This window comes from Coloeus monedula, assembly GCF_965178545.1.
Source record: "Coloeus monedula genome assembly, chromosome: 25".
NCBI lineage: Eukaryota > Metazoa > Chordata > Aves > Passeriformes > Corvidae > Coloeus > Coloeus monedula.
The window spans coordinates 22,288-139,036 of NC_138805.1; the positions used below are offsets into that span (position 1 = coordinate 22,288).

The window sequence follows — 116,749 nt, forward strand, 5'->3', positions numbered from 1 at the left end:
GCTGTGTCTGTAGCCACCTGTGCTGCCAGGGGGATCCCTGGTGATCTCTGCTGAGGTGAGGCATGTGCTGCAGGAGGAACTAGTTCCAGAGGAGGTTTTTGCCAGCCCTGCAGTTGTTTGTAGCACTAAAATGCTTCACAGTAAGGAAACAACTTATCTGCAGTGTCCCAGTGTGGCTTCTCTGGGCTTCTCTTGAGCAGTTGGTATTTTCTTGCTGATGGGGTAGCACTTTGGGGTGAGCAAGGTCATGGGAAAACTCATTATGCTGTTTGTGTGGAAGAACCCTCTGTTAGGTTTTACATGGACCTGAGATCAGCTTTGTGTGCTTGAAAATAGGACTTCAGTGAACATTCCTGATTGTGGGGTCACTGATGTGCAGCGAGGGACTCCCATCTCCTGGGAGAAAGCCAGAACTGCTCTCTTGCCACAGCTGAGCCATCTGACAGCTGGAGTGATGGTAAGACCTGGCTCAGCCCAAGCATTTTGTGTTCCCTGTGGGTGACCGTGCTGCTGATTTATAGAAGCTGCTGTCACACCTGTCCTTTGCTATGAGCCCTGGGAGGGAAAGTGCTGGATTAGGTGCAGACTGTGCTTCATCATGCAAGTGGTTTGTTTGTCTGCTCCACGTCGAGTGGAAGCTGCTGCAAACTTGCTCCCCTGGAGTTCTCTTGCTGCAATTTTGTCCAAGTCCGTGCTCCCAAACCTGGGCTCCTGCTCCCTTGGGCTTGGGTTTCTACCAAGTTACCTGTCAACTGCACCAGATAGTTGCTGGCATGTACTGGATCAGGCGCTTTACAGGAACTCTGGCAGCTGCCATGGCTGTAAGTAGTGGTTACTTGATGTCTCCCAAGGGCTGGAGGGGAGAAAAGGTGTTTCCCTCGGGCTGTTGGGGTGATGCTGCAGCACTCAGGAAGTGGGAGCAGGTTTGCCCTGTGACTCCAGGATCTGGGCCTGAGGGGACCTGGTCTCCCAGGCCGTGAAGCCCCACTTAAGCAGTACAATCTAAACTGGAGTCACTGGGCAGAGAAACGAAGCAGGGCCGAGGCATTTAGCAATTAGTGAACCTTCAGCTCTGGTAAGAGTCTGAGTAACTGAGAGGCAGAGAGTGCCTAGTGATTGCTGTTGAAGGATGTTATGGAGATAGTCCACTTACAGTTCTGGCTGCTGTGCTGGGTTTAACTTTTCCTTTATGTGGGAAACAAATCAGCAGCAGACAGTAGCATGTGAAGTGATTCTCCTGCTGGCATAGATGGGACTGTCGGGCAGTAACACTTGTGGTGATTTAAAGTCCAAAGATAATGTGCTGCTTTCTTGCTTGCAAGCCCTAAAATGGTTTGCAGGAAGGAGGTGAGAACCTGAGCCAGCTGGTTTGTGAGGAATGTTGGATACTGTACAGGTGGTTTGGGTTTTATATACTTGATTTCTTCAGAGCTCATAAGTAGAGGGGACAGGCCACTGTTACTGGTGTGAGCTGCTGCTGTACTGGTGACCAGGCACAGGTGTCTGTGTAAAAGGCTCTTTTCTCCCAGATAACACAAGTCCCAAAATGCCTGTAGAGGTTTTTTCCTCCTCTTTAGCATTTCTCAGGCAACATGGAGGCTCTCCATCCCCACTGGACTGGCTGGGGGCCTGTGCTGGATAAGGGAGTGAGGTCTCCCCTAAACCTTGCTGTGCTCAGCTGCAGGAGTGAGCAAGACCTGGTGATGGATGAGAGGATAACATGATCCAGGATCGTAGTGGGGGCTGGTCTTGAGAGCACAAAGGAGATCTGCTGGTGGAAGGGCCACAAGAAGGTAGAGGAACCAGGGACTGACAGTGAGAATTGATGCCTGGGGACAGTCAAGAAGGCCAGGAGGCAGGGAAGTGGGGATCAGCCAAGCAGGAAGAGAGCCAATCCTCTTTGATGCTGAGAGGAATTTTTAAGCAGCCAAGGCTGCTGTGGGTGTGGAGCTGCCTGGAGTAGCCTATGGCATCCAAAAGAGAAGGGATGTGGAGCAGGATGGTCTGTGTAGCTCAGGGTGCAGGGGCAGCCCCCCAGCCTGGCCCTGTTGCTGCCCACACCCATGGGAGCAGGTGGGCTGCCCTAGCTAGGGGGTGTGAAAGGCTCTCCAAGCAATCGTGTGGGATGTTTTCCTTTGCTTCATCAGCTGTAATTCCTCCTGGAGACATGCTTTTCTCATGGCATCCCTCCTGTAAGTCAGCTGTTCCCATTCAGGAGCTGACCTCTGGACAGCCTTGCCTGGGTTCAACTTCAGGGAATGCAGCCTTTCCTTCTACCCAGGTATTCCAGTGCACAAAACATTCTTGGCTCCCTCTTCCCTGTTGTTTATGTTCCCAGGGTGAGAGGTTGCCCCTGATGAGTTTATTTGGCTCCCTGATCTCTTTACTTCTCTCACAGTTTCTAAGAAGACGTGTGCAATGAGACAAAAATGTCAGGCCCTTGTATTTTGTGCAGGGGGACAAGCCTGAGCTGTTGCTGGATTACACAAACCCCTGGTATTGCCAGCATTTGATGGGACTCTTGAGTTTCCCATTCCCAGTTCAGTGGTATTTTGCCCTGACCAGAGCTGAACACAAACTGGGGCTGGTTTGTGTTGCCAAAATCCTGAGTTGTCAGAGACATGCTGCATCAACAGGAAATGCAGCTTTTGGGGTCTGACAAGGGGTTTCTTTTCACATGAAACAAGGAGTTTTCTCTGCTGCCTTAGTGCTGAGGCAGAGGGGGAAAAACCAGGGAGCTGCTGATAGACTCACGGGTGAATAAAACTCAAGTGAGCTGGTGGCTCTCAGCAAACTCTTGGACCTTCTCCTGAGGGATGGAACTCTTCAGGCTGGTTCAGAGCTGCTGGTCTCCCATAGTACCACACCTGGGCACTGTGCAAGCAAGGCCAGTTGCTGTGAGCTGCCTGGCTCAGTTCTCCATCTTGTCTACACTTGTTTCCCTTCCCTGCCCACTCATTCTTTCTTTCTCCCCTTGGTTCCCTCCCCTCTGGACTTCAGCAGAGGGATCTGGGATTTGCAGCCTGTCCCTTCCCAGTTCTCAGACCTCCTTCCTGGCAGTGCTGTTTCAGGAGTCCTTGTGCCTTGGCTGAGAGGGACATCTAGTGGGGTTGAAGCTCAGGGACCTGGGGTTTGTCCTTATTTCTTGCATTTTTATTTATTTATTTGTAATCCTTATGAAGGAGTGGGAACTGAGATTTCACATGGTCCTGGTGACCTGGTGGCAAGGTGGACCTTTGGTGGCCAGTTCACGGGATGTTTCTCTCTTTGTTCAGACAGGTATTGTTTTACTGAGCACAGTGTCACCCACCACAGCACCTTTCTTCCCACAAAAGCCCCATTCCACAGTAATTTCCCTATGTCTGAGCACACACTTCTCTGTGGATTTGGTTGCACAGGGTTCACACTTCGGTTTGGAAAATCATCTCCTGTCCTTTTCTTGCTTGGCCATGATTCTGCTGGTTGTGGCAGGATCCCCAAACTGCATGTGGGCACAAGGGAGAGAGAGTAGACACTGGATCTGGTGTTCAGGTGATGGAACAGCCCACTGCAGTTCCCCTGGGTGCAGCTGCTGGGGCCCAACTGCTGGGCTCTTCTCATGAACTGTTTCATCCCTTTGCATCCTGTTATCCCAGACACCTTCTGAGGACCATCATCTATAACAACTCATGTTTAGGGAAGCTTTTAGTGGGCCATGTGTCTGGGGAGCTTAACTGCAAACCGCAGGACACTGCGGAATGAAATTTTTGTACTTTTATTTGCTCGGTGCTGCAAAAGTGCTGCTGATGCTCCCTGGGCAAGAGTGTTGCAGTGCGGTGTTGGATGGTAAAATGCCACGACCTTCCCAAAAGCGTCTCCAGGAGGAAGCCGCTCGGTGCAGCCACCACGCTTGCACACACACGTACACGCACACACCGGACAGCTGGCAAAGCAGCCCGACAATGAAGGAGCAGGAAGGGCCTTCGCATGGGGTTCTATGGGAGAGGTTTATTGCTGCCACACTCGTGCAAGATTCCAGAGAAGTCACCCCAGAACAACGGAAGGTCCAGGGTTATATAGGGGAGCAGAGTGAACAACAGAGACCGATGATCTGAGGGCAAGGGGCAGCACACAGCTGATGAGACTGACAGCTGGACTGGGGGCCTCATAGAGCCAGACCTAAGGACAGTCAGAATTTACCTGTGAGATTTTTTACCGTGAAATTCTGCAGCTTCAGTGAAACCCACAGAGAAAGCCACGAAGATAATCAATGAAAGAAGATGTTCTGGACACAAGGAGGGGATGTTCTTATTATGGGACATTAGGCATGTAAAAGGGAGAACTTGCAGATAATATGTAACAATGATACTTTCGTCTGTATAATTGTTTTACTGCTTGAATGGTCATTGCTTGTTAGACAGCCTTGTCATTGTTTGCTAAGCAGCCAATCTCAATAAGCCACAGCAGCTGTGAAGAGGTATAAGAATAGCAGTAGAGAAAAAAAAAACTTTTACGGCCTTGGATTACAGTAGGTATCGTGCTGTTATGACCGTCTCGACAAAGCAACACACAGGCAGGGCCAGGGTAAGGGAACCAATAGGGGAACTCTGAGGGCGTGGTGGCGGGGCAAGAGGGGGAAACAGGGAGGGGAGAACCTTCTAGATTAGGGACAGCTAGAGGAATCAGGGCCATTCAGGGAAACAGAACTGGGGTACATTTACATAACACAACAGAGCATCCTGGGGGAAGCTTTTTCAGACACCGTAACCTAGAAGGGAGCCTAGGACTTGTCCCACCATAGGACTCCCTTGTCCAGCAGGCCCCACAGCTTCCACACAAGAGAATGACCACAGTAAATGCTTCTTTTTGTGTTGTTGTAGCACTGTATAAGCACAGATCTCAGAACGTTCCTGAACGCTACAAAGAGGGCTGAGGCAGAGACCATCCTCCTATGAGCCCTTACAGCTGTTTTTTGTGAGGATTTCTCCCTAGACTCTGAGTGTTTCTCCACCACAGTGGAGCTGCTGTGCATGGCAATAGAGAAGTGTTTTATTGAGACAGGCTCAGCTTCCCCCTTAGTATTATAAATGAGTTTCAGTGTTTTATAATTAGTAAGTTGGTAAATATGTTAACGGCAGGAGTTGGGTTGGTTGATGTTTTGTGTGTTAATTATCTTGTTACATTACGTTGTGGACAGTGTACTGGGTGTAATACCAGCATGTAACCATCGGGTGGTGCCCTCAATAGCATGGGGAAAGGGGAACTTTCCAGATTGTTCCAACAGATAAGAGTGATGTCACCAAGAACGCGGATTGGACGTAGCACGAACCAAGCGGTGGAGGTTCTCAGAGAATGACTGGTGAAAAAGGCATCGTTGAAATGGACCAATGACAGCAGGAGAAACAAGTCAATAGTGTGAAGGATCCAAACCAGACCAACAGACTTAAAGGACCAAGTATAAAGACTGATTTGGGGCTCAGCATCTGGTCCTCTGCCCATTTGCACCGGTGGGACAGCACCCAGCGTTGCATGTGCGCCGCTTCGACTCTGCCTTGCTGTTGGGGTTCCCGAGCTTACCTCGGTACCTGTTCTTAGTTGCTGTTTAATAAACTGGGTGTTCTTTGCAGTAAGGACTGAGTGGTGCTGCTTGTCTCGCCTACATCACCCTTCCTGTCACTTACCACTGGGGGTCTGTGCTGCCGGTTTCTGTCTCAAGGACACTTGCACAGAAGCTCAGGAAGAACCACACAGCCACAGTATTAGAAAATATCCCAGTTTATTGCAGCATCTCAGTTCTGAGTTTTACAAAACAATGTATTTACAGGTGAGGAAGGGACTAACTCATCTGGAGTGTGCTTGCTGGGGCAGGGACAGGCTACAGAGGAGAAAGGAAGAAAATCAGCACATTCACAAGTCACATTTTTCTTTACAAAAGTAAGATAGGTGTAAGGCTGGTGTGCACAGCTGACTGATGTTGTCCTTGTGGGGAGCACTCCAGGAAGGATTCAGTGCAGCCCTTGTGCTCTTCACAGCGACTCCAGACACCTGGGGCTCAGCAGAAGCTGCATCAGCTCAGCTAAGTGTGATGTTAAGGCACAGTGTGGTGACATCAATGGCTCTGGATCTCCATGTGTGCCAGCAGCTCTGCCTGTGGCTTCCCTCACGGTGAGTGATGGTGTTTGAGCCCTGCCCATGACTTTCTTTGGGGTGAGCGATGGATGGTAGTTGAGCTCTGCCCGTGGCTTCCCTCGGGGGCAGTAATGGTGTTTCAGCCCAACATCTCTCTTTCAGGCCCCCAGCCCTGGACTTGGCCATGCCAGAAGCAGAGCTGGACAGAGGACAGAAGGAGGAGACCATGGTGTGGGACAAGGGAGGGATCCCAAGGGGAATCCCCTCAAAACTATGGTAAGACCTCCCTTCAACCCGCCTGTGGCTGAACACCAGAGAAAGGGGTATGGACGGCCGTCTGAAAACAACTGCACGACTTAGAATATATGCTGAAACCTTGTTTTTGAACCTGTCCAAATGAAGTTTGCCTCTAAACACAAAGTGTTTCTCTTTTTTTTTTTTAATTTGATTTTTTTTTAAAGTTTATTACTAGATGTAATCTTGAATGATGGCTCATTCAAGTTGTTCATGGGAGCTGCACTAGCTTACCCACCACGGGAAACTTCTCCAAACATGGGTTTCTAAGACTAAGGGCTAAACCAAACCATCAGCTCTGGCTGCACATGGAGTCCCAGGTGCTCGCAGCGAGGTAGAGGGAGGGTTGAAGTTCACAGTAGAGGCTGTGCATGGCTGGCACTGCCAAGTGTCTCCAGCCAGCGCTGTCCAAGATGTGTCCAGGCAGGAATCCATCCCTAGAGGCCTGTGTGCTCTTTGATCCAGTCTCGCAGGCTCGTGAGCCGGCTGTACACCCCAGGTTTGTTCCTCTGGGCGCAGCCATCGCCCCAGCTCACCACGCCAGCCAGGAACATCCGACTGCTGGGCTCCACACTGACCAGGGGCCCTCCAGAGTCTCCCTGCACAGAACCACACAGGAGCATAAGCACCACCCCCATACAACATGGCCATTCCCTGAAACAGGTATTGGAGTATGGCAATAAGAGCCACAGTGCCAGAACAAAGTTATAAAATACCAGTCAAGCAGCCTGGCTTGCTAACTAAGGCTCTGAATAACAGCCAGAAGCTGGAGTGGGGTTGTATGTCCTACCGGATGAGATGGAGTCTAAGTCCTGTGGTTTTGGGCTGTAGTTTTTGAGTCTAAGTCATGCATCAACACAACTTGCTGCTGGTGCCCATTGTAATCTGTCCATTGTCTGAATCCAGGAGGATTCCCATAGATTTGTTTTATGTTAAAAATGTAAATGTAAGCGGAAGTGCCAGAATGAGCAAAGGCCTGTCGCCCTGCCTAATAACCAACAACCAGCACTAAACCCAGACGGCTGCCTTACCTGGCAGGCGTCCACGCCGCCGGTCAGGATCCCCACGCACATCATGCGTGGTGTCAGCTGGTCTGTCAGGAGCTGGTTACACACAGTCTGGTTGATGAGCCGGATCTCTGCCTTCTGCAGGATGGAGGCTCCCGAGCCTGCCAAGATGGAGGAGCAGCTTAAGTAAAAATACACATTTTTAAGCACCCCTGTGTTTTTCCCCTCAAGAAACACAGAAATCATAGACATGTAGAATTCCAGAGTGGTTTGGATTCGAAGAGAAGAAGAAGAAAGCCCGTCTTGTTCCACCCCCCGCCATGGGTAGGGACACTTTCCACTAGACCAGGCTGCTCCAAGCCCTGTCCAGCATGGCCTGGAATGCTTCCAGGGATGTGGCAGCTACAGCATCTCTGGGCAACCTGTGTAAAATACATCAATGCAGCCCCAAATCACATGCCAGCACTCACCTCCTTCCGCAGTCGCTCCCCATCCGGTCACCCACAGGTCCTTGCCCACAGGGAAGTTGTGGGTGGCATCAGGCAGGCAGATGGGCTGGACCACAGCCGTGAAGGTGACGGGGCTCTGCAGCTCCAGCACAGCGATGTCGTAGTCATAGGTGTAGTCATTGAAGAAGGGGTGGGAGATGATGCGCTTGATTTTGCGGGCTTGCACATTGGGGCTGCTGCGGTCACCTTGGTCGGTCAGACCCAGGTAGGCTGTCCACAGGCTGGGGTCTGAGTAACTGCATGGGGGGCATGAAACACAGGGTGAGACCCCATTTCAGAGACAGCACCGCTCACTACCTTAAACAGTTTCCTTGAGGAATGCCTCTCAAGAGTTGCTGTTGGAATATTGTGTGTGGTTTTGGTTGCCACAACACAAAAATAACATTAAACTATTAGAGAGCTTCCAAAGGAAGGCAGTGAAGATACTGAAGGGCCTTGAGAGGAAGATGTGTAAGGAGCAGCTGAGGGCACTTGGTCTGTTCAGCCTGGAGAAGAGGAGACTGAGGGGAGTCCTCACTGCAGTTACAACTTCCTTGTGAGGGAAAGAGGAGGGGCAGACTCTGATACCTGTTCTTTGGTGCCCAGTGACAGGACCAGAGGGAATAGCCTGAAGTTGTGTCAGGGGAGGTTTAAGATGGATATCAGGAAAAAGCTCTTTTCCCCATAGGGTGGTCAGGTACTGGAACAGACTCCCCAGGGCAGTGGTCACAGCACCAAGCCTGACTGAGCTCAAGAAGCATTGGGACAACACTCTCAGGCACACGATGTGACTCTTGGGGATGGTGCTGTGCAGAGCCAGAAGCTGGATTCGATGATCCTTGAGGGTTGCTTCCAACTCAGCTTATTCTGTGATTCTGTGAAATGCCTGGAAGCACAGCCGGTACCTGATGCCTTGCAGTGGCAGGAAGCAGTGTGCCGCTGACACCAGCCAGCTCGCCGACACCAGTGAGGCCCCACAGATGTGGCCCTGGCCCTTGACGTGCAGGCTGACCTGCCATGGCCACTCTCCCACGTCCGAGTTCTGCCCACCGACAATCCGTGACTTCCTGACATAAGAGCGGAGCCCACAGTCTAGGGCAGAGAAGGAGAAGGGGTGATTGGTTTCTCCTGTTCCCATCCCATGCCTCCCCTCTGTTCCTCTGGGACATCTGACAGCACAAGTGCCCTGTTACGTGTGTCAGGAAGGGCTCATGCTCTCTGCACAGGTGCTAAATTAGCTACAACATTTACTGGCCAACTCTGTAAAGGGGAGATAAACCCCTGTATTACCCATCTAAGCCCTCCTGAACAACACAGACACTCCGCAGGCTGCTAAAGAACATGGCTTGGCTATTCTCAGATCAAGCTCCTGCACAGAAACACCCAGGGGCTCTCTGCCCCACTAGGGTGTTTCTCTGAGAGGCCCAGCCCAGATACCCCCCCGATTCCTCAGGCACTCACTGCAGTTGTCCTCGTCAGAGTGGTCCTCACAGTCCTGCTCCCCGTCGCACTCGGGGTTCTGTTTGCTGATGCAGTGTCCACTGCGGCACTTGTACGTGTAGTTCTTGCAGGGGACTGCGGTCTGGCGTGCTGGAGGAAGGATGGAGGCACAGGGGTTAGCCCCGGTTCTGGGGAGGTCACATCACCTTCACCTCTTCCACCCACCCCAGGGCATTGCCACCCCATGCAAACACACACACGAGGGTGCCCAGCCCCAAAGAAATCCATCAGAGGCTGCGTTTGATGGCAGTCACCCTGCAGCCCACCCTCACCTGTGCTGCAGCTGCCCTCGTCGCTCCCGTCCCCACAGTCGTCCTTGCCGTCACATTTCTGTGTGTTGGGGACACACTTCCCGTTGTCGCACTTGAAGCTGTCTGCTGCACAGCCTGGGGACAGAGAGCAGCTCCTGAGGGCAGGGCAGAAATCCTGCAGCACCTCAGCACCTGGCTGGGCCCAGCTCCCCTCCCCGAATAAAGTCTCCCCAACTCCAGCATCCTGTGTCTCCAACCTCTTCTTCTCCAAACTGCACACCACCACTCAGTTACTCAGCCCTTTCTTTTCCTACACCTCTGCTCATCCTTCTTTCCTCTGAGCTCTCATTCAGGGCTCAAGGAAGCTGCAACCAGGTGAGCCCTTGCCATGCCTGGGTTTTTTTGCCTGCTCATTTCCAGCACAGCACTTGCTTCTCTCCATCCCACGAGCCTCCATCGTCCCCCACGCGCCTGCTCGAGCCCTCAGTCCTTTGTGCCTGCGGGGTGAGTCACTCACTGCACTGCAGCTCATCGCTGTTGTCACCGCAGTCATTCACGTTGTCACAGACCCAGAACTTGGGCTTGCACCAGCCATTCTGGCACCTGAACTGCTGCTCGGTACAGCCTGGAAGAGCAAAGTAAGAACCACAGGATCATTTAGGTTAGAAAAGACCTCTAAGACCATTGAGTCCAACCTGAGACCAATCACCACCTTGTCAACCAGGCCAGAGCACTGTGTGCCATGTCCAGTCATTCCTTGGATACCTCCAGGGATGGTGATTCTGCTGGGCAGGCTGTTCCAGTGCTAGAAATTAGGGGAAAGGCCTGCAAAGGCACCTGTGGAGTCACCAGCAACCCATCCACCATGGCATGGGAACCCCAGCAATCAGCTCAGGACTGTGCATGTGTACATAAATACATGACACACCCAGTACATCCACAGTATTTCCACTTTTCTGGAGAACAAAGCCATTTGGAGCTGTCATGTCTGAGGCAGCGGAGGCTGAAGCTGACATCACAACAGCAGGACAGCCAGAGGCAATACTGAAGCAAAGCAATTGCTGCAAGCAGTAGGAAAGCACCTGAGAAACCAGCATCATGGGCCAGCAGCACACTCTTCCCCAGAAAACTGCCCCTCCGCCAGGAACAAGCTCCCAAACCAGGGGATCCCGTCCTCTGTAATAAACTGCAGAGCCTGGACAGTAACATTAACTATAGGACAGCTCTGCTAATCCAAGAGGAAAACTTGTTGCACAGAGAAACAACTCCCGTGTGTCCCACGGGTTTTCCAGATGAGCTCTGCAAAGCCTGCCCAGTTGGGTAATGAAACATGTCCCTCCACACCACCCAGCTCAGCCAAAGCCACAACCAGCAGGATTACACAGAAAAACACATTCCCAGCTGGGAGGAACTGGAAAGGGAGGGCGATGCCACTGGGAGAGGGCTGGATTAGCAGGAACCCCACAGCTCCTATGCTGAGAAGGGATCCCAAATTGATTGAGCACCTGGAGGAAGGCTGCAGCGCTGGTTCCAGACAGCACTCAGTCACATTACCCAGAACAAGCCTAGCCACCCTGGGGCAACATGGCCTTTCCCACACTGTGACAAAGGGAAACCAAGGCTGGACTTACTGCAGGACCTCTCATCACTGCCGTCCACGCAGTCCAGCCACCCGTCGCAGCGCATGCTCCTGTCGATGCAGCGGCCGGTATTGCAAGTGAACTTGCCAGGGCAGGCTGAGAGACGGAAAGGGACAAAACCACACATGAGGCCTCCTGGTGTCCCCTTTACATCCCTTCTGCAGAGTTCCCTATGCCTGCTTACAGCAGAACGCAGCACGAAGACCAGGTTTGCAGGGAAGCAAGACATGCTGCTATCCATCTGGAAAAGGCGCTTCCCGGTTTACAGGGCAGTGTAAGCACAGAGGAGGGACAGCTCCAGATCTCAGGGAAATCACTTTCCCCACCCCAGCCCCAGGGTTTCAACTCACGGTCACTAGAGTCATAGGACAGGAACTCCGCAGAGAAGCCCGTGTCTGTGTAGGACTGGTCTGAGTGGAACCGGACCTCGATTTTGTTGGTGGTACTGGCCACCACAAACTGGGAGCGCTCCCCACAGTACCTGCAGGGAGAGAGCAAAGGGGAATTGAAGGGCTGTAAATCAGCAACAAGAAAAGCTCCAGAATTCTATCCCTGACCTCCCTCCACACCCCAGGAGCTGAGGGGGCAGGAGAGCAGGAAGCAGGTCTGATCCCAGCACAGGCTGCTGGACCTCAGGGTCCAAATTCTGCTGCTGCTGGCAGAAGGTTTGGGCCAGTTACAAACACCAGTTTGTGACCTTAGGAATGACTGTGATCAAGTTCTGCCACATGCCTGCGTGCCCCATGATGTGTCTGATCTCGGATACACTGGACTCATGCAGGATCCCATCTCATCAGGGGCAGGTGGGATCATGTGCATGATCATGAACAGCACTGCAGGAACTCAGGGCTGCAGAGGCAGGTACTGACTTTGAAACCCTCTCTCTGAGGCAGGGTCAGCTCCCCTGCCCAAAACATTGTGAAACAAGATTAATCACCTGCCTGTGAAGTACCAAGTTTTCTGTCTGGCCCAGCTCGTATCAAGCTGGGGAACGCATCGGGAAATGCATCACAGGATACGAGTGCTCTTGAGAATGGAGATCTGCTCATTCAAGCAAACCCATCCCAGATGTTCCTGCCTTCCCACACATGAGCTGTGTGCTGTGATGCTCCACAGCATTTGGGAGGGGTCAGCTACAGCACACCACAAACCCAGGGTCTTATCCCCAGAACCAAGCGTGGGGCTCCCCTCTCACCATGGGGCAGTCCTGGGCACCCTCCTGCCTCCTCCCAGCCCTGACAGCACCAGCACACTTGTTCCCACAGCAGATTAAGGAAAGCACAAGGTTCTGTGTAACTAAACAAAGCCCCTCCATGGGTTCAGCCACACAACCCCCACCTCGTGCCGTTGATCTGCACATAGTCCTTGGTGCAGGAGCTGACTGGCATCCCGGGCTCCAGCACAAAGAACATATTGAAACGCACCTTCACATTTTTTACCGAGGGAACCTGTAAAAGGAAGCAGAGTCAGTGGGATGTTGTTTTCTGGAGCAAGGAAAAGGGAATAGTTTCACAGGAAGAGGGTTGTGCTTGGCAGGAGGACAGAACATATCTGAAAAGGGGAGGTCAGTTTTCCAGCAGAAAAAGAAACAGCTTCATAAAAGTCACTGAGTCACCCCTAGCCCCAGAATCCCCAGTGGAACAGGCACACAGAGGGGTAGAAGCCAGACCTCTGGTCACCAGCCAGTAACGGGCCTGTCCCAAAGCCCACACTCTCATCCTTCTAGTGTGAAGTTACAGGATTTTTCATGGGCTCCTGTGGGGTTCAGGCCTGTCTCAACCTCTTCTTCCTTTGCCTCCAGCTCCGAAATGCTCCCTCAGTCATGCCAGACTGGGAGCCTCTGGGCCCCAGCTGCTGTGAGCTCTCTTGCACCATGTCCTGCATGACCAGGGTCATTTGACAGACTTATTAAGGGAAAGAAAGGGCCCATCTCACCTCAATGTACCAGACACAGTCCGTGCCTGGGGGATAGTGTGCCGGGTAATAGGGAGTTGTGAAGGTGCCACTGTCTCCCTTCAGGGTGCCACCGCAGCCTAAACAGATTCAGGAAGGTAGTAACAGGTTAGAGATTTAGATGTGGTTTTTCCTAGCCTCAGCTGGCTGTCATCCGAGGCAGGAAGGGAGGCAGAGGCAACAGTCTCTGACAAGGTTAAGTCATTCTCTGGAGAGAGCAGCTCTGCTCCAAGGCTTGAGAGAACCCAGGAGATCAATTAGGTGCTTCCTGTACACATCAATCTGCATGTCTAATTCAACATAATTCTTATTTTGGCCTCCTCAGGGGACATCGTGACAGCAGCCAAGAACACCAGAGGCAAGGCAAGCGCCAAGAGGTGACCTGCTTCCAGGTGCTCCAGCCCTGGAAACATCCCTGACAAACTGACCTCAGCCACAGCCACCTCCCTGTTCAGCTGCCCATGGCAGGGAGAGGTGGGGAAACAGGCCAAGGCCTCTGCTCACCTTTCATCTTCGGGAGCTGGAAGAACTCAGCCTTAAAGCCAGGGAATCGCCCCTCCTTGTTGGTAACCAATGTGACTAGCATGACGTTCTGGGAGGACAGGAAGGTCAGGTTGTAGGATGGGGCATAATTCCCACAAAGCCTAGGAAGCAAAGGACAGAATCCATGAGGCACTGCTGCACAGGGAGCCTCAAGCAGCACAGCTCAGCTCTGAGCAGGGACAGGAGCAGGACATCTCTAAGGATCACCCTGGTCTTGGTGCCGTACAGGAACACCCACCTAACCAAGGCGTGGGGCTCCACGGGGCTGAGAGAGTCATACACCTTGATGTAGTCACTGTCATCTCTGCATGGCTCCAGCTCCAGGGTCTTGAAGGTGAGGCTGATGCTGGAGTTGGCATTTGCCCTCAATGCCCAGGAGCAGAGGGCATTGTTGGGGTAGGGGCTGTTGGGGAAGCCCGGCGTGGTGAAACTGGTGACCTCCCCTTCCTTGGCGTGGAGGGAGAACATGCAGCTGTCTGCCCGGAGAGTAGGGAACAGTTAACAAAGCAAACAAGCCTTGCCTTGTCTTTCCCTGGGATGCAGAGAGTAATTCCTGCAGGCTATCCCAGGGCAGGTGGCTCTTCCTGGATAACAGCAAGGCCTGTGTCACAGTCTGTCCAACCCCAAACCAGCTCCAAGGAGCACACTGGGGTCTGCCTTGCAAGCAGAGCACCTCTCTCCAGACCCTTCCCCATCCTGCAAGAGAAACACCACCCTAAAAAGGCCACTGAGATGGAAGAAGAACTGTACTTACGGTCCCGGGCAGAGTGAGCTATGCTGGGGTCCACAGCTGTAGGAGAAAACAGAGCTGGCATCACCCTTTGGGCTATGGAAAATCCCTGGGCACAAAGCCGAGGTTGTCCCTTGGACTGTCATTGATCTGGCCTTGCTTGTGGAGTCTCTCCCTGCAAACTGGCAGGGGAGGCTGCTCCTGCCAGGCCTCTGGGAACTGAGGGATCAAACTCTTCCTCTGCAGAGAGAGACCTCATCCCTGCCCCTCTTCCCTGGGCTCAGAGGAGAACACAAAGCACTCCAGCAGAGGGGAGCAGGTCTGTGCAGCCTCCTTCAGGCTGTACATCCCCTTAAGCTGTGCCATGACATCCAGGTCCTTACATCACCCTCAGGGCTGGCTTTCCCAAGGGAGGGCTGTGACCAGCACCTTCTCCCTCCAGAGAAATATCCCACCCAGTCCCACACAGAGGCCCAGGGACAGCGGAGCCAAAACTCACGGAAAGCAATGACCGACTCCACCTTCAGCATGGGGTTTCTCAGGCGGGGGTTCCACCTCTGCACCAGGCTCTGCTTGTCAGCCATCGCCCTGTCCAGGCTCTCCTCCCGGTACTTGGGCACAAGGAATTCTGACCAGTAGTAGGCAATGACACTGCCTTCACTGTGGGAAGGGCAATTGTGGTGTGAGGGCAAGGACAGATGTGGGAGGACTCATACCACTAGAAGAAGGGGCCAGACTACTTGATGAGCCATTTTTAGAGCCTGGCCACGGGGAAGGGAGAGTTTCAATGACAAGTTAAGCAAACAGCAAAGGCCCCTGCCAGCCCAGGGAGTCCCTCTCAATGCTGCCAGGCACCACCCACTGCAGTTCACTGCACCACACATTGTTTCCCAAGACATCTGGCAGAAAACAAAACGCAGTTTCAGGTGACTTTTTACTGCTCACCCTTTCCTGTGTCACTCAGGGTGACTACTGGGGTGCTTCCATCCCAGCATCCCAGGAATGAGGGTAAATGGCTGTGTGATATCCCAGCGTCCCAGATGGGGCTCAGGCAGTGCCTAACACTCACCTGAAGGCAGTGATCACTGTCTCTTTGTGGTAAGGACCAATATCAGCATGATTCCTGTAGATTTCCTCCACCTGAAAGGGTTAAAAAGGAGTGTTCATCACATCTAGAAGTGAGGAAAAGGGAAAAGCTAAAGACAGACAGAGCTTCAAGCCTACTAAGGAAAACCAGGGCACATACCTGGCATCCCTGGGTGCAGGAATCTGCAGAGCCAAAGAAAGGAAGGAGAGTTGAGAGCCCCAGAAGAGCCCAGAGCTGCCCATCACAGCCTGCTCTGACTCAGCTTGCCCCACTCTTCCCTGGGGGAAGTGAATCCCCAAGTCTGAGGGAAGAGGCAAGACCAGCCACAGCTTCAGCCTCCTTCAGACACCCTTCTGCCTCAGTTCCTGGCCCTGACTCATCCAGCGATCCTGGGATGTACCCTGGCAGCTCCTATCAGCACATCAGCACAGGGAGATGCCGTGGCACTGGGCTGGAGCTGGGATGTCAAGATCCAGCTCCAAGGAATCTTACATGACATATCCCCATGGCCATCAGGCAAGAGGAAAATCCCTTGCTTGCAGAAGGAGGGAGGCAAGAAACCTCTTACCGTGCTCTTCACCTTCTTGGCCAGCATACGGAACTCTGGAGAGCTGGAGTTCTCATAGGCATCCAGGAATTCCCAGTTCAGAACCCGCAAGTGGCCATTGAAAACCTTCTGGACGGGTGTGTTCCTGTCTGGAAGGCAACAGTTCAGGGTCAGGAAGGGCAGTCAGGGCTGGGATCGTGTCGCAGCAGATCCCCAGTGACAGCAGTCGGGGCAGGGGGGTGGAAATGGTGTCTACAGAGCTTGAGAGGGCACATGTGAGCAATGCCAGTTAACAAGCTTTTCCATGTGGATGGATACATTCCCAGGGTGTCCCCCTACACGTCACCACCCACCAGACATCACACTCACATTTGAAGTGCCAAAACAGGAGGCCAGTGGTGAGGGAGACAAGCAGAAAAACAATGATCAGGACGGTGACGACCACCTGCCGCTTTGGGCCGCGCTTCTCCATCTTCTTGGAGTTCATGGCAGGGAGGAACTCCACCCCTTCGTCCAGGTTGTTCATGTCCTGGGAGAGGAGGGAAGGCAGGACAGTGGGAAGGCTGTTCCCAAAGCCTGGCTTGTGGAGGTCCAGCCACAGAGCAGCCTGAAGCAGGTTTGGGGACAAAGAATGCGGCAGCACTGAGGGCAAACCTCAGCGTTGGCAGCTCCACAGCCACGGCAGGACAAACCCTGAAGGCTTCTTCTTTGCTTTTCTGCACACACCTAATTCCTTTTTGGGCCTAATAGAAGGTCATGAGCTCAAGCAAACTCAGGGGCAAGTCCACACACCCTCCCGTGACCATGGCAGGTCACAAGCCCACAAGCTCCATGATCTGCCTCAGCAGATGAAATTGCAGAGAAAAATTCAGCCCCACAAAGCGCTCGCTGTGTGCAGGTGTGTCACCCACAGGTCGCAGGGCACAGCATGCTATAAATAGCATTTCTCTAAAAGAAGAGATCAAGCTGCTTCCTCCCTTTACATTTTCACAGCTCTCTGTCATGCCTCCTGGGCCACGAGCACTCCTTTGTTTCTGCTTGGAATTGCCCATCCAGCACAAACACCCATTAAAAGAAATAAACCAAAAAACTAAGATGAACACACAAGACATCCCCACAGCCCACGAGCAGCCACGCTCTTGGGACAAGATGTGGAAGAACAGATCCAAAAGGAACGAGGAATAACACAGCTCTCACTGTCATCACCACCCCATAATGGGCTGGGTGAGGAAGTGGAAGATCTGTTGAAGCATCAAGCTCTGTATCAGCTGTAAAACCATTGGTGCGCCAGGGTTTCACTTTCTCCCACCTTCTGTTCCGTTCCTCGTTCCTCCATCCTTGCCCTGCTCATGTATCTGCACCTTTGGCCCGGAGGGATTGGAACAGCTGCAGACCCAGATGTTTTCAGAGGATCCCACACAGCATTCTTGGTACTGGCTGGACAATGTGAGGGCCCGGATCTGCATCTACCCTGGCACTTCCTCTTCTGCCAGCCCTGGCAGTGGTGTGGGCAGAGCTCACCACATCTTCTGCTTCCGATCTGTGCCTCCCTTGGGCAGGAAGGGCTCTGTGCCTGCTGCAAAGGCCCAGAACAGGAGGATCCCTCACCTTTCTGCTCACCACCTTCCCATTTTCTCCTTAGCAGGCATTCAAAGCTCCCTGGGCTCTGGATGACAGCACGGACACCACGGCTCAAAGTACCGACTTGCAAAAGTCCGCAGCGTTTCCACGTGCCCCGCGCTCCAGAAGGGTAACTCTGTCCCCACAAACACAGGGTCAGACTCTGCCTGTCCTCTCTCAGCCCAGGGCTCACACAAACCTACTCCAACAGCTCAGGTTAATTTGATGCAAATGCCACAAGCCCCTACAAGTCAGGAAAAATATGGACAAGGGGGATATGGCTTGACAGGACACTGGGGAATGGCTTTGAAATGAAAGATAGCAGGGTTAGATGGGATACTGGAAAGAAATTCTTCCCTGCGAGGGTGGGGAGGCCCGGGCACAGGTTGTCCAAAGAAGCTGTGGCTGCCCCATCCTTGGCAGTGTCCAAGGCCAGGCTGGATGGGGCTTGGAGCACCCTGGGATAGTGGAAGGTGTCCCTGCCATGGCAGGGGTAGGACTGGATGGGCTTTAAGGTCCCTTCCAACCCAAACCACTCTGGGATTCTATGAAAAACAACTAGCAGAGGGGATCCTGCTAACAGAAGCACCTCTGAGCCTGCTGTGCAGACATAAGGAACGAGCCATTCTCACTGCATTTCCTCATTGCACTTCCAGTAGGTGCTTCATCTTATCTCTCCTCAGCCTTGCCTGGCAGGAAAGCCCAGCTCCCGCTTGAACCATTCCCCCACTTCTTTTGCCCTTTTCTTCACCCAATGCCCGTGCTCTCCTCCCACCCTCCACACCCCACCGCAGCCTCTCCTCCTTTCGGTATTTGCCCGGAGCACTTCACAACAGAAAGGGAAGTGGCAGGCATCTTACTCCGAGTTTTCGTCAAGGACTCTGTAAGTTTAATGCTCTGCAAACACCAGAAGACTACCAAGACTAGAGCAACCCACCAGTTTTCACACCAGCTGCTCTCAGAATCCTCCCAGTTTATCATTTGGCAGTTCAGGGAATGGGACTTCGTTCATTTTTGAGTTTTACTGGCTAAGGCTAGGCAGAAAGAACTGTTTCCATGCACAAAATCCAGCCACCTCCAAAATAAACAGACCTAGCAGGGCTGCAGAGGACAATCCCATGGGGAATGCTCTGAATCCTGTTTGGCTTCTGATCATAGAGGAAAAGCTTGAAAATATAACCCAAGGAAACTTTGAAACAGATGACACAGAAAATAAAGCTTCAATACATAGAGACATCCTAAATCAAGAAACTCTGCAATCAAAGTCAAGACTACCTGGAGTTTGACTCACTGCCCTCCAAACATCCATCTGGCTCCCACCAGTTTTCCAGTCATGTAATAAACCCTCCCAAACCTGGTAAAGAGAAGAAACCGGCCACAAAACTTGCAAACACATCCTCTCCCCCTCCACAGTGCTGCTCACAATGCTGAGCCTTCTCAGGACTTCCAAGACATTGCTGCTGTTGGCAGAAAGCAAAGTATTTAATTCTCTATTAACATCTGCAGGAGCCTGTGGCAAGAAGACAGTCTTAGGGGCTTAAATGATCTATCAGTTTCTCCAGACTTCCTGGAGCCAGCGAGGAAGAACTGCAAAGAAAACCAATTTTCCATAAGAAAACCTTCAGCTGAGGGGACCTTCAGCCCTCTGCAGAATTCCTATGCTTCAGTTTCCACCAAGCTGCCAGAAAAAAAATAAGGCTCAGCAGCAAGCAGGAGCTCCTGCTGTACAACACTGCACAACAATGTGGCTGATGCACTGTGACATCCCCTTTGAGCTACAGATTGTGTCTTTGCAGAGAGATAACTCTTCAAGGGAGAAGATCATCACTGTGATTAAATCAGAAGGCAAACAGAGCTCCCTTCTGCCTCCAGCACACACAGGCACACACACTGCTCCTGGGAGCAAGGAAATTAGACAGGAAAACTCACCATCTCATCTTTCTTTAGGCAATTTCTCTGCTTTTCTTGGAAAAAAAAAGGATGAAAAATGTTAAACCTGTAAGAGTTTACACCATGCCTTTGTCAGTTTGTTCCTTCTCCAAAGCTGAGCCAGCAGCGGCACAGGAGAAATGACAGGAGTGTGGGGACTTCTGGGAAGGTTACTTTTGTTTTTCCTCCTGTACAAGGTGCACAAGCAGCCACTGACACTGTTAGTTGCCAGAAGTTACCCTGTGACTACAGGCAGAGAGCAGACACGATCCAAAGAGGTTTCCCTCCCTCCCCGCCCTCTGTGTTGTATTCCAGATCTCGTCCTCTCCCATTCCCATACCTTATGGATGCCATTATGTTCCTCAGCCAACACAGACACTTGTGTGAAGAGCCCTCATCCATCACAGCCTGAGTAAGCAACAGCCATTCCTGCAAACTCTCTTCCCAATACCCAGTGAAGGATCCGAAGCATCCCCCAAGCACTGCTGGAATGATGAATCAGGCCGTGAGGAAGGTCTCAGATGAGGCCCTGTGTCCTAAACTCTAAGAGGCTGAAACCTCCCTGCCCACACTCAGCACAAAGAGCACCCGTCTGACCTTAGGAACGGACTTGCCTGTGCCCCACGAGTGCAGCTCAGCCTCTGCCCCTCTCACTTCCTGTGCTCCATATCCCCTTCACTCCCAACACTCGGGAGGACAAGCACCCTGTCACCATCCTCTGAGCTAGACAAAAACCAGATGAAATCACATGCAAGACAGGCTCAAAGATCACAGTTAAAGCAAGAAAAAGACAACTGCAATGTTGATCTCCTTTAGTTGATGGCTGCAGCACATTTCCCTTGTGTGCTCTGAACGGCGGCAGCTGTAAACCAGAGCGGAGCTGAACACGTCCTACTCTCACCTTGTCCATGGCTCCTCCAGAAACCGTCTCTAGCCCAAAGTGACTCAAGGTCTGACTGTCTCTTCTCGAGGAAACTGCTCCAATAAACATTATTAACAGAAAACCTCCCTTGATATTCTCTCTGACTTAGTCACTGGAGCAGTTACTTCCTCCTGCTCCCTCCTCACTCAGCCCTTGCCGGTATGGCCAGGCTCCCCAAGCAGGGGCCGATGGATCTGGTCACAGCATCAGCTGTGGCAGCAAAACTAATCCAGGGAAAGGTTCAGACAGGCACTGCCCCAGCTCTCCCATGCCTCAGTTTCCCCTGGAGTATGGACTCCGCAAGGAAACTTGGAAAAGAAGTGCACACAGATGGATTTATGGAGCGCTTGGAGGGCTCCTGCTCCTCTGTGCAGAGTCTGAGCTCAGTCCTGGGAAAAGCAGATCTCCCATTCCTCCTCTGTAAGCCACACGATGTATTTTTAGACAGCAACTGTGCTCAGTCCAACTGGACAAACCAGATGCAGAAGTGACTAACTCTGTCAGCAGGAAATGCAGCTGGCACATGGGGGTGGTGGGAACCAGCTCTGCACTGGAGATCTTACGGGAAAGCAGAGAGATCCTCCTGCAGTGGGGGATCATGGAAAGGCTGGGATATGCCATGGAGTATGGCTCGGCAGTGTGATGTGTGCAAAGCAGGAGTCCCTCTGGGATCAGCATCCCCCATAGGGGCTGGTTTCTGCCTTGTTTGGCGGTCCCACCAAGATGGTGATGTATCCCAGGCACCAAACCCCTCACTGCTCCCCTCTCCTCCAAAACAGCTGCTCCATCCTCGGTGTCTGCATCTGTTCACAGGACCTTGACCCACGGAAGAACTGGGCTCCTGGCCATTAGTTTCACCTGTCCCTTATGACCACCAGGTAATTTGTTCATCCAGCACCAGACATGAGATTCACTAACTTCCCTGGACTTTCCCAGCTCCAGACTCTGCTGGTCTGCCACAGGACTGCTCAGGGCCAAAGCTGCCCAGATCATACAAATAAGAGCAGGTGTGCAACCAAATCAAATCTCACAGCAAAAAAATGCCACTGTCTGATACCAATGTACATGACCAAGAAAAGGAACCCATAAAACTCCAGGCTGGAGGAGGCCTGGGGAGGTTGGAGATGAAGCAGAGTCATTGGACTACATAGTTAGAGACTCTTGAGAGTAATTACACCTTACAGATCCCAGCCTGTGTATCCAAGAGGCAATTCCCACCTCCCCTTTTCCAGCCACACCTGCCTCGGGTGGTGTTCAATAAAAACTAAAACAAATACCACATGAGAAATGAGAGGAATTAAACCTGTCGACTCATCCAGCAGCTCAGGACATGGCTAGCAAGCTGGCTCAGAGCTCAGGAGACCAACAGGGTGGGCTTGTGTGGCAAAAAGAGCCAGAAAAGTAATGTTTTCAAATCCAGAATTCCTGGATCACATTGAAAGCAAACACCAGCTTTGTGGTGCTGGCATGAGGGGAAACTTGTTTCCCACCAGAAAAAGTAAAACGAATGTGAACAGCATGTGCAACTCACTTCACCCAAGTAGCTCAAGTACAGCTACACGACCCTTAAATCAACTCCTGCACCAACGCTTGCTGCAAACCCCAACAACTCCTCTGGAAAAAGATCTGGTAAGAATCATCTCCTCACGTCTCTTCTTACGCTCGATAAGAAATACACGGAAACAGCACGCATGGGAGTGAAGCTTACGTGAGGTGTATTCATGCTGTGTTGCCCCACCACGGGCAGCAAAGCATTGAAGAAACTTTGCCAGCACACTATCTTTCGTCTTCAGCTCTGTATTAAATGGCAATGAAGCTATAAAATGATGACATCAAAACTAAAAAGGGAGTATGGGGTAAGAGCTGAAGGACAGAGTCCTCCAGACTGTGTATCTTCCAGGCACAGAGGGCAGGTGCAATAGTGAAAGATACAGGTCACACACACCTATTTCACACACCAAGTATGAGCTTAACACTCTACAGCATTTGATTGTCTTGTGACTACCCTGAGTCATATGAGAAACCAAATTCCTTTAGGTTTATTACAGAAGAAACTGATGTTAATGTGTGCAGAGATAGCACAGACTTGGCTTGCTGCCCTATCCAGGCTGATTGGTGCAGCTCTGTCCGGCATCACAGAAGCTCAGAAAAAGCCACCATGCTTCTGTGTGTCTGTGGTAGCAGAGAATTTTACACTTAAGTCCTAGCAGCTCTTGGGGAGAAGCTGGGAACAAAGGTACCCTACAGCCCTGCTCTGTGTAGCTATGAGCCATGAAATTCCTCCTTACAACACACTGATGTCCTAAGAGCAGCAAAGAAACATGCCACAGATGCAAACAGCTCATTTAAATCACTTGTATGTCTTTCCTGGTACAGACAGCACTGTCTGGAAAACAAAACTGCCTCCAGCAGCTTAACCAAAGCAGCTGAGCTCCAGACCTTGACCTCCACAATCCCTGTGATATTTCACTCATTCCTACAGTTCTGAGGTGGATCTGGACCACGAGTCTCCAATGTTTGAAACCAACAGCAAGGAAAACACCAGCACATCCAACCAGGAAAGTCTCTGTCTGCCAAACCCATCCCTGTTAGCTGCTCCCTCCCCGCCCCAGCCCATGGCCTGGATATTGCAGGGCATTATTTCCCACTCTGTCCCAGCGGCCTTTGGATGGAAACGATAAATTCTACCCTGGGCAAGGAGAGAACCTTTGCTCCGATACCTTCCTCACAGCCAGGCCCTCAAAACACTCTTGCTGCTCCCTCAAGAGTTTTACAGAGTGATCTTTCGTTTGCTGAGCAAAGGTCTGGCCTCAGCCCTTCTCTCATTGTGTCTTCCTTATCCCTGTTTGCTTTTGGCACCAACAGCAGCCAAACTGGCCTGAGCAGCAGCTCACCCACCAGCCACTACCCCAGGGAAACACTCTGCACCTTTCCAAGGAAGAGCAGCAGCTTCTCCTCAGCCCAAGAACTGCTGCAGCTCCTCTGCAGGTACAGGAGGAGACACAAGACATTGCAAACCCACTCATTTCCTCCACTGTCATGTTTATAAGGAGCCAAGTCCAACAACAGTCCATGGGGGACAAACTCCTTGGGCTGTTTCCTGCCAGGAGGGCAGGTACTGTCTTCAGGGAAGCTGTTCTGGATCAGATCAGCCCCTCCTGAACTGACACAGGGGGAAAACTGATCCAGAACCAGGGAAGAGACCCACTCGAGCCCTCAGTCCTGCGTAAAGACAAATCAAAGACAAAGCTACTTTCTGCCAGGAGAACAAGCCAGGCAGGGAAGACCGTGTCACTCACACAAGTGTCACCCCAACCTGGCCAGGAACAAGCAGCTTGAGCTGAACTACTTCAGTGAGAGCATCTCCTTCCCACTCCCACCCCTGGCACACACCAGACAGAGGGGCTGGAGGCAAGGGAAACTTTTCTTGCTGCAGGCCAGCTTTTTGATAAGTGCCAGAACCAGCAGCTCCTTTGTTGTTGCCAGATAATAACCACTAAAGTCAGGCCTCAGAGACAGACACCACACAGCGTGCAGGTGGGGTGGGAAATGCTGCTGTCCTGCTTTAACCCAAAGCCCTGTGTTTGGAACAGCTCTGTGGCACAGAACACGCTCTGGAGCTGCAACCTAAACTCAGCCATCCCTGCCCAACCCTCAGCCAGAAAGATCTACACAAGAAGCTTGCTCAGGTCTCAGAGCACACTCATAATGCAGCGGTTAATTAATGAAGCCCCACAGCCCTTGGTTAAAATTGGCCCTTTTGACACTTGAACAGGTTTAGTTGGATCTGTTGCTAAACAACCTAGAGCCAGGCTCTGTACACAGCTCACCTGCACAGAGTTTACCTTTACTCACAACCTCAGTGCCCTCAGCTTAAGCTGAAACCAAAACACCTGGAGCAATGGCAGCACCGAGGGGATCCAAAGCTGGCACAGACAGGTGGACATTTCCAATTCCCCAAAGCTGGTTTCCCCCCCCCCCCCCCCCCTCTGCTGAGCTCAGAAATGTCCCCCAAGCAGATTCTCCTGACCTTACCCAAGGGTGAGCTGGAACCACCCCCCTTCCCGCAGGATCCAGAGCCGCCTTGAACCCGCCAGGCTCGAAGGAACCCGAGCAAGCAGAGGACGAGGCAGGCCGGCAGAAGGCTGGCAGGAGCTCCGGGAGCTCCCCGGGCCCGGGCGTGCTCTCACCTGCAGCTGGGCGCTGTACCGCACCGGGGGGCCGCGCTCCATGGCCCGGGCAGTGCCGCGGCTCAGGCCGCCATGGCGCCGCGCCTCGGGCCTGGGCACCGCGCCCGGCTCCTCCTTCCCGTGCTCCGGGCAGGTGCGGGCAGCCGGAAACACCCCGCGGCTGCTGGGCCGCTGCCGTGCCCACCTGCGGCTCCCGCCTCTCCTGCTCCACAGGAACAAGGGGAAACACCGTGCCCGAAAAGCTGCGCCCAAAAGCCCCGCGTGAGCTCTGCATCATCCAAGAGACCCTTCAGCCACAAGCTTTGCTTTGGGAAATGAAACCAGAAAAAATCTGTCTTTTACCAAGAGAAGCCACCTTGTAGTCGGTAGGAGGGCTGGCTGGCATGCAGAGATGCACAGTTCCTAAGGAAAACCTTTGTGTATCCACGGTCTCATCCCTCCTCGGGTGACAACATTATCACGCTACGAAACCCCGCTGCAAAGAGGGCACTCTCAGCACGCACATGTAGTTTACCCCAGGGACAAGCCTCATGCTCCCAGAAACATTTGGGACACTCAGAAGCAAAATACTCCCTTTTCCCAGCCTGAAACCTGCCCTCAGCCAGGCTACCGCACTGTAGCAATGAGCTTTCTCTTGGCTAACAGAGACCGGATGCAAAGTGAACACCACAGCAGTGCTGCAGAAACTGCAGTGCACCCAAATGTGGCACTCGGGGGATGCTCACAGAGCAACAGCCCCTGGGGCTGTGTGGTTTAATATTAAACAGAGAGGGAAAGGAGGGACTGGGGTTCTGAGAATGGCTCTAATGCAGGTTTGAAAGAATTTGTAACACTGAAAGCTGCATTCAGTCTTACTTCACCATTTACCCCTTCTTGAAAAAATGATTTAGACACACACACTCCAATATTTAGGTTTCTCACATTCAAGAGCAAGACAGGATTAAAATAGCTGGACCAAACTCAATTTTTCATGGAAAGGGTCTTCCTTTCTCCATCTTACATGTGGCAGTCCATATGAATATGTGATACACCCATCAAAAGCTGAACTGGCCACCGCACTGCTGATCCAAACCTTTTTACACCAACTGCATCCAGCCCTGAAGCTGAATTTTTTCAACACGTGAGTATTTAAAATTTCCCAGAACTCTGGTTCTGGTGCAACCCGAGTTGCTGATTACAGGCAGGAAATCCCTTGCTGAGTCTTTGTTTTCCCTTGCTCTAAATTGTCTTCTGCGGCGCAGAAGTTTTGCAGGCTGTTTGCAGGTGTTTTTTGGGGGGAAAAATAGAGACGGGGTGAGGTCTCTGATCCTGCTGTTGTGAAAAACACGACATAACTTCTGTGTTCTTGTAGAAACACATCAGCCACCACCTTCCCTGTCCCCTCAGCAGCTGCCAGAATTCCACCCACCGCGGAACACTGCACAGCAGGAAGCACCCTTGGATTTAAGGTACTTCCCTTGAAAAGGTGCCGTGTTAGTCAGGCTGCTGATGTCAGGAGCTCTCAGCCCTCCTGCTGATGCCAGGAGCTCTCAGCCCTCCTGCTGATGCCCAGCCCTGCCCAGCGCTGTTTTTACAGCCACTCCCTTACCTGCCTGGCTGCAGCCTGTCTTAACACCCCAGTGAAACAGCATATTTTGGGTACAAAGCAGCTGGTCCCAGCCGAACCACTGCTCCTGCATTCTACACATTTTTCCTGTTTGGCGCATCCACTGATCTCCTCCAGGCTGGTGCCAGGTAAACACCCGCGCTCAGGGATATGGATGATGAGGGCAAAAGGCAAAGATCCACAACCCCTGGTTTGACACAGAGCTGTGAATGCTCATTGTTTCCTGCCATTCAAGTCACTGACATTTTACAAACTAATTCATGAGCCCTCTTTGAACAAGGGGACATAATCACCGTGGAGAAAACCAGCAAGCAATAAATGTAAATACGTGCTAAATGTAAATATTATTTAGCTGGGAGGTAGTTGGTTCGAGGCCTCAATACCAGGATTCTCATTTCTCTGTTGCTGGAGCCCAGGGATTTCCTTCGTGTCTGTGCTGCAGCCATTACCGAGTCACTGTGGTGGGAGCAGGTCCCGTCCTGGGCACTGCAGAGCCCCAAAACATCCAATAACAATTCCCAACCTGTCTGCCACGTGCTTTTTTTTGGTGAGAGACTTGCATGCACCCCTCCAGTCTGACTGAAGGATGCTGAGCCCAGCCGAGGCACTGTGAAAACGCAATAAAGCATGAAGTTCAAGGCACTCACCCACATGTAATGGCAGCAGTCAGCCTCACAGCCTCTGCTTGTTCCCGCTGGGACCAGTTTATCCAATAAAAGCTGTCACGTCCTTCTCCTCTCGTTGTCTCAGTGTAGCCTCAACAGCATCCTGAGAGCAGAGCCGAAGTTTGGGAGGAAGGAGAGCCCTGAAGTCTGAGAACCAAGTCCGACTTGGTCAAAATCTGTGCGAGTTGCAAGAGCTAAATCGCCCTGAGCTCGAACCCCAGACAAGGATCAGCTGCAGGAGCAGCAAACACTGTCTGGGCAGGCAGGATCCTTCCGCATCAGCTCCCAGCCCTGGGAATGCCATGCACGCGAAAGAAAGGAAGAACTGCTTACATAAGGAAAGAAGGCCGGCTGCCTGCGGGGAAAAGTCTTCTGGTGGAGGCAGTTCCCAGGAATTCTAGCAACGGAGCACCATCCATCCACACCAGCAACGGGCCTGATTCAGTCAGGGACAAAGGCTGTTCCTTCCTGCAGTGTGGCTCAAGGATTTTGCTCTCAGCGCGACTCCCAAATTCAAATTTCACCGACAGTGCCCTCCCACCCAGATTCCTGCCAGGCAACCCCGAAACCACCCCATCTCGAACGCTCAATCCGGTCCGGCAACTTCCAAGGCATTACAAAAGATTGGGAGAGAGATAAAACTCACAGGGTGTCCTGTTACTTTGCATTCCAAAGAGTAAATAAAAGGCTGATTCAGTGGGAGGAGAGGAAAACGTCATCCAGCAGCGCTGTGCTTTCCAGCTGAACAGGCAGCCCCCAGAGCAAAGGCTGGTACCGCTGGGGATGGGCACAGTCATCTTGGGCTGATCCAGCCTCTCCATCTGCAATGCAAGGGAATAATTACTGACTGTGGAGAATGGGAGCTGTAAAAGTGTAGTGAGTTGCCCTCAATTGGCCACACGCTGCTTTGGGGCAGAACAGAGAGCTGGCACTCCCCTTCCCAAAGCTGTTCATTTGGATGGGAACTTCTCCTTTGATCTCAGATGCGTCTCTCGGGAGCTCGGGAATGAGAGCCCTGCTCCCAAAACATGATTTCGGCAGAGATCAAAAGTAGCTTTGCCCTCCTGAGATAATTAAAGCTGCCCAGAACCGAGGGCTCTAGTTCCCTGCTCCATCCCAGGGATGACATGGGCATGAGAGCAGGCAAAGGATGTGACAGTGCACAACAAGCACCTCAGCCCTCCAGCACACCCCAGACAGCTCCAAGACTCGCTTCCAAAATCCAGGGCGGTCATTTCCCGTGCCTCTGCTTCTGATGCCAGCCACCTGGCAGTCACGGGGCTCCCAAAGGAATAAATTCGAAACACTAGGATGTAAGCTTGCTGCCAGGACTATAAAGACAGCCAGGTCTCCTCGAGCTCTTCAATGGCTCGTGAAAGCAGAGAACCTCTTTTGTGAGCTCTGAATCAGCAGCTGTAGTGTTTGCCAGCCGAATTGTAAATGCAAGAGTGGACAGGCCTGACCACCTGGTTTCTGGCACCGTGTTTTGAAACCACTGGGCACGCCCAAGGCTCCAAGTCAGGTAAGGTCTGTCTTCTAACGAGCTGCGAATGTGTAAACTGAGGCCTTGACATAGCTTAGGGCAGAGAGATGCAGACAATGCACTGGAATTCCCCATTTCCTTTTGGTTTATTACAAACAGGGAGAGCTGCCCCAGCTCACCTGCCTCGCCTCCTTATTTTCCACAAATTCAGACTTTGTGTCGGTGTCTACAACCAAAGACAAGCATGCAGCTTGGACTTTTCACTAATTCCCCTTGTTTCTCTCATGTTGTTGGTGCACAGGACCAGGAATGTGATACATAGGGAGGGTTTCTGCTGTTTCATGGTCCAGCTCCTGCTGTCTTTCAGACAACGAACTGCCTGATGTTCCAGCTGTCCCAGGGTATGGTGACACTGCACATGCTGTTGATGTGCCCACCTAAAGCAGGAAAACAGGGTGTGAACTCCCCCCCAGATCTCAGTCTGGCAGAGGTGAGAATCAATCCGTGCTCTCCTGGATGGTGCTAGAACTCCCTGCTGGCTGGGATCATGCTCGCAGACCTGCTCTAGTCCATCATCCACCCCAACAGCAGCAACTCTGCATATAGTATTTGTCTGGAAACTTCCCTCCTCTCACAACAATCTATTCTCACATTAAGGTGTCTTTTGAGTTTTCATAACATCCAAACTACATCCTTCTCACTGCATGAAAAATTGGTGAACTGAGCAATTCTCTGAAGTTCAAGTATTTGTTGCTGACTCCCAAGGCCTGAAGGACAGCCCTCAGATTCCTTCCACCAGATGGCAGGGAGATGTTGGGAAACCTGCCTCACCTTGCAACCCATCTCAGCTCCTGAGAGAAGAGAGCATTTGCCTTGGGGAATCTATGAACTGGGACCACTGTTCCCACCCATTTGTTGTTCTCTATGCTGCTTGATTTAGAGCATAAAAAAGCAGGAAAAACATAAGCAGGGATTAAATCCAGTCCTAATGCAAAACTATGTCATTCTTGACAAAACTTTTAAAATCCAGGTGCATGGACACAGACAGTGTTCCCACTGGAACGACTGCCTGGGCTTGCTAACTGAGCAGAAAACTGTGCCCTTTCACCCTCCCCACATCTCTTTGACTCACCTCCACAACACAAGTTGAAAAATAAAAATACAATAAATCCTATCAACTAGCCTAACTCAGCTTTGTAATTATAATTACAAAGGACTCATCCCTCTGTCTGGGGTTCTCCTGGTCACAACTGTCTGAAAACAAAGACTAAATTTTCCTGTTGCCCTTCAAGGGAATAGGGTGCTAATTTTCTGCCACGGAAGTACTTAGGGCTTTTTGGGAAATACTCCGCTTTGCACATTAACACCTTCCCTCCTCCCAGCTGTCCTAGCACAGGTTGGAACAACAGCCCAGCTAATGTTAGGATTTTCAGTAAAGTACAGAGGCTGCATATGACATTGCAATGATAAAAGTGACAGGACAGATAGCAGCCTTTGCACCAGAGCACCAGCTTTAAAACCCTTTCACAGCCATTCAGGGGCCATCCTAAGCTGGAAGTCACTCAGTACTGGAATACTAAAAGAAGAAAGAGCTCAGCTTACCAAGTTCCTGATTGTCATTAGGGTACTCAGGACATCCCAGCCGCGAAGCAGAACTTACTTCCTTACACAAACAAAGCAGTGCAAAGTGAGGTCAGTAATTCATAAAGCTGCAGTGACTCGAGAGCTTGTGACTGTCCATACCCATAATTTCACAGTATAACTGAGTACACAAGAACAATTCTCACCACAGGCTGACTTACAAGCACTTTGCTTAAGCAGTTTAAAAGTCCTCAGTGCAAATTCCTTTTTTTCTTTTTGAGTAATCAAGCATATTTTTCTATATATAAAAGCATATTTCTATTTGCATGTCTTGTAAATACCAAGCATCCATTGCTTCCCCAAGCACAAACTGAAAAATTTTCCCTTGTTGCCATAAATTGCTTCAGAATGACAAATAATAATGTTAAAGCCACTTACCAAGTTCCAAACAATGCCAGCAGCTTTGCAGGTCCCTGTTAACTCTTCAAGCAGCAGGGAGAAAACCATGACCTCCAGCAGGTTTACTCTTCTATTTTCCAGCCTGTGATGGCCTTGCTGTGGGTCAGCACAGCCACTTATTGATGCTTCTCTGGGATTTGGTTGGCACCTTCTCTAAGTGTCATTATGAAACCACCTGGTCCTGGAGCTCTGAAGGACCAGCATGTTTCTGCTTCAAGGATCTTGGTGACTTATTTTGCTCCAGGTGTTGCAAACTGGAGGAGAGTGAGAAAAAGTAACGTTAGGAGATATGGGTTGTCTTGGTTTGAAAGACAGGTGTCTGCCAAGGAAGGCAGGAGTCTCCCTTGGAATGAAAAAAAAAAAAAAATTGCAACCCCCTTCCCTCTGGATTATTATCATTTTGAAATCAAGGGGCTTTCAGGCAAAGATATGAGGAACAGGAATAACAGTTCTTTACTATTCTGTATCTCTATGTGTATAACCAGTCAAACAAACAGCAATAACTCTGACAGTAACAGCAAACAATCCCAAACCCCGTCCCAGCCTTCTCGGCTGTCAGGCCCTTTCCCCTCGGGTGCAGTTCCGCTCGCAGCCGGCAGGGGCGCTGGCGGCTCCCGGTGAGCAGGGCAGGTGCGATGGTTTCCCCGCGGCTGCAGGGGGCGCTCCGGAGCGAGCTCGGGGAGCACGCGGCACTGGCGGCCTGGGATCCCGGGAAGGGATGGAACAAAGGCTTCACAAACCCCTGGGCAGCTGATCCCGGGAAGGGATGGGACAAAGGCTTCACAAACCCCTGGGCAGCTGATCCCAGGAAGGGATGGAACAAAGGCTTCACAAACCCCTGGGCAGCCGATCCCGGGATCCCGGGAAGGGATGGAACAAAGGCTTCACAAACCCCTGGGCAGCCGATCCCGGGATCCCGGGAACAGCAGGCTGGAACGGCAGGGATGAGCACAAATCCCGGGTGGCAGATGAGATGTATCAAACTCCAGAGCTGTGGTGGCAACCCCCGGAGGTCTGGGCAGGCAGGGCGAGCGGGGCTACAGAGCAGCGAGGGCTCGAAGCAACGGCGGGGCCAGGGCAGCTGCAGCCCAGCTCCCAGCGGGGCAGGGAAAGGTGGGCTTGGGATCCCGGGGTTTCTCTCCTAGAAGGAAGGCAGCCGGAAAAACAGAAGTCTCCAGTGCTGACGAATTCCTTCCAGCCTCTCTCTCTGTCCAAAGGCCAGGAACTCACAGCCCACAAGCGCAGGTTAAAGAGAGTAGCATGATTCACCCCTCCTTCTGTGGGCAGGTCTTTTGTTTTTCTTAAGCACCCAGCAATTTGTCCCCCTGGCAACATGTATGGGGAAATCCTTTAAGAGAAAAAGAAAATAGAAGAACTCCTAAAACCCCAACAGGGTGCAAGGCTCACCAAATTGGTTTGGTGAACACTTCCAGACATAAAGAAACAAATTGGTTCTTAAAATACTGACCTCTGACTGAGTTTCAGTTTTCAGGCCTCAATGCAGGATGCCGTGTACAAGATTAATCCAGGCCCAAATCCACATTGAATGGGTCACTTGACATAACCTGTGTCATCCCTAAATTAAATCATTAACAGCCCAAATTTGCACTACTCATTCAGAATTCCTTTAATAGTCCACAAGACCAAATGGCTCTATCCAGAGGGTGACTCACTCTACAGGAACAGGAGGGAGGTCAAATGAATTGCCCTCTGGAGGGATCAGCAGCTGCAAATGCAGGCCTGGGGTGAGAAATTCAGATTTATCTATTGAGAACTTCAAAGCACAAGTTAAGAAAGATGATTCCAGCCTACCACCTCTGGATCTACACACATGTGGTCTATCCACGTAACTAGGATGCAATAAATCTCAGATTGAGATGAGTCAGTTTCAAAGGGGGTAACTACAGAATTAAACCATTTTTCTGTCGGAGCCAGTTTCCAGCATGGACCCAGCAGCACATTCTCCCTTCCCCACAGCTCTGTAACAAACTGCTGTTTAGTGTTTAGGCTGTGGGGCAAAGTCTAAATTCCAGACTGCCATCCTACATGATGAACAGCACCCAGCCAGAAGGGTCCTGAGCTCAGGCACCACGTAACCAACTTGTGGCAGGCACAAGAATCAGGTCTGTTGTGACGTGGTTCAGGTTTGCCATATGACAAACAAGTAACAGGGTTTTTGCACTTAGTAAAAACAATGCCAGTGTTTTCAAAGGTATTTGGAAAATGAAGATCAACTGTTAAAACACATCCAATTAATGATTCTTTTGAAAGGAACACTTGAGGCAACCTCAAGGTGAGTTCACTGGATTATGAGCACATCCTACTGAGGTATATAAATACAGATTTCCCCCATGATTTAAATAAAACAAAGCAGTTTTAAAAATAAAGGTTAGAAAGCTTTTAAATGGCCTGTGGTTGTTTGTGTAACATGCTCAGTTTTTGTAAGCAGGTTTTACACAATATTCTCCTGGTGGAAATAAACTAATACACAGTTTTTAGGAGATGAACAAGGCTCTTTGATAACTAGTGAGCATCTCACTGTGACAAAAACAGGCTGTACGTAATTTTTTAATTAAAAAAGGTAATGGCAAAAATTCATCAGGCTGAAGGCCTCTTTAGTTTCAGGCAGGACAGGTGGAAAATGGGTAATGTCAGTATGAATACTTTCTCTAGGCCCTCTTCCCCTGCATGCTGCCCTTGCAGCTCTTACTTCAGGACTCATCCAGAACAGCTTTTAGGCTGCAGAGCGAGAGGATGTGGGAGCCTACACCACCTGGAACGCAGTTTAGTTTATAGATACCCTCCCCCAGTCTCAGCACACCCCACAAAACCACTGGAGCCCCTCTCTGCCCTTCTGCCTCGTGTGTAGAACTTATTAAAAACAAGGGCTCTTGACTTGCAGTAGCTTAGAGGTTATTTTTCAACCAGAGTGGAGCAGCTCATCAGACAGGTGGCAGCTGAACCATAACAGGCTGTACTTTGTTCTTGAAAGCTGGGAGTAAACACATCCTACCCGAGCCAGCACGTGGCCATTCAAAATCAGAGGCCCATCCAGTGATTGATGCTCTTTTCCCCAAAAATCAGACTTCAAAATAAAAGAGAAGGGACCTAAGAGGAGCAGCCAGGATGCAAAGGTTGCTCAAAAGCAGGATGGTGATCAACAGCAAGACTCTTGAAATCAGCAGCAACCACCTGAGACACACTAAACTTCTGGGATTAGATGCAGGTTTCTTGTTTCATTAAGCTCAGTACTGCCAAAGCCTCCTGTGTCCAGCAAGAAATTCACAAGAATTGACAGAAATTCAAGGGGCTTCACAATGTAACCATCTTTCAGCACTTGACTGTAGGTTAATTATTAATTTATTAATTATGAACAGAACATAGCAGGATTATCTTATGTTTTGAATTTAGAGGCTCTTTCACATAACAATAGCAGGAAGTTGCTTGTTGCCTCCTTAGTTTCTTCTTTTAACTTCACAACTAAAAGGACTTTGCAAGGTCCTCACCTCCCTCCCAAACCACCACCTTTCTGCTGGCTCCTGATTGATAAATGTACAAAACACATCCAGCCCATGACAAAGCAGGACAGCAAACCTTTATCACTCCAAATTGTTCCTGAAGCATATAAACTATAATTCAAGCACTTGCTTTCAAATGCTGAACTGATCTGTCCTGCTAACTCAGTATTTACATCCAGCCATTTCTTTTCTTACTGAAATACCTGTTTTCCTTCAAAGCTGCTCTGAAGTGGGTTAGATACAGTACAGAATGATCCATAACCCCAGCCTGAAGCCCAGCAAAACAGTAACATACAGAGCTCCCACCACAACAGTCCTGAATTGTACAATTTGGTTCTTTAAATGTATTACATTCTATAATATATAACTTGGAGCAAACCACATCTTTAAAAAAAAGACTACAAAAAAAAGACCAGGTTAAAAAGAACCATCTTACCAAGAAGATGAACAGGCTATTAGCCCTTGGCAAGCTAGACAATGATTGTACACAAAACATGCTGTAGAGAACTGAAAGGAGATGGCAGAGATCTGTAAGGCTTTCTACACTTTTATTCTCCTGGTCCAACACATCTTTTTATCTCATTCAGCTTCAGCGTCATGTCAGAACAGTCACAGATTCATCTCCAGTATGTGCAAAATTCAAAAATATTTACAGAGACAGATAAAACTGCAAAAGTAAAAACAAAACTAATGGCCAGGGTCATGGGTTAAACTATTTCTTCAGAACCCAAGAGACAACAGTTTGAGTGTATTTGAAAACATACTCTGACCTTTTAAACCAAGGTACAGTTTGTTTCCACGGATAAAAAGGTTTATTTGTTGAGGAAAAGTAGAAGAGGATCTTTCTGGTGAACACCAACTTTTTCCTTTCCACTACAGTCCCATTTGCTGACAGACTTGTTTACACAATGACTTCCTGCATCTTCTCTCCCTCTTCCCCATGGTCACTCACTCTGTTCCAGCAAAAAACCACCTTGACTCTCACCCTATGACAGCAACCTGACAAGGATTGAGTTACAATAGCTCTGGTGTCAAGGACACCATCCTGAGTCACTAGGTAACAGTAGTGACAGCCAGTAAAAGGAGACATCTTCTCCATGACTTTGAAAAGCCACTGAATAACCCCTTCCAAGCAACTTTTCCTGCTTAATGAAGATCCAGGATAACTGCTTTGTCTACAACCCAAAATGCACAGAAACTGTATTTGCCAAAAGTCCTTTGGATGGAAAGAGAACAAAGAACAGGAAGACATTTCTTAGATTATCAATTTCACAGAACCTGGATTTACACATCTGGCTTGAAAAATTTTGTTTTGCAGTACAGCATGGTTTTTTCCTGTGGAATTTCTACCCAGACATTGCAGTGCTGACCCTGGAGAAGGCAAGGGCAGAACCCAGTCCAATCCCAAGACGTGGCTACGGTTAGGCAGCCTCAGGTGGTTGGCTGGATGGAGGATGAGGCTCATGGAAGTTCTTAGAAACTGATCCATGTTCAAACCAGTGTTCACAGCTGATCCTGGGTCTGTTTTGGAGATGGAGCTGTTGTCACAACCACAGTGGACACTGCTTTAGTAGAGCCAGAGACTGTTCCCTGCTGGAGGTGGGAGGCTGGAACTGTTTGAATTCGCACCTGTGTGAGACGGAAAGAGAGAACTTGTCTCAAGAACAACCTGGTGACAAAATGACTGCACCTGCATTGTGCTCTGGTAAAGTACCTGCTTCTGCTGCCAACAAAAACTCAGTTATAGGAAAAAGACCAAGTACCAAAACCACTCCCAGAACAGAATCTGCCTCAAGAAGATCATTCCACCCACTGCCCACGTGGGATGGTGACAGGAGATTTCCAGATTAGAGAGGAAGGCCTGAAAACTAGTTTGAATAAAAACCTATTATGTGAGCTGCTTTCACACATTTTCAGAACAAGGACTTGGATCCATTGGATACCTCCCTTCTACAGACTTGTTACTATCAGCTTCAATGCAGATTAATAACTTGGAATTATGGAACACTAAGTTTCCAGACAGAAAGATGGATATGCAAAGCAGTTATGTGATTTCTTCAAGAAAAAGTGACCCACAGAAGCCAAAGTACAAAGCACTACAAAGACTGCGAGTGTATAGAAAAATCCTGACAGGACTTTTACAGTCATTATACTGGCAGTGCTTCAAAAATATTTAAAAACTTTAATCTGGATGGAGAGAAGGTAAAGGTGAAGATAGATTCCATGTGCTTAATGCAGACACTACAACCAAGCTGTGTGCCTGTTCTTTTTCTGCAACCCCATGTATCCAGTGTAAAGTCCTCCTCGAGCTGTTAAGTTGTAAAAAAGCAAATAGAATGATCATTCTAGGTGGTCTTACCTGCGTGGCTTGGCCTTGCTGCTGCAGCTGCTGTAGTTGCTGTGCAGTCAGGAAACTCACAGGCTTGTTCCCAGCGATCAGTTTAGTCCCTGCTGGCATTGTAGTCAGGATGATATTTCTGCCTAATCCACTGATGCTAAGGAAAAATAATTGTTGAAAGGTTACACAGCAGGCTTGATCTTTCCAACTCCAAGCCATTCCTCAATTGCTAGTAGATTATAGTTCTACCACATATACTAACCATTTTAAGTAGTGGGGTTTTTTTCCCCCATAAAACTGGCAAATACACTAGTGACAAATTTATGTCATTATTTATAACTGATACAGAATTAACTTAGCACACAAATCACACCCATTTACTCTGGACCGTGCACATCACTGGGTTAGCCTGATCAGACCTGAATACTTCTCAGTGCAGAAAACAGCTGAGCACTTGAAATATTAACTAAGGGAGACACTATCAGAATTTATGGAAGAATAAAAAAAAAGACTTCAATATCTGGATGCCAGAGGAATTCTCACTAAGGTGGTTAACTTCTCTTGAATGGAGAGATGGCTTCACATTACAGATATTTTTCAGTGTGTTAATTCTTGCTCAAACACACAGAACTAATCGAACATCTGGTTTCAAGGCACAGAATGTTTTTTCTTCAGTGTATCTGCTAGAACCTGCATCTCAAAATAATAAATAAAAATTACAATCTCTTTGCAGACACCATATCCCCTCAGTCTCTTGCAGCTGATAGACCTGTTAACAGACTGCCATCCTATTCCAGCCTCTGCTTGCTTGCTCCCCAGGAACACACTGAACAAAGGCCTTTCCTCAGCCAATTTCTAAAGCAGAGCTACAAGATGCAAAGCACTCACTTAGCGCCGAGGTTGCCCTTGATGATGGGGGCAGTGACCACGCTCTTGCCCTTCACTGGCTGGCTGATCACTGACAGGGGCACCGTGATCCGTGCTGGAAGTTTGCCCTGGGGAACAGGAAGAACATGTGAGGAGCTGTGGGGAGCTCAGAAGAGAAACTGCATGACAACATTGGCTGCTTTGTGGGAGTCCTGGGAGCAGAAACCAGCAGCAGCTTTGCTGATGAAATCTGTGCTCCATTCAGGCTCCTTAAAATTCACCTCCCTCTCATTCACTACACAGCTACCTGAACCCTGAAAATTCACATCATCTTTGCACCACAGGATCCATGACTTTGATCCTTACGAAACCACCACAGTGTCTGTTAGCTTATGTAACCACAATACAGTTTATGGTGCCTTCAGATTTGGGCATTAAAATAGCATTACAGGGGATAATCAGTAAAAAAGTTAGTACAAGTAACAAACACTTCTAGTTCTGAACTTTCTTATGACACCATTCCAAGGGAAATTATTCCCAAGGTGTGGGGCAAGACACGAGACAAGAGCTGCATGAGGCAGGACTTCAGACATGTAAAGTTTATTTCATTCACTTGAGAGAGGAGATAAGGGAAGTATCTGACTTTTTGAGGGCATTTAGTTGCACTTTGAACACCATGAAATGAGTTGCAGATCCATAACCAGAATACAAGTTGTGGCTGCCCCATCCCTGGAAGTGTTCAAGGCCAGGCTGGATGAGGCTTGGAGTAACCTGATCTATAGAAGGTGTCCCTGCCCATGGCAGGAGGTGGGACTGGATGAGCTTTCATGTCCTTCACAACCTAAATCATTGTATGACTCTGCCATATTAATTTGAGTGGATGCAGTTTTCAGCCATAAAACACCAGTTTACTTTGGCACCCCCTTCCCTCCCCACCCCCAGTGAGAGCTCAGCATTACTCACTGCCTGGGACGTAGATACCACGGTGGTGCTGACGGGCACCTGCCGCACAGCCGTGGCTCCTGTGCCCAGCGTTATGGGGGTCCCCGCAGCTCCCGAGGCCACAGCAACTGCTTTGGACACGGTGGCACTCACGGCGGGTAAGGAGGTGTGGGCTGTGCCAGCAACGCTCACTGCTGACGATGACGGCACCTGCTTCGCGTGAGTGGCTACAGTGATGGTCTGCCCGGCTTTGGGGGGTATCACCCCCAGCCCCTGCACAATCCTGATGGTGGCAGCTGGCTTGGCCTCTGTGGATGCCACCGTGGTTATGGCTTTGGTCTTCTGATCTGCCACGGTCATGCCCAGGGCAGGCATCAGGCGGAAAGCGGAGCTTGTTGGCTCTGCAGTCTTTAAGTCGGGAGTCACTTTAACCACGGTGCCTCCAGCTGGGCTGGAAGAGGCAGGAGAGGCCGTGCTGGTCTTGGCTGGAGACTCAGCAGCCTGGACAGGGTTGGATGTCACGTGCAAAGTTGCGGAGATGCCTTTCCCACCAGCGCTGCTTCCTGCAGCTGCTGTGAAGAGGTCTTGAGTCAGTTTGACAGTAGTGACTTGAGACTTGGCCAGGGTGGCCATCATGTCTGGGGTGATGCGCAGCACTGTCTGTCCCTTCGCGTCCGTGGTGATGGAGGACGGGGGCAGGCGCAACACGTCCTTCCCTTGGATCCGAAAATTGGTCGCTGTGAGTGGGATGCCACTTCCAGCCTGGGTCTTCACGCCAAGTTGTCCTGTAATAGCCACCTGGGAGAGATCAGAGAAATGGTTCTGGCAAACCAGGACAAGGTCCAAGGCACACTCAAAGCAGAACTTCCCAACAGGATGGTATTTGCTCCCACTAGAATGCAAGTGGAATGAGACTAGCACTCAGTACACTACTGAAAATGGTTCTGGCTGTGTATCAGACGGCATTCCCAGGAAACACTGTGGGGCTGGTTTCTTTTCCAAACAAAATGAAGGAGAGATCACTCACTAAAGTACCTGCACCAACACATCTTTCACCTATACGTGAAAACAGGGCTCAAGCACACAAAACCAGCACTGCTTCAGTCTGCACAGTCCATCAACTCACACAGCATTACAGCTCACAAGTGTTCACATCTGTGCAACAAAGAGGAAACAACCAGGTCGTGGAGCCCAATTCCTTGTCTCTCCCTCCCTCTCACCTGCTTGATGATGTTCTGGCCAGCCACATTCTGAATGACAGTGGTGGAGGAGGTGCTGGCAGCAGAACTGCCTGGAGAGCTGGTCACTGGCTTCACAGCAGGGCTGGGCACTGCAGGCAGCCCTGTCACAGTGATACTTGCCTGGCTGGCCATGGAGCTTCCTCCTCTTGGCACCTGCACAGGGCTACTTTGAGCTTTTACAGGCAGAGTCATCACAGCCTACAGAAGAGAGGAGGAAGACTATGAGCAGATGACCATAGTAGGAACAGTCTAGTGGTTCTTCTTTGTATTGTGCCACAGCTTGCAAGTTCAGAGGAGTTCACAAGAATTCCCTTGCAAGGATTCCAACTGCTTGGAATTGCAGTGAGGTGGGTGTCAGCCTCTTCTTCCAGACAAGAGAAGAGGAACTGGCCTCAAGTTGCATCAGGGAGGTTAACTTGGATATTAGGAAAATTTTTTTCACAGAAAGGGTCATAAAGCATTGGAACAGACTGCCCAGGACAGTGGTGGAGTCACCATCCCTGGAAGTGTTCAAAAAAATGTGCAGAAGATGCACTTGAGGATACGGTTTACTAATGAAAATGGTGGTGCTGCTGTGTTCATGGCTGGACTTGATGATCTTGACAGTCTTTTCCAAGCGTAATGATTCTGTGATTCTAAGTTCGACAGACTTTTTATGTAATGCACATTTTAATGATGAAAAACAGAGCACTGAACAGTATTGTATATGTAAAACTGTTTCTGTGCTCTTGCCTGCAGTTCGTGCATGCTCCAAAGAAGCACAAAATGCCTGTGCATCACACCAAAACACCACAAGTCAGATCAGACGTCAGAGCTACGCAACTCACCTGCGGGAGCACTTTGGTTTGTGTGGCTGTAGCTGGAACACGGATTTGAGGTACTGTTGTGGGCTGCTGCTGCTGCTGCTGCTGCTGCTGCTGCTGCTGCTGGGTGACCACTGGGGCTTGCTGGGACACAGCTGGAAGGCTGGACTGGGCAGTGACCACGCGTACCTGTGGCAGGCCCGACGAGCCACTGTGACTGACCACACGCGGGGCGGGCGCTGGCCCCGGCTGCGCCTGTGAGCTCTGAGCTGGGGACAGCAATGTCCCCAGCTGGGGCATGGTGGGGGAGGACACCAGGAGAACACTACAGAAAAGATGGAGCCAGTGGGTCAGCAAAGATGTAGGAAATTCACACAATCACAGAATCACTGAGGTTGGAAAAGACCTGTGAGATTGAGTCCAACCTGTGACCGATCCCCACCTTGTCACCAAGCCCACAGCACTGAGTGCCATGTCCAGTTGTTCCTTGAACAACTCTGGGAATGGGGACACCACCACCTCCCTGGGCAAGCTCTTTCAATGTCTAATCATGCTTTCTGTGAAGAAATTCCTCCTGATGCCCAGCCTGAACCTCCCCTGGCACAGCTTGAGACTATGCCCTCTTGTCCTGTTGCTGTTTCCTGGGTGAAGAGTCCAACTCCCACCAGCCTCCAACCTCGTTTCAGGGAGTTGTAGAGAGTGATAAGGTCACCCCTGAGCCTCCCCTCCTCCAGGCTAAATAACCCCAACTCCCTCATTACTGAATTATACAAATTACTGAAAAACAGCCAGCAGCATTCCCAAGTGCCATAGGGGACAGAAGCAGTACCTCTGGCTGGGTTTTGCTGGCTCTGACCCAGCACCAGATACACTCTTGCTGACTGCAGACACCGGTGGGGGTGAGATGGGTGTTGCTGGCAATACGGGTGCAGTTGGTGTCACGGGAGTCACAGGAGTTGGTGGCATGCTGGAGTCACTGAGGCTCAGCTGACTGGGCTCTGCTGTGCTGGTGGGGAGGGCTTTCACAGCACCCTCCTTGCTACTTGACTTCTACAAAGAAACCACATCCAGCATCACAAAAACTGGGGTTGATCGCTGCACCCTGCAGTAGGCTGAGCACTTTAACCTGAGTTCTGTATGGTGAATGAGGCCCCACTGAAATCAAACATGACTGACTGCCTTTCCTCAGCTGCAGCCACAGATGAATTGGTGTGTTTGGCTGCTCCTGCTCACAGGGGAAAGTGCACCCCAGTTGTGACAAACATTCAGAACATGCAGATTTCCACCTTGGTTAATGTGCCAACAGCCAAGTACTTCAGATGTGTTTAGTATCAGCTTCAGCACAGCAAGGGGGAGAACAGACATGTTCCACACAGTCTGTTACAAATTAACCTCAAAACGAGATCTGAAAGACTATCCCTTTGATAGGGAGCACAAACGAATTCCATTAATCTTTCTGCTGAGAGGATAGCAGTGGAAGCTGGGTGGAGGAAAAGTTCCCTCTCTCCCTCAATTTTGGGCACTGACATTCATATACATCATGAATTGCTAACTCAAATGTGGTAATTTTCATCACCAGCCATGGATGCAGAATTTATGGATTAAATTACAACTAATCTCCTTCTCAATCCCAAAAGCAGCTGTGCAACCCTGAGCAAAGAAATCTACCATTTTAGCTGGAGGTTTTGGCTTCTGAAGAGCTTTCTTGGCCTTTGCTGCAGCAGCTTGAGCGTGATGGATCCGTTCTGCAAGGACAAATTAATGGTTAGAGCTCCTGAACAAAAGCAAACTGATTTAAGGAAGAGGCTAAGTAAGAGCTGCAGATTCTTCTTCAGACAAGGAATTAAATACACACAGTCATGTAACAGTGCAAAGAAAAACATATAGTAAAATTAGCCAAAAAGGCTGAAAATAAGACACATAAGAACATACATCTGCAGTTCTTGCACGTGGGATGGTATTTTTCAAACAAATGCTTGAGAGTGACACGCTGCTCTCTAAGACTGGGTTTAAGTGCTGAAGGACTAACATGAACAAACTGACTAGAAAGAAAAGCTAGACTCACAAATTAATGTTCATTATCCATCTTTATAAACATTTTTAATTCTTAAGATACCACCAACCCGGGCTTACCAAACTCTTCCTCGCTCCTGTCCCGGTGCAGGTAGATCCACAACTTCCGCCCAATATCGTATTTCACACAGGGATCTTTCTCATAATGCAGTCGGTCCAGAGCACCACTAACAACAGTGTTAACCTGAAGTTGAGAATTCACAGATTACAAGATGTCCCTCGCTGGACTGGCCAAAACTGTCGAATAGCAAAGTGATCCTATTTGGTATAAAACCTGAGTAAGCTGTGAGCAATCTCCATCTGAGTGAGAACTGACTGAGAGCAGATGTTGCAGCACAGGATGCTGTTTGCCACCTTGGATTAAATGGAGCTTCCACCAAAGCTCTGGAAATTGACTTTCTCAATCTAAAATGTGAGCAGCTCTATGATAATGCTACTTCTGTGGCTTCTCTAGCTGGTTTTTCATCATCCTAAGTTGGTGCAGGTTTGCAGCTGCTCACCATAGTAGTACACAGCTCCCTTTTGCTGATCACAGCAGCATAAAAGCTACTGGGCCTTTGCCACTGAATACTGCCTGGGTCTGTGCAGTGTGTTTTTATGAGAATCTGAGACCAGACATGACATCCAACTTACCTGAGCACTGGTGACATCTGGAGCTAGGAACTGGGAATCTTTGAGCAGCTCACAGATTTCAGCTCGAGTTCCCTCTCCATTAGGAAGGCGAGCAGCAGCATCACGAACTGAAACACAAAACCAGACCTTCAACTTCCAGCTGTTACTGGGCAGCTGTACTCAGGTACTCCAGCAGATACATTTTGGGACTGCTCTATGACCCTTGCTCTCACAGTGCCTACTTCCTCACTAAAATCTAGCCCCTAAAATCCCCCAAAATATGAGGAGAGGTTATAAAGGATCATTTTAAAGTACATCAACTGTGCCAACTTTGTGCTAAGAGTGATGAACTTGGGGAACAGCATTCATCCCCAATGTAGATCCTAAACTCGTTGTTTGAGGGGTCAGAGGAATGCTTTTCTTCTTCAAAAAAGTTTTTTTGGCCATGACCTTACCAAGGGACAAAATGGTGACATATGCTGGTCTGTCTGAGCGCAGGAGAGAATGTTCCCGGGCTTTGTTTAAGGAGGTTTCCTTGTCAAACACCCCCTTCACAGGACCAACAACCGACTCGAAGCCGTGCATCCGGAAGGTGAAGGCTTTGTGGGGCTGGCTGTAACGGTAACGCTCCTGGAGGAGGACACAAGAGTACTGACTTCACCAGGCAGCAGCAAAGCCTTACATTATATTACAAGGTAAGTTGTTTTCATTCTCTAAAGAAAGCCTATTTAAACTAAAGGCTCAAATACTGCTGTATAAACTTATTTTGGATCAAGAAAAATCACAAACTACTTCATGCAAAATACAACGCTCCTCCGAAGCAAGGTGTGCAGGTGCAATGCATTCACTGTCAAGCAGCTGCACAGACTAGAGAGGTGCCAGAAATACAACAGAGATACACCTTCTGTCCCCTTCCCCTTCCTCTCTTTATCTGGCTAAAGAGAGAGCTCCAAAATTTAACTTAATTCTCTCCTGCAGACAGCACATGGAGAGAAGGGAGAAGAATCCCCATCATGTGTTTTCCCTCTAATTCCCACTTGCCTTACAGACAAGATAACTGAGTGGATGGGTGCACTTATTGACACTTATTTTCTGCTTGCACACATACATGCCCAAAAAATAGAGAGACAAGTCATCCTCCCATGATGGGGGATGGCAAAGGAGACAGTGGGGTTGGCACTACCAACTGACACTATCAATTTCATTGACTTTATCCAATTAATTTTTACCAAATTAATTTTACCCACCGGAAATACTGATGGTTTTGAAACAAGCAGCTAGGCTATATCATTAGCAAGTTTTATGCAAGGCCAAGATACTGACTTCAAGGCAGAAGCAACATATCACTTCTTCACATTAACTACATTTGTGTAGAGTATAGAACTGCCATCCCACACAAATTCTCCTGGTTTAGTGGCCAACTGTTTCAGCATCTGCCTTTAAAATTACGATTCTCTTCTTACCTGCTCTTGAAACACCCGTTTCTCCTCTCCAGTGCTAGGCCGGACTACATAGTCTGTCCTTCTGAAAGAAAGGGCACCATCACTTCTGAGCACAGCGAGCCCACAACAGTCCCAAAGGATTAATCCCCTCATCCTTCCGCAAATTCTTCTAAACAGATTCTGAAAGCATTTATGGTAGCAAAAGCAAGCCCTGCAGAGATCTTAAAATATGCTCTGTGCACTACCTGAAGGCAAGCAAGGACTGTAAATAATATCATTATCAGAACCTAAGTTAAATTGCAGCTTTGCTCTGCTAATATATGCAAACTTGGATAAAATCAGTCGCCTTTATGAAGTCCAGTTACTGCATTTATAAAATCAGACTATCAAATTTTAAAATTGTTTTATTTTAAGATCCAGAGGCACAAGGCCCAAACCTCACAGCTTCAGTAGCACTACAAAGGCTTTCAAGCTCTGTTACACACTTACACTCTGGGCAGTGGCATGGCATCTGAGCTGTCTTCATTCTCCTATGGAGAAAGAGAGAAATGTCAGCATTGGGTAGAACACAGAAACCTGACTGGTTTTGTGCTCCTAGAAGGTGATTTTTGTCTGACTTACTTTGAAAAAAGTCTGGTCTTTGGTCTCCAACCAGAGATGAAACAGCGCTGCCAATTCCTTCTCATGATCTTGGTAACTACCTAGTAAGAAATCAGGAAAATGTAAAAATAGAAGTCTTTTAATTGTTAGGAAGCCAGCTGCTTGTAGTTCCCAGTCCTCTCCTGTTCCCTTCCCTTCTTGATGCATCACCAGTCACAGATGCTCAAACTGCAATATTTGCACACCTCCAGGCTTGCTTAGGAAATACTAAATCCCAGTGATTCCCCTGTGCTGGTACAAAGGAGGGTGCTTCAACTCCTAGCACAGAAGGCAAGATGCTGTTTGGGACACAGTCACCTGTTCCCACTCTCCAAAGTAATCCCAGTTACTGAATCCCTGAGCAGAAACACATCCCTACATAACCTCCACCAAAAACTGTGGAAGGGATCAGAGGAAAAACTTCCTGACTCCAAATCTCTGCCAGTTTAAGCTTGCAAATATGATCACTAGAATCACCATAGTTAAGAATGAAAAATTCTGTGTTATAACTAAAGGAATGAACATAAACACAAAACATCTGTAATTCAGTCAGTATGAGCCTCAGCACATTGATCATCAATTTGCTCTTTGGTTCCCACTTTTAAAAATGAGAATAGTATCAGTTTGTTTCACAGAGAAGCTTAATTCATTTGCAATTGTAATAATCACTAATTACTCTGAATCATCAGAAGGTATGCTCTACAGAAGGGAGAATATGAAGGTGTTCAGACAAATTTGAAAGCTGACAAACATGGTTAAGTCAGCAACAGAAAGAAATGCAGCCCTGTGCCTTCACTCATTTATGGTCTGTCTGCTGCTGATACTGACGTCTTGTGAACACCTTGAATCAAAACACGTATTAGCTCAGCAAAAAGAAAAGAAAATGCCTAACCATGGAAATAACAGCTCTGTGTTTCTCTCCAGGCTGCAGCAAGATGAAAAGTAAAGTCCTGGAGAAAACAACAAACCTTTACTATAATACACATCACAGAAGAACACAAGGTACTCACCAACCAATTTCCACTGCTGAGTTTTTTCCTTGAATTCAACAAAAGGTGAGAAGCTGGAAGGGGCATCTACAATGACAAATGTGCATGTCAGGGACATTATACAATTGTCCAACCTCAAAAGCCTACTGTGGTAATGCAAACTGTCAAGTTAAAGACTCACAGTGACAGAGCATTTTAAATGATTATGTAAGTGCATCTCTAAATTTATCCTTGCCCAAAGAGAAGGTGAGCATCTAAGAGTGTAAGGGCAAGCACAAGGAAAGAACAGAACAGGATAATGAGCCTTCCAACAACAGGCTGTCAGCTGAGAGCCTGTTCCTGCTGTTCACCATGTTCAGACCACTTATTTAGTGCACTGGGATGAGAAAATTGCCAGTTGAGAACTTTATCTTCAAGCTGAAGAGGAAACAGAAATATGAGGCCCCAGGGACTGTTATTGTACAGTGAATGGGAAGAGAACTTGGGATTTACAGTATTCACCAGCATTATGGACAGTATGCTGCATGGCCAATCTACTCTGTCTCTGCCTTTAAAACTTCCCACTAAGCAAATCAGAACCACAGAATAATTTAGTTTGAAAGGAATGGCTGAAACTCAGCTGGCCCAAGCCCAAGGTCCAAGCTGAGCCAACCTCATGTTTCAGTGGATTGCTCAGGGCATCATCTAGTTTATTTTTTATTATCTCCAAAGACAACTACAACGATTTCACACTGTGGGGGAAGAGACTAATCCCTTCCTGCTTCAGACACCCTGCCTGAAGCCACAATCTGAACACAAGAAACTGTCTGTCTAGAGGCAATTTCACAGACATTTTCACATACTTGGGAATCATGCTGAGTCTTATCTACTGTCCCCATGCAAAACAAGTCTACCACAACCAAGACATGTCAGCGAAACAGCCTATCACAGAAACACTGCCAGCAATACAAGGATTCATTGTGGCAATGAATGAAAAGTTGATTTGAGTATAATACAAACCAGCACTGACTAGAACAGAGGAACAAGCACCATTAGTATTTTTACCATCTCTTCTTACCTCTGCTGTCGCCTGTCAAATACTGCAAGGCGGGTAAAACCAATTCAGACCAGTTAGGGGCAAAGGAGAACCAGTTATTTAGTGCACTGGCATGAGAAGACTGCCAATCGAGAACTTTATCTTCAAGCTGAAGAGGAAATAGAATTATTTAATTAATGATCTCACACTTCCAACTATGACTGTCTTCACAGAAAACAAACCAGCTAAACATATGCAGGGGACAAAAAGGTTTTTATGTATGTAAATTCATCACCTGACTTTTTCAAGTAACCACAATATGGTGTTTCAGACAACAGCACCAAAGAAGGGGAAAACACTTCCCCATCTCTGCCTTAATATACAAAATGTATCTAACCATGATCTATAGAATGGCTATGGAAAGACTTACAGATTCAACTGACTACACTCACGAAACATGTTAAAACCGGAATGTGGTAGCACTCCCACAGGGTTTAATTTCTTTAATATGTAATCTAAATCTTATTATAATTTACAGCAGAGTAAGTCTGGAGAAAAATCACTATTACAGAGCTATAACAAGCTCCTCTATTCTTTAATTTTGCTTCCTGCAAAGATTCCTAGATAAGTGGGTGGTTCCTTACCACAGAGAGAGTAGCAGGCCCTTCCAGAAACAGTATCTCCAAAAGAAGGAAAAAGAAGCTGGATGATATTTCATTTATTTCAAGGCATGGCTTAATATCTTCAAGAGGTCTTCAAATGAAAGAGAAAACAAGCAGAGTAACTTCCCTGAGCAAATATTCACCTCCATATACAAAGATGAACACCACACTTTTCACACATCCCAAACTGCACAAAAACACAGCCTGCAACAGTCCCACAAAAATGCAAGCTGAAACATGTTGCTTTTTCCATCCATGCAAGGTGTTCAGGGCCCTGTGAAGCACTTACTCCTCTTTGACAGATACTAGAGGGAGGGGGGAGAGATCCTGAGACATTGATGGGAGTCCATCTGCATTGCCAAGAGAGTCAGCCAAATCTTCCACCTCAGATTTAATAACCTTCAGCTTCTTTTTTTTCTTATCTTCCTTTTCCTTCACCTTCTTCTTGAGGGTCACGAGGTCAAATAAAGCTTTAGATATGATAAAAGTTAAAAAGAATAATTAGACAGCTTCTTACTGTACTTTTATGAGTCATAAACTATGTAAGTATATATCTAGAAATGTATGTTGTGTGCACATGTTCACACCTCAATCATTCCACCTTCCCGCTGCTGTCATAGATCTTTACTTTTCCCCTCAACAGAAAACCTCTAGTTTTTAAACCAACATATATGAAATTAAAAAGGCAAAGGATCCACTGACCTGCTAAGGAACCTTTCCTGCCAGCATTCACTCGAGTCATGATGTCCTCAAGGGTCAGGTCTGTTGTGACTAGATCAGGGTGATCCTACACAGGACAATGGGACAGAAATTAAATCGAGAAAGGACAAAGTGTTAAGACAGCAACAAGGTGAAGAAGTACCCAAGTACTAAAATGCACCAAGCTCAACCTGGATCAGCTTATTAAATTATTTACTGCAATAAAAGTTGGGAAGTCTTCTAACACTGAAATATAGAATTTCATCTCCCCAAAACACGTAATTAAAATTACAAAATCCTTCTATCCAGATAAACATGACCAGGAGCTGCATCTATATACTGATAATTGAACCCAGGTTACAATAAAGGGCTGACAGGTGGGTGCACACAAAAAATAGCAATCATTTTGTCACCCAGAAGTACTGATCTTTATGGCAAAGAGATAAAAACATCAAAGATAAAATGTGGTCCCACCCCCCAAGAGTTTTTGACATCTTACAGGCTGACGTTTTCGTTTCTCATGGTGCTTCTTCAACATCATCTTCAAATCACTTTCCCCAAGTTCTATCTTGTCTGCAATGAAAAGAATTATTTGCAGTTTTCCCCTACTGTTACCTCCCACACTTCTTAGAATGCCATCTTCTATCCATTTACACTTACAGCAATCTCTAAATTTCAATAACTAATTTCTCCATGTATGAATTTCTTTCATTCATTCATTCATTTCAATGCTTCATTGGGTCATCAGATTTCACTGCTGATGCAACCATGGAAGAGAAAAGAAGCCAGAACCAGCCTGAAGGGTTTGTAGACTTGATTACAGTCACTTTAGGAGGGATTCTCAAGTATTTTGAACTGGACTATGCTAGTGCTTCAGCCACTAAAGGCAAAATACAACAGAGAAGTCAGTAATATTACAGAAACTATGACTGTTGTTGGTCTTGCAAGAAGAAAAAGATTAAATAAACTGGGAAAAGAGCCAACTGTTGTGGAGACTGCAGAAATGAAGCACGACAAGATTTCGCATCAAACAACACATTTTCAAGGTAATTTCTTGCAGGGTCTCAAGGTAATTCTCCCCCCTCTATCCATACTGACCTCTCATTTGGTTCTCACCTGCAGTTTTCATGTCCAAGGTTGACAATGTGGGGATCACTCTCAGGGGAACTGGTGGACTTGAACAACGTGCTGGAGAACTTGGAGGCCAAGAGATTAGATCTAAAACAGAGATATAAATTTACTTCTGCAAGACCCATCGCCAATCTGTGCAACTGTTATCCTGTGTTCATTAGATCCCAGCCAGTGGAAGTAGAGCCCAGAATCCAATCTTTTATCAAAGGCTCTCTCTCCACATCAAAAATATGTCTTCTTCCATTCACACCTGGAGTCTTTAGTTCAGCCCAGGGCATTACCTTCTTCATCAGAAGACAAGGTAGTGTCGCCACACTCCTCTTTCACTTCCCTCAGGATCTTCAAGTAGCGCCGATGTGTCCGTCTGTCTCGTTCTTCTGAGTCATATGATGGTGGGAAATGCTTTCTCCTTAGGGTCATGTCAGGGCCTCCTTTCCTGGCTAACTCCAGCAAGTGCTGAAAGGAGAGGTTCATGTGACATTAGCTATGTCAGCTACACTGCTGTAAGCCAGGACAGGTAAGCCCAGCTTAGATACTTCCAGCGAGGTTACCATGTGGTGCCATCAGCACCTCAGATCTGTACAAGAGACAGCTTAGGAAGGATCAGTATCTGTCACACACAAGATTTTAAACCTAGCATTTTAGACCATCATTTAAAGGGGAGAAAAAAACCCCAGGTGAAATTTCTGCACCTTCTTCTACACACATAATAATATTTGTCATTTTATGTGGACTGTGGAGAAGAACTTAAATCATTGGTGTGAGATGTAGTTTCCAAGCAAACATGTAACAATGACATGGAATACTCTCTCTTTTGAAAAAAACATTTTACCTTTCATGGCTACAGAGGACATAACTTCCTATGTATTCCATACTGCTGTCCAGTGAAGTTGTGGATGCCCCATCCCTGCAAGTGTTCACGGCCAGGAGCAACCTGGTCTAGTGAAAGGTGTCCTTCCCATGGCAGGGGATTGGAATGAGATGAGCTTTAAGGTTTCTTCCAACCCAAACTGTTCTGGGATTCTCTATTTCCCATAACACTGTAGGGCATTTTATAAAGACAGACTTTCTTCTTCCTCCCTACTCGCCATATGTTTCAATGTCTAAGTGCAATGAAAGATAAATGAGCAACAAACACATTTCAGTTGGCAACAATTTGCTCATAGAAGTATTCATGGAGGAAGACTTTACCAGGGATTTGCAGGCATGAGAATGAGAGGTTTGGATCCACATATTCTCTACCTGTATTTAGCAACTGTACTTGTTTCAGAAATGGTAAACAAACAAAGGCAGAATGACTTGTTAACAAAATAGCAAGTTGTAAAGGAGCAAATGCAGGAAGTGGGGACAAGGTGGACATGAAAAAAAGTACACACAAGTGAGAGCTATGAGAGTTACACAACCCGAAATCTGCAAATATAACAACGGGTCTGGTGTTCTCGCTGGGCCACTGGAAAAACCAGAAACATTACTCATTCAGTTCATTAAAGGAAAAGCCTCAGAGAACTGTGACTGCACCAAGACATGTTTTATAAAGACAAGCCATTCATCCCAGAGCACACTCACATTGCGGGAGGCGAGGATCTGCTTGAGCAGCCTGTAGAAGTACTGCTGCTGGGCACTCAGGTAGCGCTTGTACTGTGACTTGTAACAGAGCTGCCGGTACTTCACCACCTCAGGATTGAAGTGTCCATCTGTACCAAAGACATAACACACACCTGGGTTTTCAGCTGCTAGCTGAGAACTTGCCCCAAACCCGCAGGGAAGCTCACGAGGCTGACTGACCCCGGAAGAGTTTCTGGGCGATGTGCAGGGGGTTCCCAAACCGAAAGTTCTCCCCGCTGAACAGCGCCGAGATGAGCTTGTTCTGGTGCTCTCGGTTGTTCTCAGGGAAGTGAGGCAGGAATTTTTTTAGGTGCTCTTGCTGCTCATCTGTCAGGACCTCCTGCCATGTTGACAAGCTGACAACCTCAAAGAAGATCTCAGGCTAAAGAAAGCAAGAAACAGCAGTGAAGAAAATGCAGCCAGGTCCTTGGCCGTTTTCTAGCCCTTGATGCTTTTTAAGTAACACCAGTCACGAGACAGTGTTTCACGAAACACAGGAAACAACAGAGCATAAAAAGGAAAGGTGAGGACATTGATACTACTAACAAGAAGAAAACAAATTCAAAACTTGTAACAATCTTCTTAAAGGCAATTTTAAAATAATAAGAATATAACAGAATTGATTTAAAAGATATTGTCCTGAGATTAATCAAAGACCACCTTGACACCTTTTCCAAGGCAGTCAGAAACAGCTCCCCTTTTCAGTTTGCTCTGTGAGCCCCAAAAAGGGAGTTGAATGTGTCATTTATATAGAGGTTATGATAAGGTGAAGTGCCTCAGCACTACTCACATCCTCCAGGAGGTCCTCGGGCAGACTGACCCTGGTGGTGCCCAGCATGCAGTCCTCCATGATCCGTGTGCAATTGCCCTCCAGCTCCAGGGGGTCTGTGAGCATGTGATCCAGAGAATCCATCCTCCACCCCTCCCGCTCCTGGACGAGGACAGCAAAACCCTCAATGAATGAAAATCCCAAACGCAGATATATTCATCCTGATGTGAGGAGTGACAGAGGAGCCACCTTTCATGGGTGGTTGTTTAAATGGAAGCTATGGAGTTGGCCTGCAATTATCTATATACATATATAGCAAAGTGGTTTTTTTATGTATCTATACACATACAAACGTATATATATATGTGTGTGTATATACACATGTATACACACACACACACATATATATGAAACCCATACACACACACATATGTGTATATAAAAACCACGTATATAGAAACATTCTCTCTTCAATTACAACACAGGCCATGCCAACGGAGAAATGCTTTTCCAGACAGGTAGACTAGGAAGTAGAGCTGACCCATCTCACTTTGCTTCCCACCTACAGGAACCGTTTTCAACACTGCTTAACACCAGGAAAGACTACATTTAAATCCTGAAGGTGGTTTTAAGGTGCAGAACCGAAGGTCAAGTCTAAGGTGGGGTTTGTCTCAGGGTGAACGCGTGACAGGGCCAGGAGACCCGTCCCCACCGGCGCGGCACAGCCGGGCCGCTCTGGGCTGCGAGGAAACGCACGCCACACGCGAAATAAAGAACAGAGCAATAAAAAAACCCGCTGAGAACCGGGTGGGACAGCAAAGAAAACAGAGAAAACAGGTTTATTTCATACCACTCAGGCGGCCCGGCCGAAGACGGAAGGCAGCGGCGCTGCCGCGCGTGCGCGCACGCCCCGCCCCACCGCGCATGCGCGCGGCCATCGCTCGGTGGCCTGCGGGAGGCCGAGTTCGCGTTTCCCTAAAGATGGGAGATCTGCGGCTCGCTGAAGGCACGGGTTAGTCGTAGATTTATAGCGCTCGACTGCAGTCCTGTTCAGTGGATTAGTCATTGGGGTGCTGTGCTAGTGTTACTGTTAAGTGTTGAAAGGCTGAGTATTTTAAACTTTAATGCAGCAAATTTTCCTACAGCGCACAGAGGTTCCTCCTGGGTTCCTACGCCTTTACCCGCTGCCAGCGCCCTCCAAGGACTCACATGTACAGTTTACAGAATAACACTCCTTTACTAAAATCTTGACAGGTTAAGGCTGAGGATTGCTGGTGACAGTAGCTGCCAGCAAAGATGTGTTCAAAGCAAAGGGCAGACAAGCTCTAATCCCTGACAAAACCTGGCTCACGATAAATCAGAGTGCAGGTCTTACCCAATGAGCGAGAGACACATTCATCGCAGAAGTTATGATGGACTCTTCCCTAACTTCTCCCTGTTTTTAACTCATTTTTATACTATTTCTTTACATTTAGGTGGAGCTTGAGTGGCTTGAGTCACACATCTTGGTGAGTGATGGTCATACCCTGGGAGTGGATGTTTCAGGGTAGTCCCTGAGATAAGCCTGGGATGGCGATATGAGTCACGCCTGGAGGGATTTTGTCATGGTTACTGATCCAACGGACATCATCCTTTATCTCTCTCAGTTTTCAGATGCTGTGTAGCTGCTCAGCTAAAAAGTACTACCTTTTAAATTTAAAAATAATTTTAAACAGTCCCTACTCTACAAGAGTTTCAGCAGAGACAGAGGGACTCCACTCCTCCCTCCTTTACTCTCCCTTGGATTGCATTGTGGGAGGTCAGAAATGCTGTGTTCCATGCAGACTAGCAAATACATTTCCCCCTGTAACTTCTATACTGTTATCATCCCATTTATCCACTCCCCACTTCCCTCACTCTCCCCACACATCTTACCCCATAGAACAGACTGGTCGTCACAAGTGATTAAAAAAAAAAAAGAAAAAAGATTTATTATTTTCAGGTTTGTTTTTGTTTTTACACCTGCCAGGTTGCACAAGACTCTGAACACAACAACAGTCACCAAATGTACAATAAACATACACAGTTAAATAAGAGATGGGGCCCGAGCAGTCCAAGAGGTGCAAGATCAGGGTGCGTGGGCTGGGGTTGTTTTCTTTTACCTCCAGGAAAATACAGAATCTGACCCAAAACGCCTCCAAGGGACAGCATCTCCAAACAAAACATGGACCTTGCAGGCAACTGAGAGTACTCTGGATTTACACTTCTGTGGGACACGACTTAAGAGAGATCTTTGGGTTGCTCTGGTTTAAAAATAATACATCCTGCGCTGCAGAAATGGAGACAAAAATCCACGCAATCTTTGCCATCTATGCAATCACTGTAGTTCCTTATTTTGGAAGGAAAATCTGTGGTACTTCCATTTCCAGGCATGCTTCTTTCACAAGGCATTCATTCAACTTGGGACACTTGGAATTACTTCACCTGGAGTCAGGCCAATAGCCCACGAATGCTGCTGCTGCTGCAGGGCAGAGAAACTTTGATAAGGAAGATTTGAGTTCAAAAAGGCTGTTTTGAAATAGTTTTATGTTTTAAGTAGTTTTCAGTTTTAAATAACTGGTACAACTGTCCTCATTCATGAACCGTTCTAACAAAGGTGCATAGAGCAAAAGAGTTTTTAAACCCCATGTCTGCAACATCATTAATGGCAACATATTTGATGTTCATCTATTGTCAAACTTTTAAGACTTTTAAAATTGCTGCTGCAGGGTAGTATCTCAGTATTCCCAGTCTCCCATTTCCAAGTCTGCTATTTTCCGACTACTTGTAGCATTTGTGGCTTGTTATTAGATCAGCAGCAGCCTAAAGAAAGCCAAGACAAAATTCTCCCTACTCTCTTCCCATACCAACAACGTTGCAAGGCCCAACATTGTATTTCCAAAGTCCTCAGCAATACGAATTCAAGTTACTTACTGGGCATTGTGGTTCCTTGCCCACGCTGCCACAGTGGCTGGGCTGCCAAATCCACAGAATTTAAAAGTCACTTTGCATCATTGCACTTGACCAAATGGGAGCTCTGGTCCACGTTAATTCTACCTGGCTCATTAATGCCCTGGTATGGTGGTTCAGCAAAAGAAGAGAAATCCCAGGAAAAAAGTAATCCATATTTTGGCAAGTCACTTCAAAGCTACCTCAGAACAGTTCTGAGCTGGCCAGTATTTGCCAACTGACTTATCTCAATACTATTTCCACGCCACATGAACGGATATGTTAATTACCAAAGCAATACCTGCTACAAGGCTTTGCCCACAAGGAACCAGATTTCCTCTTGTGCAGACTGACTGTAGAGTTCTCTCATGTCCAAGAGCTTTGACTCCATAAAAGCTGATACGGCAATGGGTAGTGCTTACTCACATAGGTACCCCGCACCCCAAAGCACGGGAATGCCTACGGAAGAGTGCCACATTCACACTCAGTGCAGTGCAAGAGAAAACAAATCAGAAAAACCTCTCGAGTTCTTCTGACTCAAGGGCCTCTAAGACACAACACCCTTCTTTGCTTTTGTTTCATGAATACATGTATCCTGTTATACACAGACGCTCTGGGATGAGTTTTCCAGCAGTGAATGGAAATTCAGACACACACGGTATATCCCATCAGGGCTCAATGGCGTTCTAGTCATATTCTTCAACCACCAGAATGCCTTAAACAACCAACCAAGACGACCTGTGAAGGAGAACTATGTAAGGAAAAACATACTACACAGCCTTAAAAGATAAACCTTCTCTTTCCCTTTCTCCTGGTCCCTAAATGCAACATGAATTCTGTATGCAGACCAGGTCCATTACATCAGGCAAGCCTCATGGATGGCTTTCTGTGTCCCATAAATAGTGGTCCACTAGCATGTTTCTTGTGTGTTTCCTGAGTCCAGGGCTGGTTGTTTTATGGAACTATCCAAAGGAATTACAGTGCATTGTTAACAAGGTTATTTGGAAAAAAAAGAACCAAAGCAACCAACTCTCCATCCAGGCTTGAAGAGGAGAAATATGTTTATTTTGAGGTGGCCACAGAGATAACGACCCTGTCCCTTCAGAGGAGTGCTCTGTATCCTCATTTTCTCCTGGCACAACTATCTCAGATCACAGCAGAAGCTGCTGTGAAGATTTAGCTGAGCCTTTTTTTTTTTTTTTTTTTTTGTTTACAGGCAAAAAAGCAATTTTCCCTGCAAACACTGGAGGGAAAAGAGGTAACAGTGGCTCTGTACTACCCTTAGGTGCTCCTAGGATTTCAATCAATTTGTTCCAAACAACACAGGTTTAAGACTGTGCTTTTCCTGCTTTCTGGAACTGCTGGGTAAAATGGGGCAGGGCAGACAGCATGTAAACAGTTCTGGAGGGCTGGAAAAAAAATAATTTAATGGACTGCTTCGGCACATCTTCACAGCTTCATTGTTCAATCCATCCCCATAGAGGGACACCAGCAGCCACCGCTTGGCTTCTGCTGCTCCTTTCTCCAGGCAGTCTGCTCACATGGAGCAGGGACATTCCCCTTCACACCTTGGCTGCTGGAAGCCACAAGAAGCAGTTCTGCCATATTCTAGCAATTTACATGATGTTCTCCTGTTTAACGGCTCCTGTTAAAAATATACATACAATAATCTGCCAGGAAGCCTTCAGTTAGGCAAGCTTTTTCCCATACAGTTGAAATAAAATTGTTTGCTGGACACACTTCCAAAAAGGAAAAATAAGGGTCAGCAGACATGCCAAAAATAAAGTCCAGGCAAGCAGAGGTTTCACTTCTCTTGTCCTTTTTCTTAAAAGCTGCATAAAAAGCATCCCAGAAGGATTTTGAGGGTACTTCATGGTCACTGGGAATCAAACCCTCTTAAAGCATTAACAAGAGCTCCAAGATTTTCGTGGAAGGTGAGTGTATACATCAAAACATACAGAGCCCCAGGGTACCCCCACATCCGAGCTGTTGGGGAGGTGACAAGGACAAGCAAATGGGACCATGAGGCTCCTTCACTCGTGCTGTGCTGAGAAAGTCCTGGGTTTGGAGATGTGCACTTCACTGCCGCCACTCCCGTTGGTGGTGGTGGTGATGATGTACTGGGTGGTTTGCTGCTGGCTGCTTGTCTGGGATTCCAAGGGATCCGTGTGGGCTGCAGGCTGGGAAACGCCCACCTGAACCTCACTGGAGAGTGAAGAGTTTTGTTTGCTATCCAGATCAGGCTGACCTTCAGATATCACATAGTGAGTCTGCATGGGGAATATAGAAAACATAGAAAATCACTTTTAAACTAAGCTGTGTTTCATTTAAATGTATTTGAGAGCAACATAACACCTGTCTTTTGATTTGAAGGACATTGGACTTACTTGGCATTTGGTTAATTTACAAATGGTTGAACTCATTGCACAATTAGACCATCACTACAGATTAAAATAGCAATTTTTAATTCAACTGTTCTGAAAGGTTTTTTCCTGCATTCCATATTTTCTAGCAGAAGCTGCACTCCCAGTGACTAATACCAACACAGGCTAGTGACCTGCCTCCTTATGCCTGATTGCTTCCAAGGAATAGCAGCAACTCGTGTTATTTCCTAATCTTACAGATAACGGAATGTTGGGGTCACTGAGCCAGCAGCTGTGATGGCCGAGGGGCCGGGGAGCCCCGAAATAGCAAAGGCCTGCTGGTGGAGAAACTCAGAGGTTTGAAAACATCCCTCTTACCACTTGTAAAGAAACGAAAAGCCTCTCCCACAATGCCTTGTGAATGACTCGTAACCCTACACACCCCAGACCTTCCCCATTGGCTCCCTGCCCTAGTCCCGCCTTTGCCCTGCCCGTGCCCGCAGCTCACTGGCCGCGGTGCTCTGCCCGGGCTGAGTACGAAATGCTGGATCTCGCTTAACTCGCTCTCTTTGCGCCTCTGCTCTCCCTTTGCGGAGGAAGGAATAAACCTTGTCCGTGGAAATGCCATGCGGAGAGCCCTCCTGACTCTTTATCTCTGGTAATACTGAGCTGTCTGGCTTGCCTGCCTGTGTAATTCGCGCCTGAACAGCTGCGCAGGAGGAGGCAGTAAGCTTAGCTTAGCGTGCTACACAGCAGCATCCTAAGTGATCTCTTGCCAGGGACGCTTCAGGGGAAAACGCAGTGAACTTCCCTCCACCCAAACACCACGCATGGCAACGGAAAGCTGCTGAAATGTTTCTGGAAGTTGTTCTGAAATTCGGTTTAATGCATACTGCTTAATCATAAATATTTTTAAGACTAAGCAGTACCACCAAATAATACTTTGTCCTGCAAATGATTAAGTGAAAACTTGAAACTGGAAGGAGTCATACATACAAGGGCCAAACAGCATGAGCTTGTAAATGGTTACATGCAGACTATACTGTGCAGTCTGCACCTCTTTAGGTACCTCCACTCTGTGCCACAGGAATGATTTCGGCATTCCTTAAACCTTCAAGCTGAAGAGCGTTATGCCTGATAATACTCTGGATGAAAAAAAGGCCACGATGGTTTTCCTTACCTGAGTAACTGCTTTCACTTGCCCTGTGTTGACAGTGGAGACTGGGGTACCCACAGCAGTCCCTGTGATCACGTACTGCCCTTGAGGGATGGTCATCATCTGAATCTCTGATGCTAAAAAAAAATGCAAATTGGATAATCAAGACCTCCAGCCAAACTCAAAGACAACCTTCAAAGATCACGTCTTACATCAGTAAAATTTAGAAGTCTGAAAACAGTTGGTATTGAATAGAAATTCAGGTGATATAAGGCCTTGTAGAACCCTACAGGCCTCAGCAGAATTATGCCAGTTAACACCAGCTGGATATTTGGCAATTCACGCAGAGAAAACACATACTGTTCTCACTCAAATCATCACAGAATTACCATCCAGGACTGCATGGACTTGAGAAAACATCTTCATGTCATGCTCCTTTTCAATAGAATTCTTTCAAGCATGCATCCAAATTTGAACAAGTAGTTATCCAACACATGGATTCTTGTTGAATGCAAGTTTCTTGGAATAAAGGAGCTCAGTGTGCCTGCACAAACCATGTACTGGATCGGTACAGATGACAGTGGAAGAGCTGGTACAACCATTTGCATTTGTCTGAAACTTTATATTCTTGATATCTATGAATATTAACTACAAAGCTGAATGAGCTCTGAAAACACTTTCTCATTGGTATCTGGAGACACGGGGCACATGTTAGTCACACACACTTGCCAGACAAGTAGTTAGAGCTACTGCTGACACTTACAGTAGCTCCGAAATGAGTTCCAGTTGCTGGGGAGATATGTGTGCTGGACTGAGGAGCCTTGCTGCTGCTGGAGGGCTTGGTTTGGTGTCGATGTAGTTGTCTGCATCTGTGAGGGGCTGAGTTCCTGCTGAGGTTGTTGCGAGGAGGGACTCAAAGGCTGACCCCCAACCTACAAAAAAAAAGGTACAAGTGTTCTTGGTGTAGTAAGGATTGCACAGCTCTGTGCTGTCACAAATACAACCTTCTCATTAAGAGAAAACACAGGGCAGGTTCCAGGGCACAAGATATTGAGCACAAGAACGCTCCTCTCTCTTCTCTGACTTGCTTCACTCTATAGTCAATAAGCACAGACCAGGAAACTGAAATAGAGATATTGTTGCTTGCCAAAGTGAGTCTACGGCAGAGACCTGAGATTCGAGGCTAAATTCTACCCAACAGCATTAAGAGCTTCACTTCAAATATTTGAGGAATGACAGTTTCCATTTACATCTTCCAACTGACAAGACTTCATTTAAGCTGCAAATGTGTCTGTTTCCAATCATTTCTCTCTCCTTTGTACATACTGTCAGGAGAAAAAAACCCCACACAACAAATACCCAAACAAACCCACAATAAAACACCCCCAATACACCTGGAGACATCTGGGCAACTGCTTGATGATCTCAATGTGAGAGTCATTTCACACGTGGTCCTTTAAATGGCAAAGAAAACACTGTCCCCTGCATCAGCACATGCAATATGCCAGCTGAGCAGGCTGGTAGGGAAAGCATTTCCTGAAGAGAAGAGGGGAAATACCTGTGATGATGACTGAGTTGCTGGTGATGGCTCTGTGACCTGGATGTGCTGCACCTGGATGGCATGTTGGGTGTATGTCTGGGGGTCATGAAGCTGCCCAACATCTACTGTGGAGTGCTGGGACTGGTGAGGTGAGGTAGCCTGGGGAAAAAAATTAAGGAGAGGTCTATACCTCAAATTCTTTACAAAACCAGCCAGGTGTACCTCTTCTAGGACACAAGATCTGGAATAATGAGGTAGGAGCCTTAGTGGAGCACACCTGTTGAACCTTGTTGACTGAGTTTCTTTGCACCCCAGGAGATTAAAGTACATTTAACAGACGTAGTGGCACAGAGATGGTTCTATCTCAGTGATACCAATGGAAAGGACTTGCCTAATGTCATACAAGCTGTTTGTGGCAGTGGCTGGACTAAACCAAAGGGTACAAAAGCCAGGATTAGTGTTAACCACTTCTCATAAGCATCTTTCTGTACAACTTATACATACTTGAGATCTGCATATCCAATTCTGTAGTTTTACACAGACCTGCATCAAGGCAAGCACTGAGAGGTTTTTAAAGGTTTTTTTCAGCAACACTTGCTAATGATATCAATTGCAGTAATTGAATTACAAGTCTTGAATATTTATAAAATTAAGATCTTCCTAGTATTACCTGCAGGAATCAGTGTTTATGCTCTTGTATCGTTACAACAGCCACAGTCACTATCAACTGGGGCCATTGTTTAGGCCTTTATTAATCAAATTCATAACCTGATTTGTTATCAGGGGCCAGAGAGAACATGAAATTTCGGATTAAAATATAAACATGTGGTAGTTTCAGCTTCCTCCAGTGGGTAACAGATTTAAAGACTACAGTGATTTCTTACAGCTGCCTGAGGTATTTTCCTCAGACCAGTTACTCTAGTTACACTCTGGTTTCATTTTTAGGAGGCTGTTAAACATCAAGAGAATGAATATTCTAAGAGATGCTATGAAGGGAACAAGCAACCACTCTCTGTACTCCCAAATTTTGCCTCTGACTCACCGAGGACAAGGAAGTACAAATCAGTCTTGAACTGCAGAAAATGGGTCACCCACTGACCCACTTTTCCAGTTGCTGGAAAACATTCCTAGAGCAGACTTGAGCGAGGGTGCCCAGACGGGTAGAACTAAGACAGGACTCTGTCAATGTGTCTCCAGCAAGCTGACCAAGGCTGGCAGGACTATTTATGCCCAGTTACAAGTGCTTGTGAAGGGAACCCTATGCCTTATCAGTTGATTTATCTGTAAAAAGTAGCTGCAGCACTTTTTGTAACTACTCCGTACCAGACTTCTGCATGCTAGAGCCCCAAGAACACACAGGCTTGGTAGGGAAAGGGTCAAAAGCGCAGCAAGATCCCCACTAAGTTACTCACCTGGGCCACTTGAACAACCTGCAGCTGTATGTGCTGAGGCTGCTGCAAGCCAGTTGTGGATTGAGACACAGGGATGTACTGGATGCGCTGGTAATCTCCCTGGGGAGTCCGGTAGTCTGTGGTGAGGGTCTGGGATATTTCTGTCATTGCTTGGGTCAGTAAATCCGTTGTCTGAGCAGGGAGAGAGATACAGATCATCATCATATTGATATACTTCTTCAGGGCTGCAGTTTTTTTATCTACACTTACAGTGGGTCTGGTCATTTATTTACAAGAGCTTAATGTGTACAGAGGTTGGGGTCATGAGTAATCACCAGGGATGATCCACTAGAATTGCTCTCTTCTGTCTAAATCCTAGTCAGGACCATTCAGGGCTAACTTAACATATCATAATAAAAATAATTATTTTCATCTTGTGACATACCAGTATTCTATTAAATAATGGAAGTCCTGTCATTTGTGAAGAGTTGACTTGGTTTTCAAGTCAAAAAGTGGTTCACGGACATATTTTACCTTTCTTCCTCCCCTGTCAGAGTGACAACTGTATTTCTAACATGTAAAGACATTTAGTACCTAACTTAATCAGGTTTATGAAGCCAACAGCATCCTGACTGAACTTCTCCAATTTCAAGCAAAATAGTATTTTATCCAGTTAGTCTTTAGATAGGAAGTTTTAAACTGTGATCAATAGGACTTTTAAAACTATACAGTATCCCAGAACACTGAACAACATTTTCTAGTCTCAGCTTTCACTTCTGTAGCAGCTGATGCATTAATGGTAGAGATCAGCCACTGCAGATTCCTATTGCTCAGTGCTGCTCTGTCCAAAGGATTACAAAGAGATCTGACTCCCTGAACACAGTTTGATGCAATCCCCAGCCACTGTTAAACTTGTCCTCTTGATGCCAGGAACTGCATTTCTCACTTCAGGAGAACAGTCCCAGTGAAAATCCATGAGATGTGTATCCCTGAGTTCATTAAGTACATTATGTGGAGTCAGTAGGTCTGAATGAAAGACGGGAATGGATTTGGGTATAAAAGACAAATCCTTAAAGCTCCAGAAAGAAATTAACAGCTCCTGGCAGTGCAAAACTGGACCACACAGACTCAAAACCAGAAGTGATCTCAAATAATGTCTTAACACAAGCTTTAAAGTGATGTCTGCCAAATAAACCAGGGTTACTAATACCAGAAGGCCCCTGTTCCGTGCATTTCCCTGCACTGCTCTGGTGTGCCTCCAGCCCTTACCACAACAGTTTCTCCGGTCGTGCTGTCGGTGGTGAGAACAGCCGGAGTGGAGCTGATGACGGCCGTCGCAAGTGGTGCATGGATCGTGTTTGGGAGCTGAGCAAACTCTGGGTGCTTCTTGCGGATGTGCTGCACCATCTTTGTCTGCAGAGAGAAGCAACGTAGCGTTGGAAGGATGCTCAGTAACTCTGCTCAGGGCCACATGAAATCCAACAGCCTGGCCCAACGCAGCTTTTAGATTTCCCTCAGTAAAGCAGCATCAAGATTCACACTACGAGATCCTCTGGTCAACAAGACGAAAACAAGGATCACAAAGCTGCTGCTGATTAGAGCTAACACTGAAGTATTGTCCTCAAACAGCTTTTTACCCCAACATAGCCAAGTGTTTTATGACTTTTTCCAAAGGTCATCTTTTCTGTGTTTTGTTTCCACACTCATCTCCCCTGTAGCTATCAGGGAGCAGTTTCCAAGCCCTTCCATTCGTGATCATGCTCTGATAACTTTTCAGCACAAACCCTCTATTCAGGGAATCTTTTGGCCCCAAAACAACCAGGCTGTCCCTGCACACAGCATGAAACCAGCACTCTGACTGAGAAGAAGAGAACTCTGCTTGTGGATGGACAGGTGACAGAGGCCATGGTGAAAGAGCATCCCCAGGGAGAGGCTGTGTGAGGCCAGAACCCCCCATACCTTACTGCTGTATTGCTTGGAGCAGTGAGGGCAGCACACTGGAGGGGTGGCAATGGTGCCTGTCAGCTGGGTGTGGGTGCTCAGCATGGGATCTGGCTCTCCTGGGCCTGCAGGACGCAGTTTCCGGATGCTTGGAGGTAGCTCAGCACCAGGATGGTTTTTCAGGATGTGTGCTTTGCGCTTGCTGGCACTCTTGTACACCTGCAGGGCAAAGATTTGGAATTAAAATGGTGCAATCCTGGTGTCTGCACAGGAAACAGCTACCAGTTATTTCGATCTGGAAGGTCTGCATGTTGCTTTAGAGAATACATTTAGTTAAATCCCCAAACAATTACAACAAAAGGCTTGAATATACACCTTCCAGTATTTCATCAACCTGTAAAAGCAACTGACTCCTCCTGTAGCACAGAGAAGCCTTTTGAGAACATATTGTATGCCACAACCAAACACCAAAGCAGGACAAGGAGGTAAGAGGAAAACCTTTTTGCCATATTTGAAGATCAAATGCCCAATGTTAATTTGTCACAAGGGTTGATGTCTCAACACAAAGCATCAAATTGTTTTAGTTCAGTGAGCAATGAATCTTTTAGTCCATTTTAGGGATATCAACAAACAAATACTATCTAAAAATTAAAACTATTTTTTCTCCCCTCAAACAAAAGGGAGGAGGCATCACAGAAAGACATACTGAGGGTAAGGACAGCCAAAATACACTCCGTGGTAAATAACGGCCCCCAGGCATAAAAGGCAAAGGAGAACAAGAGCAAGAACTCAAAGGCACTGCAGAAGCAGCTTCAGGCTCCACTGAACACTGGGAATTACTGGCACGTGACCTAGTAAGCAGCTTACAATAAAAGGCGTTAGAGACTAACTTTTAGAAGTGATATAGAAACCAAAAGAACTTAGTGGCCAGGAATTATGCACAGACAGGATACTTAGTCCTAGCCTAACACAAGACTAAGGGTCAGTGACTATCTGCTGGATCACGGTATTCCAGTTTTCCAATGCCAAACACAGCAGAAAGGGGAAAACTGCAGTTTTCAATTAGCATTCCACTGCCTTGGCCTAAGTGCATTTTGTCTTCCTTTTTTTTTTGGACAGTACTGCAGGAATGTTGCTGGCAAGCACCTCAGAAAAGCTACAAACCCTGCCAGAGATTTCTATGCAGAGACAAATTGGTTGCATCCAGGACAGGGACTGAGCTACCCTCCGAGAGGTGACTTCCCACACACCTTATCGCAGTATTGACAGAAGTAATCTCTGTTGGGTTTTATGATGGGCAGTGTGAGCTCTGGCACTTCTTCTATTTTCATGTCTGGATGTCTCTTTGATAAATGATTCACCTTAGGAGAAAGAAACAGAACAAGAACATATTACAGCTGGAAGCCAAACAACTGGTGCTTCTCCCAGACATGGATAACAGCCAAACCAAAACTGAACAATGCAAACCAGCAGCACTGCAGGCATTTGCTGCTGCGAGGGTTATTGTACACTCAAATTTAACTGGTGGAGGTAAATGTGGTCTTGCTAGATCTCACTTCCAGTTTCCCTAACCAAAATTAGGAAGGGGTAGAATAGTTTGCCAGTACTGTCTTGCAGCTGATGTCTGAGAGTGAGGTAGTGTAAAGGGCCTCTGCCTGGCTAACAACCCCCATGAAAACTTTGCAAACAATCTGTTGCTGCAGAACAGCCTTTACCCAGAGGCAGTGACAAGACATGGCCAGGAGAGGCCCTCGAGAAGGGGGAGAAACAAAAAAACAGGAAAGATGGTCAGGAGAACAGAGGCAGTAAGGCTGAACAAGGCAGTATTTTCATCTCATGTCCTGTTAAATACAGTACACATCAGTCAGCATTACTTAGTGTTGAAATACGGTACTGACAACCAGACATACAGCACAGGCAGTGGAATGTGCAAATTTGCTGAAGAGGTAAGACACACAGGTTTAAAAAAAGATGTATCATCTCAACTCAGCTACAAAATTTGCCAAAATTTGTTTCACAGCATCCTGGCTGGATAAGACCAGACTGGACAGGGCTTGGAGCAACCCGGTCTAGTGGAAAGTGTCCCTGCCCATGGCAGAGGGAGGGAACGACATGAGGGTCCCTTCCAGCCCAAACCCTTTCATGATCCTTGTGTTCCAATGCTGGAATTCCATCTTTATTCCTTACCTATTCATCAGAATAGTGTACAGAGGCTGTAAGAGCACCCAGGCACTCACCAACATGCCCCTGCGGCGGAAGCCCATCATGCAGAGGCGGCACTTGAACATGAAGCTCTCGTAGTCAGTGGACGCGATCCGGGGCTTGAAGGTTTTGGAGCGGCTGATCCGATCAGCCTTCTTGGCCTCCCTCTCTGGGTTGTGCATCCTCTGCATGTGCTCTCGCAGCTTGTCCTTTCTCTGGGAAGGAGCAATTGGGGAGAAAAATGTCAGCAACATCACAGAAACTGCCTTACTACCTGTTATGCATAAGAGCCACAGTTTGAGTTGTTCAGGGATCTCTCTCCAGCTTTTCCTCTCAGAAAAATGTGTTCCTTCACCCAGAAATATCCAGACCCTCCATGTCCCATCACAAATTCAGTGACAGGGAGCAGGCTGCTGCCACCACAGTTTACCTGGCTCATGGTCTGCTCCATCTGTTCTGGTGGTATTTGGAAAGGCATCTGGATGACACGTGCTGACAAGATGGATGCCATGGACACAGGCATCTTGGCCAGGAATATTATTAAGCCACTGACATCAGCAAGAAACTTCTTAACTGAACTGATATAAGCAATGTAACCCAAACACCTGGCAATGGAGGTGTATGATGTCCCAGTTCTTAATGAGCAGATACAAAGTTCCTTTGCTATTAAATTATTGGGAATAAGATTTGTTTGAAATAAGATGCTGAGGTGACCTTGCCCCTTGTCCTTCAGAAATGGATGTCATAGCTCACACAGGACACCAAGCAGTGCCTGCAACTCACAAGCAAGGCTAGTGTTGTTTTCTTTGACCTTTGAGAACATGAGCTTATTTCCTTGAAGGAGGGTAAGGAATGGTGGTTTTTGTACCAGTGATGATACAGCCAAGAGCCACCTCACCTTGAACTGCTTGCCACAGGTGGAGCACAGGAAGTCTTTGCGGTCCGAGTGCCGCAGCATGTGGAGTCGCAGCTTGTCGGGGCGGCAGAAAGCCTTGTCACACTCTGTACACTGGTAAATCTTCTCAGAATGGAAACTGCGCACATGTTTCTTGACCTAAAATGGCAGATCACAGAAAAACAAAGCATATTCAAGAGAGAAATGAGTGGTAAAACAGTCTAGGAAACTCTTCACAATATGAAAGAAAGGGAAAAGGTTTTCAAATTGTCTAATGTGCTTTGGTTTAAAAAGTATTTGATTGGAACAGTTCATATCTCAGCAATAGTTTCTATAAAGCCATAACATCTTTATTAGTCATCTGGATGGGTGATTTGATTTCCTCAGGACTGATTCTTGAAGGCATCAGCTATTGCACAGTTGCACTTAATGGGCAGCAAAGTCCACAATGTACCATTTGCACAGAATCACCCTCGAGTTAACACATTCATCTGAGGTTCATTATCTTCCTTTCATTTATAAGAAACCAAAACATGGCAACTAATTCATTTCAATCAGACACAATGAGCTTGCAATTAAAATTACAAAACAACAACTTAATCAAAAGAGCATTTGTACACCGTTCCTGAATGGCAATTACTTCTCCATACTCTGGGACTATCCTTGACCTCTTCAAACATCTAGAGGGTTTTTTTTTTTTTCTTCCCCGCAATAAAGGAACTAATGAGGTTTGACATTTGAAATGCAAACACTACTTAGGAAATGGATCTGATCTCTAATTAAATCCTTACCATCTTCTAATACTGATCATACGCGGAACAACTTGGCATCCGTACCTGTTCCACATAGAAGTATTTCAGTAGGCAGCAGTGACTAAATTTAATTATTTACATAGCAAGAAGAGAAAAAAAAATCTCTTAAATGTCAAAAATAGAAATGAATGGTTGGAAAAAAGCCATGGGACTTTCAATCATTTGCATGGGAAAGTTTACAAGGAATTAGGTGGCAGTACAGCATTTCTGAATCATCAACATTCTTCCTTGTTGAAGATTTACAGAAGATAAAGGACTTCTGCCAGGATGGAATTATATTAGTAAATCACTTTCCCCCATCCTTTCCTCTTTAGCCTAGTGGATAGTCTATCAGTTCCTATTACTGATCTAAACTGGATTTCTACATTTCAATTTCAGTTGGGCAGCTCAGTAAGACACATCAATTGCTTTGTCCCTAGGAAGGTTAATGAGTATGTGCATGGTCCATCTCAGTTTTTTCTTACTGCACATGGAAATACAATCTTTAAATCCTACTAATGACCTTGTCCAAGTGCTCAGCATAGTGCAGAGTAGCTGCATTACTCACTGCTCCAGTGCAGTGTGCAGGGAAGGAGAATAAAGTGCCCAGCTGAAGCCCAGGGGGTAAGTCAGGAAGCAGAGTATCCTGATCTGTTCTGGCATTTCTGCAAGCTGTTCAAATGAATTCTCCTGACAGAAAACAGGCAAGGGATTAAAGATGTAAAACCACTCCTTTTTTTGTTCAGAGTTTTAATGACAAAGGGCAAGGTGTGTTCAAGTACAAGCTGAGTACAGCAAAAGACAATTCCTTTTTGTGCCAGAGAGATGCAGTAGTCAGGACCTCCGCTTCAGGCATTTTTTGGGAATAAGGCACCCACCCTTCTGCAGTACAGTGCCTTCTAATGCCAGATTGAAGCATCACATCTGATGATTTAGTAGACAGAGCACTTCAGTGTCATAAAACAATGTCTAGCAGTGCTTGGTCACTCTTTCTTTTTAATTTCTGACTGAGGTAGACCCCTGCACCTTGTGAGAATGAACTGCTGTGCAGTTACACAAGGAGAGCACTGAGAAACCCACAGCCTTGTGAGAGACCTCCAAAGCAGTACTTCAAATCAGTGCAGCATCTCACCTGGATAAAATCTGGGAAGCGCTTCTTGCAGGTGGGGCAGGTGAAATAGCCATCATTGACATGGATGGCCACGTGATCCTTAAGCAGATCCAAGCGGTCAAAGGACTCGGGGCAGAAAATGCAGGAGTACGTTTTCTGGTCCATGTGGAACTTCATGTGGCTCTCGAGGGCACTGCTGTTGATGAAGCCCTTGTTGCAGATGTCACAGGTCAAAGGGCAGTTCCCTTCCCGCCCATGGAACCGCAGGTGCTGGTCCAGCTTGTCCTTCTCCCGGAAGGCCTTCCCGCACTGCAGGCATTTGAACGGGCGGAAGGATTTCCGGATGAACAGGTGCTGCAGAGCTGCATTCTGAAAGAAACAGCCAAGAGACCATTAGCTTTCATTACCACATATAGATTCCACATCCAGATATATTCAGGATTAAATATACTGGATGATCAGTGAACCTAAACTTCAAAAAATTATTTTCCATCATATGCTGCCTCCAATTTACAGAAGGGGAGGCTGTGACAGGCAGGAGTCAGGGACATAGCTGCAGCTACAGCCTGAGTTAGCAGAACACAGTGCAGGAGTTTCCTCTCCATCCCTGATTTCTTCCGATTTAGCTGACCTGTCTTTAGCATGCCATTTTTCTGTAAAATAAAACTAAGTCCTGTCTGAAGCACAGATCTGGACCTGAGAAAGGCTGCAATTCCAGCTGATTATTGGGCATCAGGTCGTTAAGTTCAGCCACCATACAAAGGAATGGTGAGCCAGCATCCTGTGTTTCCTTCAGGAGCAGGGCTTATGAAATTCCACAGCCTTTTACAAGATCACCTTCTGCATCAAAGATCACCACAGAGATGTGCAGCAGTGGTTTGGCATTGCCTGGAGAACTTCCAGTGGAATATAAATTCAAGAGATGCTGGTCTAAACGTTTTTACTATTGCCAAAAAGAAGAACATGGTTTCAAAACATGACAGCAAAGGCAGAATGGCAGCTTTATGAGCAGCAGGTTTGAAGTTGTCTAATCTGCTGTGAGCAATTCTCCACTCCTACTGTGCACAATATCTCTTCTCAGCCCCTATTTTGTTTTGGTGTGCATTTGCCTTCACTCTGCCTTTTCTGTAACATTTCATGATCGTTCTTGTCTTCCTTTTCTCCCCTTACTCTTCAGATAAATGTTATGGAGCCATCCCGGTCCTGACCCAGCACTCTCTGCTGGAGGAACAGATGCTGCTGGATGCACTGCCTGTAGAAAGAAGGAAGTGTGTCCTGCACCTGCATTTCAATATTGAATGAGAACTTTCATGCTGGATAGTTGTAAAGCTGGAATTGAGTCCTATGAAATCCCACAGTACACTGTCACCCATACTACACTCAAAGTACACTGCAATGCTCCATTCCTCTACAAGAATTCTAAGCAATATCCACTCTTCTCTCAAATACTTCTATAAACTGTTATTGATTGATGTCTTCTCTTTTCACATGTTACACACAGAATCTACATCCTGATAGTCAGAGAAATAATGTGGAAGAGCGTAAGTTTAGGTTGCATATTAGGAAGAAATTCTCAGCTGTGAGGGTGGCAAGACCCTGTCACAGGTTGCCCAGAGAAGCTGTGGCTGCCCCATCCCTGGAAATGTTCAAGGTCAGGTTGGATGGGGCTTGGAGCAACCTGGGCTCATGGAAAGTGTCCCTGCCCATGGCAAGGGGGTGGAACTGGATGAGTTTTAAGGTCTCTCCCAAACCAAACCACTTGGATTCCACTAGAATATTGCTGACATTTCTGCTCACATGTGTTCCATATGACCCACTTCTCCAAGAGACACCTTTGAGACTTCTGCAAACAAATTTCCCTGGTTTCCTATCTCCTTTTCTTGTGGGAATGTGGCAGCTGATGCAGCTGACATTTGCTGTGTCCCTTAAGTGCATGCCAACAGCTGACACGGAATACATAAAGTTAGGAGCTCTTCTGCTGGAATAAGGCAACAGCTTGGGAATACTGTGAAATGCTGTGCTAAGGATTAAATTTGTGAACCTGAACAATCCTTTTCACCATCTGAACTGCAGAGGGAAACCTAGACTTTCCTTCCAGGAAAGAAGAGGAGAGCAAATGCTCTGCTACAAAAAAAAAAGTTAACAGTTTAATACAGGTGCTCCAACTAGGGCTTCCCAGGAGCTGTCATCATCACCATTCTCCATTTTACAGGTGGAGACAATGGGAAACACAGGGATCTGCTGCAAGTCACGCTGGGAATTGGAAAGACAGCCACGTGCTGTGCAAATACTGATGTGCTGCTTGGAGTCCAAAGGATAGAATTTCCCCCTTAACCACAGGGATATGCTAACAAAACACAGGTGAAAAGATGTATTTCAAGTCCTGAACTACACTATTAATTTGAGTTTTGATCACTGGTACCTTAGCAGGGAGCTGACTGCTAATACAGCAGGCCAGACTCAACATAGCCCTGTTGTTACCTCAAGGGCTACAGAAGGTGAACTGTTTTACTGCTCTTTGCCTAGGTAATCTATCAACTATAAAAACAGAACAAAAGAACTAAGTGTTGTCTCATTAACTTATACTATTGATCCAGCACAAACAACTGTGCAAACAAATCCTCCAAAACTTTAAGACTGATATTACAGCTCTTCACCCAGGCAATTTACTCCTATAAAATCCACCTTAAATTTACAATGAACTGGTATGAAAAAAAGTAGGAGAATGCAAATTGTTACTCAGGTAACAGTTCTGGACACTGGTTACCTAAAGAGGAACAAATGTGACAATTTATGGCGCAGGGTCAATCAGGAAACACTAAATAGGAGTTGGACAAAACAACATGGAAGGCGATGTTGATACGTACCATTGGATTAGATACAGCAAAAACCCAGTGAAACAAAAACCCAAACCTACCTGCAGCTCCAGCTGAGCAGGCAGCATTGAGAGAGAGAAAAATACTTATGTTATGCAGTGGACTTGAAAACAGAAGCCTTGACTTCTGCAGGTCACTACAAGGGCTCTTCCAACTAGCATTTACTGCTTTGAGGTTTTTGCCTCAGGAAACACTAAACAGATCTTCAAGGTTTACTCTGTAGTTAGTAACTGCCCAAGGGGAGTTAAAGGGCAAAGATAAAAACCACAGATAATCCCGAAGGTGTTTTGTGACCTTTCCTGTTTTCCCAGGGCTGATTAACAAGGATACAATGTGCATGGCAGAACCATAGTGAGAACGGAATGCTTTTAGCAGAAGGGAATAATTAGGGCAGGATGACAACAGGGTAAGGATTAGGTGAGTGAAAAAGTTAAGGAGGAGGGACTTTTTCTAACCTCATTTTACTGGCTGTACTCCTTGTTACACAACCAGTTGCATTTCTTTCATCATGAAGGAAGTGAGTGTGCTTTCCAAATCATATTCCTATCCCTCCTGTTTCTGGCATTAGCACACAGACACCCTACATACTGCCCAGAACTGAACCAAAAACAAATATTCATTTTGGCTGTGGACCACAATGTTCCTCTAATTTTCTACAAGAGCTCTTGAAGGGTGAGTGTATCTCTTTTCAATAGTAGGACCCAATTGCCATAGTTAAGGTCTGATCTCCAAGGAAACCCCACAGGCTCTAAAGCAGAGGCTGAAAAATGAACTGGTCCTATCAGGACTTGAACCCCGGGGCAGGACAGATCAGTGCTTCCAGCTAGCATGAAAAGAGTCTTAGAGCACCACTGTCTTAAGCCTTAGAAAAGCTGAAGCAATTCACAAGGAAAGACTGGTTTTGAAAACTAAATCCTATCTAAGGAATAAGGAAGAATTAGAGCTACACAGGTTTCAGAATCAGAACCAGGAGTCAGGACTTCCTACCTGTTCTTTGGAAGTGAATAATGTACTGCATATCTAAAAACCAAATGTTTGCTTGCTTTTATGATGAAGTGCATGTTATTGTAGGCAGGTGCTGTGAATAGCTGAGTTGAGTGAGTGTTCAGAGGGTGATTTTTCAGTGCTTAAAGAATGATGCTTGCTGGTTTAGTCTTATCTCAAGCGCTCATTGCTCACAGTCTGTTGCAATATGGAAAGGTCTGTGCAACCATCCATCTGCCAATCTGCCAGTGCTCCTGGCTTGAAACATCTCCAGGACTCTGCTGAACACGAGCTTCCAGATACAGGGAAAGTCAGAAGACTTGAGATACAAACACGTCACTAAACCACCACTGCACTCCTCTGAGCTGTCATCCATTCGTGATGAATTTACAGGGCTAAAAGCTACGTCACGAGACAAAGAGGTAACTTCAGAATTTCTGTTCCTTTCTGTCCTACATTCATTATTTCAGAGGATCCTAAGTTCACATCTTGGGTTCAGAAGTTTGGGGAAATGGCCAACACTTTCTCTTCTTACTGAGGAAGCTGTAGTACACGGTAAGCAGTACATCCCCATGCTCTGTCAAAACTTCAGTATCTCTGTACTCTATTATACACCCTTCAATACATTCAGTAAAAAATCCCCCAAGCTTTTAAACATATGAAAATGAAATCACTGGTGGAAACTTGTCATTCAAAGACTGGAAGCATTTTGTATGGTTAAAAACTGTGCAGTCTTAATGTGTCCAAGCCAAACTGTTCCTTCAAGTCATGCCACTGCATTTTTGGGGTAACACCACCACTGGGTCTTGCATATGCATTGCTGCAAACTGCAAGCAAAATTTGGCTCAACATCTTCATATACAGAACAGTTACTCAACTCTTTTCTAATCCTTCCTCATCCCCGAAAAATGAACCCTTACCCCCATTGCAGCTGTTTCTTTCCTTAATCCAAAGTTAACACATGGAAGAAAAAGGAAAGGATTTTAAGCTAAATAAATTGATTGCCCAGTTACAAAGCTTCAAGGATTATTTGCTTGAATCATTTCCTCCCACACATGGTAGAGAAAAAACAGCTCACCCAGTTGACACAGAGTTCAGGCTCCAAGTGTTTGCTGTTGGTACACAAAGCTCTCAGCACAGGTTTTGCTCTCAAAGGCAGGGTTTTCTACCCCAAAAAAGGATTTTATCACTAAATATCATCATCATCATCTAAGTGGATCTAAACTGAGGTTGTGGTTCCTCCTTGGCAACTGTTTGCAAGAGAGTTCTGAGAGACACAGATGGTGCTGTGAGCAAGTCGTTAGTCTGTGCCACAGCACCACGATTCTGCCGGCTGTTTGAAGCACTCCTGCTTGCCAGCTCAGATGGACTGTGTTTCCATGCAAGAATTACTGTGATGGACCTCAATCAGCTCCAGCTCCTGAGCAGTTCTCACTAGCATCTATGAGATACTGGTCCTTTATGTGAGATTTGTCTTCCTCTCAGTGCAAAGAAAACTGCTAGGACTGAGATGTTTTATTTGGGATTTGGAAACGGATACAACAGTGAAAAGAGGACCAGCTGGCCCTGGCAGGCAGGTCTGGCATTCCCTGTGTTACAGTGGATGTGATCCCCCATCCTCTGTGCTTACCCTGATGCGCTTTGCTCGCCTCATGTCATCTGCTGTCATGGTGCTCTGTGTGGGCACCGTGCTCCCCTCGTGCTGCGGCTGCACATGGAGCACGTGGTTTTCCTGCTGCTCCAGTGCTGCCTGCGGCTCTGGTGGCACCGGAGTCTGTTCCTGCTGCTCCAGCCCGTTCAGTGGGGCTTGTCCGGCCTCATCAAACTGCCCCTTGCTGGAAAAATGCAGCAAGTCCTGAAATCGCAAATCATACAACCAGTGATTATTCCCCCCACCCACTGAAAAACACTTTGATAATACTCAGCAGACAACAAAATTTCTACAGATTTAATCTCAAGCTATAAACAAAACAGTGTAGTGTCTGCACTAACTCCTTACAGTTCTCCTGCTCTGTCCAGTGCTGTTTTCAGCACATCACCTTCGCCTACAGCAGCATCACCCAGAGCACCAGGGAAGCAGTGCTGCAGGTGGGTGACTCTCCATGGGCCATCCCTTTGTCTGACCAGCCACAGACAATCAGCATTATCCAGCTGTTAATAGCCAAGAAAGCTCTTCTGCACTCAGGAGTATTTCTGCTTTAACCAAAGTGACGAGTGCAGACCTGGGAAAGGAGAGAATTTCTGTCTCCTGGAAACTGTTGTTGCTTTGAAACATTACTGTGTGTCATTTTGCAGTGTCTTCTTTCTAACAAACTATCTGGAGTGCTGAACTGGAGAGTGACAAACGAGGTGATCACACTGGGCACTATGTGGTGTTTTTACCCAGTTTCCAGCTCTGCACACATCACTTCCATGTATCACACAAAGCTGGTTTTCCTCTCCTTTTGCACTAGCATAAAAGGGAGGGTGTTTTGAAAAGGAAGAACATGCCAAAAATCTACATTCTTTCCCTGTAAGTTCCAATAACTCCTCTGGGATGGAATCATCTTCTATTACATGAAAAAACACACACAGATCCTTATTTGACACCATGTAATGCAACTGAAGAAACTTAAAAGCACAAGCTAGGAAACAGAGCACCAGAATTAATCTTGAATTATGTCAGCTGAAGGCTGGTGCTGTCAAAGCACAAAAGTGGGTGTGGGAGAAGAAAACCAAGGAATGAGGCCCTTACAGACCATGAGTGCTTACCAGAGAGAGACCCTTAGTAAACAATACACCAGCTCAGTGTCCAGCCCAGGTCTAGGTGGCAGGTTTCCACCTTGCTGACACTCAGCTGTGCTCTCAGTATCCTGTCTCTCCAGTTCCCAGGCAGAACTCACGCCCAGCTTTAGCGAGGCGCGGACCTCCAATGGCTTGGGACATCACCCTGCCCCACTGCACAGCCACACATGAGCCAGCCCTGGGCCATGCTCCAAGCTGGCAGGACACAAGCCACCTCCAGTCCAGAGGCCACTCACACACTGGACTGCGCCATCTCCCCCAGAGTGAAGGGTTTGGAAGCAGCATTAGGTTTATTTGTCAAAATGAGGCTGCCATGTGTCATGTCAGCCTGCAGAAAGGGTGAGCTCACAACTGCCTGCACCTAATGCAGCATTTAGGGCACTGCAGCAGGAATTCATAGGCAGAGTATACACTCCTCCCTCTGAGTCAGCACAGAGCCACGACCTAGTGAGATGCCAGAGGAAAATTACCACTCCAGATATCAGCTTTCAGCTAAGTCATAAAATAGAGCACTGATCCCTTCTGTCACTGCTCATAAAAGGACTTAGTGGTAACCTAAGCATGGTCAGCATCAGAGAATTTAGCTTTTTACTTACATGTGTCATATTACATCCCTACAGAATACAACCAACAGCCACAAGCAAAAGAATGTTTTGCAGTAAGCCTACCTACAGGAAGCCCTTCTGTTAATATTAAAACATCACAGGGAATCATATCTCAAACTGATTTAATTCCATCAGCAACAGCTGTAAGAGCAGGCTGACCTCACATTCCAGAAAGGACAAATAGGAACCTAAATTCCCATTACAGTTTTACTGTCTAATTTACTTCTGTGATGCTGCTAAACTGCCACAATAACCCACCTCACTGCTAAGTGCTTTGGAGTGAAACTTGCTGCAGAATTCCAAGTGATTTTACAGGTTTTATAGAAGGGAAGTAGTATGCTCTCCTGGCAGAGAATTCCAGCTAGAAACCAAGAATTACTCATGTGTAAGTCCAAAGCACACCCTCAGTTTGCACCGATGCCCCAAATCCTTTTGGTCAGGAGTTTAAATTCCACGTGCTACTTTTTTCCCCTCCATCTCAAAAAATATACCTGTGTCCCTTCTTCACACTTTTCACCATTTTCACTGGTTACTTCCATGCGCATGAATTTGGGAGGGCGCCCGGGCCGTCTGCCTGGTCCAAACCTCCTCTTTCCTCGTCCGCGACCTCGGCCTCTGGCTCTGCAGAATACAGAGTGCTCCAGGTTAGATACAAAGAAAGATGGATTTGGATTCTCCACTGGTTTTATGCTTCCTTTCTCAGCATCACTACTCACTCATTCAACTCAGCAACAATGGCCTGCAGTAAATAATAAAAACTGAAGAAATTCTGGCAGCAAAAACAATGGGTTTCTGGCTGGTATCTATTATTTTGTGCTTTATGAGAAACCAAAGTCCAGAACACATTAAAATTTCTATCAGTAATCATGGGACCAAGAGGACTACTGGCTTCTATCCAGCCCTCTGCCATGGCAAGTCTCCCACTTCCAACACCCCAGTTTATGGTGTGCTGGAAGTATTTTCAGCATGATAGAACAAGTGCAGAAGGAAACCCATTTAAAATCTGAAGCCATAACATCCCTCCCCAAAAAGCACGCAGCCACTGATGTCAGGTACTAAACAGAAGGGAACAATTTTGTGTCAAAAAAGCAAAACAAAACAGTCACTTGCTACATTTCAGGAGAAAGAAGGCACCAATGTCTTCTGCTCTGTGATAGGTGTTTGTAGATTCAGTTTTTAATAGGTGAGGATAAACTATCTTGCCAGGCCGATGAGGCACTAGAAGCCTTGTTTTCCAAGCTCTGTACTTCAGTATCTCTGAGAAACATCAGTACTTCAATACAGTGATACTGAAACATTACAAGTTTTTTAAGTCATTGGCAAAAAAAAAGCAACACAAAAAAACCTCACCAGTTTCAAAAGAATATTTATTTCTCTCAAGCTACTTCTTTCACAGTCTCTTATACCAGTCAGTCTCCTGCTGCCATGATTTTTCCTTCTGGTGCTGAGCTGATCTCTCCTGAGCTGGTCACTAAGTTTTGTGGGACAAAGCCCCTCCTTTCTGTGTGTTTGGATCACCACAGTGATCCACAAGCAAAGCTAAAGCTGTCAGTACCTGCTGAAGAAGTCCAGCTTCTCATCATGGGAATTGAGGTGCTGCTGGAGCTGCTCCGAGCTCGTGAAACGCCGATTGCACTCGTAACATGGCCAGTTCTTCTCCTGCTCCCTCAGTACTGTTGGAAATGTCAGTAACACCATTTCAGTCACCACCAATTAAACACCTCATTTTTTTGCCCCCAGCCTCTGTCCTCTGTGGGCCGTATTTCTCCCCTGAAGGTTAGACAGGCTGCAGAATACCCAGCCCTGCTCCACTGGTCTTTGCTTTTATCCCCTCTGCACTGTGCCACAGCTCATTACAGAGACACAGAAAGATCACTGGGGACAATTCCCATGGACTATCAACACTGTTAGAAATTCAGGGGGATTCTGAAATTCACCCCTGTATGGAAGAGCACCTACAGGATTGTACCTCTGGCATAAGTTAAGGGAGGTCAAGGGAAAATTCTAAATCTAAAGCAGTCACACCTCAGTTTATGACACACAGTGGACATTGAGTACAGAAACATACCTCTTCCAGCAGCAATATAACGCTTCCCAGAAACTGAGGCAAAGGGTTAAATTAATGTAAAATTCTCATGAGAAGAGTTACTGGAAATAAGCCCCAATAACATAATCTAGATCTGGTTTAACTTTTCCCAACCTAGCACAAATTTGGGGAGCACTATACAGGCCATATACTTGAAAGTAAGGAGTGCAACCTGCAACCACCACCACACTGAAAGCAGAAGATCCCAAGTTACCCTTCCTTTCCTCCTCAGTTATGTCATGGATCTTCTGGTTCACAAACTCAGCATAGGAGGCAGCATACCACACCTGCAGCAGGAGCACAAGGTAACAGGACACTTAGGTGGAGCCAAAACTAAAGGAAATTTATTTGAAAATGGGTTTTAAGCAATACATTTACTTCACTTGCCTCAACCACTAACTCTTACTGCTCCTTTCATCCTCAATAATAGTCTGGTAAGATCAATGTGCCCCCACTGAGGAAGGAAAGAGCTTTGCTCAGTACGCACATCAATTTAATTTTAAGGCCTAGCTTCCTAACATGAATGTTAATCTTGCACATGGCTACCAGTAGCTCTAAAGGAAATAAGATTAATCTATTCAAACCCAACTGCATGACTGTGAAGGAAGGATGTCAGCAGAGTACTGATACTTGTACCAAGAGGAATGGAAATGTTATTAACTCAAGGGATTTCCCATTTCTTTCCTGCTCTCCTTACATAGACAATAGGCAGCACCATCCACATAGAGTCATTTAAAATGTTTCTGAGCTTCTGAAGGATTGGAGCAATACGGTCTTGCTTTCCAAAACAAGGATCTGCCAGGCACCAGCATGATGGACCCACTTTTGTCGTACAAGGAATTCAAGCCTTCAGCAAAGATAACCATAAGATGCAGGAAGACAAAGTTTATTAAAGCCTAAAAGCAGATGCTCACATTTAGCTGAGAATTCTTCCATAATTTCATCTGTTTGATGAAAAAGAGTGGATTTTAGAAGAGATTTCTCAAAGAAGACATCAACAGATTTTCTGCATGAAAAATTCAAACAAGTTTGAACTTGCAGTGGGCCACAGGCAGTGGTGAGTGGGATTTCAAGGACTCTCCAGCAGGTGTGTTACTCTGCAGGAATCTCACCAGCTGGACAGGCTGGAGACAAAAGCCTGGAGCTCCTGGACTACACACCTGGCAGGCAAATCAGAACTTTCCAGCTTCAGCTCCCTGATCCTCCTAGTTCAATCTCTGGACAAAATTTGCATGAATCCACTTGGGGAGGAAATTACATTACCAAGCCTTGCAATTAACAAACCATTTTACCCCAGAAGACAGTACTAACACATAAAGTAAGAAAAATGATGCTCCCTCAGGGAGGTCTGTACAGATCTAAAGTCTGATTTGAAATTGTTTTAAAAACTGTTGAGAAAATGATGTTTGGATACACTTAAAATGGATTAGTAAGATTTCTAGTAATACAGCTTAAAAAAATTAAGGACCAATTTCAGACAGTCCTACTCTTAAAGGGTGTAAGTAGGCTTTTGTCCTGATTTAGTAAGTGCGCTTACTAAACAATTGTTTTTCCAGACCAATTGTTGAAATCTACATGCAAGAAGAGATTTGAAGAACAACAAAATTTCCTGGTATCAAAATTTTTTGGTCCCCCTCCCTCCCTCCCCCCCATGGCCCCAAAAATGTTGAAAATTAAGGCCATCTCAGCCAGCCATGCTGCTTTGAGCTTGACATAATCAATAAATTTTTAGAGGGAACAAAAACCAAACCACGGGGAAGCCACAATATCCTTCCTAATTTTTCACATGCAAAGTTTCAACAGCTCCAGGAAATCCAGGTAAAGAGAGGCCACATTCACTTAAGGTACCAGAAAACAAGTCAGGAACACACATGGCTAACTGGGAAGGGCATCCAGAATTAAAAAAATAAGAATGCTGCAATAAAAATTAGATTGTATCAGGAAAATATACACTGTATAAAGCATGACAGGGAGAGACAAATCATTTACCTAGTTTTATCTTAAACTTTAATGAGCTTTGGCTCATGAAGAAATACCTATGTTGGTGACTATTTACTGACTTCAGTGACATTCAATTCAGGCCATCAGAGAAAAAAAGCCCTATAACTATTCAAAGCAGTAGTTTCTGGCATTTTTTGGCAGCAACTTTTAAGGTACTATTTAATCAGTAGAAAAGAAGAGTCCTGACACACAAGCAATGCCATACCTTGAGTTCCTGCTTGGGCTCCACGTTTTTAATGGTCGTATAATAAATGTGGTGGCCGTACTGATAGGCCACCAGGTTCTGCTCCAGGTGGTTTTGCGCTGGACGCACAAACATCATCCAGTTACACAGAGCCTCACTGGAAAGTTCAAACCACAGGTCCTCTTGCAAGTCTCTGTCTTTTCTGTCACCCTTATCAAGAGAAACCTGTAGCAAAATCCAATTACAGGTGACTGTAACTGCCTGGCAGCACATTCAAAAGAATTTGAGTTACTAAGAAAAGTACTGTGCCCATGCAACTGTTACATTAAGGGAGCAATGAAGGCCTAGCTAATTTTCTCTCGTTACTAACATGGATCCAGAAACAGGCAGAAAAATATTTAGCAACAGGTAAAGATTTAACTAAAAAGGCACAATGGATCCTTTCAGGGACAAGAATCATTCATTAAAGGGGTCAGGCACAGTATTCAATCACGTGGCTATCACAAATGACACACAAGTAGCTGTAGCTTTAGTAGGCTACAGAAACATCAGTCAGAAGTTTCTAACTGGCAGACCCACTTTTCCTTTCATTTCTTGACTCAAGATGTTGCCTCAAGCAGAAAGCAGCACTTCTTCAGCTGAACTTCTCTTGGGTCGCTGAATCTGCCTATGGTCACAACTTGCTTGTCAGACACTGACCATCAGAGCCCTCCTAAGACTGTGGATCTAAACTCCAACAAATAAAGGACCAATTTTTTATAGTGAAACGAGTAAATAAATGGATAGAAGTCACTCAAATCCATTTTACCCCTATGCCAATTACTTGAGAAAGGGAATAAAAATATCTCCTCTCCCCTACATCTTATGAACAGAAAGGTAAGAAAAATATTTTGAACTGAGGTTACAACATGACACAAAAGAATGGCTGTAGAACATCCTCAGATGGAGCTGCTATTTTTATGTCCAGATGCAGTTTCAGCTCATGTGAGAGTGATTCACAGTCTTACACATTATGCTCCCTATATATCCTAACACCATAATGCCAGAACATTCACCAGAATTAGTGTGTCTCCCTGAATAACAGAGCAGATTTGAAGGCAAAGCAATCTGGGTATTTCTCAGCTACATTCAGAGATGGAGGTAACAAAACATCTCTAGTGAATTGATCAAGGTGGAGTGACAAATTCATGAAAATCAAAGCTTAGGCACAAACCGATCCTCCCTTTTCTCACCCTTACCTTCAAATGGATATAGCAGTCTTTGAGCTCAGTCTGTCTGACCAGGGGTCCTTCCACAGGCCCAAACTGTGTACGCTTTGGGATACGCCTTTTGGAGAACACACCTCCCAAAAACCTGTCTATATAGAGCACCAGGGGAAGGCTGGCCCTCGCCCTGGTCAGCACAGGCCGGTTTGGGATGGGGTGCAAAGGTCCGTGTTTTGGACACACGGAGGGATGTGCGTTATTACACTCTTCACACCCTGCAACACAAAGGCAGAGAGGATGTGACTTTCAGGCAGACACTCACACACGGCTCAGAGACAGCCTTATCTCTCTCTAAACATCTTTGGCTCAGCTGTGGGAACACTTATGCCAATAGTCTGTCTACATTTTAAAATATTAGACAGAGCAGTGTCCAGCAAAATAAGAACAAAGCAGCTCACAGACTTCACTAAATACAGAATTTTGTCTTTTCAGTAAAGCAGCCCAATTTGAATTCACATTTCCGGGAATAAAGACGCGCATTTACTCATTACTGCTAAAATCGGAATGGTTTTTACCTCTCTTTACTAAAGGGCTGATGGAGAGAGAAGGAAAAAGGGGAAGGCAGGTAATACACTTCATATTACTGTGCATGCTTACACAAATCATTGGGATCAAAGGGTCGAGGTGGATCTGGATCCCATTCATCCATGTCAGTGTCTTCCCCATCTTCATCCTCATCTTCATCCTCATCATCTTCCTCTTTTGTTTCTATCCTTTCCATTTGATTCTGCAGAGGTGCTAAAGGGTCAGAACCATCCACAGCCTCCATAGGAGGTAACACCTGGTTATGCACCGGTAATGATGCCTGAGGAAAGAATTCACAAACAATTCAAGCTGATTCATGAAGAAAACTACAAGGACAAGCAATGAAGATCCTTGCTAGTCTACCCTTCCTGCTGCCTCTGATAATGGAGAGGAGGAGAAGAGGTGATAAATGACTGCCAAGGGATGTTTTGCATCGCTCGATGCTGCTGACGGCATCACTCAGGACAGCTGTTACTACTCCCTGGCTCCACCCTGCCAAGGACTCAGTTCTCAGAAGAAACTGAAATCAGAGGAAGTTCTGGACCCTTGCAGAAGGTTTGAAACAAAGTCCAGGCTCTATGGATATTACCTAGGGCCTAAAGCTGTATTTTAATTTCTTTTGTACAAGTGAGAGAATCCTGCACTTTGGCACATGATCTTTTCTTTACAATTCAACAAAACCAATCCCCAGAGTACAAAGGTAGAGGTCAATAAGGGGTGAGGTAACATGGAGACTAGATACAAACTATGGGACATGAGGGACAGATGAGGGCATTGCATTCTTCCACTAATTTTCAAGGTTAGCCCTTTCCTTCCTTAAAAAAACCTGCAACAATTGAAGTGTGGTGCATATTCCATCACGCTCACAGGTTTCTCAGGTAGAGAAGAAGAAATATTACACCCAGCAGAGCTGCCTGAAAACACTGGTGAGGAAACCCAGTGGATGTTGCTGTGACAGTCTGTTAACTTCACTTTTTGGCACTGAGAGAATCTTAAGGTGGCTGCTCAAGACAGAACCATCTGTAAAACAGGTTTCTCTGTACATTAAACACATGATCTCTCCTCAACCCCCATACGTTCCATGGTGAGACTATGGAAGACAGTACAAATCTGCACTACAGCTTTCTCACATCTCCTCCCAGATCACTCAGCCACATTTCATCCCCGGAGACGATGGAGCAATGGAATCAATGCACTCGTACATGGAAAAAGGAAAGGGTGCCTGGCAACTTACTCTATCTGCTTGTGGCCCCTGCTCCAGAGCCACTGGCTGGGGGGTGTCGGCAACGCTGCCGAGTACGGACAGGTTGGTGGGATTCATGCTCTGAGCAGCAGCAGGCAAGAGCACCGTTACCTAAAATCACAGGCACTCATTTTAGCACTGCAGCATTTCCACCAGTCACTTAACACATGGGCAGGGCCCAGCATGCACAGCTCCCTTGAGCCCTGCACTCACTCAAAAACTATGGCATTCCCAAGATTTTTGGGGTTCAAGTAGGGATGATGGGCTTGGACAGAACCTGCAGCTTCTGGGACAAAGGGAAAGGCTTCAAACCTATAGACTTCGCAAATTCTGAATTACCTATCATACATTTTTAAATTAAGGCTTGAAATTAAAATCCTACCCAGCCTGGGTTCAAACTGCACTAAAAACAGATGTTAGGAGCTCTTTAGCTCTTGGTAAAACCAGTGATTTAGGGTCTCTTTTCTTCTATGCCCAAATTTACTTTAATTTTCAAGGAAAAAGGTAAAGAAGGAATAAGAATCATTTCCTCTTTTTATTACTATCTTTCTTTTTCTCGAGCAAACCTTGGCCATGGTTGAGGGGTTGGAACTAAATGAGCTTTAAGATCCCTTCCAATCCAAATCATTCTGTGATTCAATGATCTAGGATCCATTAAAAAAACAAGATGGTGTGTTGACCTCATTAGAAGATCAAGCTCTCAAACAAGAGGATCCCAACAATTATTTTTCTTTACATTTGGTCAGACTATACATTTTTGTTTAACAACCAAATTAATGCATATTATCACACTGTTCTCATCCATTCAGCAATAAAACAAAGAACAACTAAGACCCTAGGAATCACCTTTCCTGCCTTTTGTTTCCTGCTGATCTATACAGGAATTTGCACCGTTATTCCACGTGACTTTTCATCCTTCTCTACAGTTGACATTATGTGACTTCTACTTTGTGTCTCTGACTGTTATGCAGCTTTTATGCTAAATCCAAGTTCTTGCCTCTTAATAAATATCAGATAAAACTGAGAACAGTGAATTGGGCCAGTAGTGAGGGAGCAGACAACAAAATCCATAATGTAAGCACTTGGTCTTAGAACTCCAAACTAGTTGCTTTGTTTAAAGAGGTATTAAGAGTAATTTATGAAACTTCTGAAAAACAACAGCAAAAGGACCTCAGAGAATGGTGTGACGGTGAGGAGGAAACCACCATGACAGTCTAGTGGTTGACATTTCAGAAACTGACATTTCTGATGGCAAGTGGCCACAGAAGATGCATCATTATTCCTCCAGAGTGCCAGCAAGGAGAGGGCCACACAGGCTTGGATCTATCTGTACCCACTATTAGCACTGCCTGCTACTAATCACACCAAATATACCCTTACTTGCACTTCCATTTCAGGCACTGTATGGATTATGGGCATTATTTTTATAAAACCTCTCACCTTCTTTCTACAATAAAGTTTCTTCTGAAAGACAAGAGGAGCTTTAATTATTATTTTATCATTAGTTGTCAGGTCAGGGATCTCCCACATTAAATGCTGATGTAAAAACAGCTGCAAAGGCAGGAGTTGCTATAATGAGGGATTAACCCTTCACCAAAAAATTAATATATGTGTTAGGACTGCTGTCAGACAGTGTTGGAATGGAGGACAGGCCAAGGACACACAGACAAGTGCTTCTGGGATAATAACAGAAGATCACCTCTGTTGTCACTGCCATCTGCACTGCACACAAGTAATTGCTATTTTTAATTAATCATGTATTTGTTAAATGAGCTTTAAGACAATTAAATAGGAATTTTTGGCTTCTTAATGCAGGGAAATTTATGGAGCAAAAAATTCCAGAACAATAGTCCAGAGAATGAGAAGACAGGTAACGCCTTTATTGTGTCAGTCATTGCTTCCTGTCTGTGCCTCAACCATTTAGAAGGTCTTTTAGCAAGAAAATTTGTTTTCAGCACACATTCGATACCTCACTCTGCCCCAAGACTGTCAATAAACACACATTTTAATGATGGCTTTGGTGATGATTCAGATCTAACACATCCATTCACACATGTCATTAAAGACCCACCAAGCAGTAACTATTTTAAGTCTATGACAAGCAGAGAATTCCAACTAGAGAGATCTGAAAGCACCTTTCTACAGCTGATTACCACAGTGCAGTCCCCTAAGATACCAGTAAGAGTTAACAACAAAACTTCCCCATCCATGATGGATGTAAAAAGAATAAGGAAAAATCATCATAACTTTATAAACACAGGCTGCAGTTTTATTCTCTTCCCAGACCACCTCACACTGACAAGCCCAGCACACCTGATAAGGGAGCCACTCACTGAACTTCTTCGGGTTTTGCACTTAATTTCCTGTGAGGTTTCTAGTAAACCCAGAATTTAATCCAATTTTTCTATCCCTCAAGAGCCTTTGTGGACTTAAAGGCATTTGGATCAGAACCTGTATGCAGACAGCTGCAAAACCAGCCTTTCCAAAATGGCACAATCAGATGACATTAGCCACATCTGCTGCAGGGACACTGTTGAAAGACTTTTCATGCTGTCTGGGGCAGTAAATTAGAATTCTTGTTGAATATGAACTAAAAAGAACAAACCTAAAATAATTCTAAACTTTTATTGTCATTCATGCACAAGCTGGTAATAGTGGTTTTTGGTCTTGATCAGGGTGACAGCACAATACCAAGATTGTCACTGGACAACTTCAGAGACAGCTCATTATCCTCTCGCAACACAACAATATCCCTTTACCTTCCCTAAATATTCCCTCATAGTTTTAGGCCCAAGATGAATAATATCTCTTCCTTACCTGCTGGGTGGTGGCATCCTGTTGGACGTAAGCCACTTGGGACGGATCTGTAAACAGAGTCTAGACAAAGTGAAAAAGGCTTATCAAACCAGCCCTGGGGGTTTTTACTCCCAACTCACACAAAGGTTACCCTGCCACCATGAAACAACCAACATTTGAGCCTTTGTCAGCTTCTAACATGCCTGTTATCACAGCAAATTACTTCAACTTACCCAAGTGGACCTACACACAGAAACTAAAAATTAGGTAGTGCTCCATAAAGAGTTAATATCATATTTATGTAGCACTTTGCATCTGTACAGCCAAAGTGTTTCACGGGGTTTATTTTTTTAATTACCAAAATCACTTTGTCAATTGTTGATTTGATAAAATCTACAGAATGAAATTCAATAGCTCTATCAAAACTGTGTAACACTTAAGGGCAGGATAGAAGGTAATTATGAGCTTTTTCTTCCTGAAGATTCACAAGACTCCTGCATGCTTTCTTTTGAGGAACTATCAGGCACATCCTGCATGGGACTTTGATATGGCCAGGATGCTGTTTAATTTCATAGAAGCCATGCCAACTCCAATATTTTGGAAGAACAAGCCCTGACAGAAGCCTAGGAAAAGCAAGACTAAGGACTGACTGAGGCCAGCTTTACTTAGCCAAAATTTGAAATATCTGAGCTTGTAGCAGCCTAGCTACAATGAAATAAAGCATGGTATAATACAAATTCCTTTAGCACTGTGATAATTTCATCTTAGATGCAGAAGAGTGTCTGAATACTACACATCTTTTGACACAATGACAGCATTCAGAGTTTTGGAGTTAGCTGGCCAGTAACTTCCTGGGAGATACCCTCTCAGGACATCCTTTCACATTCATTTTCTGGGACAGCTGAGAGCTGCACAAGGCAGACTGTGCCACACGAGGCCCTGCCAGCATGGTGGGGGTGTCAGGTATGTGCACTTTGTAGCACAGCTGATCTGCCCTGTCAGCAAAGACATTTTAAAACACTCTCGACAAAGCAAGCCTCTTCCTTTTAAATCTGTCCACACAGAGGCAGAGATGCATAGCATATTGACCCCATATAAACATGTGCTGCAAGAGAATAAAGGCTATCTGATATGATTATGCAGAAGAAAAAGACTATAAAAGGTCTATAAAATCAACAACTCTGCAGAGACTATAAAATTACATTGAATAAACAGACATGCTCTGCAAAAAGACACAACTGTTATTGTAACTATTAACTATGACAACAGTACTACACAAAACAAGGGCTCTTCCAGAAGGAACAGAGATGGCTCTTAGTTTTTTACTGGATACAAGAGGCAGAATTTCTGGTGAGATTATCCTTGTTCTGGAAAAAACCTTTGCGTAAATTATAATCTCGTCCACCTTCAGTGAAATAACCAGCATTTCACAATTCATAGCCTCGCCATCCTTTAATGAGCAGATTTGCACATCAAACAAATGAACAGCATGAAGTCCCTGCTCAGCAGTGGGCAGAGTCGCTGTTGGGAGCGACTGTCTGCTATTTTCCAGTCATACCACTTGGCTGGTAACTGGCTTTCATCCCAAACAAGATTGTTGTGTTTTCTAGGTGCCAAAACCAGGGTGGGCTCAGAACCACACGTGCCTGTGTAGCTTCCACGGGGTGGATGTAAACAAGGGTGTGCTCCGAGGTGTCCACAGAGGTGTAGGAGGTGCCGTCAGCCGTGTAAACCACCTGCTGCGCAGGCCCGCGCTCCTGCTCGTCACTGTACACGATCTGGGCCACTGTCCCCGCCTCAGGGACAAAGTGCACCTGGGGAACAAAAAGATCCTGGACTCACACCAAACACAGGCCAGTGGGACACAGCACCACAGTCACAGGGTGCCTTGGAAAGCAGAGAGACCTTGTGTCCCAACTCATCTGAATGCATGAAAAACACGTTTCAAATCTCACTCAATTATTCTACCAATAGAAATCTGGACACAACTCCCATCAGTCTCTGGTTTTACTCTGTATTGCAACTCAAGACATAACTGCTACAAAGGGCACTCACCCATCCTTAGTTCTTGCATGATACTTTGAAAATTTGTAAGGGAAAAAGTTCATATTTGAACTGATGTGTCTATTAAATTTATTGGCATACTGTTTCCCTTTATGCTCATATTCTGTTGGGGTTCCTCCCCCCTGGCATGGGGGGTCTGGGGGGAGGGGACCCTGGAGTAGAGGCATGGCCTACGGGGTCTCCCTGCTCCCATGTACCCTAATCCTGTTCCCCACTGGTTGTTTTGTGTTCCCCTGCCCAGGAAGGACCCTGCTGGTCCTGTGATTGCCAGAGCTCTTGGGCTGGACCCCGGCCATGCAGCTGGAGAATAAAGATCTCTGAGAAACATCTATCAAGAATCAGTCCCTATTTCTTTCCCATGGGCCTTGCTGTCCATACATGTTGCAGAAATCCCCACTGCAACAATATTCCTTTCAGGATTTTTGATAATGACTTCATTCAGCTAGTTCTGTAGTTGGAGGTAATTTTTGCTGTCTGATGAGAGGCTAAGAGAACATATTAACTCTGATACTCCTCAAGTTATAGTATTGCAGCTCTCAGAGGCAGCAGTAGGGCATATTAGATTGCTTCTCTGTAGTATGTATGTGCAGCATCAGTAGAAAATTCAACTATTTAAACAGACAAACATATAACTGAAAGCATTAAGCACTGATTCCAAGGACTACTGGAACAAGTTATGTCTAGGGGAGCACTTTAATCTAAACAAGTCGATTTTACCCGAACATTATGATCTTAACTGATCTGGCTAAATGAGCCAGAGTACTGAATTCCATTGAAAATAGGAACACATTTAGCTTTTGCCATCCTTTACATGCTGAAAAGCATTTTCAATGTATGGGAAAAACAGGATAGTTAGCAGGCAACCTAGTTTGAGTACAACTACTCATATTCACATAAAATTCTTTCACATAAAATGATGCCAGAGTTACGTATTTTGTTTATTTTGTTTCACTTTTTAGCTTATGCTTCAGAAGACACCTGGTGCTCCCCCGTAGATGCTCAGTGCTGATTGTGTACAATAAATTCTCTCACAAACACTACAGTTTCACATTTGGAGAGCACTCTGCAAATGCTCATTAAGCCTTAAAACTGCCATGTGGAAACAAGCAGCATGGTTATCCCATTGTAGAGAGAACAGAACACAGGCCATTGAAAACTGCCTTTCTTGGCAAATTTCAAAGCTGGAAATTACTAAGAGAGGCAGAATTTCTCAGCTTGTAGGTCAAATGCCATGCAGCATCCTTTTCCTACCATACTTAAAAGAGTAAATCAATTTACAGAATTCTAGAAATTCCCAGTTGCGTTGTCTCAGAGGCAGAGGGACAAGCTGCATACAGCAGAACCTGACTGCATTAGTCACTTACAATTAACATTTCTCCCTTCCTCAGTACCCAGATGTCTGGCTGGAAAAAATTACTCATATTACTTTCCCCAAGGTCCACCCACAGTTTCAATTGATTTGAATGATGCCATCAAAAGGGGCTGCCACAGAGCACAGATTTTCTTCATGTTCATTACTCTGAACACCCTTTCACTCTCCCATGTGGTTCTAGATATATATGGACACTGAAACGTCTACAGCCACTGCCTAGTTTTGTTCAGCTCATTTCAGACCTCTATGTCTTCACTGCTGCAGTTTGCACAGCTTGGTTTCTGAAGCTATAACCCAAAATCACCATAGAAATGTTTATCTTTCTGCTTAAATGAAAGCTGAGCTTCTAGACTCTAAGTCAGGGCCAAATGGGAACTAACCCTCCCCACCAATCCCAATCAACCCCAAGCACAGGCAGAGCTCTGGAGGGCACTAATCACCTGAGCAGCGTTCTGTTCCTGTGCTGCAGACTCAGCCCACACCTGAGGACTTTCCTCTTTCAAGTCCATCTCCTCCCTGCCTGGGTGCTCCATGAGGAGAAAGATCTACTGGAGCAATGTCTGGCTGAAGGGATTCATCTGTTCACTGTGTTTCTGCTTCCAGAAGACAAGGTGATCTTCAGCAACATGGCTGTAGAAAAACCAGAGAACAGAGACATTAAAACCAGCATGACACATGTCATGGAGCTATGAGAGATTTATTATTATCAGCTACCACACTTCAGTAACACAGAGCAAAGCAGGTTTGGCTTTACAAACACTTCCTACAAGACCCAAACACCTTAAGTTATGGGAATAAAGGAACAGAAATCTTATCTCACTGAGTAGGGTGCCATACACCACTTTCCATGTCCCATTAAGAAAGAAACAAATCAACCACTGCACCAATGGCACTGAAAGATTACACTGAATTCTTCCTGCATGTCTCTCCTTGACCACAGGCCATCCACACCACCTGGTCCTCATTGTCCTTCTGGCACCTTCAGGCCTAGAAATCAATAAATATTGCAAAAAATGGACCTGAGGCTTCCAACAAGAAAACACTTATGTTCAGACATGCATCACCAGTTCCTCGGTTTGCCTGAAAGAGGTTTTGTTTGAGCACCAACTGGTTTTCCATGTACATACAGATTTGACCTTGGACAAAATCCCAGTCCCAGGTTAGTACAAGGCCGTGTTACAACAGCCAACTACTAAAAAGGAACAAGGAAACTTAAACTCTCAAAGATCCTGACAAACTGCTTCCAAGCTTGGTTTTATTCACCTCTTGCAATTTTTACGGGGCCTCTCAATCTGCCATTGGGATTCCAGAAGGGTAATTTACAGCTCTGGTGATTGGTTTAGTCAGTGGTTCAGCACCTTCCCAATCCTTCGTCTCTAATGTCATATTAAATCACAGGCCAGGAATTATCATGAGGCTGAGCCCACTGCATTTCTCAGCTACTCCAATTAACTTTATTTTATATCCAGTGCCTTGCTGGGCTGATCCAATGCCAGTACCCATCTGCGCACCAGGAAGGAAGCAGAAGGCTCCTTGCTGATGCTTTCATTCATTTGCATTTTAAATGCAAATTATTTTAGTCATAATTTATCCCTATAAATGCTAGCATTTGGCTTGTCATTGACAAACTGAAAAATAGATAAGGAGAGGTAAAAAAAACCAGCAGGCACTTTCTGTCTCCTCCTAATTTTGCCAGCAAGGACTAAGCTATGCAGACCCGAGCACTGACTGTTCCACTGGCCTGGCCAGCATGGATAAATCACCAGGGCAGGGAAGTCTCGGGCTAACGTCACTGAACTGCATGGTGGAGCAAAAAAATCACATTACTCACATACAGACAGAGAAGAACAGTGGGGAAGATATTTCTGGGCATCGCTAGACACCAAGTCATGCTGTTACTGGTAACTGGAGTTAACACTTGCTGTCTCACACTGAACAACCCAGCACACGTGGGCTTCACAAAAGCAGACACTGAGGAACTGTTCTGACTTTCTCTTATATCCAAACATCTCCAGATATGGGAATACAGGGACAGAAATTTCATCTCCATTAATATTGCTTGATACAAAGCATCCCCAAAAAGCACTTAGGAGAAAAATTAAAATGAAATCCATGTACCAGCATTCATTCTGTCTGAGCTCAGATCTCCTCAGTATGAACAAATTAACTGCAGCAAATATTTAGAAGTGATAAACACCAGCCTTGCTCTCCAAGTGTGGAAAGTCAGGGCAATCTACAGATAAATATTATTTATTTATATATCCAAGCACACACAAGCTCTGATCTATAAATATATACCATCCATCCCTACACAGAACCTTTCACCTAGCTACTTGTTATGTTATTAAAGAACAAATTTGGAATTTTCTCACACCTAATCCTACCTCATTCACTGACCTTCTTCACTCATTTTATCAGGTATACAACCACCACTGTATGAGTATATAAATATATACATATATCAGGTATATGATCACCTCTACCCATATGAAACATGACAGCATTTATGTCAGTAATACACTGTGAAAAACTTCTTTGCAAAATTTAACACCTATCCTGTTGATATTCTTCAGCTGGTTTATCCAAAACAGCTCTTCTCCTAGACTGCCAGTATTTATTAAGAGCCAATTGAGGTAATTGCACTAACAATAGCCAGTAGTTTAATCAATTACCTAACTGCTTAGAAAAATAAACACTAGAGGTTTCTACTTTGGGTGGTATGATTTCTAAAAATATATAATTACCCTATTAAAAATAATGCAATTACAGTAACTACTAACTGAATTAAGGGAAAGGCACAGTTCTAGCTAATTCCACATGGTGCAACAAGTAGCAGAATTTTTGGCTGACTTTCCCCACCAACAGACACTGAAGGTCTGAAGGAAGATGCTGACTCACTCCTGCAGAGTCATTTTAGCACAGATAACTTACAACTTGAGTACAAAGGAGACTGAAGGGTTCAGGCAGGGTCTTTAATAGACAAAACTGGGTATTAAGATTAATCTCTGAAAAAAGAAGTACCAAAAAGTTGGAAAGCAAAGCAGAAGACAGTCATTTAATGGTTCCAAAAGTTAGCACTAATTTAAAATATTGGGGGGGAAGAAAAAAAAAAAAAAGCAAGGCTGAGCCAAATTCAGTGGCCCAGTGCTGCAGATTCTATAAACAGTCCAATTATTGCTGTTCTTGACAGAAATGAAAATAATAAACAGCTCAGGCCAGCCAATTGTGCAGCAATAAGGGACAATAGTAGGAGCTGCAGGATTTGCTGATGCTTTCAACTTCTGTACTTCCAAATTCATCCTAGGATCTGCCTCTGGTGTGCATTCCCTCAGTACATCTGTAATCATGAAAACACCCTGAAAAGCACATTTCCCTGGAAACATGGATGGGCTAAGAGCAAAGACAGTGCAGGAGGAGACAGGCCATGTCCCAGAGAGGTCCCAATAAAGAGGGCAGGAGGCAGGAGCAAGCGTCAAAATTCTGCTGCAAAACAAGCCCTGCAGTCAAGGCCAGGAGCTGGAAAACATGATCTGATCCAAAGTCACTGACAATAGAACTGCCACAAAACACCAACACCTGAGCAAGTTTTCTGACACTGATGACAAAAAGACCAAACTAACTTTGCTCACTGATCCTCCCTAGGATGCTCCTCCTTGTTAATCCTGCACAATCTTATTTCCTGCCCTAGATCCCGCTGTCAATACCCGTTACTGCCCTGACACTGACAGCCACAACATCTTCAAATTTTAACCATTTCCCTGTGGTCTTCTCTCAGCTTTGGCAGTTTTTTAGCAGAAATAAATGTGAAACTTTGGACATAAGCATTGCCAAACCACTGGCATGCAGGGAGCACTCTCTGCTTGCTCTCCACTGTATGCCCACGGATTATCCTTTGCAATTGTTGATTTTTCTCACTGTATTGAGCACATCGGACATTTTCAGACAAGCTAAATAAACACCAAGACATGCACCTCAACGGGAGGCTCTGCTATGTCCAAGGGATTACCATACAAATCTGGGTAACAGAAATTGAAACTCATTTGCAGAAATCCTAAAAGAAAAAAAATATAATTAAAGATAAAAGGCATTGTGATAGATAGAAAAACTCAGGTTTTTCCCAGTATGAAGAAATTAGGCTACATTTTGTTACGAAAATCCATGTAGAGGTTTAGTAAAATAGTAATCCAAACAGCTTGCTTAAACTAGTGTTAAATTTACATGTTATGGATGTCAAAACTATATTCTCTCCACTACAAAATATAGCTCAAATATTATTCAATATACTATCTTTTTTTTTTTGTATGCTTATAGCAAGTGCTTCAGTAACTTGAAGATGATAAGATTTTAATTTTCTGGAAGTTGAAAGATTAGTCAATTATGAGACACATTGCCCAATAGTCACCCCAAATTCTTCCAGCACCCTAATGCTTTCATACAACCCAAGGAGCATCACAGACATGAGCAAGAAGCAATGCCAGTGTGAGATCTTAAAGCATTTGCAGTAACTGCAGAGACAGCATTTTCCTCCCCAAAACCAGGCATGCCTCACCCTGTCCGTGCTGTGTGATGACACAAGCTGAAATAGTAATAGGCTTAACTAACTATGGAGTACAAATATAGCCCAGTACCACTCTAGCATGGCAGTGGTGAGGCAGGGACAGTCCTGTGTGTCACTATCTACTGTGCAAATCGCAACACGACGTGATCCAAGAACCAGCACAGCTTCTGTGACTTTGAAATCCTTCCTGTAGTGGAACATTAGCTCATTTTGAGCTGCGCGAGTAATTAACCATCCCTCCAGGACAACAGGTTTGTCTCAGAGCACCAATCACATTTACCTTCCTTTTCTCAACGCCTTCTTGGACCTGTTGCTGTCACAGACCTACAGCCCTTTCTCTTTAACTTTTACATTTTACATCTAATCCAGAAAATGTCATTAATGACAAAACTTCTCTTTCTGCTCCTCCTGATGCCTGGAAAGCACCTCAGTGTCATTGTCTGACATTTTTTGAAATCTTGCCTAAACCTCCTTTTGACCTCTGTGACACTGTCCAACCCCTCCCTCCTGTTCCTGTGGGGACGGTGTTTTCTCTGGAGCTGGGCTATTAAATCAGCAGCTTCCCTGTGCACTGCATGCAGCTCCAGAGGATGGCAAAGCACTGCTCAGGGGGGCAAAATGCCTCATTCCCTATCCAACAGCAATGTCCTCATCAGCTTTGCTGCTTCAGCATAAGACACCCTGAGCCACCACAGCTTCACGTGTGGCCCCTCAAGGGTGCATCCATGACCCCCCCTGCAAACACTCAGGAGTGAATGGTGCTGTAAGAGAAAACCACTAACAGCAAAGTCACTGCTGCTTTGTGTTTGGTGTCTAAGTGTTTTCAACACAAGTTAAAAACAGTGAAGTCACCTAGGGCTTCAAAGGAAAGCCCTGAAAGTCAGAAAAAAGCACCAAACCAAACCAAAAAAACCCACCCACCAACCAACCAAAAAAACCCCAAACAAAACCAAAAAACAAACAAACAAACAAACCACCCCAACAATAACCATGTTTTCTTGGCAAACCTGCTATTAAGGAATGACAATTTCTTTCAAGGCTGCAACTACGCAAGAAGATACAGACACAAAATCTCTGGGGACTTCATTGCAGCAATCTCTGCAAGGCTCACTAAGGACATTCTGCTGAAAAATCCAAGCCAGTGGCTGCCAAATGCTCATTTTTGTCCCTTCTCCAGGATGAGAAAGGGGGAATATTAAAGCCAAGCAAGGGGAAAAGACCACCTCCCTGCTCAGGGAGCCATAAAGCCACTGCAGTATCTCAAATGAGAACCCACTCTACAATAATGGTGCATAAACCAGCTAATGTGATTTACTCCCCAGTGTAAAAGAGCCTTGCCATAGCTTGAGGTTCCCTGCAGCAATAACAGCAGGGACTATTGGCTTAATCCTCCCACGACTGAGCTCACTGACAACTCTGTGTCACCCCAGCCATGTGCAAGGGCAACAAGATTGGTACAAAAGGGGTTTTATGACTCTGGGTCTTCCTCCAGCTTTTAACACGAAAATGATTTATTATGCTCAAAAGGAACATCACATGTGTCTGCAAAAAGCTTTATCCCGCACTTAAAGTTAATTATCCCAGTTTGCCTAGAAGGCAGAGCCAGTGCATTTCCTGAGATCCTTTAGCAGGAACATGCTTTCATTGCAGCAAGAAGGTTTCTAACCTCATTCAGGACTGAGTCAGGACTGCCGTCATCTCCTCTGCATTCCCATCCATCACAGGCACATACTGTTTCAAGGAACTCTGGCCCTGGTGCATTTTGCATGAATGTTATCAATCAGGTAATGTAAAACTACAATATTTATGTTTTACTGGGGAGTTAAAAATGGAAATCATACTAGGGCTGGGACAGCAAGGATTATTTATTTCCACAAAAGGGAAAATGGCTTCAATTTATTTAGTTGAATAATAAATAAAAGAGCTCAGCCAAACACCAACTCACTCTTTACTGCAATTGTGCATAATGAATCTATCTATATCCATATCATTATGGCACATCCATCATCAAAGCAACAGTGAGCTGGAAGAGATCTCTTAGACCAAGGCCAGTCCTCTGCTGCTGTGGCCATCACACGTTACAGTCCTTTTCCTAAAGGGACAGTGTCCAGGCACTGAAGGTGACAGCACAACAGTCTGATGTAACTATTCTCTCACAACTTATCAAGTAAGTAGCTGAAAATCCATTTCTGCCACAGAATATAGGAGATCATCCAGCCTGAGCACAGGTTAACATCCTCCTGGGGACTACGTAGGCTGGCTTTAGACACCTACTCAGAGATGCTCCAAGATCATCTCTCTTGAGTCCTAATTCTTGTATAACTGTTTCTCACACTATCTGTCCTCTCTCAGTGGGCAAAGAGTCAACTTCATTACTTCCTACATATACAAAGCTCTCTTCTTTAGTCACCTCTCTTCCCATTTGCTCAGCATCTACATATCCACTCCAGCAACCAATTCCTTCCTCCCACCCTCAGCTTCCTGAATCCATGGCCATGTTCTTCATCCTCTGAGGTCCCTGTGATACCATGGGCTGTTGAATCACACACTGCAATTCTCGGGCTCCAGCTGCTCAAGGCAGTGACCGGGCCTTCCTAAAGGATTTGGTTTATAAGTCACAGAGAGAGAAGTCTGATAAAGCAAGGAAGTGGGGAAAGCATGGATTTAAAGTGCAGGATGACACGAAAGGAAAATAAATGTCTGTATCAGTGTGTGCTACAGTTCTGCCCACACAACCTTCAAGAAGGCATTGTTAGGGGCTACTGAAAGAAAACAAATCATTCCCCTCCAGCTTCCTCCTGCCACTTTTTTGTCTCCCATCTCTTCTCCTCCAGTAAACTCTTCCCAAAAGAATTGTCAGTTGGAGGGGACTCTTCCCCTTCCTACAGGCAGGTGGTGCTGCTTTGTCCCTCCCTCTCCCACCCCCCTGCACCTCTCCTCTGAATTAAACCACCTGTCTTAAAATTCGAAAAAATAAAGCTACCTTGTTTCTGCACATAAAAACACACACCTAAGATGGCTCCTTCAGAATAGCTGCTGCTCTGCACTACCCCAGAGAACAAATGGACTATCTGCACCTTCAAAAAGTGGGGACTGACATATAGAGCCATTTCAGGGCTACAACTGCACGTTTTACTAGCAGGAGATAAAAGTGACAAATAGACCCAGTCTCATGTTCAAGTCCAAGTAAAATTCACCATACAAAACCAGCCCCCTTCATTAGCTACACTTAGAAGTCCATTAGAATTCAGTGTACACAGCTGTCAGCAGCTGCAGGTGGTCAGGAACACACTCAAAGTGGCTGCTCACTGCAGAGCAATTTACCCCAGGAGAGCTCATCCACAGATTTTCTGCACAGGGTAGGGGGGTAAGGGTGCCAGAGGAGAGCAGACGACACCACAGACCCGTTTCTCTCTAAAATCAAATTATCAATTACTCTATCAGAGAATATTAATAACAATTACACTGATATCTCATCCTATAAACAAGGTAATAAAGCTGTCTCTTTTCACACAACAGAAGCATCCATATAGCAAAGTGCCAAAAACCATTATAATTTTGGAGAAAAGTTTTCCATTTAAGGACAGACTAGAGCAATACATGCTCTTACATTACTTTTCCTAGAAATGAAGGCATTAGAAGGCTCAAGACTGCCAATTATTTTATTGTGTCCCCAAAAGATGCAAAGAATCCTGTTGCAAAAATCAGTTGGTGATTCATGAGCATCTCATCTTCTAACTGAACTACCAGAAAAAAAAGCCCCTGAATTATTAAAAATCTAACAGAAGAAAGTGAAAGTTCAGTGTTCAGTCTTCCCACTGAAATTCACAGGGAAACACTGATAGGCATTTCACACACCCAGCTTTGCGCTTGATCATTCTTTAAATACCTGTAAGAACCACAAATATATAGCGATATTCTAGACAGGTTGATGCTGAGGTACCAAAAAGTGCATCACAAATACTGACCCTTCATTTCACTGTCAGGACTATGACTACTGTCAGTAGTCTAAACCAAGTCTAAATTCTAATTTAGGGACCCTGTAAGAGCCCTCCTGAGGCTCTGCAAGGTACAGCTGAGAGGTAAAAGGTGACCACACATAGCTCTTGTACAGGGAAATAACCCTAAAAAGGTGAGTTATCCCTTCAGGATGAGTAATTCTGAAAGGCACAGCAGCAGGACCTTGTTCTTCCATTCCAACTCAACCATTTAATGAGCTCACATCGACTCATTTTTAATGGAACTGGGGCACAGGAGGGGAAAGGGGACAACTCCACACCAACACCCACAGAGCAAAAGAGCCCCAAGGTCAAGCATCCACTTGCTACAACCATACCAGAGACAACAGGAACAGGGTTTTTGGCACCAAGACCACTGTCAGGAGAGCAGTGGACTCCACAGCTTCTACCTGCAGCAACTGCTGCTACTCAAACAGCGACCCTCATGGATGGGACCACCTCAGGGCAGCGGGGAAGGGGTTAACTTCCCTCCACACCAAGCCTCAGGGCCACCCAGCCAGAAGCCTTGCCCTGCTGGGGCCACACTGGCGCCCACTGGGCCCTTTGGAATCCCCCTGGGGCAGGAGGACCTCATGAGGAGAGGACCCCCGCACACGCCACCCCACTGCCCCCCACAGAGCACACTGCAGGCCCCCCACCCACACCTCCTTATATACCCTCCGCGGCCATTAACAGCCAATCCGAAGACGGGGTGCGACGCCCCTTCCCCTAACTAGGCCAATAGGAGACAGGGGCGCGAGGCACGCGCCCAATCAGCAGGCGTGAGTGCCCCCCGCCTCCGCTCACAACGCCCGCTTCCCGCCGCCGCGCCCCAGCGCGAGGCGCCGCCGCGCCCCCCCCGCCCCCGCCTGAGGGCAGCGGCGCCATCAGCCCCCCTTGAGAGCGCCTGGCGGCCAGCCGGCCCCAACCACTGAGGGCTTAGGGGGGACACGTGCGGGCGGCCAGGGCAGAGGCTGAGCGGATCGGATGGGATGGAATGGGACGGGCCGGGCCGGCCGCCGAGGGCGGGGGAGTTGGGCTGAGCGCGGGGCGAATGGCCCAGAGTAATGGTGGAGGGATGAGACCCCCAACAATGCTGGGGGGGGGGGGGGGGGGGGCAAAAAGATGGCTCCGGCACCCCCCTCCAGCCGCTCAGGTGCAGGGGTCCGGACCGTACCACGCAAGGAGGGGGGGAGCAAGGGTGGGGGCAGCCCCTTCTCCCCGTGTCCGGGGTGGGTGGGGGATCCCGGCTGAGGCGGGGAGGGGGGGAAGCGGACTGTACCTCTCCTGCGGGGTGGGGGGGGGGAGAAGGGGAATGAGTACGCCCTGCTTCCCCTCCCCCCCCCCCCACTGGCGGGAGCAAACGGTTTATCCCGGCCCCGCACCGCCAGCTCCGGGCGCCATCTTGGGTGCGACTAAAACAACAAGTCCAAAACCCCCGGCGGGTCCCTGCAGCATCCCCGGGCCGCGCTGCCCTCCCGGACCGTCCCATCGCGTTACCTGAGGGGGTCTCGTGCGGGCGCCGCGCCCCGGCCGCCGCCGCCGGCCCCGCGGCGGCCCCGAACCCCCCCACCTGTCCTCACCTCACAATGGTAGCTGCAGAGCGGGAGGGGGGGCGGCCGCCCGGGCCTCATTACCATAATCTGCCTGGCAACAAGCCGCGGCGTCGCGCGCTGATTGGCTGAAACTCCTCCGCCAGCCACGATGGGGCACAGAACTCCTAAAGCAAAGGCTCGGAGCGCCCAGGTCAGGGGACCGGGGCGCGGGGGGGGGATCCCGATCCGCGGGGAGGGGAGCGGGGGGGGGGGGGGTCTTCTGCCCGGGTTTTTACTCCCCTCTTCGGGTGCTGGTGGCCAATCAGAGCCCCGCTCTCATCCCCGCCAGCGGTATCTCCGCCAATCACGGCGCGCCTTTCATCGCGGCGCTCCGCCCCCCCACTGGGGGAGGCTGTGTGGGCGCCGCGGGCAGTGCCCCCTACTGGCGGGGCGGGGGAGCGCCAGGCGCCCCCTGGTGGCGGGAAGGGGCGGGGCGGCGACGCCTCTCACACCCCTCGCTCCGAATTTTCCAGGACAGGGAGCGCCAGGCCCATCCCCCGCTCCCTCCTGGATGAGGAGGTGACTCCCAAACTGTTTGTGGGCTCCCAGCCATGATGCTCTGCAGCCCCTTCAGCCCCATCTTGCAGCCACTTGGAGCATGATGACCTACAATTGTGTCAAAACCAGTGGATTCCACTAGAATTTTACTTAAAGCTAATAAACTAAAAGCTGAAACGTGAGCTAGTAATATCTGTCGAAGGTCCACCCATGAGAAAATACCCACAAAAGGGCTTCCTCTGCCTAAAATGACCCTAAATGGTGCTATAACTTAATATTTTTCATGGTACATGTGTCTGAATCCTAAATGTCTGCTCAAAGAAGGATAATAATTACTACTGTTCAAAAATGTAACTAATTGGTCATTCCAATGACCATTCCAACTCAAAACAAGTATGGTTACTGCCATACTTGTTTTGAGTATTTCTCTATTGTATTATGGTGGCAAGGAAAAACATCCCTTTGTTAGCCCTCATTTGCCATTAGCACACACTCAGATAGCTCTTTAATCTAGTAGGTCAGTGCATATTTGTTAAGCCAGACAATCCCTGTGTTTAGGACCTTTTAGGTTTATTCTAAATGGTTTCATGGACTGTGTGTAAACCACTATTCACTGCAATGTGGGCAGCTACAGATCTCACAATGGGCCATTGTGGCCAACTGACCAAAGCTCAGGAGGACAGGAAGGGGAAATTTGGGTTAAAAATGACTCACTACTTTTACAGAACTGGTTCTGCTCCGTCTCTATGTTGGGAGAACAGCAAGGGGGTCAAATCTTGGTGCCAGTAAGTGTAACTCTTCATTAGGTCTGTCCTTTTAAAGCCTGGACTAGTCTTTCAAATTAAGAGCTGCTGTTGTATATTGAAATCATCCCCTGTTGTACTGACCCAGCCCCTTCCATGAACAATCACAATTTCAAAAACAGCCCACAGAAATACAAATTTTCTAAATTCTGTTTATGAACCTCACCTTAAAATGTTAGATACGGGTGTTAACCTCAAGTGAGCAGTATTAGTTTAATTTAGAAGTTTGTTGGTTTTTTTCCCCCCTTAACTATACTTTACACTTCTGGGCAGTTCTCTTAATTTAAATTATGGGAGTCCTGGAGCCAATTTATTTCACCGTCCCATAAAACCAGTTTCAATTTTGTTATACCATGCTGAAACTTTAGGAGAACAAGTACTACAAGGAAATACATAAGAGCAAACAAAACTGCTTTATTTCTTGTAAATTTTAACAGCTCCCTGCTGTGTTACTTTTTAAAAAATCAAAGTGCATTTTTATTTGGAGTTTCCAAGAGTCTCCCTAACAGTTTTGAAGAGTTGCTGGCTCCACCACAAGAGCTGTAGTCCCAGCATGTGATACAGAACAGTGCCCTTTCCTGAAACAGGGTTCATATTGAAAGTTGTTCCAGAGGTTATTTTTTTCCCGTTGTAGTCAAATCAGTGCAAGTTCACCATGGATGCAGCAAGGTGCCAGATGCTGGTCTGATTCATCCCCTGCAGTGTCCGGCATCTGATGTAATGCTTATTCCCACATTTCATGTGTTGTTTCTGATGCTCCAGTACAGGCTTTGTTTCCCCCACAGCCTTGTGCTGGCAGAGAGAGAGAGGCCTTCACATGAGGCTAATTTATTTTTCTAATCTGCATAGTTCAAGTGAACTACACGAAATATCCCCCCCCCCCCCCCTTCACCTCCAGTCTGGAATGTGCTGTAACCCTCCTGAAAATCCTCCTTTCCCCATTCAGCTCCTAGGTCATCAGATCCATGTCTCCATCCCTGCATCATCTCATTTGGATGCTGCTGCTGCAACAATTTCTCCCATCTTGCCTGTTCTGACTCTTCCCTCTGGCCACTCCAAGGTTCATTCTTCCACTAGTTCCCACATGGAAGCAAGTGTACTGACTGTCTTCTCCCCTCTTTTCAGATTCCAGGTGGAAAAGCACACTGGAATTCCACCCTATTTACTCATGAGTATCTCTTTGCCCTCTTTCCCTTGGTTCTCCTCACTTCTTTCTTTCACCCAGAAAAACCACTCCTAAGTCTCTGCCTTAAAGACAAGCCTCCCACACCCAGACCCACTCCCTAAAGCTGCTCCCCGACCCTCTCTCAGATCCCCTAGAAAGAGTTCCTCATTTTTCCCCATCTATATGAATGTTTCAGGTTGTGTTGGGGTTATTGGATTTTTCTCCATGACATAATCCCATTTTGAGGAGCACATAGATTAAACATGACAAAGAAAAATGCTCAAGTGCTCTAAACTCATTTGAGTTATAGAAGCAGCCACTGGCTCCCCAGCCCTGGTGACCTCCCAGTCTCATTCTGTGCATGACAAGTAGGTACTTAGGCCTAGATTCCCAAATTAAACTGCACATGGAATTGGGCTATGCTTTGTGGCACCCACCTCCCGCCCCTTGTGCAAGTCAGCAGCTGGCTGTGATTTAAAACTCCAATCTAGAAGATGGAAAAACTTCAGCTCTGTCCCTGAGTCTGTTAGAACCTGTTAAATTGTAATGCAACTGAAATGTAATTGCTTTTCATCCTGCACAGAGAATATGAAACATGAATTCACTAGTTTAGAGTAAGCCACAATAAATTTAATTAAAGCAGCCTCATGTAAAACACATACAAGTACAATAAAGTTATTTTATTTTGGTTCTCAGGATCACTCCTCCCTCAAAAAATTAGTGGGGTTTTTTTTAACATACTGAATTAATTCCTTTAACTGCAAGAAAAAAACTGACTAAAACAAGTTTGAGGGTGTTGTAATAGCATCTGCATCAACTCAAATTTTAAATTTTATTTTAAATTAAAATCATACCATTAGCTGAGACATTTTACCTCACACATTCACTATTGGCTCTTTTTTCCTGATTTGTCCCCAACTAAGTGGCATTTATCACCCAATATTTAATAATAAAGAAGCACAGAAATAAGCCAGGAAACAACTTGCATCGCCCCCCAGCTCCCTAATCTTCACTGGGCATTTGGTAAAAGATACAGCAAGTTTTAGGAAAGGGCAGCTTTTCAGTTCACTGGAAATCTATTTAGCAAAGCCCTGCTGGTGTGTAGGGATAGGAAGAGTGCATCCTGATGCCAAAATGCCTGCAGGGAAAATACTTTGCCACTCACACACCAATATCTCCCTGACTCCATCAGAACAATATTTATAAAGGCAGCTACTGGTCCTGTGATGCCTTGAGATCCCACGGTTTAAGAAGACAGAAATCAACTGGGAGTTCAGCATTTCACAGCTTTTGCTGCAAACTGTCTCTTTGCAAGATTCTGCAGGGTGAGAAGGGGATTTTTCTTTCTTGTGCGCAGCCTCTCCTGTGGAGTCTCAGCCTTTCAGCAGGCAGAGTGTTGTGGTTCCAGTCAGCCCAGTTTAGGCAAGTACAGGAACTCCAGTGCAACCCAGTTCTTCTCTCCATTGCCAGACTTCCTCATTCTTGGAGCATTTCCCAGAAATCTGTGCTGGACAGATGTAGTTCAACTTCAAATCCAGGTCAGCTTCTTCTTTAGCTGGGATTACTGTTGATTTAGTGCATACATGTCTTCTCTGGGAAGGATCTCAGCTACCATGATCCTGCCAGCACCCAACACCACTGGCTGATTTCCCACTGGAGTTCAGGTGTCCCCATGGCCCAGCCCTGGTTGTGTAGAAGCATTGCCATTAGTAAGAAATCATTTGTGCATTAACTGCAAAGTAAACACAGAGGGTGTTTGGGTTTCCTTTCCATTAAGCAGACCAGAATGACTCAGAAAGCTCTCCATGCTTTGGGATATTTCTCAGTTCAGTAGGAAGTTAAATAAAGGTTTAATATTCTCTATTAAAATTATTCCTATAGTGCATTACACAAGATTTCTAATTTTCTTCCTCCTACTTCTGCATATATTTGGTAGATGAATAAAAGAGGCAACATAAAACACATTCAGTGATAACTTATGGTAGATGTTTAGACAGCAGCCACATTTTTGTTTAAAAAAAGTCATATTTTAAGACTTAATTTAGTACATATACTAAATCTATATTCTATCTTGGCTTTTTATAGAACAGCTAAAAGTAAGTCTTCTAGCTGGGAAAATTCTGTATCCTTTTTCAGTATGTATAAGGATAAAAATACTTATCTGTCAACTTTCCTCCTTCTTCAGAAGTTAGAAATTAGAAGTCTGACCTTCTCATGGATGCAGGAGCTGGCAGAGGATTTCCAAGCTACCAAGTCCTCTCCATCACAGACACCTCGGTGTATAACCTGAGCAGGCTTTCCCTGATAAGAAATTGAGAATTTTATTCTTGCAGCTTTGAACAAGAGACTAGAAACATCACTGAAGACAAGCTGGGTTTTTTTTCTAAAGTTTATTTCTGCTTATTTCATGCCATTTAAGTAGGGTCTTTATCCTTGCCCCAGTATTTAGTCTCCTGATGTATTTATAGACAGCAGTCACATCCTCCCTGAGGTTTGTTTTGTCAGATTACACAAACCATCTTTCTTTCATCTCCTCCTGTCCAACACATTCCTCATTCTCAGCTATCTGCCCAGCCCCTCTGCTCTAGTGGGGCAACAGGGCTTTTACAGAGAAGATTTCATCATAGATGATACAGTTTTAGAAACAGATTGATTTTTAATGGCAAAAAACATCCCCTAGGATATCTCTAGCTCTTATCTAAAAGTCTGGATTTCCAAGCTTGTGGAAACTCACCAGTTCCCAGTCCATCCTTCAGCACCTGTAGAAGATAACTAAAGTTCATCTAGAGATGGTATCCAGATAGCATTCAAAAATACAGGTCTGCAGGCACATTCAAGAGGACAAGGCACACCCAAGTCCAAAACTGGACCAGAATTTACATGTTGTGATATAAGCTGATAATAAAAGTAATACACTTAGTAACTTACCTAGCCCAGAGCAATAGCACAGATTCAAGAGCCACAGCCAGGTACAATTGATACTAATCTAAAGCCCAATATTCCTCTAGAATTACTCAGACAAGGAGTGAGGGCCCTGAGCTCAGCTTAAATAGAACTCTTGGGCTTGGGGCAGGGGGAGGGAGGGGGTGGTCCCAGGTGAAGCTGCTCAGGATCAGGAGGATTACTACTTAATCCCAATTTAGGCCTGGGTTCTTGGAGAAGTTAGTATGTTGTTTTTTGTTTGGTTTTTTTTTTTTTTTGTTTTTTTTTCTTCTTCTTCTCTCTCTTCCCCCTCTTTCTTTCTTTCTTCTTCTCCCTTCCATAAAGTTGTAATCTGAGTCTGTCTTAAATCTAATATTTATATTATTACCCTATTTATTAACAGCTTGTAGGACTGGTGTAAAAAAAGAAAGTACTTGTGGTTGAGTTTTTTCTCAATTTTAAACTTTTACGTACTATGGTCTTAAGTCCTTCCTTAGTTTTCTATCATAACATGTTAAAGATTATGTCTTTGAAAAGAAAAACACTGCTGACATTTTCTTATAGCATTCTGGGATTTTAAGTGGAAGAACCCCCCCTTATAGCATGTGAGTGGGGTTGTGTTGCTTGTTGCCACATTGGGGACTGGGGTTTTCTGTGTGAGTCCTGACCCTGCAGCAAGAGCTGTCTGAGCAGATGCTGGGAGTGGTGTCACTTTGGACTGTATTCAAAGTATTTTTGCGGCATAGCTCTTTGCAGTTGGATGTATCCTTCAAGAGGTGGTTGTCTGGGTAGAAGAGAGATGTTTGTTTAGTGAGTGATTAGTTTAAAGGAGGGAATGTTTTCCAACTTAACTGAGTTGGAAGGTAAGTGTATTCCACCCACGCTATCGACAGATACCTGAATGCCTTTGAAAACAGCTGGTTTAGGAGAACAGGAGGAATCAAATGGAGCAAGTGCCAGGATTTGTCAGGGAGCTAATGCTGCCTTATCTCTGAAGCTGATAAAAACCAAATGATATCATCGAAGATAGTCATTAAGACTGAAGCTGCAGCCTCTGCCCTGGTGCAGATGGCTACAAATAAGAAACTTCTGTAGTCACACAGAGAGGAAAAACCTAAGAATGTGCTACTCAGGGGAAAAGCACAGAGCTGCCCAGAGCAGGGAATGCTGGCAGGGCTTCTGCTGTGCTTCAGTGAAATGACACTGGAGGAAGGATGCAGATACTGTAGCCTGGGAAGAAATAACAAATTTGCTCCTCCAAAATCTTTTAGTGAACAAAACATAACCTAGTTATTTTGAGTCAGTCTATTTTTTTCTTTTTTCCCCGGGAAATAATCCTCATTGTCAAAGCTCAGGTGATGTTATCCAGGTGCACCTGGATATGTTACGTATTGTAAATATGATATGTAAATGTTATGTATTCCAGGTGTGCCCAGGCACCTGGCCAGCCTGACTAAAAACAAAGGTGTTTTTTTAAAGCAGCAGATTTATACGGTGAAGCTATGATGAGACTTTGCATTTCTCTGTTATTATGGAATTGTTCAACTGTTGCTTTGAACTCCTGTAACCCCAGCCTGCACACAGTGGAAAAATTCTAGATTTGCTTGCCTGAGCATGAGGCTGCAGTTAGCAATAAAAGGTTTGCTGCAGTTCCAGCTGAGAGTGCTCATGTGTCCTGCATCATGTCAGGTTTGCTCTGCCTTCACTTTGCAGGGATCCCCTTGGAGACTTGTTTCCAGAGTTTTGCTGTTAAGAGTACAGCTGGTATTTCCCTGGGCTCTAAAATCTGTTTGCTTGGAAAGATTGTCTCTAAAGCCAGTACATCCCAGTGGGATCTCAGGTAGGATCTGGACTCTTCAGGTTTATCAAAAGATCCCAGACTTTGATCCCTGATTTCCAAATTCTGCTGCTTAGTGAATTTGCCTGAATAATAGAGGAGCGTGTTAATAACAATGGCATTTCCCAAAGCAAATTTGGAGTAATTTTAATCAAGAGACTTGCTAGCTGCAAGCCTGGCCCCTCAGTAGCTGATTTTTACACTGAAATATCTTTGCCACTGTGGTAAGATTATCTTGAAAGTTATTCTTATAGTTGCTGAGGTATTCAGGAAGGCAAAGGACAGGAATAGGCCTAAGATGACAAGGTCATTTTTCACTACTTGGATCAGCTTGATAAGGGCTGAATTCATATCCCTGGTGAGTTCTGTTTCACCCGAGAAAACCTTAAAAGTTGAATGAGCTGCTTCACATCCTTGTGGTTCTCCTCAACCTCAAAAGGTCGTAGATGCACAGAGGAGCTGTGGCTGCCCCATCCCTGGAAGTGTTCGTGGCCATGATGGATGGGGCTTGGAGCAACCTGGTCTAGTGGAGGGTGTCCCTGCCCATGGCAGGGGTGGAATGAGAGGGCTTTGAGGTCCCTTCCAATCCGAACCATTCTGGGATTCTGTGGTTTCCTGTATTCATCTTGGCACTGAATTCCACAGACTCCCCTTCTCTGCTCTTTCCTCACTAATTCCCTGCAGAACTCTTAGGAATTGTGCTGGTGATGCCTGTTTTTCCTTTTGTCCCCCATCACTTACCTAGTTTTATTTTGACCTGTTTGACTTTTTCTTTTAGTGTAGAAAAAGTATTTTAAAATAATACTATTTCATTTAGTATAGAGCCACTGCAACACAGTGAACCCACATGGAAGGTGTAATTAACACTAGAAGTCAGTTCAGTATTTCTGTGACACCTGCTGGGAATTTCTCTCCTTTCAAAGTTTTTCACCAGGTTTTATTTCACAGCTGACATGTTGGTTGATAACAGAAAAATGAAATAAAAAGGAATGAAAGAGCCCTGTGCTGTACAGAATGCTGGTTTCTCTCAGCATGGAATACTCAATGGTGAATCCTGCAATTGTTGAAAAGCTATTGGCAAACACTGGAGTTGAAGGTGGAAAAAAGACATAACATGCAATATTTTTCCTTCCCTGACTTTAAAGAAACATCTTCCCAACGAAAACAACAACTTACGTAGCCATAAATTCATTAGAATCATATTTTTCATTGCTGTACTTCTTGGATGTTCCTTTGGTAAATGATTTCCTGCCCTGTGCCAGATCCTGTTTCCATTCACAATGAAGTAACAGTCCTCTGTGAGTGATATCACAGTATCATACCACAGCCCTTATTGTGACTTCTCAAATTTAACACACTGAAATAAGTGCTTTGTTGATTGTTTGGGGAATTTTAGCTCTAGGGTTTGACTGAAGTCAGTCTAACTAAAAAAAAAAAAAAAAAAAAAAGAGCAGAGCCTGGAGAACTTGGACAGTTTGCAATGTGCAGAAAAACATGGAAACAAAAGAAGGGCAAAAAGGAAAAGTTTGACTATTTGATAAATTCTTGTACAGACAGAGGGAAAGCTTGAAATAAGGCTTGTGTAAGTCATTGGTTTTTAGGTTTTGAGGTGGTACGGATACTTAATTACTGACCCCCCCAAGAGATCTACCTATGTGCTTTTGCTGGATGATCCAGCTGATGCTGGATCAGCACGTGGTGTTGGCCAGGGGAACACCTAGCTTGGGGACTGCTTCCCTTTTGCCCCCCACATGTGCTCCCTGGCCACAGCTCTGCACCCATGTGCCAAAGGAAGTGTATCCAAATACTACTAATTTCTAGTTTATCAACTAGATCCTAGGTTTAGGCCCTTCTAACCACAGACCAGGAACTTTGCAGTTCCCCGTCGTGATCTGTAGCTTCCATCTCGTGCTGACGCACTTCTGTCCTTTGCTGGGATAAGGTTTATGAAGACTGGTGTATGTGTCTGTGCTAGTGCCCGTGTGCATAGAAGTGATTCTTTTGAAGGGTTATGTAAAGATATATTTTCCAGAAGACAGAACAAATACAAGGAATCTGGTTGAGTTACTTAAGGCCTGATCATGCAAGGAGTGGAGCACTCTGAATTTTAAATGCAGATTAGAGCACTTGCATCCCCAGGTCTGTGGAAGGTTGCAGGGGTGTATCTGTGTGTATATGTGTTTAAGCATCAATTGATCTATGGACATCATAATATATGCTTACTTCGGGGGGGGGGGAATAAAATGGTAGTTATGAAAAAGAAAGGGAGATGGAAGACAGTCCTTTTGCAATTGGTAAGTGAATATTGATTTAACACCTTTGCTAAGCAGCTACTTTTTTGGGGGGCTTTTTAGCCTTCCCAGTCAACAAGGAGCTGGCAAATGGGTCTGTCATCCAGCTTTATTTTCAGGAAGTATGGAAAAGGTCTCGTTAGACTTCTTAACAGAAATGAGGGTGTTATTTATCATAACCAGTAGAATATTGATATGTTTAAATATGCTGATCCATGAGATTTTAAAAAATAGAAAACCTGGTCAAATTTTGCCCTTGTTGTCCACTGAGAGTGTACCAGGTAGTATGTTGAGGAAAAACTTAGCCAAAAGCAGTTTTGAGGGAAACTATTAAAATGCAGATAAATGAAGATGTCTTCTGACCCCAAGAATCTGCATTCATGTAGCGAAGGATTCATTACTCACAATGCAATGCTTTCTGAAGTGTATTTTTGTATCATCATTTCCCCTTTTAAATTCAGCTCTTAAATCCCAAAAGGGAATTAACTACCAGCCATTTGCATTTTAAAGGGAAAACTCAAACCTCAATAGAGTGCTCTACTTAAGACTCCTTTTCTATAACTTAGCCAATGAGCTACATCTTGGTGGAGACCTTGGGGAGTCAACCAAGTGACTGGGACAAGGCAGGAAAGCCTAGAGTTGGAGGAAGCCTTGTAATTTGCTTCCAAAAATGTTGACTACACTGATATCAGTGTGAAGCTCTCCTGCAGGATTTTTCATTATTGTGGGGCAAAATGTCTTTAATGTTGGGGGAGAAAAGAGATCTTCAAGCCTTGGCAAGCTGCAATGGCAAAAGACACAGGCTCTTCTCTTCCCATGAGGGAATATCATGGTAAAATAAAAGGAGCAACTTCAAATTCAGCCCTTTGCAAGACATGGGGGAAAACTGTTGGAAAGTTACAGGACAGGGGTTTTGTTAAAGATCTCTCTGGAGCTGACTCATCTTCTGAGAAAATGTGATTCAGAGAGAGGCTGTTCTCCCCCTCCGGCCACAGGTTTGGTGTGGAAGTTGTAGGTGGTCCCCTCCTTCCCTTGGAGACACTGCGATTCAGCTTCTACTCACATGTCCTAGTTCCTTTCAGCTGTGTCCTGCTCTTTGCCTTTATTCAACTGACACTGACTTCAAATACATGTTTTTCTTTATTTCTTATTGCCAAGAGAACCTGTACCCAACCTTCTTGCTGCCTTAGGAGTTTAAAAGCTGCCAAAGCACTGCTACATCTCACTTCCTTGTGGCCCTTCAAAGAACTCTGTGTCAAAGGTTATAAAAACCCTCGAACACAATATGAAGCCTCTCTCTTGAATGAGTTAGTAAGTCAATAGTGCTGTAGAGCCCTGGGTGTATTTGGGGCACTGAAATAAAAAACCTGTAGAGCAAGGTCTGCAAATATGAATGTCTGTGCCTGGGAATTCCAGTATCCCACTGATTTCCCCCCGACTCTCAGTTGAAGACCAGGCTGCTACTCAAACAAGACCCTAGAGATCCTTCCTGAGGTCGGGTCTGGTGATAGTGCCAGACGGCAAAGCTGCAGGTCCTGTGTCTCTAGGTGTGCATTTCCAGCACCTAAAGTCACTATTCCTGTGTTGAAATAAGAAGGATGACTGGGTGTTTGGGAGCTATGAGGCCCCAGTGATGATTGTAACTGGAAATGTCTTAATATTTGTTTAAATAGAATGATGCAAACTGCAGCCTTCTCTGCTGATACCAAATTAGAGTAAGGAGGGGATTTTTGGAGTCACTCTGCTTTTAAGTGCAACAGAAAAAAAAAGCACTTAAAGGTACCGTGCAGCTGATGGAAAACTACAGTTCCCAGTAATTCATATTATCAGACATGATGTGTCTCCTGGACATTTTAAATTCCTTATTGCCTGTTCCTGTGTCATAAGTTCCTTCCTCACACACCCTGTTCTTGCAAACTGAGTAACTGCTCAAACAAGTGATTGGGGATGAAATAAAAGGCAACTTAGGTGTGCCATGAAACAGCTTGTTAGCACAGGCAATTCCATGATGGCTGATGGAACAGGTGCTGAATCAGACCTGATTGTGGAGGGAGGGATCAATTTTTTGCTGTTGAATTACACTTATCTTCAAAGTTGCAAATGATTCCACATTTACTCAGCAGGACAAGTTCTGAGGTTTTTATATTCCATGTTGTTCACTGCTGTGCCATTTGTTAAGATGATTTGGCTTTTAATCTACCAATGAATACTGAATGAAGAATTAAATCATGAATCAGATCTCTTCTTTTGCTTGCCAGTAACACAAGCCATTTTTATTTTCAATTTCAGGTTTCTTTTACAGTAGAGGCAAAAATAAATTATGAGTGAAAAGAAGTTAAAATTGTTCCTCTCAAGCAAGTCTCCTGCATCAATGCTTAATCCTTCCATTATGTCTGATGTCGTTAATCATTCTACTGTAATATTTGACACACACATTTGTGGGACAAATTAGGATCTAATGTAAAAGCTGCAATAATACTGACTTATGTGGAACTGCAGCTAATTATAACATATTTGAATTTTCATCTTTTATAAAAGACCTCTATAAAATGAACCTTTCACACTGCTGAAAAGAGACTGAGACAGGCAAGCAGAGGAGGGGCAAGAGAAGAAACATCCAAGGACAACAGGACAAATCTCAGCACCATAATGAGACAATGTCAGTTGTTTGTGGATTCTTTTTAATTGTGGGCTTTTTCTCTTTAAGCTTTCAGATGGCTTCTCTATCACAGCTGTGGGGCTCAGCTTATTTAAGTTGGAATGGTTTGGTTGCCTTGATACACAAACAACTGATTCTGCCATTTTCAGAGATTAAATGTCACTTCAGTCTTCACAGGTGGACTAGAAGAGGTAAAGAAGACAGGATGCCATTGCAGGAAGATATGTCTCACAGAGCAAATGGATGACAGTTCACTAAATATTTTCTGCAAAGCAGCCTCTCCTTCCCCTCTTCCCACTGTGTCTTCACTGTGCCTTTACTTGTAGACCTCTAGACCCTCAGTCATTTGAGTTCCCTGTGTCAGGTTCAATGCTTGTGTTTAGTTCCTTGGAGAAGCATCAGGCTCTGCCTTGAGATCCTGCCAGTGCTCAAAGCCTTGGATCCATCTGGAGAGAGAAAATGAGCAGCAAAATTCCCAGTTTGTGTATTAGCTAAAAAGGTGGTTAGGCTGTTATATTTGCATTTGGGATCCTCAGTCTGAGTGTGGGCTCATTACTCATTACTGAATTATATATCAGATGTAATTTATTTTCCTGGGAAGTGAATCCTACATATGTGCAACTCTATTCCAAAATGGATTCCTTGTGTCTCTCAGATGTTGTTTTTGCCTTGGATAGTCTTCAGAAAAACAAATTTTCCAGTTAAGTTCACCATTGGTTTTGCCCCCCATCTAGAAATAAGAGGAGATCATAGATATAGCACATTTTCTGGATGCTGAGATTCATATGCAGAGTGTTGAAGGAGAAGCAGCTTTCTTTAGCAGCCACTCTCTTGTGCTGCCCTTAAATATTCTGGATTGATGCATTTTTCATTTTCCAATGCATTGCACCTTTCTGTGCTGGTGCTTCATCAAAGCTGTAATATCTCCAAACCTAACAGAAGGGTTATTTTGAAGTTTTCAGCTACAGGAGTTTTAATGCCAGGCTTGTTTCCTTAACAGTCTGTTACATGCTGTAGGCAAGGATTGTGCTGTTTGAGATGAACATGGCACAAGCTGCTGTGCAGATCTGCCCACTTCAAACACCTCAGTGGAAGCTAGATGAGTGGCACTGTTTCAGGCATGGACCAGAGCAGTGGGAAAACAGCCATCAAGAGTTAAGGGCTTATTGGTATAATGAAGGGTAGATTTTCTCCCTTCCCTACCAATCCATTTTAAAGATGTCTCTGAGCAGAAACAGAAAGGCTTGCTGTCCACCACTATCACTTCCTTTTCACAGATTCCTGGGCTGCTTTTCCTCACATCTGCAGTTATTCCTTTTATCCCTGTTTTTATGGTGTGGCCCCACTTGCAATGCATCTGTTCTTAGTTTTTCTCCATCCTTTCAGTCTTCTAAACTTCACTGTATTCTGCTAGAAATCACCTTTTTGTTTTTAAGCTCCTGTCTGCCTCTCAAGGCTTCTGCATTTTTTGTCACCCTCTTTCTGTGGAGCATCTTCGTTCTCACTGTATATCTTAAGCCCAGTTTCTTTAGCAGTTTCCTTCATCTCACTGCTGCTGGATTTCTTATGTCTTGTCCCCAGTGTGTTGTCATTTTGAGTCACAGATGGAAGGCTAAGCTGCAAGGCTGCAGGAACCCTGGACTTCCACACAGAAGTGCTGCAGCCAAATACAGATGTCCATTTCCAGACCAGGTTGGCAACCTTCTGATGTTATTTATGGGTCTGGAGAAATATTATTTCCCACAGGCACTTAAGTAGCTAGGTGTTGGATCAAGCTTGAGTTGGCTAATAACAGTTTTGCATTGCTTTCTGCCCCTTACAGAGCCTTGGTGACAGGTAGAGGTCTTGTCCAAAAGGCAGGATGTCTCCAGATGAGTTGGGGCAGTTAGCTGGGCATCATTTGTGCAAGTTGTGCACTATATTTTTCCTAGAAGCACTGCTTAGAATTTCTTATATTGCTGAATTGTGTTCAGCAGTAATAATATTGGAGTATGACTATGATACTCCAATAATTAGCAATAGGGAATTCATTACTTAATCCCACCACATTCTGTAGTTGTTTCTGATTTCAGTTTGCATACTACCTCCTAAAACCCAGACTGACTCAACTCTACCTCTGCAAGCTCTACCTGTCCCACAGAACTAGTACGAATGATGTGATCCCCCATTTAAATCTTCAGTCAAGTTTAGCTGTATAGGATTACAATTCACTGGCTAGACTTATTTTATGCTTTAATTTCAGGAGTTTAAGAGAGTGGTGGGAATATTCAAAGATTTCCTCACTTCTCTGAACTCATTCTCCAGGTAAGGGCAGGATCTCAATGCATCAGTTTGCTGAAGTTGCTGCTCCCACAGATTTTAATGGTACCACATGCATTCCTTGATAACTTCTGTTTGCTCCTTTTATCTATCTTACTATCTAATAGTAATAATAGATAATATTATCTATCTAATACTACTCTTTCAGAGCGCATTTTTGCAATCATAAATATGTGCTTTCTGTTTACACAATCATGGTCTTGCAAGTGATAAGGGGCAGAGATGTTCACTTGAAACATTTCTTACAGGATAAACAGTGGCAGCCAAAGGTGAGGATGAGATTCTCAGTGCTTCAGTAGCACAGATGTCCTGGAAAAGGGCACTAAAAGCTCCAGAAGTTGGGTAAAATGGGATCCTTGGAAGTAAATGTAAGCTGTCACCTCCCTAACAGGGTTAACAGCAGGAGAGGTGTCCTAGGAAATGCTGCAGCCTTGCAGCATTGATTCAAACTGGTGCTGTTGTCACAGGCAACAGACAAGTACTAGTGCTCACCTAAAATTGAGCTGTACACTGAATTAACCGTGGCTATCGTGAGTGTCACCATGCCTGCAAGTGACCTGCTGCTCCTGTGTAGGCAGTAGGCACCTGAGAACAGCCATCCCCAAAGCCTTGCCACGCTGAAAGCCTTCGGGTTTTTTCCAACTGATGGAATTCTATTTGCATCTTGCTGGAAACTCTGATCTCAAACTCTCTCCCTGCCACCCTGCAGTCATATGAATTTAGTTGCATGTAGAGCTCCTGATAGTCATCAAGGAATGACCATGATCTGGGAGATTAAACCTTTTTTTCTGAGGACTTTCTGTCCTGGGAGGACTGATCTCTGTATGAAGGGAAATGTGTTATTCTTCAAATTTTGATTTCTCACTTGCTTTTTAGGCAGTGAGCTGAGCACTGATGGCCTTGCTCTTGAAGAGGAATATCCTGTGTTGCAGTGTTGCTGCAGGACTTCAGCTTGTTATAAACATATATTATAATATTGGCTTCTCGCAAAGTATAGATATTATATAATGTTAGAAATGCTGTTTGCTGTGTGGATGTACTTTTCTCTCATTTTAGCAAGAATGTTAGCAAGTGTGAGCAAGTAAGATAACCTCCAAGCGAGCAGAGGATGAGGCCTGAGAAGCTGCTAATCAACACTTTGTCCAGGGAACAAAAGGGCCCAAAGGCTGCTCTGCCCGGAGAACGGGCGGCCAGGAGGGTCCGAGAGCCGCTATCACCGCTCTGCCCGGGGGGCAAAGAGGCCCAAAGCTGCAATCAGCCCTGACTGTCTGGAGAATTAAGAGATCCACCCCACCATCGACTCTTACCTAGCGGGCCCAACCCCAAGAATCAAAAGAAATAAAACCGCAAGGCAGAAGACTACGCATGCTCTAAAAAGGCGGACCCAAGGAGTGGCCATGCAGAGCAGCTCCTGGAAAAGTTTGAATATGAATAGAGAACAGACAGTAAAAATGGTATAAAAAGGACTCACCTCGAGCATCAGGTGTGCTCTTGGCAGAGCGCCAAGGCACCCGGCCGTTATCCCTTTGCTTTATTTTATGTGTCTCTTATTGTCTTTATATTAAACTCTTTAAATTCTCACAGGAGAGTGAACCTCTTTTTTCACAAGCTCTTACACCCTGGTGTATCTGCAATGCAGGACTAGTAGCAGGAGAGAACGCAGCTGAGTTGTACCTCGTGCTTATCTGAGAGACTTCCCCAAGAGTCACCTGATTGAAAGTTTTTCAGAAAAACAAGGATAACACTGTTGGAGTCAGTGCTGTGAACATAAATTAATACTCAAAAAGCACTACGTAAATATAAAAGTAAATTAATTTATGTAGCACTTTAAGTACTATATAAATTCAACCTCCAATGAAAGCCCATCCCCAAAGATTTATAAAGAACTTGTACATTTTGGACTGGGGAGGAAGAAAAATCCCTCCTTTTTAAGTAAAGGGAAGAGCCTGACTCAGAATGTCTTGTTATTTACTCATGCATTCATATTGCACAATAAAATACTTACATTAAAATGTGTCCGTTTTCAAAAGCAACTTGTTACTCCATTTTTCAACTGAACTTGGCCAGGCTAAAAAGAAAATTATATATGCCAGAGGACTGCAGTAAAAGAGATTTAAGGTTTTCAAATAGTGTAAGAAAGAGACTATAAGTGACCAGTGGACCAGTCAGCAATTTTAATTAAAGCTGGGCTGCTTATTGATCTATCATACAGATTTACCCCATCTGCAACATTTCAGCAATGTTCCTATTTCAGAAAATAGCACTTGTTAGAGCCAGTAAAGAATATGGAAGTTTAGAATGGAAATGTTTTATAACTGTGACATTTTGTACTAAGATATTTTTCCATCCCATTTAAGCACCTCACCTATCTTCACACAAAGATGAAAGCAAATACATGGACTCTATAGGATATTCTATCTGGTGGAAGGTGTCCCTGCCTATGGCAGTGGCATGGAACAATGTGAGCTTTTCCAACCCAAACCATTCTGTGATTCCATGATACTGCTTTTCTAACTTAATGCCAATGGGTTCACTGCATGTCAGTGCTTAAAAAAAAAATCCAAGAAGTCTAAAATATATTGGTATTTTAAAAGATCTCATGTTCTTGAAACCAGTGGGATCTTTAGTGGTTGCATCTTCAAGGTGGGCATTTGTCATGCCTGAACTGATGGCAGTACTTTTCCATTGGAAAAACCAAGGAAAGTACTAAAAAGGGGCTAATAAATGCTCTGCACAGATGTGGAAGGTCTGTGGTAGCAGCAACTGCACTTGGTAGATCTGCTTTGGTCCTGAAGGGTTTGCTTATTTTAAAATTCTAATTATTTAAAATTTCTATTTCTAAGTAACATGGTGAAATTGAAATACCCTCAATGCAAATTTGACGCGAAAACCTGGTTTTAAAGCCAGAAATGTGTCCTGAAATAGCAGCACCAAGAGTGGCAGGACATCTGCCCTCGAAGGAACTGCTGCTGTGCTCTGGTTGAGAAGAAACACAAACTGGAGGTGGTGATGGT

General features: G+C 45.9%; 3 protein-coding genes across 10 annotated transcripts; all 3 read right to left on the bottom strand.

The window, feature by feature from the left end:
- Positions 1 to 6,839: 6,839 nt before the first annotated feature.
- Positions 6,840 to 24,851, bottom strand: ST14 (ST14 transmembrane serine protease matriptase; the record flags this gene model as incomplete). Its single annotated transcript, XM_082296951.1, has 19 exons — positions 6,840 to 7,001; positions 7,434 to 7,570; positions 7,880 to 8,154; positions 8,803 to 8,989; positions 9,359 to 9,487; positions 9,670 to 9,783; positions 10,166 to 10,273; positions 11,280 to 11,384; positions 11,639 to 11,769; positions 12,627 to 12,736; positions 13,224 to 13,321; positions 13,746 to 13,885; positions 14,023 to 14,260; positions 14,539 to 14,574; positions 15,014 to 15,174; positions 15,584 to 15,654; positions 16,170 to 16,297; positions 16,518 to 16,677; positions 24,810 to 24,851. 19 exons carry the CDS (start codon positions 24,849 to 24,851, stop codon positions 6,840 to 6,842), a joined length of 2,532 nt encoding a protein of 843 aa, XP_082153077.1.
- A 9,504-nt stretch (positions 24,852 to 34,355) lies between these two features.
- NFRKB (nuclear factor related to kappaB binding protein) lies at positions 34,356 to 52,811 on the bottom strand. 3 transcript variants are annotated; one of them, XM_082296867.1, is made up of 26 exons: positions 52,799 to 52,811; positions 51,970 to 52,110; positions 51,360 to 51,561; positions 51,141 to 51,268; positions 49,856 to 50,030; positions 49,560 to 49,661; positions 48,943 to 49,016; positions 48,447 to 48,531; positions 48,034 to 48,214; positions 47,727 to 47,835; positions 47,125 to 47,251; positions 46,089 to 46,154; positions 45,061 to 45,140; positions 44,929 to 44,969; positions 44,461 to 44,518; positions 43,453 to 43,627; positions 43,019 to 43,125; positions 42,446 to 42,569; positions 41,981 to 42,057; positions 41,142 to 41,362; positions 40,337 to 40,637; positions 39,489 to 39,707; positions 38,290 to 39,066; positions 37,348 to 37,454; positions 36,481 to 36,616; positions 34,356 to 35,750 (listed from the first exon to the last, which is right to left on the bottom strand). In XM_082296867.1, exons 2-26 carry the CDS (start codon positions 52,090 to 52,092, stop codon positions 35,625 to 35,627), a joined length of 3,921 nt encoding a protein of 1,306 aa, XP_082152993.1. In that variant the 5' UTR covers positions 52,093 to 52,110; positions 52,799 to 52,811; the 3' UTR covers positions 34,356 to 35,624. The 3 variants fall into 3 exon arrangements, with proteins under 3 accessions (XP_082152993.1, XP_082152992.1, XP_082152994.1); XM_082296866.1 differs by having other exon boundaries at positions 44,461 to 44,521; XM_082296868.1 differs by lacking the exons at positions 49,560 to 49,661; positions 49,856 to 50,030; positions 51,141 to 51,268; ... (1 more) ...; positions 51,970 to 52,110; positions 52,799 to 52,811 and adding an exon at positions 49,104 to 49,191 and having other exon boundaries at positions 44,461 to 44,521.
- Positions 52,812 to 53,957: 1,146 nt separating this feature from the next.
- On the bottom strand, positions 53,958 to 99,267 carry PRDM10 (PR/SET domain 10). Of its 6 annotated transcripts, none has more exons than XR_014227085.1 (24): positions 99,230 to 99,267; positions 89,531 to 89,720; positions 87,301 to 87,468; positions 85,676 to 85,735; positions 82,850 to 82,969; positions 81,688 to 81,895; positions 81,064 to 81,305; positions 79,847 to 80,050; positions 77,855 to 77,927; positions 77,110 to 77,227; positions 76,046 to 76,175; positions 73,796 to 74,020; positions 68,327 to 68,674; positions 66,407 to 66,562; positions 65,544 to 65,723; positions 64,557 to 64,667; positions 63,325 to 63,525; positions 62,635 to 62,778; positions 61,387 to 61,557; positions 59,993 to 60,133; positions 59,198 to 59,366; positions 58,459 to 58,571; positions 56,195 to 57,185; positions 53,958 to 55,653 (listed from the first exon to the last, which is right to left on the bottom strand). XR_014227085.1 is itself a non-coding variant. In XM_082297036.1 (23 exons), exons 2-23 carry the CDS (start codon positions 89,621 to 89,623, stop codon positions 56,949 to 56,951), a joined length of 3,612 nt encoding a protein of 1,203 aa, XP_082153162.1. In that variant the 5' UTR covers positions 89,624 to 89,720; positions 99,230 to 99,267; the 3' UTR covers positions 53,958 to 56,948. The 6 variants fall into 6 exon arrangements, 4 of the variants coding, with proteins under 4 accessions (XP_082153162.1, XP_082153164.1, XP_082153163.1 ...); XR_014227086.1 differs by having other exon boundaries at positions 53,958 to 54,448; positions 55,217 to 57,185; XM_082297036.1 differs by having other exon boundaries at positions 53,958 to 57,185.
- Between the last annotated feature and the right edge of the window lie 17,482 nt (positions 99,268 to 116,749).

Excerpts from the sequence above, each read along its gene's own strand:
- NFRKB (XM_082296866.1), bottom strand. The coding sequence starts at position 52,092 with ATGGATTCTCTGGATCACATGCTCACAGACCCCCTGGAGCTGGAGGGC. Across the intron at positions 47,252-47,726 it reads GGCCTGCTACTCTCTCTGTG|CTTGAAGATAAAGTTCTCGA; the intron begins GTAAGGAACCAC and ends TTTCCTCTTCAG. Across the intron at positions 39,708-40,336 it reads AAACCAAAGTGCTCCCGCAG|GCTGTGATGACTCTGCCTGT; the intron begins GTGAGTTGCGTA and ends TCTCTTCTGTAG.
- PRDM10 (XM_082297036.1), bottom strand. The coding sequence starts at position 89,623 with ATGGAGCACCCAGGCAGGGAGGAGATGGACTTGAAAGAGGAAAGTCCT. Across the intron at positions 82,970-85,675 it reads AGGATGCCACCACCCAGCAG|GTAACGGTGCTCTTGCCTGC; the intron begins GTAAGGAAGAGA and ends CTGTGATTTTAG. Across the intron at positions 58,572-59,197 it reads GAACTCATTTCGGAGCTACT|CATCAGAGATTCAGATGATG; the intron begins GTAAGTGTCAGC and ends ATTTTTTTTTAG.